Raw genomic sequence first — 137,409 nt, 5'->3', positions numbered from 1 at the left:
CTATGGCATGCTGAACTTCTGTTCTGTTACAGGTATATACCGGTTTTGTGCACCAAACGTCTGTTCCGTTACATGTATAGACTGGTTTCCAAACACTTATACTGGTAGAAGTGCAATGTCTGTACCTGGCCCTAGACACCACCTAGAAAAAATGGAGCTGAAGTGGCTGTTGGCCCAGGACAAAGCATGGCAGAGTAATAGAACCCACCCTGAAATGCCTTCACTGTTAAGCTCCTACAGCGGTGGGGGTGGGGTGGGGGGTGGGCATTATATAGGCTGCAGGGCCACTTCATGAGTTCTGATGACCTGTCAAGGGCTCCAAGGGTAGCCCTGCCCCCTGGTCGCCATCTTGGGACTGAAAGTCCTGGCCCTAACCCCTGACCTTTGCCACTGCAAGTCCTTCCCCTGGGGTTGACTGCATAATAGATCAAAAATAAAGTCTTACTCTTGTATTTTGTGCTTGGGGGAGTGTGTGGGGTGTGGTTGGGGGGTAGGGGTGTGTACACACACGTGCACCTGTGTGGTTTGTGAGTGGGGGGCATAGAGTATGTTGCAGGGTGTGTATGTGTGGGGTTTGTGGGGTGGGTGCACAGCCACTGCTGCTGGCAGCAGCAGCATCAGGTGTCAGTGAGCCCATGGGGCATTCATGGTCCACATAGGCACTGCTACCTGGTGGTGCACAGCTTCAGCCACTGCTGCACATGGTGCCAAGGAGCACAGCCTGGACATCCTGCTTCTATCGCGCAGGGCTCCCCACTGCACAAATGCAGTCCCTGGCACTCTTGCACCACTGGGGGAAGCCCTGTGAGATGGAGCCAGCTGCCTTCCTTGCTCCCTGCCACCATGGAAGCGGAGGCGGGGGGGCAGGGCTCCCTGCCACTTCCAGTGGAGCTCTGGCAGCTGTACGTGGTGGGGAAAGCAGCTGGCTTTATCATGCAGGGCTTTCCCCAGTAGCGTGCAAGTGCTGGGGGCTCTGTGTGTGCCACACACAGCCCCATGTAATAGAGGCAGGCCAGCTGGGTAGCACTCCTTGCTGCCATGTGCAGTGCTGGCTGGAGCTGCATGCTGCTGGGCGTCAGCATCGGTCTTCCCCAGCATTGGACGCAGGCTGTACTTGGCACCAGTCCCAGGCAGCAGTGGCAGCTGCTTGTCATCCAGCACAGATCTGGGGGCCCACACCCCCAGGAGGAATCCAGCACCGCCCTGCAGCCCTCCTGTGCACCAGATGACAGAAGGCTGCCGCTGCCTGCAAGTGTCACAAGTTTTGTTTTTTGTAGTTTGAGGTGCAGTTTCTGAGAAGCCTCTGCACCCATCTCCTTGAAACTTGGCAGGCTTTTTGCCCTCAGAAGGGGTTACCATCCCTGCATTTTTCATCTGAATCAGGCAAGAAATAACAAAGTTATAGGCATTTTCATGATTCCCCATTATAGCCTACAGGCGAAATGTCAAAACACATCGAAATAACGAAACTGTTTCGACAAAATGAAATCGGACAGTGCCTTGAAGTGAAATGAAACAACAAAATGAAACACTGTCCCTTCGAAATGGTGAACAGATGTCGAAACAAAACAATGGTGTTTCGCACACCCCTAGTTGCCAGCAGCAGGGACTGTGCCAGGGGAAGGGAGTTTGTGGGGGGCTCTCACAGCCCCCCACCCTTCCTCACACCCACACCCAGCCCACCAAAGCTCCATGCTCCTGCCACCCTCATGCATGGCAGGGAGCAGCACGGCACAGCACAGAGCCAGCCCTGCCCACCCTGTCCCAGCTGCAGCACACAGTTCCTGGCTGCAATGCCAGGACCCATGCAGTGTGGCATGGAACCAGCCCAGCTCAGCCCGGCAGCATGCGGTTCCTGCTCCATAGTTAGGATCCACATGGCGCAGCACAGAGCCACCCTGGCCTGGCCCAGTGGCACGCTAGAGTGTCAGGCACTCAGGTTGGGGATGGATTGGTCACGTAGCAACCAAAGCCTGAGTTGCTTGCTGCTGTAGCCGGCACCTCCTGCTGCTGGTGCCTCATCAGCTTTCAGATGAGCAGCCACCTGTGTGGAATAATTTCTAAATTTTAGAGCAGCCCCAAGGGCCAGATAGAATGCCTTGGCAGGCTGGACCCAGCCCATGGGCCATATTTTGCCCACCTTGGGCAAAATTATACTAGAGCTTATAAACTTCTGAACCAAGGGTTTTAAAAAACTGGCCCTTGTACATGACCATGTAACAGCTGTTCAAAACCATGCTGGATAGGATAGAAATTCTGCTTTACTTTTTCCTCTGCATAGAGTTTGAAACTAAGTCTGCTTTCTAGTATCTGTATATTATGTTGTATTCGGCTTCCATCAGCATTTCCAGGATATTTTAGGAGAATATTATTCCAAACTCCTTGAGCATTTCTGCTGTAATGGGAGCCAGTATACACCTGCCCCAAACAAGCAGTATGGAAGGAAGTTTTTTAATATTTGTTTCTATATAACATCAGTCTTCCTGCTCAAGAAAGGCAGACGAACTGTAGTCCAGTGATGAAATATAGACCAAACTGCTTTACAAATGTATCCCACAACTTGCTTTCTTCCTAATAACTGAAGGCCTGGCCAAAGATCTCTGCAGAGTCCCATCTCTAAGGAGAAACCTTAAGAAAATGAAACCATACATGCTAGAACAGGCAGACACAATGATCTTGGAGACAGACATGGTTACGCTCTGCTGCTTTTTATGAGAAAACAAGAGCAAGAGTGCTGCAGCACCTGGGAAATTGCCCACAGAGACCTCTTATCTTAAAAAGGACCACCCATTAAAGCAGCTATTACCCAAGCATGTTCACTCTCAGATTATTACCACATTTTGTGACAAGTTCTGTATACACACTTTCAGAGGGAATCAGTAAACCTCAGTTACTGTACATTACATATTATCCTGACAAGAAGAGTTCTGGCACCTACTGAAGTAGAATGCTTTCACTAGGGTTAGGGACAGAAATTACACATAAACTGGTATGAGTGGTCAGAGACTGGTTCAAATTTTAACACAACAGAAGTTCAGTGCACATACCCTGCTTTCTAAATGGCTGAAACCAGTTTAAGATACACCCGGATGGATGTAGCAGCAGACTTAACTGATTAGGTTAAATTGGTTTGTTGAAGTTCTATCCCAGATCCCCTCCAGATTCAAGTCAACTTAGGCCTCCAGCACCCCAGGATACTTTGTGCCCCCCCCTGCAAACCACTGTGCTCTAGTGCCCCCTAGACACTGGCCTGGGCCACTGCAGGTATATGGCTGCATTTCTGGAATCAAAAGTGAGGGTCTGTTTACTTGCTTATCAGTTCAATCTATGCAGTTTAAACTAACCTGCAAAGGCTGAACTGATTTAGCCTTGGGCTTTTTGACTGCCTGTACTTAGCCTAGAGGGCAGCACTGTTCACCCTTTCCTTCTCTGAACCCTACACTTCCCTTCACCTCTGACTTCCAAACAAACTTTGTGAACTTGACAACAGAAATGCTGCAACAGCCCATGCTTCTCTGTAATCCTTACTTAGATATTAGATCGGGATTCCATCTCTCACTGACTTAACCAACCCTAACCAAATCACATCATTCTATGACATGCTCCCTCAACCTTGAGGTTGAGTAGAACTAATCTAAACTCTAGGAGAAGCATCATAATTATTCATTTTGCTTCAAGCCTTCCCAAATGGGCACAGACCCAGGCCAAGTAGTCCCTGTAACTATTTCCTATTGTACATTGATTTGCAATTTGTTCAGTCTAATTTCAGATATACCAAGTGACAGAGCTTCCATGTTTCCCAGGAGAAATCATACTGCTGACTAGTGCTTCTTAATATTCACCCTTAAATTTCTCTTCCTTAATTTAATCCCATGACTCCTAAAATATTTATATGATAATTATTTTCCCTCCTTGATCTTAAAAAAACCCAAAATATTCTCCTGCTAATAGTCAGATACAATACAGGCGGTAGAGCCAAGTTATAAATATTAATCTTTTTATTTTCCATTTTAAGTCAATCTCTGTAGTATTATGCAATGCCAATGTTTAATAAAGAAAGGCTGTCACTTTAAAAGTTTGAGGCTGAATTCATGGGTCTGTTCTGTAAGAACTCCTCCTTGTCCTCTAAATAGGTTTGCTCTGAACCCCTTTGATTGTGTCCATGCTCTTCTGGTTATGAAAGGCCCAATCCCTTTTAAGTCAATGGTAAAAAATGCCTTTGATTTCAAAGGGTTTAGAAGATTTAAGCCAGTTTGTGCCCAGACAATACAATAATGCAGGTGCAGCAGTGTGAGAAACTTTTACATATGTAGATAGGCAGTTGTGGATATTGTCTCCTGCTGTCTGTCATATATGAAATTTAGAGTCCTGCTACAGCTGCTAGCTAGGACCAGTCTGTTAGCTGAATCAGTAAAATTTGTTTTCAGCATCAGAATTTGCATCTTTTCCTTCCTAATAGTTCCAGCATGTTCATTATAGGTGCATTAGCACATCTTATACCTGTCCACAGTGTTTTAAGTGCAAATACAGATGAAATACACAGCCCAAAGCTGCACTGCCCTTTGTTGGCATGCCATGGGTGGACAGCTGGGGAGCTATGAGGGGCCCAGTCCTTGTTGAGACAGTGCAGCCCTGGCTCTTCACCCCAAACTGCATGGGGCAAGCAAAACTCTTTTTGTGCCCCACACAGGCACCCATGCCAGGAGATGTCTACCCCTGGGTTTACAGCTTATTGCTTTAGTTTGTAAGATCCTACATAGGACTTTGAGAGCTTTTTTCAAATGTAATTTAGTATTGTGAATGCCAGTTTCTCTGAAAGTTAAGCCTAAGATATCTGAATATGGCACTAAAAACTTAATAAGCACATTTGAAAAAACGATCCTTGAGGATATATACAAGACACAGAGGAAGCAAGATTCATTATTAGTTAATTGTATTGCCATCATACCAGAAAACCCAATCTCATGCCAGATGCTTAAACCCATAGCAAGGCCTGTTCTGCACTACACAGCTTTGCCGACAGAACTCAAGCTCAGGGTCCTGTTGGCAAAGCTACTAGTGCATTCACACTCAAAGGTGCCCAGCTGCAGAATACCTCCTTTTTCCTGACAATGAGACCACACCTCTTCTACCACCCATCAGCTGGCAGAACAAACATCACTTTCTGCTGGCTGCAGGGTCCCTTCAATAGCTGGGCCTTCCCAGTTGTGTTTACCCAGTTCTACTGTAGCAGCTGTACTGGCTGGGGTGAGAGTTACTAAGTCATGCAGATGTGTATTTGTGTTGGTGGTTTCTCTATGCTCCCAGAACTACTCTGGCTCCAGAATTAGTCTAGTATAGGCAAGGCCTTCATAAGGGACTGACCCCTTTGGAATTTACAACTGAAACAGGCCAGGCAGGCTAACAGTAAGAGGAGAAAATAAAGAACAAGATTAGCTGATTTACATGTTTCATAAATATGTGATATAATCTAGAAGACGTGTGTGAATAAGACCAGATTGTGGGAAGAAATAAGAGACAGTCTAATGTTTAGGCAGAAGGCACAGTAGACTTGCATTTTAAAGACTGAGTAAAATCAAAGATGTATAACATATGCTTTCATGCTCTTCATGGCATCTGAGAAAGTAATCCCTGTGCTTATGAATCTGATTTAGTCTGTCTATAAAAGGTACAAATCTACCCTGCCTTCATACACAAACAGGATCAGTAAAGGTTGTTCAAGCCACCCTAATCCTAGCACTCCCTAACTTGAGTGCTCAATTTTTGTGGCTTTAAATACTATGTGAAAAGTATAGTATTTTGTGTCTAATGAATATATAACTTAAAGCTGCATTCTTCTCTCAGTTATGGCCTGTCACTTGACCAATGTAAATTGAGTTACATGTTTGTAACTAAAGGGAGAACTTTACAAATAGCTGGCAAATTCATCCATGACCCACGTGGCTGCAGAGTGCCAATGCAAGTCATTACTATTATTATTTGCATCCAGACAAAAAATGAGGCTGACTATCTTGGGATGATAAGTTCCACAGTCAGTGGGGGTTAGTCTAGCTAGAGCTCAGTGGAATCATTACAACGCATCTGTAGAGGTATTGCAACTCTTGAAATGTTATCACTAGTCTCATATTTTATGTCTTCTATAAAAACCCAGTCTGAGGAGGATCTAAGCTTCTGTTTAAAAGGAAGTAGGTTTTCCAACACTTGCAATTGTGGAGAAAAGTGTGAAAAAGTAATTTCATGGCTAGGAACATAAATTACATATAAACTGGTATAAGTAATCAGAAACTGGTTCAAATCTGTAATGCAACAGAAGTTCAGCACATATAAACAGCTTTCAAAATGGCTGAAACCAGTTTAATATAAACCTGGATGGATGTAGTATCACACTGAACTGATTTAGGTTAAATCGGTTTGTTAAAGTTCTGTCCAGATTCCGTCCAGATTCAAGTTAACTCACAGTCCCCCAGCATCCCAGAATGCTTTGCAGGGTGGTTGGGCTAGCCTTGGCCCAAGCTGTCTGCTCTAGCCCAGCAGGGAGGTATGCTCTAGTGCCCTTGGGCTTTTGCAGGAATATGGCTGCATTTCTGGAATCAAAAATGAGGGTCTGCAGCGTTGTTGGTTGTAGCTGCGTTGGTCTAAGGACATAGGCAGACAGGGTTCTTTGGGTAGATGAGATATCTTTTATTAGACCAATTAAATAGTTGGAAAAAAAGTGCAGGTCTTCAGCTAAGTTTAGCTAAAAACCTGCATCCCTTCATACTTTTCCTTCACTTTCCCCCTCCTATCTCTACTCTTTGTCTTCCAAACTTCCACTCATTTGCATCTTCACTGACTTCAGTTTACTCGAGCTTCTGTTCTACTGTGGAGATCTCAGAACAGCAGTAGAGTCCCCCCATGCCTGAGGAAGGGTGTTTGAGCCCAAAAGCTTTCAAAGAACTTTTATCCAACTATTTAGTTGGTCTAATAAAAGATATCACATCTACCCAAAAAACTTAACACATAAACCGGTCCAAGTAAAGGTCTGTTCACTTACTTACCAATTCAATCCACACAGTTTAAACTAAATAGAAAAGATGCAGTCAATTCAGTGTCAGGCTTTTTGACTGTCTGTACTTAGCCTAATGGCTCAAAAGGGGTACTGTTCTAGGTAGCATAATATAAAGCCACTGGCTTGCTTGGAGATCATGTGCCAATCACTTCACATGCATTGCAGTTTTCTTACCACTAATACAGGAATGAGCATTTTGCCCCTCTGTAAAGTGTTCTGAGATGAAGAGTCCTATATGAGATAGGTGGTGCTAATAATTCAGCCTGAAGGTCATTAATTTATTGTAAACTGATTCTAAAAGACAGCAGTTCAGCCCCATACCACATCCACTTGTTATCTCATTTATTTTCTAGGGTTATACATATTTGGACATGGACACATGTAAATTATACCAGTGTGAATGTGGCATCAGTCTGTGTACTGATTAAAGTTACACTGGCATCTAAAGGGGACAGGTGATCAGCTTTTGAGTTAGTGGCCTGCAGTGGGATATATAATAGCACCTTGCCACTAGGTAGTATGGGAACCAGTAAGCAGGGTTCAAATTACACTTAGACTCTTGAGGGGTCTGCAGTGGTAGCAGCTGGAACGAGCTACCGCGACTGCTGCCTGGGCTGCTTAGAAAGGCAAGGGGCAGGCTGGGGGCTGACTGGCCTGCCAGGGGGTTCTCGTCTCTTATGGGGGTGGCGTGGGGGGTGCTCAACCCTCCCATAATACAAAACTTGCCAAAAAGAGCCTGCTTGTGTTGAGCACTTAACTAAACTGGGATGAAAAGGCTGTGGACAGACAGCTGATATAACAGAATTTGCCCTGGTGTGGTTATTCCTGGCTCCTAGTAATGTGGTTATTCCTAGCCCCAGCCTAGGGCTAGATGTCCTGAATCTACTAAGCATTTACACCAAAATAAAGAACACCCTCTCATCCTCAGTTTTGATTTCTGGAAGTCCAATTACTCCATGTCAGTCCATCCTCTTAAAGAGACTCATGACAATTGGTCCTTCCCCAGAACTACTGGTATATGAGACCCTTCCAGAAACATCAGACCATAAAAGCATAGATTACGGTTCCCAAGCATCTCCAAAGACAGGAAAGGAAAAAGAGAGACCAGCATTTCCCCAGGCCCCTTGGACAATCTGAAGAAAGGAGGAGCTGAACATAAAGATAGATCCCTTTTCTCCCCTACCCTTCCCCAGCTCTGTTTTTTTCTCAGGCTAAGGCAGCAGGTGAGAACATGTCCCTACTTTGTCTCCTTCTACACGTCCCAACATGCCCTGGCCTGTGCCAAGTACAAGTTACCAACCTCAGGGATTTGGGCCCTGCTTCCATTACCATAAAGGCAGAACTTTCAATTTGCTCCAAAAAAATCTAAGAAGATTTTCAGTCTTTTTTGCCTTGTTTCTAAAAACTGAAAAGAGCACAAGAGCAAGGCACCATTTAAACCAGTACTTCCCAATCTTTTCCCCAGCATGACCCCAATTCCTCAGCATGACCCACAGCCCCTACCCACCCCCACCAGTAGGGACATGGAACTTATGGGGGGGAAGGGAGAGCAGGCTCGGGGCTCCCCACACTGCTGTCCTCCCTTTGGAGGCCCCCGCAGCCCATCGGGCAGGACCCAGTGCCAGAGGGTGGGGAGGCTTGGCGCCACTGCTGGTGCCCTACACTGGCTGTGCTGCCATGAAGAGGTGGTCTGTACCTGCCTGGCAGCAGCAGTGAGCTGTGCTGCTGCCGCTGCTGCCTAGTGGGCAGGGAGTGCCTTGCTGTGGCAGTACAGCTAGCATGGGGCTCCTGGCAGCAGCATAGACCCTACCCACCCTCCTCTGCAACATAGACCCTAGGGGGAGGGCAGCATGGTGGGGAGCTCTGAGCCTTCAGCAGGCAGCCTGCAGAAATCTTGGGGGGGGGGCACGTGCCCCCCATGCCTCCTTCCCTGGGAGTGTAAAAAGCCGTTTTTAATTGTTGCAAAATGGGGTCACAACCCCAAGGTTGGGAACCACTGATCTAAACACCCTTTTGGATGTTTCTCCTTTATGGAAATCCCCTTTGAGACTAAAGCTGGTTACCCTACAAAGGCCATCTGCACCTCAAGCTTCTCTGCAGCAGAACCATCTCTTCTGTTGGCAGAGTTAGTTCACATCTGCTGGGCAGAATAAACCTGCTGCTGCTACCCAAGAGTCAGCAAGAGGCACAGGTAGATACTGACACAGCTGCCATCATCCCATTCAGTAGCTGCCACCTTCCCAGGGTGCCCTTTGCACACTCAGCATGGCTGCAGAATGGAACTGACAGAAGCTTAGGGCAGCAGTTGCAGTCTGCTATGAGAAACCCTGACAGCAGGGCAAGACAAGTATGGACAAGGCCCTAGATGCAATAGGGTGACATTGCTTCTTTAGGAATCTGGGCAGCTGATGTTGTGAGAATGATATTCTGCATAGACCTGTCCACATCCAGTAGTGTGGTTGCCATTTTAAATGCTCCAAATGAATGAGCTGAATAACAAAAACCAGTGGCCTAAGTAGTACACCCAATGTTCAGCTGGGTATGGTTATGGATGCTGAAATCTAAATGCATCAACAGAAAGCTAGTTAGAGAGCAAAGTTGAAGGAGTATTTCAACAGAATCCATTGAACCACTTAGAAACAATGAGTATTTCCATATAAATATTGGGGCTTATAAAAGTCTAAGGCTAAGTACAAACAGTCAAAAAGCCCAAGGCTGAATCAATTCAGTCTTTGCAGGTTAGTCTAAGACATGTAGATTGAACCAATAAGCAAATGAACAGACATCCATTTTTGATTCTGGAAGTGCAGCCACGTTCTTGCGGTGGCTCAGGCCAGAACCTGGGAGTCATGAGAGCACCTCTCCCTGCTGGGCTGGAGCAGACAGCTTGGGTCAAAGATAGCTTGCCCACCCTGCAGGGGTAGGGTGGGGGGAGGGGAGACAGTTTGTAGGGGTGGTGCAAAGCACCTTGGGCTGCTGGAAGACTGAGTTAACTTATAAATGTTAAATTCAAGAGATGAACAGTTAAAAATCTCATTCCTGTTAATAGTAGTTTGCTATTTTTATTCCAACAACACTTAAAGGCCCCAGCTGAATTCGAGCCCCACTGTGTTAAACAAATACACAGATATATGAAGAGCCCTTACATTTGAGAGGGAAAAAGACAAAGGCTGATAAAAGGAAGGACAGGACGAGATGGAGATTAAGTGACTCTTCCAGGGTCACATAATAGGTTAGTGGCAGATTAAGATTAAAACTCCAGGTCTTACTGCAGGCTGCTGCTTTATCAGCTGGACCACCCTACCTCTGCAATCAGCCAGATGCCCTTTCACCACTTAGTAAAAACTAAACATATTTGTACTGCCCATTCAAAAAAATTGTCATTGTTCCCTCATAAAATTCAAAGATAGCCAAAAGGTCCAAACAGAGCAATTAAAGTAATAAATACCAGCATCTATGTCACTCACAGCACTTTGCCATCAGTAATTCTCAAAGCACTTTAAACTAAAAGTATCATCAACCCTGTTTTGCTGATGGGGAATTGCAGGTGAAGATCTCCACCTGAAATCAAAGGAAACTAACTTAATCAGCCAGAAAGCCACTGACAGAACTGGAAGTATTAACAGATTGCAGAAATATAATTTTGTAAGAAATAGTTTATAGTTTAATAATTTATTGTTCATCTTTCTATAGGATTCTGACCCATATACATTAGAACTATTTATATTCTCTATTTGACTACAAATTGGGGGGCAGGCAAGTATTTAAACCAAAAGTGAAGCAATGAAAGAACAACTACAGCTGTTTTTAGGTATTCAGATAAACTTCTACACCCAGAATGTCTGGACTCCTGCTAGCCAGGGCTACGCTGCAAGACTTCATCAGCATAGCCATGATGTCAGACACTTGATGAAGTACAACCTCTACAGTTATATCAGCAAAAATGGAATTTTTGCCACTATAGGTTATTTTGCTCAAGGGATTTAGAATGAATGATGGTAGAAAAATTAAATTTTGCCATGCAAGTTGCATATTCACAAGGAGTGTTTTGTTGACCTAGCATACTATGGCAGCAAAGCACTCCTCCTGTACAATAGCCTGTATTCAAGCTCATGGCTACTGGATTCTATAAAGGGTCTGAGCCCACATAATTGTGTCAGAGCTTCCTTCAAGGTAAAAGGATATTTGGATGTCCAGAAGTTCATATCGAGGTGCTATAACTTTTTAACTGGTGAAATTGCTTCATGGTCCTGTGATGAAAGGAGCTAGAGGATTAGAAACAATGCAGCCTCAGATCTAAATTGCTCAGGGTGGATACACAACTCTTGTAAAAAAGGATGGAAATGCTCATAGTACAATGCTATATGGAGATAAAGTTTAGAAATTTCATATGAAAAAATACCTGTCCATCTGTCCTTTCGCCACTGCTATATTTGCCCTGCTGCCTGTTGTCTAAGTGATATACTTTGTCTTGAAAATAAAAATGTAGGTTTTAAGAAAGAAAAACATCACATAGAATATTTCTGTGGTGTCAAATTTGTGCTAAGTAGTGCCCTCTTATGGTATCTCAATAACAGTGAATTCTAAATGACAGGGGAAAGATGACATGACTGGTGCAGATGTACTGACTTAAAGGAGACATGCTGATTTACACTAGTGAGACCATGTTTTCTTGTGTTGGAACATTCCATTTAGACCATTTCATAGTTATTTAAGTAACTAAACAGCACTACTACTTAATGCTTCTTATCTGATCTGTATGGGCAGATAAAATTGCTATGCAAAACATCAAAACAGGAGACCGGCATTTAAGCAGCTGGGAAAAAAATGGAATTACTTTTCTAACAGATACAAAGAACTGCCTTTATATGAGCAAAGGCAACCTCTCAAAGTCTAATGCCCTAACAAAAAGTATTATTTTCCCCTTTTTTTTTTTAGTAAGTGATAGTGCCCCAGTTACAGGCTCCCTGTAATAATCCAAATCAGCACAAGCCTCCCCAGTAGCAGATAAGTAGGAACAGAGGAAGTGGGACTTGTTTTCTTTTCTGTACTGTGCATGCCTCAGTCTCTGAAAACGTGGCACAAAAAGGTATACTATCCCAGCAAATGGGGAAATAATGAACCTTTGAGAACTCACTCCAGGACAAGCCTACTCTATGCTGGGCTGTGCCCTAATGGCACAATCAAGCCCTTTGTTGGACTTGTCAATACAATAAGATGTGTTGTTAGCACCATCATTTTCAAAATGGAAATGTAATGATACGACAACATCTCAGTATGAATATAGCATTCAGAGCTAGAGTAGGAGAAGCTAACTGAAGGAAAAGGGGGAATAATCTAATAAAATCTGTTTAGACTAGTGGGCAGTACAACAAAGGAAATGCAATGCCAAGGCCCACACTGGACACCTATATTATCCCCCACCCCCAATAATGTATATAATAGAAGTGGACCATTAGTTCCTTTTGACAGTGTAATGTGTTCATTGCTTCCAGTGAAGCACCAGTAATGGACGTGTTTTGTGCAGAATGATCATCTGGCCTGATATCAAAATCAGATACACAGACTTTTCCACAAACAATCAAAAGTGTGAATCTGAGCCAGTTCAGCTGTTGTAGAACACATATATGGAAAAGATAATTTCAGAATAAAGAATAGCCAAACACAGATTTCATCTTAGGTTGATCAAAACTGATTTTAACTACTTGTCTTCAGAAATAGGAATACCTGCAGTAGTACATCTCAGTTCCTTAAAACAGATAGTGTGCAAATACCATGGCTGAATTACATGTGCGTTACTGTAGTAGAATTATTGTGCGTTTCCAATGAGACAGCCCCAATGGTCAGGAGATTGTGTGTGGAAGGGATTGTGAATTTTCCATTTTTTTCCCCAAGCCTTTAGGACTCATTTTTCAGTCTTTTCTCAACTACAAGTGGTAATTTAAAAATCCCATCCAAGGAAGGGTAGTGGGATATCCAAAATCTTGATTAAGTCTATCCCAACCATATAGATGGCCCTGTAAAAATTTTTGCCCATCTAAAATGTTTCTACTTTATCAGAAGATTCAGTGAGGTAAGGCTTTAAAGGTAAAGACATCAATTATGATACTTGTGATTAAATTGCAGGAGCTGTACATGCTGACATTTTTGTTCACTTAACTGCAGCCTTTGGTGCTTTTTCTTTTTCTTCACACTGGTATGCCACTACATTGATGTGCACTGTTCTGGTCATTATAACAATACTAGGGTTCCTGGCAGAGAGAAAAGAGCTCTTTTCATCTATGAAGAAGCAGGTTCCAGTGATCTGGAGTAACCATTCATTATTTTAATTAAAAGGTAGTAAGAGAGGACAAGTTAGATTCTGCCCTTGTCTACTACACCTTGCCTCCCTGCCTATATCCAAAGGGTATAGTTTGCCATTTACAAGCACATAGTAAGTATAAAAAATATGTAGCTTGCAAATGGAAGGTTCTTTGGGTATCACCCAAACAAAGTAAGCTAAGACTACATCCTAACATGAAGCCAAGAAGAATGCACTAGTACAAAGATAAGAACATGGTATCAGAAGACATGGACACATGTAATGCTCAGACAGGTTTAAATGAGGTTTAAACTCAAAGCAGTCGAGTTTAATCTGTAATTAAATTCCAATTAAACACCACCAAAAATCGTGTCTGGGGCCTCTGCCCTGGTTATTCTCTCCCCCACTCGGTTACACTGGCAAGGAGGAATGGTCTCAAATTGCAGCAAGGAAAGTTTATGTCAGGTATCAGGAAGACCACTCTCATTATAAGAGTGATTAAGCACTGGAACCTGTTTTACATGCTGGTTGTATAAACACTTGTCTAGTAGTATAGATAGGGATAATCTTGCCTTGAGCTGGGGCTTGGACTAGGTGACCTCATGAGGTTTCTTCCAGCCTCTTTTCTATGATATGGTACAGGAATGCTGAAGCCCTGATTCTCAGCACTCCCCTTGGCTGGGGATGCTTGGTGTACACCAAGCATACTTAACCCTAATTTCTCCACCTTTTGAGTGTGGGTGACAGCTTGATATCCTGGGTGAAATACCAATATTGTAAATGGCTCTATAAGGGGCCTATTTTAGCCAACAAAATACATAGCATCTTTGACATCAAAATGCTCAGCCCTAAACATGAAAGTGCTTTTCTTTCTCTCTTCCCTGCCTCTGCCTACACTGTGTTTGGCTTAAGCCCGGCCCAAGTTTTGGGCCCTGATATGTAAGGCCTGATACTGCCCTGATACAGCCACTGAATACTAACAACTCCCTCAATTCCTGAAGCTGCCACCCTGGATTAGTGAATTAATTCTTTAATATCTGTAGTACTTTAAGCACTGCCCTGAGGGGGCTCACAACTGAAAACAGAAATCAAGGGACAGTCTCAAAATGTGAAGTCCTGGAAGAAGGGCAAAAGAGACTGGGACCAACAAATCACTTGCTGCTGGGTGCGCTGTAGTGTGTGAGGCTCCACTCCCTTTACTGAGCATCGCCTCTATTCAGTCACAGTTCACCTTGATTACAGGCTTCATGGCTTAGTATTCTCATGCCTGTTTAAGGTCCACTGATTTATCTGTTATTTACTTTACCTTTAAACTTTTACGGAGGCTGTGACAGATCTTGCAGAGCAGCTTCCCTATTGGAGAAAGCACTTGGTTGTGCTTGTGGAGTTTCGCTTTTTAATTTGCTCAGATTCAGCTTGTTTGTGCAGCTGCACAGCATTTCTCAGCCAGCCTGGCTTCAGCGGACTGAAGTCTTTCCCCCCTAAGAAGAAAAATAGCTGATAGAAAGGTAAGCTTTTCCTCTATACCTGCACTTGGATTGGGGCTTTGGGAATTAAACCAAATCCACACCACAGAGGACTGAGAAGCAAAGCCAAATTAGTTGCACAGAACTTTGGGCCCATGATATGCTACTGGGACTAGACTGCTTCCAAGACAAGTTAGCTCAGGCATTTCTACCCAGTACTGCACTTGTACGCAACATGCAGTGTAAGTGTACCCCACCTCTTCTCCCTAAAACAGTGACATAACTTGTGCACTTTTTTAAATCAATTCCAAAAACTGTTTTAGGCACTAGTAATGCAGATGTTTTAGTGTCAAATGTGTGCAACAAACCGGCCAGTTGCAACCACAGCGGTGGTTAGCAGTTTTAGTCCGAATTCAGGCAGAAGGTAGGCCAAGGTGGCATCTTAGGGTGTGTACAGTTTTTTGCTACAACCAGTCTGCATTCAAATGGTTTGCTTTAAGCCGCATATTCAAGCCACAGTTCACCTTGATTATGAGTGGAGTGGCATGTACAGGTGCTTACCAGTCCCAGGAGCCAAGCAGGGAAACCAAAGTAACTAACTCAGGGTGGGGAGAGAAATCAGGGAGGGTAATGGGTCAGGGGAAGGCAGGGGCTAAAAAATTGTCCAGTGGGAGGGAGGAGAGGGGAAGAAAAACACAGCCCTGGGGCTGGTGGCAGCTGGGCTTTCCCATCCCTGGGGCCATGCTCTGCAAGTGTGCAGATATTCAATAGATTGGGTCAACTCGCTACCCAATTTAAGTTGGGTCACCTTCTCCAGTGACCTAACTCAGATAGAGCCTGCCATTTTTTTTGCTCAATTTAACCGCCTGAATGCATGTACAGATGGGCCTTTAGATCCGCCCAACCCTAGTAATATTTATCTAAATATAATCTAAATATAATGCCTGTACATACACTTTGGCTAGGGACAGACATTCAAAAAGCCTGAGCCTGAATTTATTCACTCTTTGCAGGTTAGTTTAAGCTTATGGGCTCATCACTGAGAAGTGTTTTCTAAGTTTCCTTTGAGGATTAGAACTGAGAGATTGGAGAGAGAGTGGTTTTCTTGTGAGAAATGTGCCCCCACAGGTAATTGGGTGTTTTTGTCTGATAGATTTCCAGTGTGCATTCATTCTGGTATGCAGTTGTTGTTTGGTCTCTTGTATGTATTTTCTATCAGGGCATTTGGTGCACTGGATGAGATATATTACATTTCTGGAAGTGCAGCTGTAAGATCCAGGAATGGTGATGGTTCTGTTGTGGGGTGTAGTAATTGTGGGGGTGGTGATGTGTTGTCAGGTTTTGCATTTCTTGTCATAGCCTAGTGTGAATCCATTCGGTGTGTTCTAGGCCTGAGGAAGTGTGCTTATGGTGATGAGGTTAGCGAGGTTTAGTGCTTGTTTGAAGGCTATGATGGGTGGCTCTGGGAAGATCTCTTTAAGAATAGGGTGTCTTTCTAGTATGGGTTGCAATCAAGGTTCCCGCCAAGCTGTGTGCATGCACAGCCATGCATGCTTTAAAATCATGCTGTGCACAAGCTTATTAATGCCGCGCACCCTCCCAGAGAGGCGCAGCATAAAAGCGACACTGGAAGAGACCAATGGCAGAGGCACTGGGGCCAGCATGGGGCACTTACTGGACAAAAGCTCAGGCAGCAGCTCCTCCCCAAGGCCATGCGTCTCCTCACTCCCAGAGGCATGGTGAGGTGGGGTGGCACGGGCTCAGCTGGGACTGGGAAACTGCTCCACTCCCCAGCCCTGATGCCACGTGCCTCCTCGCTCCCGGAGGCAATGCAGGGGCTGAGGCTGGGGCTGAGGGCTGGTGCAGGCTCTACCAGCACTGGGAAACTGCTCCACTCCCCAGCCCCAACACCATGTGCCTCCTTGCTCCCAGAGGCGAGGCGAGGCGGGGGCTAGGTCTGGGAAACCTCTCCACTCCCGGAGGCAATGTAGGGTCTGGGGCTGGAGGCTGACACAGGCTCTGCTGGTACTGGGAAACTGCTCTGCTCCCCAGCCCTGATGCCATGTGTCTCCTTGCTCCCAGAGGCAGGGGCTGGGGGCAGCGCTAGTTTTTTAGCCATTTTTCAATCATTTAGTGGCTTGTCTTTATTGTCACTAATTTATGCATTTGAATTTTAAAGTATTAAACAGAAAAAGAAGTTGCAAATGGTGTTGTTTTTGTTAGAAGAACTAAACTGTGTAATCTTGAGTTTGAGGGTGCTAGTTACAGCTGTGTTTAAGGGCATAGGCAGACAAGGTGCTTTGGGTGCTGTGGGGCAGACTGAAGCAGCAAGCACCGAAAGCGGGTGGCGGGACCAAAGCGGCGAGCTCATGGACTGAAGCAGCGCACTTACAGATTGCTACATCTTAGAGGGAACGTTGGTTGCAATTGTTTGAGGATTTTCTGTATGGGTTCAAGGGAGGGGTGATGTGTCATAACCTGCGGTATGCAATTCGTGGGGGGTTTTCTTCTGTACTGCAGCAATTCTTCACATGTGACAGAGGCACTGGGGCCAGCATGGGGCACTTACCAGAGGTAAGTTCAGGCAGCAGCTCTTCCCCAAGGCCATGTGTCTCCTTCCCAGCCCTGATGCCATGCGTCTTCTCACTCCTAGAGGCATGGTGAGGTGGGGTGGTGGCTTTCAAATGTGCAGTCTCTCTCTCTGGAGGAGTGTCCTTGTTGGGCGAAAGCCTTTTTAAGACTGGTGAGATGGCAATCCTGTGTGTTCCTCAGTGCAAATTTGGTGGTATCTGTGGTGCGCCCACACCTTGAATACGGTGCCTAGTTCTGGTCTCTACATCTCAGAAAGGATATAGAGGAACTAGAGAAGGTACAGAGAAGGATGATTAGTGGTATGGAGGGGCTACCATATGAGGAGCGAATAAAGAAACTAGGCCTAGTCAGTTTAGAAAAGATATGTTGGGGAGTGGGAGAGCAAACACATAATAAGAATTTACCAAATATGAAATGGCAAAAAGAAAGTAAATAGGGATTCATTATTTACTCCTTCACAATACAAGAACTAGGGGTCACAAAATGAAAGTAGAAGGTACTAAGCTTAAAACAAACAAAAGGAACTTCTTTTTCATGCAGCATGTCATTAAAGTATTAATGCCACCTGATGTTGTGGAAGATGACAATTTAGCCAACTTCAAAAAGAGATTGCATAAATCTTGGAAGAAAGGGGCATCAGTAGCTACTGAGCACGGGGATTAACCTCTGAATCGGAACTTCCTTGATGCTAGAGGCTGCAGGAGAAGAATGGCAGAAAAACCCCCGGGTCATACCCAGTTCACTCTCCCTTTCAGCATTCACCTTGTCACTGTGATACAGGATACTGGGCAAGATGGACCTATGGTCCGACCCAGTAAATGACAAGTCTCATGTTCTCTTATTTTCTTATGCTTCTTTTGTTATTTCCTCTGCAATGACCTGATTTTCATTCATATTAAAAAGATTCTCTAGTTTTCAGGTGAATAACACTATGGATTCATGGTCAGCACATAAAGGAAACAAAGTCTTAAGAAAGCAAGTAAGCAATGAGGATATGAGCCTATTTTAGCTTAGATAAAGCTGCAAGCACCATTTATTGGTTAACAGAATTATAGGGTTGGAAAGGGACTTCAAAGTTCATCTCACTTAAGTTCCTACAGAGATTCAGGATTCATTGTTCTTAAACCACCCAGACAGATGGCCATCCAACCCCTTCTTCAAAAACTCCAAAGAAGGAAATTTCTCAGCTTCTCTTGGCAATGTGTTCTCATCTTGCCAGTCTTACAGTTCAAAAGGTTTCCCTGAGATTTAATCTAAACCCTCTTTACTGCTACATAAACCTATTGCCAGAGATGATGTGTAGGGAGAGTATGGGGAGGGGGGGCACGTGCCCACCTGAGATTGGCCCTCACTGGCCAGAGTGTAGGAGTGCCTAGAGAAGCACTGATGACACTTCCCAGTTTTGCCGCCAGCACTTCCAGGGTTGGCGATCAGCTGCTGGGGGACCGCCCCCCACCCTGCCTGGTGATTGACCGCTGGGGGGTGGGATGTCTGTGTCTGAGTGGAGTGGCAGCTACGTTTTCTTAGCGTATGGTCTAAAGAGGAACTGTAACCCTACACAGTAGAACAGTCCTGGTGTCTTCTACTTAAGATATCTCTATTCCTCATGGCACAGTTAGTCAAAACAGCACCTCTGTGTGACATATTAAGCAGGCCTTACTGAAAAATGTACCACTTAAAGATAAACAACACATGAGCATTTTTATAGAAGTTGGGTGTTTCAATGACATGTAATAAAGCAATGAATTAAAATGAAATTTGTTCTTTTCCTTTTTCTCTGGAAATAGAAAGGGCTGGGGAGAAAAGAGCAAAACCTGAGTCAACAGTTTTTCCATATAAGAGAAATACATGCAATTCATTTTAAAAGTTTCAAATATGAGGTTTCCCATGCAAGTCTTGCATGAGTTTAGGAAGAAAACCAACTAACTAAACGAAAAACATAAAAACCCAGACCATCCACATACAAAGTACTGCGTCCAGTTTTGGGCTCCACAATTCAAAAAGGATGTGGAGAAGCTTGAGAGAGTCCAGAGGAGAGCCACGCGCATGATCAGAGGTCAGGAAAACAGATCTTATGATGACAGGCTGAGAGCCATGGGACTCTTTAGCCTGGAAAAGTGTAGGCTCAGGGGTGATCTGATGGCCACCTATAAGTTTATCAGGGGTGACCACCAGGATCTGGGGGAACGTTTGTTCACCAGAGCGGCCCAAGGGATGACGAGGTCGAACGGTCACAAACTCCTGCAAGACCGTTTCAGGCTGGACATAAGGAAGAAGTTCTTTACTGTCCGAGCCCCCAAGGTCTGGAACGGTCTGCCAGCGGAGGTGGTTCAAGCACCTACATTGAACACCTTCAAGAGTAAATTGGATGCTTATCTTGCTGGGATCCTATGACCCCAGCTGACTTCCTGCCCTTTGGGCAGGGGGCTGGACTCGATGATCTCCCGAGGTCCCTTCCAGCCCTAATGTCTATGAAATCTATGAAAGTTGTCTTCATAGGAGTTTTCCTTAATAAGGCCTTCAACATAGGCAATGGGTATGTTTACGTAAGCATGGTTTAAATTTATATAAGCATAATGTAAATAAGGAGCCAACATGAGACACAGTCTGATGCTAATGTGATTTATTAGAATTTGGTGTAGACTAATTCGGGTTTGAGGAAGGGGGGAATGAGGGTGAACAACCATCAGCACCACTCAGGAAATCAACAAGAAATGAAAACCAAACCTTCCTCTCTGCCCCTTCCCCATCCAAACCCTACAGCAATATAAGAAGTGGTCCAGTGTAGGCATCATGTTTCCATTCTTTACCCAGGTGGCTGCTTGCTCAATGTCAACAGGCTCCCACAAGCTTCTCCAGCCCCTTAATGGCCATACAGGTCCATAGTACCTACATCACCTGCCCTGTTTACCTGTCCACACCAGATCCTACTCCATAAAGGAAGTAGCACCATGTCATGCACCCAGACAAGTTCTGCATGCATATATCTTTTAACCTAGACAAAGTGTTTTGTTTCTTAAAAAACAGCAAAACAATACAAGAGAGACAAATAGATCCAAGAAGCTGCATAAAAAACAATTGTTTAAAGAGTAGTTTATCTTGGTACATACACCATAGTCTTGGCTACAAGACAAAAAATATATTTGGAGTTGTACAGTGCAGCAGTAAATATCTCGCATCTACACGTGTGGCTTTCTTAGGCTGTGGGAAACTAATAAACTCCGCAGTAGCTGAGTAGTTGTAAATAAGAGTACTCATCTTGCTTTGGAGTTGTTTACTCCACCACAGTGCACATGTAGACATAGGGGCTGGCTGGGGCACGAGGGTACTTTAGTATGTGGGGGGGGAGGGCTGCCTGCTGGCTAGTCCTGCACTAAAGCACCCTCATTCCCCAGCCAGCCCCTTCACAGCATGTTGAGCCAGGAGGGAACAGCCCCAGACTGGCATGCTGACCCCCAGGATCCTCTGTCAGCTGGGGCTGCTCCAACCCAGCTCAACATGTAGTCTCAAGCACATATTCAAATGTGGCGCCTGGGAGCAATAAACTCCAACTTTAGCAAGTTGAAACAAAAAATAAGCTGACAAACATAGCAGATGTTACTGTTTGAAGGTTATTAATTAACTTTGTGATACAGTATAGTTTTTGTTTCACTTGCACATTTTAGACCAGATCCCAGACTGCCACAAATCAACCTTGCTCCAGTTTAGATAGCAGTTCTATGATTCTAACAGAGTTATGCTGATTTAAGTGAGCTGAAAATCTAGACCTTGTTTTATTAAATGCAAAAGGCAGCCAAGAGCTCATTTCTTGGTACTAAAGGAAGAACACCACACAAATGCAGTAAAGCCTCAGGTTCATCCAAACATATCATAGTTTCAGGGGGCCTTTGTACATGCCACAAAATTGGTTTTTAAAGCAGGTTTCATGCCCTTTTGCACTGTTTTAATGGTGCTGCTGTTTGCACATTTGGCAGTGTATTGCACATTAGATGACTCTGGATGTAGCAAAATAAAACACGTCTCTGAGGTGTTTTAGTTTGCTACCTTAGTAGCCACAGAGAAAACCAATGGGCCCTGTGCAGCTCAGGGGTGTACAGACAGCCCAGCAGCAGTCCATGTAGGCAGGCTCCACTGAAGAAAAAAAGCAGCAATTCATTTAAAAAAATGTTTTTCACTCCCTGGAGCCTGCCTATGCTTGAGCTGCGTGGGGCCCAATGCTTCCCTCTGTGGCTGCTGTGCCCCCTGGGACCACTCGAGCTGACTTCATTTCACACACACAGCAGGGATAGAAGCCTGTCCTGGCTCCCCAGCCAGGGGCAACTCTCCGCTCCAGCTCCTGGTGAGGCCCCTGCTCACCAGCCTTCTAGTGACAAGTCACAGCTGTGCAGATGGGGGGCAGTCAGAGAAGGTTTTTAGCTTTAAGGCATGACTGCTCCAAACTCAGACTAGCACTAACACTGATCAGCATTTGAGCAGGTCAAAGTGCAGTGTGTAACAAGGCCCTAAGAGCTATCCTGCTGACAAAGGTGAACTGAAGATGGTGTCAGGTCACCAGATAGCCAATAAGCATTTAAATATAGGCAGCCCTGAACAGTCAAGAAGCATGAAAATGTGTTCCCCAAAAGCCATTGGATTTATAAACTGAAAAAGCATGAATTTGCACTTTAACTTCCTGATTTGAGCCTTCCTGGTCCACTTGGGTCAAGTTCTGAAACTTCCCTACAGCTTTGAGGTCTCAAAATCTTTAAAACAAAACCAATTCTGATCTGTAGGAGCTGGGGCTGTAATGGACAGTAAACACAATGTCTTCCCACTTAAAATATCCACAAGCAATATAGGCAGTGATTTGTAAGCGAAGCAAATAATATACTAATGAAGACTTGTATGGGCTGGGAACGTACTGATAAAGCACTGGAAAAGACAGACCCCATACAGTGTGTGCATCTCACTAGAATTTCATTGTTCAAGAATGTTAAACTTCAGTCATGATACTAATTGAAATGGAGGTAGAGGAAGAACCAAGTTGAAGCTACATCTTCCATTATATTACCTGGAAAATTAAGGCCCTGAGCCTAACTCCTCTGGATGCATGCAGATTCTCAGCTGAGGGACATCAGGCTCACTGTGAACACATTTTAAATAGGGTTTGTTTCTTTGCAGGATATGGCACAGAGAAAAATGGGGAAGGAGATGACTGTCACCTCAGATGGATATCACTCAAAGCCAACCTATGTTTACAAGGTGGTTCTCTTAGGGAGCATGGCGGTGGGAAAGTCAAGCTTAGCCTTCCGATATGCGAAGAATAGCTTCAGGGAAACAATGCCAACTGTTGGATGTAAGTAAACAGTCACAATATGAAGGATCCACCTTGCAGGAGGCTAAAAGCAGGAGACTCTCTACTGAAGTTTAGGGCACTACAGGAGTGCCTTCATTGTAGTTCAAGGGCCTCAGAGCTTTTTAGCAGTTATGGGTTCTGTTTCTACTGTAATGATCTCTTGCTTTGGCAGCAACATCACATCCAGGTAGAAAAGAAATTTGCTTTGCCCTTTCAAATATAAATTAACAATAAGATGCAGAAAATTCTGGTTGAAGCAGATCAAATTGGACACACTAGACTGTGAGACTTGCATATTTTAAAATGAGGTAGGCCTTACCTGATATTGCCTTTTATGGCTATTCAGAGAGTTACACAACAAAGATTTTTGGAATTTAAGCAAGAGGCTTTCCCTATTACTCTCAATTCCCACAGACGTTCACTAGCAGGGAGACTTCAAATATAGCCCTGAAGAGAAATGTCTGGGAAACAGCTGAAGCAACAGAACAAGAAAGCATAAACCTGGAACAGAGCACAGGTCTTAATTGTGGCATGAGAGTGACATCTAGTGATTGTTTTCAGGTGTTCAACACAGTGTGCAGGTTGGTGACAGTCTCAATACTGCCATTGGCAGTTTCTGTGGAACATACCGTGAGACAGACTTTCCCCCATACAACTAATGCTTGCTCAGAATTAGACGTAAGCCTAGATTTTGCTTTTAACTTTTGAGCTAACAGCCCTCACCTCTCACAAGGGTTAAGCATATGCAAGTGGATTTGAATTCTGATGTCTCATCACACACTTTCACCACATCTCTTCAGTGAGCGCTCCAAAGATAAAAATTACTAGTGAGATAACACACAACGCATTTACACCCGTGTCCCAGTGGTTTTGTACACCAGGATCTGGAGAAGAAGGATCAGTTTTTCTCAAAGTAGTAAAATGTAGGCTACTACTACAGTAGTCTACTCCTGTGTGTCAAGGGAGCAACTAATAGTTTAAGAGAAGTGTTAAACTGGTATAGTCAGCTAAAACTGACTAGAGTTCCAGGTAATACATACACCAGGGAATATAGGCACTGTGTTTTTTCATGCAGTAACTTCACACTGAAATAGCGTTTCATTTTTACATTTGTGTGTACATGTGCCTGGTGGGCTGACAATTCTGCTGAAGTTTGCTGTTTTAATACGCTGGTGTTACTGGGCGTTAACTGAATTTCACTTGCATATTTTTTATTATTTCCCACATTAAAAAGACACAGGCTTTCCCAGTCTCTAGCAGCTTAATTTGCTCTCCTTCTAAAAGTAATGTCTAAAGGGTTTATTGTTCAACCTGAGCCATCTCTTCAGGCAGCTCATAGTGGACAAAGATTAACATTCAATACATGTGCACAGAGTCTTCCAAGTGAAAAGTACCGCTGCCTTGTCATTTCTTTCAGGTTCTTTCTTCAAACAGATGATACATTTAGAGACTGCCAATATTATGTTTGAGATCTGGGATACTGCCGGTCAAGAGAAGTACCATAGCATTTGTCATCTTTATTACAGGGGTGCTAGAGCTGCTCTACTGGTATATGATATTTCTAGAAAGGTAAGACTAAAATCTTGTTCATCCATCATCAGTCTCCAACTTGCCATGGTATTCTGCTTAATTCATAATAATGCAACATTACTAGTATGCCATAATCGTTATAGCAAGCAATGAACCAAGGTTCCTTTCTTATAGTGTGCTAAGAGGTAACTGTTTATACAGGTACATCATTGATGTTTTCATTAGTTTAGTTAGTAAATATAACTTATTTCAACATATATTATGGAAGACAAGTCACTACCGCACTTGATAGTGCCAACAGGAATGACAAGAGAGGTGGGTGGTGTAATGAGAAAAACTCTGTATAAAGTTCCCTATTCTAAATGACTGGCCTCCCTGTTCTACAAATAGAGGTGTATACTCAAGGCCAGACAAACAGGAGAGAAGAGCAGCAAGACTGAGTGAGGCCCTTCTCCTTTGAACTGCAGGGGATTCTCCAAACATTAAAAGTAATACTACTCAAGTCAGCATGGCCTAGTTTTATGGCTTCCCTACCTTTGGGCATAGAAAGGGCTTACATTTGCAACACAACAATATAGCTAAGGACCTGGGAGCTCTTAGGTTATGTTGTTTCTGTTGACTCTTTATCTCAGAGTCTTAGACAATCTAGTCCTAAAATGGCCAAAACAATGGGCCTGTTTCTTCACTTCTACAGTCTGATAAACTGGTTTTTCAACATGCATTTATTTCCTTAAGGCCATTCTGGTACCTCTAGATAGAGCTTTACTGTTTAGATATGATGAATGCAACTGTTGACAGCTTACACAATGTATTATTTATAACAAGAAGGCACAAGGTTAATCTCCGAAAGAAAACAATGCAACGAAAAGACTGGGTTCCAAAAATCAAGCTCCTCCCTTCTTTAGTGTCTGAAAGCCCTCCAGATGTCAGGCGGTAGAAATCAAGTTCCTTGTACTTTTTCTGTAGGCTCTGTCCAGGAAAAGGACATGTGCTATATCACATTTAGGAAATGTTTGAAGCTACCCCAGAGGTGAAGAAGAAGCATGCCTTGTCTACTGACTCCTACTCAGTCCAGGCCAAAGCCTGGAAGTTAGGCAGTAAAGCTGGTTTAGCATGACCTTGAGTACCCTCAAAGGAACACACCCAAGACAGAAACCTGAGAGTAGCTTGGATCATGCATGTAGCATCAGGCTAAACCTAACTCCAGGCTTTGACATGCTGAGTGGCAGAGATTGGGTGGGATGTGCTTCTCAGGGGAAGTCCTAAGCTTCCTATAGAGTCAATTTAAACAGGCTGTTTCTGAGCCTTCTGTTTCCCAGGGCAGGGGTTGTCAATCCTTTGGCCACAGCCCAGTGTCAGTCCACAGCATGGTCAGCTACTGGACCAGAAGTGGCTGTAGACAAGCAAACTGTGGCTCACCAGAGCTGGGAAGAGAGGCTGTGGCTCCTTCTGCAGGGCCCATGGCAGTGCAGGGTTTGGCCCACTCCTTGCCCAGGGGTCGGGGTATCCTTACTTGTCTGCCAGCTGGAAACTCCAGCTGTGGTCAGCTGTGACTGCTGGGCCACGGTTTGCCAGACTGCAGCATAAAAAACTTTGAGAACCCCTGTCCCAGAACAAGGCTGACACTAAGTTTTTCAGTAAAACAAATTCTGATTTGTGCATGGCTACTTAGGGATTTTCTACAGAGGGAACTGAACTGTGCAATGGTTATTTTGAACTATTTCCCAGTGTGGACAACCCTAAATATATGTTAATGGCACTGCACAAACAAATAGTTAATGTATTGTAGACTTTAATTACAGCTCTCTGCCATTCTGTATATACCATACTTATGTGTGAAAAACATTAAACCCTGAAAAAATCTTCATATTCAGATAAAAAATAAAGCCAGAATCAAGGCAGTCTCTGTGACATAAATGTGCATGCAGGAGGAACTGCATTATGACAGTCTGTTATGATCACATCAGTTCCATTCCTTTCCAACAAAATTCTGGACTTTTAGCATGATGATATCACAGTTAGATTCATCACAATTGTCCTCCAGGTCTGTTTTGTTAGACTACTTCACACAGATATATTACATGACCTGATAGGCTAGATGACCTGTTGTTCCTTCTCAATCTCACCAAATACATCTAAGCAAAATATTGGTGCCTCAAGTCCACACTGAACTGTCTACATGCATAAGTATTACTCATACACTGGCAATTCCCTTTCAATCTAGCTGATTATCTGTGGCAGGGAAAAACAACACACACTGTTCACAGCTGGTGTCTTGCTGTGTGGTAATTTGGCTTTTCATGCACAGCACACTTACTCAACCTCCCTCAAATCTCCTTACTTTTTCTGGCATTTTGGGGGTTTTGTTACTCTTTTGATCCTAGGTTTTACTTTGGGAAAAGTATCTCGTTCGAGCCTGGACAGAGTCATATTGATAGCAGGTCTTCATTTGATGTCCCAGCCATTGTCAACTTGACTCTTTTGGAGCCGTGAACCTTAGAAACTGTATTAATGTAATTAAAGACCTGGGCAAAAACAAACAAAAAAAATCCCCTAAACTATCCCTTTACACCTCCTTTAATTTAAATCTGAATTCAGACAGACAGCAATAGAGAACAATTAAACAGGGAAGCTCAGCCACATAAAATTAATACAAATGGTTTCCCCAGTTAGCCACAATTTTATTTTCATTGGCAATACATAAAAACACAGCCACAAAAGCACACTATTGCGACATTACCTCCATGAGGGTCAGAGGGGAGAGTCCTAAACTGTTGTAAAGTTCTAGAGACAATGTACAGTGACAGAACAAATCAAACATATAGGGGTGTGTGAAACGGGCTGTATTTGATTCGGATTCACCCCGAATCAGGGACAGTGATTCGATTAGTTTTTTCTATGCATCTTGAGGTACCAGTGCAGCTTGTAAATGCTGCGATGCTGGGGTGCATGGAGTGTCCCACAGGAGTTGGGGGTGGGGGGCCCTCCACATGCTCAACAGCAAACCTGGAAGTGGACCGGAAGTATTTCTGGTCCAATTCTGGGTTTGGCAGAGAGCACGCCGGGGGCCCCCCCCCCCCGCGCCTCTCTGGCTTGGTGATCGGCCACAGTGGGACCTCAGGTGCTCCCTGATACCCAGGAGGCACCAGTCGCTGAGCCAGGGAGGTGCGGGGGAGCCCCCCAGCGCACTCCCCGGTGGACCTGGAAGTGGAGTGGAAATGTTACTGATCCACTTCTGGGTCTGCTGCCAAGCATGCTGGGGAGCCCCCCATGCTTCTGTGGGACACTCCATGCGCCCCAGCATCTCAGCACTCATGAGCCCCTGCTACCAGAGGCATGTAGAAAAAAAACATTTAAAACTGTCTTCCATGTCCAAATCGTAGCATGTTTCTGAATCTCTCCAAATCAATTAGGAGGGTTCAGAATTGATTTGTAGAGATTAAAGGATCCTCTGATTCAATTTGGATTTGGAGATTTGGCTACCAAATTGGGCCAAATCTCAGCCAAATTAAATCAGGGACCAAGGCTTTGCACAGCCCTATCCAGCAAGTATTTAAAAAGCCTGCTCCATTGTGAAAGAAACAACCTATCTCAGTCCACTATTTGTAATAGGGGCCCGCAATTCAAGTAAGTTCTGCAGTGATTGTGTCATATCTTATGGACACAGGAATGCCAACCAAGGTTTTGGGAGCAGGAGGACAGAGGAGTGGTACATTTCAAGTTATTTCTATACTGAATGACCATTATCTGACCATTGCTAATTATGAAAGGCACCATACACCATTCCTTTTGATATGTTATATTAAGCTAACATGACTAAAATTCATGGAACAAATCTAGAAGACAGGTCTCAGACACCCCGGTGTTCCAGAACAGAGGAAGAGCATTTTACATTCATTTCTATATTACTTTTGGTTGCAATTAGCATAACTACATTACTACAGCACTGTTGGCAAGCTAATTACCCCAGCGTCAACATCACAAAGATGCTACTTTACTTTTCTCACTCAAGGAGGCAGCTGTAAGGCACCTCCTGAGCCAGAAACAGTGTGGCCACTTTCATCAAGCACTGTACTTGGGCAGATTACCTCTCCTTCAAGGAGACAATCCCACACAGCAGTGAGCAGGCTAATGAGCTCTGCTAAGAAGCAGAATTAGTCTACTCATAAGCTCCATATGCACGTAGGTATGAGAAACTGGTTTAGGAGGCAGCTTGTAGCTGCCTTCCAAATTGTAAGTAGTACAGCCTCATACTTCCAGTAGGTATAGCAGTACCCTGTCTAGTGTTGACCCAGAACCATTTTTTCCAATTTGCAACAAAAATCCTGTTTCAGGGGCTCCTCGACAGCACAGCCTCAAAATTCAGGATGGTTAGTCACTTTATTGTTTACCAGTCTCTTTCGGTTTACAAGAGCTCCTCTCTTCTTGTTCCAGGAAACTTTCAACAGAGCAAAGCTGTGGTTGAGGGAATTAGAGAAGGACTTTCTTCATGATGAAATAGTGATCATTTTAGTTGGCAATAAGACAGATCTTGCGACTGAACGAGAAGTCACGTCAGAGGTAAATGGTATAAATTGCATCCAGAGAGAGAACTAAACATTTGCTATTTTTAGAGGTGCAATCTGATGCCGTTCCATCAGCGCAGAGGGCGCCTTTCACATTTAATAAATTACAGATAAACACGTAAGTTAAACTGATAGTCTAATGAGTGAACAAAGAAAAGTCTTATGTACTTGTGTTGTTAGTACCTCATTAATCTTATCTTGCATGGTTTCAGTTCATAACTTTCCAAAATGTCAGACTTAGTAAATGTGGTAGATTTGATTTTCAGCCAGGGCATTTTTTTTTAATTTTTTTTTTTTTTTTAAGTCTGCACATGTGTTTCTATTGTGTCTTTTCACAGATTTTTATGTATATTGCAATGGTAGCTTCTGTTGTCCTAGTATACATACAACCAGGAAGTTGCTAGAACCGGTGCACTACTTTGTAGAGATTCAGTGTTAGACAGAGTGCGCCCACGGCTGACAGGCCTCAGCAGGAGATGAGCTGGCAGATGGCCTGGGTGGTGCTGTTGTGATACTCCTCCTCTGGGGGTTAGATACAAGGCTATGACAGATCAGAAAAGTGGGAAAGGGATTAAGGAAGGAAGAAAAAATGTTTTAAAAAGCAACAGAGAGAAGTCGCCTTATCACCAAGTTTCCTGGTTCATGCATCTAAAATTATAGCATACGAACAGTTCATTAACTTGTTTGTTATTTTAAGTACTCTTGCCTTTAGCTGAGGAGTATTACAGATTCTCTTTTTCATCCCTTGCTTTGAGAAGGCACAACTCTGCACAAACCAAACCATCTACAAGGAATTTTGCCCTGATGCTTATTAGTCAATGTTGTGTTTTTAGCCCAGGCAACATGAGCAAATATGTGCTTCCCTCCAGGTGCATCATAAAAGAACACAGGCATGGCATAACCAACGACAGCAGCCCATCTTCTCAACTCATGCTCCATTTTGCCTTACTATTTAGCCCTCTAGAACAGAACAGTAGCAGTCGCTGGAACATTACTAGATTCCCAAAGCTGGGGGAATAAAATCAGTGTAAAATAAGTCTACAAAGCTCCTTCTTAGCATGACTAAACAGTTTTAAAAACAACACAAACAAACAAGCCCCCCCTGCAAACAACAGCACCCCATTTCAAGTTTTCTCTGGCCTCCAGGGACAGAGTGCAGTTCTAGGGCACGTGATGAGCTCTGTTCCTTCATCATGGCTTAACTTGCAGGCTTGAGGACACGCAAAAGTAGGCGGGGCTTATTTCTCCTGAGTTCCCCCTAATGTCACCCTGTAGAGACTTTATCTTAGTAGCCCAGCTGAAACTGGCAAGGTATCATTACAGTTTAGAACATGCCTAGTCTTTTCCATTGTAACTTTCCTTCTGTACCCACCAACTAGGAGGGGAAAGAATTTGCAAGAAGCAAAGGCCTACTGCATGCAGAAACATCCGCAAAATCCAACCACCAGGTGACTGACGTTTTTATGGCCATAGGTAAGTTCAGAATAAGCAGCTGTTGTAATTAATGGCAAAGATGCTGTGGCCTATGTATGTGGTTCTTTGTCTTCTGTCCTTCAGAGAGCTGTCAGTCTCACCCCTTATGTCCAGGAATCATTGAGTTTGAATCATTTGATAGAGACTCACAACCTGGAAAGCTCAGCAATATTGTGCTCCTAGGGACAGGCATGAGGTGACCAAGTGCACTCTTGCCAGCAAAACACTGTCATCAACAGTCTGCAAGACAGACCCAACCAGCAACCTCCCTGCTTAGAACAGAGACAAGCTGCATCACCACATATGGCAGCAGAGAAAAGTAAATTTCCAATGCTTCACTTCTAATCAGAGGATGACACTTAAAATAATTAGCTTACAACAGCACTCCTCAGATTGGAATAAGTGACAAAAGGAAGAAGTGAGAAAGCAGAGTGGAACAAACAAACAAGGAATGAGGAATAGGAAGAGGCACCTGCACCCACTTCAGAAACAACACCACAACACAACCCTCAACCCCAAGCTCCACCACTCCCAAAGCAAACACTCCTTAACTGAGAAAAGCAGAGAGGTTACTATGCAACTGCAATGATGTGAAGTATTACTTTTATTATCCATAACATGGAATCCTAAGGATATCTAGCAGTATAATTTAAAACGGGGTATGATACTCAGAAGTTTGGGAGACTCCCCAATTCTGAACTTCCAAGGTCACCAGGTAGTGTCCCAGCAGGTAGCCCTTCAGTCATAAAGCAAGAGGGGACTGCCAGGCTCCTACACTCATGAGTTATAATCACTGGCCCCAACAGCTCCAGGGGCTGATTGTTTCTTCCTGCTCATCGGGTTCCACTTTAAGCCTATTTCTATCTTCACCGCTGTCAGACACTATTTCCTATTTGCATCCAAGTATAATGCAAGAGTACAAATAATCTATCTAGTTCATTTACTCCCTGAAATTAACTTTTATAGGATGTAAATTAAAGCCTTGAGCAGGTTGAGAAACACAGGGCCCCATATCCAGCTGAAGTATTATATGCTGTATCCCCTCTCTTCCTCCCCACCCTCAAACAGCTCTCAGTAGTTCCATAGCTTCATTGACAAACCACTTCTACTGCAGGACAGGTAATGGCAGCTGAACAGTCTCCTCAGGACCTTTCTGCCTGGCTGAGGATGGCATATTCCAGCTACACCACAGTCCCTCCCTGGTAAGGGAAAGACATCTGGAGAATACTTACTGTTTTCACAAACAGCCAGAAAGTTGTAGTAACAATCTGAACTGGGTCCAGGGATTTGGATATAGCATCATTGCAGCTTAGCCGAGAAAGATTAACTTTTTTTTTTAATATACTTTTTCATAGCTCAGAAATTATTGCAACAGGAGCAACAGGAGACTATGCCAGTCCAGTCTCAGTCCTGGAAGAAGTCACGTGTGGATCTGAGAGCGCCAAACAGTAACCAGATTAAGAAGTGCTGCAAGAGCTAAAAGGAATGGCAGTCTGGCCTAGATTTACCATTAAAAGGGGTTTAGGGGAAAGGGGGAAGGTGAGTGTGCAAAGACAGGAAGAAGGGAGGCATTACATATTGGGCTTAGTGTCAATTTTGATAGGACAACAAAGTCCTTATGATGCAACTGGAAGATTATATATTTATTTTTTATTTTCACAGTATTAGTATTAGAATAACAAATTTTCAAATAGAAACAAGGGCAAGATATACATGAGCTCAAAAAGCACTGCCAATGACCATATTTTCTGTAAGAAATGTCTGCGTTGTATAAGAATACAATATCTAGCATCACCATAAAAAAAAAAAAAGACAACACTTAAGACAATGTTCTGCCCTCCCCCCGGCCTTCTAAGTTCCACAACACACAGAGACAACTTTGGAAGAAGCTACTAAATCACGTATGCAAGTAAGGCACAGAATATGAAGTATGATCAAATTAAGATTTCTCTACAAACTCTATAGCAGATGCTTTCTTGAACATACCATGATTGCGGGGGGGGGCGGGGAAGGGGAGAGGAGGAGTTCAGCTGGGGATTTCAGAGCCCGCAGCTCCTGGAATCAAATTAAAACTAAAATTCTTAAGTAATCATTTAATGGGAAATTTTTTAGCCCTGATGACTATGGAGGAAAGCACAAGAATAAGAACCAGAGCAACTTCACAGATCATCACCAAGACTCAAAGAAACAAAGGAACAATTGAAATATTAAGCTCTTTGGGGGATCCTGACTCAGGATTTGAACGTTTGAGGTTGGCAGTACTGCTGTAGCATATATTTATCGAGGTGGGGGGGTGTGTGTGTGTGTGTGTGTGTGTGTGAAGTGGGGGAGGAGGTGTGAGTGGGAGTGGAAGGGGAAGCAAGGGATATGATGCATTGCAACACAAAGTGGCACAATAACCCTGATGTACCCAGGAGAATCAGGCCTTTGGACAGAAAAAAGGATCTATCCTAGATGCTTCTCAGTATGGTAAAGCTGGTTAGAGGTACTGTCCCTCCCCAATAGTTCTACATTGGGAAAAAGCCATCTTCTACTGGATTAGATAATTTCATCTGAGGAAGTGCTATACTGGTCAGGGCGCTCTTTCCAGTGTAGGCATTTACAAAAAGAGCTCCCAGTATAGCCATTCTAGCAAATCATGTGTAGATTAGAAAGGCAGTCAAGCTACCTTGTGCATATCACATAAACAATTTACAGATTTTCTTTCAACTCATTAAGTTTGGTAACTAATCACAGAAAGCATCATGAAGTAGGGGGCATATCATTCAAAGACCTACTTGTTACTTTCTTCTGCTGGAAAGCTTGCGTTTTTCCCCAAAAACTGTGTGCGCCAAGTGGTGGCTTTTCTTACTTTGAAGATCATTATTAAGAAGTCTGAAGGAACTTTGCTCAACCGTTTTTTGGGGAAAAATCTCATTCCACAGTAGACCAAGCATGAAAAGCTTGATCTGAATGACATGGTCAGAATCACAAGCTTGTGACAACAGGCATTTCTCCCTGAGCCATTTTATTAGCTATAGCAGTTTCAAGTGAGTGGTGCAAGATACTACTATGCAGGGAAAGGAAGTGAGAGATGAAATACCAATGATATCATGTGATAGCAGAATCTGAGGTTCTAGGCATAAACCCATTGCTTACATGCAGGTACCCTCTAGACCTAAATACATACAGTATTTAATAAGCTATCCCAAATATTGTTGGCCACATGCTTCCTTAGGGGTAGGTATGTTTTCTGGATCTTGACATACACAGAAGGTTGTCTGGAGCTGTAGTACCAGGCCTCAAAAGAGACCCCAGCATAGGTGGGGAGGAATGGTCTGTGCCCTCTGAGCATTAGAACAATCTAGGTTCATATCTCTGCAGGCTGTGCACAGGGCTATAAATCAACTTTAAACTTAGTCAGCATGGCTCACAGAGGAAGCTTGGTTTCCAGCAAAGAAAACCAAACTGGGTATTGATTAGCCAGACAGAGCCAGCTGTCAAGTTTCCTGGTCGGTTTCTTTTACCCTTGGTAGCTTAAAAACAAAAGGGAAATTAAACACTTATCTGATAGACTTCTCAGAAGTGCACTCTTCTACTAGAAGTAAAGAAGCCCATCTCCTAGATAGCTTCTAAGAAGGCCAGACAGTCTCTTCCTTTTAAAAACTCTTAAGACCCTTCCTTGTCCTGCTTAAACACCTGCTCTGCTAATTAGAAAAAGTTGAGCTCTGTAATGGGCAGATTGAGCCTGATACCTGGGAATGGTGCCTAGTTCCCTTTGTAGGAAATTAACCTTTTCCCTACCTGACTTACTATGAGACATGCCCATCCCATGTCATGCAGAAGGGTGCAGACTGCAGCACCTCTAGAGCCTTATAACTATACCATCATAGGAGCCCTATGCAAGTCATTCCATTTGCTTAACAGTGTTTCTTTGCAGGAAGTGTTGCACACTTGTATGTGTACTGGATATGTATAAAATTTGCTTCCCTGTGCAACCCAATACTAGTCACAGTTTGTTGCCTGTTACCTATCTTATGACAAACTCCAGTTATCTGCATGTTAAGTGCTTGAACTGTGTAAGTGCATAGGAACTCCTAGTCCCAAATTTGTAATTGTGCTACTATAAGTGCACAATTGGTGAAACTAACTAGGTACCATCAATTTCAAGGCTTCTAAAACAGCCCTGAACTGTCTAGTTCCTGTCAATTTTGAGGCTCTTATTAGAGGCATAAGCCAGTCTGGAAAACAAGACAATAAGCCTTAAATGTCTGTGAAAAACCTGCACAGGCTACTTCTCTAGTTAATGAAAATTGTATACATTAAGTTGGCGCTAAGCGTATACGCCAGGTAAGTGCATAGGCATTGTTAATTCAGCATTCAGCTGAGGGTATGCTTTTAAATGGAGTACACTGTACATCTCTTTTGCGAGTGGAAAATTTTCTTTGCTGCCTTCATTGGGATGACTCCCAAATCACACAGGTTTAAGGGAGGATAATCAGGTCTAAAACCATCCGTTAAACCTCTGTTAGACCCAATAAAGTTATTAAAATTGCAGAGGGTGGACCAAGGGCAGAAAGCAATCAAAAGTCCTTGCCTTTCCTGTACATGCCCTGACTTTGTATTATTATTACATAGGTGCTGGGTGCCATTTTTTTCACCAACACTTGTTAATGCTAGAGGGGTTCAGTTCTTCACTTTTTTCCCCTGAGCACCGGGATACTCTGGGTCCATAGGCCTGCAGGCTATGCAGTAGGGCAATACGTCAACATCAATCTGTGTCACTATAGTTCACCGAGAGGCCAGAGGAACCAGATTCTTGCTCAACTCCCCTTGACATTTTTTGCTTGCCTGAGACCTAGTCTACACTATAATATTTGCTGATAGAATTTGAAGTCCACCATCAAAGTCCCTCTATGAAAGCACAGCTCCTTTCTGCCTCTGCAAAGCAGAGTAAAAGTTCTGTGCTGTTCAGCAGAAAGGACATGCAGACACTCTCAGGGTGAATTTGGTGTCTCTTTCAGCTGCCGGTGCCTTCTTGGGATGCACTTCGCCTTCTTGCATTATAACTGCTCTGGCACCTGGGCAGTCATGGTAGCTATCTGTTATCAGAATTTCTGGGGCAGAACCAGGCAAGTGTAGACAAGGGATGTTTCAAAAAGTATTTTGGATGGTACATGGCATGCGGCAGGGGATGAGCTTCACTGATACAATTTCTCTTATCTCAGCATCTCCTGGCCATTAACATATGGGAGCAATAATTTAGTCAAGCTAGGGACACTCTCCAGCAGTAATCCTATTCATCTGGAAGTCTCCTGATGAAGGTTGGAACACCCACTACAAACTGGTTTGTTGTTTGTTTCCTCTGATTTCTTTCCTCTCCACATACAGAAGCAAAGTAAGTTTAGGTTTAGGCTATTGCTGAACATGCTGGGTCAGGGCCTTGATGTTTTTTATCTACCACATCGTATCATGGCATCCCACCTGAGTGGCTATTCTGTCATAAGCTACAGGGCAGCAATGGTGAAGTCATTAAAGACAACTCAGTGTAATCCAGCAACAGTGTATTGGTTACAAAGGCACAAGAATAAATGGGTATAAACTAGCTATAACTTAAGATTTGGTTGATTTCTAACTAATAGAGTAGTGAAGTTTTGGAACAGCTTTCCAATAGGGCTAGTGGGGACACAAAAAAACCCCCTATGTGGTTTTAAGACAGAACTTGGTAAATATATGAATGAAATGATATGAAGTGGCTACCTGAGGTAGCAGGGATTGGACTCATGACTGAGGAGGTTCTTTCCAGTCCTGTGTTTAAAAGTATGAAGACAGCAGAACATACTAAATTGGAAGTTGGTGCAGACAGGAAGAAAGGACTATAAAGATTAAGCACCATGTTGCTTGATAGGTTTTAAGGCCAGAAAGTGCAGTCAGACCAACTACTGCCTGTGTATGTTGCAGGCAAATCTATGCACACCAGCATGGGTGACCAACTGAAATAAGTGCAAGGTAGAAAAATCAACTGCCAATTCAAGTGAGCCAGACAAATAGAGGGATTGTTATGTGGGTGGAAATGCCTAAATGCCCAACAAGACTTCAGCAGTCTGAATGGCTGCAGAGCCAGATATGTAGGATCAGTATCACTACTGAAATAATCATCCTGAATTACCAGCTTCATAATTAATGAGCATTTCCTTATGGTGTGAGATATTTAGTCGGGAGAGTGGGGATATTTAAGGTTCTACCTGTTTTCAGATAGATTCTGAACCTAGCCTTTAACAGCAGGCTGCTTGGTCTAGTCATCCAGTCCAAAGACAATACTTATAGACGTGGTATTGCGGAGAAGGGAGGCAAGCAATCTTAGGGGCAAGTGTCCTACAGCCATGAGTGTCAAGAAGAGTTATGAAAAGTCAGCTTCATTTGAATCCACAGCAAACAGGTGAAAAGCCAGGTTCTCAGATTTTATTATTGTGCTGATCTGTATAAAAGAGCCCATACTCTATGAAGATCATTAACAATAGGATTTGTATTTCTTTCCCCCACCAGTACAGCTCCAAATTGAGAATTTCTGTTATAAATCATCATGGACATAAAGCAAAAGTAAGATGAAGAGGGAGCAAGTAAAGAAAGGTGGTGGAGGATGGAGGAACAAAAACAGACCAAGGAAAATTGTCCAAACTACTGGAATTATTGACTGCTCTTTGGTTGATATAACATATAGCCACAAAAATACATTGAAATGAGACCAAGCCTTTTCATTTGCCTAGAAGAGAGGGTGGAACATGGAGAAAAGAAAGGAAAAAGGTTCTTTTATTATCATCATTTATATTCATTCTTTCTCTTAGTAATTTCATTCATCTTGGATGGATTCATTGCTTTCTTCTAGAGGGAAGCAAGCTTGCCGATGTCCATAGCCAGATTTCTGGAGGCTCTCCCCAGCAGCTCTCCTCCGGCCAAACCTTCCTACAGGTCGGATCCCACGGCCAGTGTACCAGGAAGGGTCAATGTCGGGGTCTGGAAAACAAAATTCCAGGATATAATGAGAACAGGAGGCTGAGGGAAAGGTCTGTTATACCTGCAGTGTTGTCAGTAGTAAGCAGCCTAGTCTAATGGCATGAAAAATGAAGAGGGCATAGTGGTGCTGCAGAGGAAGGACTTGGGGAGTTGGAAGTAGGCCATGAGGCCTGTCAACTTCATGACTTCAGTTCACTGCATATTTGCTAGTCTGGCTCAGCATTTGACCTACTGATCTCCAAAGTTCATAGGAGAAAGTACCTGTTTGGAGGAGAGCCAGGGCTGAGGAAACAATGTAAGTCCATGCCTGGGCCTCCTTGTCAGGTCTGGCTAGAGCCCCTACATAATGAGCTTTTCTTCCCTGCACAGTTAGCTCAGGTTGTAGCTCAAGTATTGCTACTAGCCAACTCCTGTCCACACGTAACTTGAGTGTAATGGTGTTTTTAACTGAAGCTGGTTAACTCACCAGGACATACTGGCTAAAATTAAGAGCAACATGGGGTGGGCAGGGAGAAGGAGGAGACAGGGATCATTGTTGTTTGGGATCTATGCTTGTTTTCACTAGCTCAGGAGCTGGCCTTGCTGCTGCAGTTAATGCGGGGACTTACTCCTGATTTCCATGGATCGCTCGTGGATTCGACAGTCAGTGTCAGGCAGGTCCAGGCAGACCAGCAGCAGGCACATGAAGCAGGCAGCCCACAGGTTCATTCCTTAAAGCTCTCCCAAGGCCAGTGGCTTTTGCAAGAATTTAGCAAGTCCTGATCCCAGCCTGCAGAACCAGATAGAAGGAAGAGAGTTAAACAGTTATCTCAGTGGGGAACAGGTAACGGTGAATGAACAAGTCCACTCTCTTCAGAAACATGATGGATGATCAGTATGGCCACCCGCACTGCAGGTATACAAAATATCATGAATTAGGCCCCCTTAAATCAGGAAATTGGCTTAAAATGTCCTGGACAGTCAGCTGACCTTTTTGGGTTTCTTTTTTTTCGCCACCTAGGTTCTGACACATTAAGTTGCATGCAGATTGTGTTTTCCATCTTTTTTTGTAATCATGAGGACTAGAAATCTTTAAAGAAAATTCAGGATTCTCCTGGACTCTCTCAGTCCAAAGAATTGGGGATTTAAGAGAAACTGTTGCAAGATGCATGACAGGATTATGAGAATTAGCGACACTGTGATGCTTCTTATTACTAAGAAAATACTAGCAGGTGTGCACACGTAAACACATGCACTATACAGCACACACACAATCCCACTACATACACATGATCCTAGTAGAAGTGAAATTTTCCCATTAAACTTTTCTCAGCCATGTGACTTTATAATCTCATCCCTTTTTTGTCTCTCTCCACTTGTCAGGTTGAGCTTAAAATAAGACTAAAGAACCTCGTCTGCAGACAGATAAAGACCATAAAAGAATTGTGGCCATGTGCAATCAGATGGACACCCATATAATGTCAATTTGAGTGGGTAGTTCCCTACAACTGTGACAGGAGGCCAAGTTCGGGGTGAGGTGGATGTAGGCAATGAGAGCAAGCAGTACATTTCTGTTCAGCTCTCCAGAGTCCTGGAGTAGCTGCTAGCCAGTGGGTTACTGCTAGGACTTGCTCCTTTTAGCAAAGGGATTCTGAATGCAGTGGCAGTGTGGTTAAGATGTCTCACTACAGCATCAGATGTGTTCATTTGAATCTTGCTCTAGACTTGTGCTGAAGGCTGCTCTGAGTTGACTCAGTTGTAAATGGGTCATTCCTTGTTACTCAAGCAGGGGAAATCAAAGGAGGTGAGATGTGTTCCTTGCCTAAAGAAATCGTTGAGCCTTAGTTGACTAGTACAATGGGCTTCTAGGCATAGGATGACCTTTGTCCTTGGTCTGCTCAGAGGTCAAGGGGGTGCGAGTGGATGCCCTGGGTCTAGTATTTGGTAGTACTCCTTCCTGGTGATAGCTGTGCTCTGCATCAAGAGAGGACACCAAGCACCAGGAAAATTCTGTTGCAATCTCTTGTTGTCCATAGACTTGATTCTATAATGTCCTCTTCTCTGAGCTTCAGGACACCCATCTGTCCTGTTGCTAGGGTACTGTCTTACTTTGTTGCTATGACCAGTTCACTTTGCCTCAATTCCCTGGTTCACTGAATTCAGTTACAGCTTGTTCTTACCAGTAGGGTCCCAGGCAGAGGCTAAGGCAGAGGTGGACAAAATATGGCCTGCAGGCCAGATCCAGCCTGCGGAGGTGTTTGTCCAGCTCACAGTGGGTCCCTCGATCCTGCCTGGCCTAAGGACCATCCAGCCATGGTGCATCCTGCTACCCTTTGGTCATGTAGTGAGGCTGGGGCTGCTCCACATCTGGACTGCCTTTCTAGGCAGCCCAGGCAGTGGCAGCTCCTTCTGGCTGCCACTGCTGCTGGCCCTAGCCCTGTGGTACCTGTGTGCATAGCCCCAACCCAGCCTGCCTCTTGCCTGCTCCAGACTCACCTGCGTTGAGCAGTGGTGGTGGCAGCAGGGCAGAAACTTTTCCTTGGTGCAGGGGAAAAGCATCCCTCCCCTTTGCTCCTGCCAGGCATTTCCTGCTGCAACCACTTGCAGCCTACAGGATGCCCTGACTCTCCACCACCATCACTGCCACCTCCAGGTTGGCCAGCAGGACAGCAGTGGTAGCGCAGAGCAGCTGTAGGACAGCCCAGTGTGGGCTCCCAGTGGCTACAGCAGGAAGCGCCTGGCAGCAGCACAGGGGAGGGACTGCTTTTCCCCCATACCGAACGACAGTTTTTACCCAACCACTGCCGCTGCTCAGCACAAGCAAGTCCAGAGCAGGCACAGGTAGGCTGGGTCAGGGCTATGCACTGTGGGGCTGGGGCCAGTAGTGGTGGCAGCCAGGAGCCATCACTGCCTGGGCTGCCTAGAAAGGCAGTCCAGCTGTGGAGCTGCACCCACCTTGCTGTGTGGCAAGATGCTCCACGACTGAATGGTGCCTGGGACAGGCGGGATTGAGGAACCTGCCGTGGGCCAGATGAAGGCTGGTTTATTTGGGCACATTAACTGCACGTGTAGATGTGCCCTCAGAGTAACTTACACTAACTTAGCCTACTGGGGCTCCATATAGCTAGGGACCTTGGACAATGGTCTTTGCTGTAATCTGCCTTCATAGCATTTTGTCTGCAACAATCCCCTGTACAGAGAAATTCCTTCCCCAGGTAGTCCTCAACTTGCAGTTACCTGCCACTTTCAGTTGCCTCCTCTAGGCTTGCTTATATGCACTGACATTTTTCAGGAAAATGTCCACTGCTAATGGCTTGGTAATGGACAGTGACCATCACTTACAGCATTTTGGTCATTTTTTTGTCTTACTATGTATTTAGAAAAGTAAGAAGATTGAACACCCTCTACCTTGTCTGTTGTCTTGCCTCCATAGACCCTTATTTTGCTTACCATGTTGATTCAGTTGCTTACTGCATCCTGTCAGTATTTCCTGGCATACATTAGGCTCCTATTCTGCAAGCTTTTGGGTGCCAGCAAAGCCACAGACTTTGTATAGCACCAGACCTCCTCATGGGCAGGGGTTATACATTTTGCTATGTGTTTGTCCAGAACCTGACACAAAGGAGCCCTATTCTGGCTGGATGCAACTGGAAAAGGAACAGAATTGGCCTAAAGAATCCAAAGTTCACTCATTAGATACAACCAGAAGCATCTCAAGACTCTCTGCTTTTGGGCTCAGTGCAACCCTCCACAACAGTGGAAATGGAGAAACATCCTGTGGGACATTCATGCCAGTATGGTCAGAGTGATTGCACCAGATGGGCACAGGGTAGAACTGTGCAAAACGGCACCACTGGTGAAACTGGCACCAAGTTATTGTTTGACAGATTAAAAAACAACACAAAGTGCCTTTTCTTTTTGTTTCATTTCATTTTGTTTAGTTTCCTTTCTTCTCATGAGTATCTCTCCAGTTGTTTTCTCAGTGAAAAAAGTCATCATTTGTCATATTGAAATGAGACAAACATTGGCAGCTTCCAACTGCTTCATTTTCAAGATAAAAACTCACCCTCCTTTTTTGTGAATCTCCTACTGCACTGTGACTCAGTAGGGTGAGATCTGGAGCAAACAAAACAGTTGCATGGTGGTCACACTTCTCTATCTTGGCATGGGTAGTAGCTTATTTCATATGCTTTATGTGGAAGGTGCTGAGTTGTCTAACAGAATTGACAGGCTGGTAAGTGTGAACTCTGTGGAACCCCCATATTTGGCACAATTTTGAGGGGTTTTTATTCAAATTAAATATTTGTATCCATAAAGCCCAATGCATACTCTGAGTAAGTATTAATGACTGGGACAGTTTATTTAACAGGATATGTTTCCTGGTGGTCCTGGGCTCAGGGCAAGTGGCCCATTCCCAACATGCAATTAATATAATTTATTTGTGAGGCACCAATAAGGAATGTTTCAGCTGATATAAAAATAGAATGTAATGAACTTCGTGATGATTTCCCAGTAACATTAATTCTTTTCCTTTGGTGTTTCACATGCTAGTCATAAAAATTAATAACTATTAATAAAATACTCCTGTCATCATTTTCCCCACAGCTTATTTTTTTTAACTTGCCTTGCTTTGTTTGGAGTTGTGGGTGAATTCCCAGTTTTTTGCCATCTTTAGTGAAAGACATAAGAAAATAATTGCTTGGAAAACTTCCTGATTTATTTTATCATTTCATTGTTGTTTTCCAATTAAGTTACCGGTCCCCTTGAGCACTAAATGTTTTAGAATTGGATGCGTGTCTTCATCACAGAAAATAAATGCCCAAGAAATCCGGCTATGTGAGGAGTCAATATAAGTTTAAGTGTTCATTGTAAGCTACGATTGCAGTGGAAAGCCTTAATGTTTTGTTAATTCTTTCCCTATTACACTAGAGATAGCATTTTAGAAACACTTTCACATTAACATTAATAAAAAGGAGGTTAAGGCCTCAGGCAAAACAGTTATAGGCAGAGACAGTATTTTCTTCTGATAAATCAGCAACTGTTAAAGGGGCAGAAAGACTCCCATTGCCTGCAGAAGACGACTTGATTATTCCTTTGGTGCAAAAGAATCCTTCTATGGAGCATTATGGTTGAGCAGTCCACATCCCGCTCACATACCAGGTGGCCCTGCTAAGTCATAAAAGTTTGGGTGGTAATATAGATCAGCAGAAGAATGGGCATTGTTGACCTGCCCAACTCTATCCTGTAGCTCACCAGTGGTGCTCAAAGGCCATTTATTTGACCTCTCATTAAAACAGAGACTCCATCTGTGTCTGTTTAATGTTAGAGCAACATGCTTTCCATCTTAATAGGACTGTGAGAAAAGGACATTTCTTCTGCCTCTTTGGATACCCTAATCAAATTTGCTCAGTTAATAAGTTAACAGGTGCTTCCTATAAAGCAAACTGTGGGCTCTTCTAAATGCGCAATCAATGCACCTGAATAAACTCCTCCCATAGCTAGATAATGCACAGTTCTTTTCTCTGAAGTTTATTGCTCCCAGGTGCAATGTTTACATGTGCGTGCAGGACCATGCCATGTTGAACCAAGGTGGAGCAGGCCCAGCTGGCAGGGGGCATGGAGGGGGGGTCAGCCTACCAGCCCAGAGCTGCTCCACCATGGCCTAACATGCTGCAGAAGGGCTGACGGGGGCATGAGGGTGCTCCAATGCAGGACTAGCTAGCTAGCAGGCAGCCCCACACTGGAGCACCTTTATATCCCAGCCAGCCCGAGTCACCAAGCAAGCAAAACGCTGGCTTGCATCCATAGATGCTTCTCAAGCAAATCCCAGGACGTCATTCTCCTGTTGTACTCGGCCTTGGTGAGGCCGCAGCTGGAGTACTGCGTCCAGTTTTGGGCCCCACAATTCAAAAAGGATGTGGAGAAGCTTGAGAGAGTCCAGAGGAGAGCCACGCGCATGATCAGAGGTCAGGAAAACAGACCTTACGATGACAGGCTGAGAGCCATGGGGCAATTTAGCCTGGAAAAGCGCAGGCTCAGGGGTGATCTGATGGCCACCTATAAGTTTATCAGGGGTGACCACCAGGATCTGGGGGAACGTTTGTTCACCACAGCACCACAAAGGATGACAAGGTTGAAAGGTTATAAATTCCAGCAAGACCGTTTCAGGCTGGACATAAGGAAGAATTTCTTCACTGTCCGAGCACCCAAGGTCTGGAATAGCCTGCCACTGAAGGAGGTTCATGCACCTACATTGAATGCCTTCAAGAGCAATTTGGATGCTTATCTTGCTGGGATCCTATGACCCCAGCTGACTTCCTGCCCCTTGGGCAGGGGGCTGGACTTGATGATCTTCCAAGGTCCCTTCCAGCCCTAATGTCTATGAAATCTATGAAAACCATCTACATGTGTGTTGCAGCACACTAAATAACTCTGCTGTAGGTTAGTACCTGCCCCAGACAGTACTGTCTTACAGCGGAGTTAATTAATTTACTGCGGTCTAATAGTGCCACATGTGTAGATGGCGACATTTTACTGTGGGGCTAATGAGTCAACTCTGCCATAAAGCACACATGTGGATGCACCCTGCTAGAAGTGAAAAATCAAGCTCTGAAATAAAGGTGCTCTTTTCTACCTTTTCTATCATCGCCAGCAATAAAGATTGTGCCCTTACAAATCACTGTTTGTCAGATCTGCAAGGGACAGATTCTAGCCTCCTTTTCCAGAGCTGACAGGGAAGCAAGTATGACCACCCCACTGGGCCACAAATTTAACTGAGCATATACATTTGCAAGTGAAGAACTTTATTTACAATCATCACACTCACAAGTAAATATGCACTTGTATATTATTACTATGATTATTATTAATACTTTTACTATAGCATCCAGAAGACCCAATCAAGATCATGGCCTCTATTGTGCTGGGAAATTTATTCATGAAAAATCCATGCTCTTGGGAGGTTACAACTTAAACTATTTTCCCAGATGAAGCATGTATAGTAACTAAGGAAGCACTTTCTATATGATATTCAAACGTTACTTTACACTGGATGGAGTGTTATGCACTCTTACTTCTTGAGCTTAAAATCCCCCTGATTTGTAATAGGAAGAATATGTCTCAGGTTAGGAGAAATGCATAAGGTTCCAATTTATTCCCTTGTAGATTAACAGAATGACATTTTTTGACACTGACATCAACAGGAGCAAGAGAGTGCTCTAAAACATAAAGGTAAGATGCTGACCTGAACCAAACCACTACCCTCCTGGGTCAAATAGACCCTCCATTTGGAGAAGTTTAACTTTGGGTCCAAAATTTGTGATTAAGGCCCTAGGTCTATAAGAAATGAATTGTGCATATCATCATTTCACTCTTATCCAGCTTTCCCCTTAATTTTAACTGGATGCAAACAAGCTTCATGCATCTTAAACAACGAGGTTAATGTCTGAATGTGAACCCACAGGCTAGAAATTTAACAGGTATAATTAGCTTTTACTTTTTTTACTACTGGGTGTTCAGGAGCTAACTGAGAATATAAAACCTATAAGAGATGAGAGAGATTGTTTAATATGTACATAGCACACGTTATGGACTCAAACAAAGTCACAATTTTACTTCCTAGGACTTCTGAAAACTGGACACTTTATATTGAATCAAGCATAAATACCTCTTTTGCCATGGAAAGCAACTTGGTTGTAGTGACTACATCTCAGTAATGGGGAAAAAGCAATTTAAAACCATTTAGAAATAAGACCCGAGGGTAGGCTTTCATGTATAGACACCTGCTTTTTATTGCCCATTTTATGGAAAGTGTTGTTTGCTTAAAATTTAAACAGTGCTCACAATGATGTATAGAACACAAATATGCACATGCAGAAACAGTGACAAACACAAAGAAACCTTTAGATAGGCACATCTCCACAGCCTGCAAGAGTCACTACATGAAAGGACAGAGCAACTTCCCCAAGATAAAACATCACACAAAAAAACTTAACAATGGATGGAAAAACAATCCCAACGAATGCACTACGCTTGCAGTTAAAAATCTTTCCAGTTTACCTCTGGGCTATTTCTCTCTTTCCCCACTTTTCTTCAGCAGGATGCCTTTTTCTCAGAGGTGTGCGTGTGTATGACACACAGACCTGCTGAACTACTTACTGTGTGTCAAGCAGGAGGTCTGGAGTGTTCTGCTGCTTTTCTTCTCCAGTCACTGGACTCCACGCGAGCTGGAGATCTCCCGTTTGCCTTTTTTATGCCTTGCCTTAGTGCTGATGTCACAGACACACGCAGCCCGGGACAAAGCCAGGGCATTTTAATGTCACCTCCCCTCCCCAAGACCCATTATATTCATATTTTTTATCAAATCAAGAAAGGGATTTTCATGACTCATGATGGCAATTATCTTCCTTTAGAATTATATATTTTTTCATTTACAGAAATCAGATAATTTAGGAATATGCTAATCTACCTTTTTTAGTAACGTTAGTTCATGCTAAAATGTACTCATCTGTAAATCATCAACTGACACACACACACACACACATATATATATTATGCACACATTTCCAAAGAATCCCACTAAGTTTCTGCATATATGCTATAGAATTAAATTACACAGGTGTAAGTCTCAGTTCTGGTGGGTGCATCTACACATGCACATTTACTGAGCAGTAATCAAAATTACTGTTCAGTAACCAAAAATTGCTGCATAGTACAGGCAGTGCCTACACATGCACACCTGTACTGTGCAGTATATATGGCAACTTATGCTGACTTGGATGTAAATTTGATACCTACATCATGCAGTATCAGATGTACACCTCATTAATTACTCTGTGTGTAGACTGCACAGTAACACCGTGTGTGTGGACTGACTTAGGACTAACTTTAGGTCCAAGTCAGTCCACATGCAGTGTTACTGCACTTTAGTAGCTGCAGATGTAGAGACACAGTAAACCTGCTTACTGTGCAGCAAGTTTAATGCAACATAAATGCATGTGTAGATGTGCCCAGTTTGTTCTTTTTTATGAGGAGGTTGTATCAAAATAACTACATCACTATGGTTACAGTTGAATAAATTGCCTTGATAAAGACCAGCTCCTCTAGTATATGCAACCCAAACTTGGGCCTCAGTCCTGTGATTTGCAATGCTCTAGCAGACTGCAACACCTGCACAAATATTCTTTTACTTCAACAGCACCCTGACTGAGACCATCTGTGCATTACCATGTTACAAGTGGTAAGAGTGGGGCCTAAACATAAAGTAAACAAAATTACCCCTCCTCAATAATTAGAAGAGCAACTCCCTACATTCACCTGGCTTCTTAGAAGCATAACTATTGTAGACACAACAGAATAAGCATGTGATAAAGATAAGAAGACAAATCTTTGGGGCCAATAATCGATTACTCTATAAATGTTAAAACTATACAATTCTATATTCTGCCCTTATATGTCCTTGTAGCACAACGTTCCCAATACAATAAGGCTGTTTTAGGACCTTCAGTGGTCCCTATCCTACCAATTTAAATAAAATACCTCTTTTAAAACTCTAGAGGAGGATTTATGATGTTGAGGATTCAAGTTCTCAGCACATCAGGGAGGTTTTGCAATATGATTAGACAAATATAACAAACTCCAGACCCCTATATTTCAGGGTATTATAATATTGGAGAGTCATTTTAGAAGAACCGCCACCCCTTTCCTTTAAAGCATTATTTCTAATGCATTTGGGTTGAGATAAATCTGAGCTTTTTCATTTACAAAAACATAGAAAATGTTTAGAATCTGGTTTGGAGAGTAAATCACCACACAGGATTGGGCTCTTCCAACTTAAAGCCTTTTCAGAAGTTGACAGGTGGGTGAAAAAAATCTCTTAAAATAACTACACGTCAGAAAATGTTCCTATTATAGCAAACATGAACTCTTAATTAACTTTTCTTTCGGTCCCTTGTGAGTTTATTGTGATGAAGTTGTGATGCTGCATTGAAGATGCTGGTAGAGACCAGCTGAACTGGGATAGTCCGTTTTTCGTTAGAATTGTACTGACTTGCCATTTACATCACAACTTCATCATAATAAACTCACAAGGGACCGAAAGAAAAGTTCATTAAGAGTTCATGTTTGCTATAATAGGGTTAGTCAATGTACTGCATCATATTAGTGAAAAATTGGATCCTGCTGTTGGGATCATTAGCTGTAGAGATTTGTTATAGACTGGGCTTGTTAAAATTAGGTGGCACGGTATGTCCGTGTTTCAGCCTTTAGTTTTACTACTTGTGAGCTCACCTAAGGTCCCATAAATGGACAAAGGGCCAGGTTATAATCACAGCTTTATGTTAGCAGATTGCTTTGGCAAAATGAACTGTCCCAGGGAAATAGAAAAATGCAATCGATTTTCCCTCTCTGTTTGGACTGGAGTCCAAAGCCTTGGAAAAAAAGGTATCAATGCTCTCCTGTGTCCCCAGGGCTTACCAAGCTGAGGTGGTCTGCTTTCAAGAGAAAAGTAGTCCTGGAGGATCTGTCCTTACCTCATGGACAGATGTGGTGCACTCCTATAGAGCATCTGGCTTCTTTGAAATAGCAGTGAAAAAGAGGCTTGCCTGGGAATTTCCAGTAACAGAGCATGGTGGGAAGCAGAGGACTCTCAGACTCTATAGAAACCACGTGCTTATACACAGGTAGTCTTGATTCCAGCTGCACTAGAGGACGTGCTTGAAAAGTGTAATCTGTGGGTGTGTCTACATGTGCATTAGATCCGGAAGCAGTTTACTTGCAAGTAAACCACTCGCGAGCAAATGCTCCTGAGCAGGCATCCGCACATGTAGGAAGCACACTAATGGCAGCAAACTTCTGCTTCCTGGGGCCCTGCAATGGGCGCCTGCCACCAGCGCAGGGAGCTCTAGGCTCTCGCTGGGGCTGGCAGGGAACACCAGGCTAGGAGACAGCTGTCTCCTGGCCCAGGCTGGGACACTGCACCCTGCCCTGGGGGGCTGTCTGCTGCTGGGGTGGGGACAGTATCCCCTTGCTCTGGCAGCAGGGAGCTCACGGGGCAGGGGTCTTGGAAAGAGCTGCAGTGGAGGGGTGGGTCCCAGCCCCCTTCCCTGAGCCGCCGGTGGGGCATCTAGAAGCTAGCTCACTGCTACCTGCTCCACTGGTGGATTGGGGCAGGGGGATGGGACCTACCCCACCCTTGCAGCTCTTTCCAAGCCCCATGCTTCGATCATCTAGATCAGTGGTCTCCAAACTTTTTTGATTGTGCACCCCTATCTATATACATAGAAGTTCTAATATTTTCTTCTTGCACCCCAATGGATAGTCTTGCACACCCCACTTTGGAGACCACTGACCTAGATCACTTCCTGACCAGGACAGTTCCCAGCCCCCGCTCCTAGTGCCAGCCCCGTGACTGCAATCTCAGCGTGGGGGGCTCGGAGCTCCCTGCTGTTGGGGAAGGGAGACATAGTCCCTGTCTGGGTTGTGATTGTGGAGCCCACCCCAGCAGCAGGGAGCAATCTCCTGCCCCCTGGTGGCTGGCTGACTGGTCAGGCATCTACATGAGCATTACTGCACCATTAGTAATTGAAAGTAAATTTGCTACTTGCATTTGTGGGTACCAAATTTACTTGTGATTAGTGTGGTTTAGTGCAAACTAAGCATGTGCGCATATAGACATGCATACTTACTGCACAGTAAACTATGCTACTATGCAGTAAAACGTCTCATGTAGATGCACCCTGCGTGCAGCAGAAATTTGGGGGCAGTATCATCAATAGATAACACCCACAAAAATCGTTGCCTCTCAAATAATTCCGGGGCCATCACAGCTACAACATCCCTCCAACACTACTAAAATACATTACTCATTTAAAAACTGTTCAATTGAGTCATTTTGACTTCTTAAATCTTTTCCTCCCATGAGTCTTTCCAAACGGCCATTTTTGGCAAATTTACTACCTGTCAAAAAATAAAACAATTCCATGGGACTGACAGCATGCTTAATCTGGTCATATTCCTCATGTTTTCTTACCTGTTTGCAGCTAACATGGCTCAGCTTTGCACTGAACAGTGGTCAGGCTCTTGAGAACACAGCCAGTAGGTATGGAAGAGAATTTGCACTGGTTGTTTAAAAGGAAGAACAATGATCAACAATCACCAGTTAGTCCATCTGTCAGCTACCTTTGATATAATTGGCATGCATACAGCCCCTGGCATAGAGCTGCTCAGTTAGCTCTTTTGCATTCTCTGTTAAGGTTGTCTCAAAAGAGGGCAGTGTTGGCTAATTACTCCTATAAGGTTAGGCATGTAAGACTTAAGCACTTGACTATGATGTTCAATGGTACTGGCCCACTGGCTTTGTTGGGAGATGAATCATGCTTTGGGGGAAGATTTTTCAAAGCACAAATGAGAGTTGTGTCCTGAAGAAGATAATTCAGATTGCAAAGCAGGACAGAAAATTAACAAACAAGCCACAGTCCCTCTTGGGTTCTGTATGAAGAAATCCTTTAATATATTTCTGTATTGACTTAACAACTTGCCATTTTGAACAGATAATCAATTTAGACAACAGAATTTATGACTAAACCTGCCTGTTCTGCTAATCCCTAACTAGATCACGGCATCCAAATGAGATTACTAGGGTCCTTAGAGAGGTGTGGTCATTAAAATAAAAACATTTGTCCCTGTTACATTTTTTTGTATTTTAGAAACTATTTTCTTCATTCTATTTAGTTTTATCAAGTAATCACAAGTGCTAATGCTCTCATGTTATGGTAAGTGCCTGGGGTCTGAGATGCAATGGTATAATATGCAAGAACAGAGGTAACATGATACATCCTACATGGGACTGTACAGCATTGTGTATAATTGAACACATTTATTGTACTGCTCCTGGAAAAGCTTATGATCAATGCAAGGGGGACAAACTTATTCCTTTCTTTCCCTGCTCTCCTGCTCCTAAATACATTTGTGATCAATGCGAGGGGAACAAACTTACTGTTTTATTTCCCTATCTGACCACATCTCCCAAACTTCAGATACAGCTTCATTTCCTGTACTTTTCAATTTTTTCATTGGATGCATTTGCATTGACTGGTTAAAGCGAGGAAAGTGAACTGAGAGGAAGAAAATCAGATGCTGTGCAAAATGGATGTTTGAATCTCAACACAAAATCAGTTTTATTGAATGATTTAGGCCATATATTTATATAGAAACAGAAGAGGATGAAAGTTAAAATGCTTGGGTAACTACAGTCTAAACAATGCCTTATTTTACATTTTTGAGGTTTGGCATGAGGACTTCTCCATGGGGTTAGGATTCTGATAGACTAGTACTGGACTAAGGGTGAAAACAGGTATTGCAAAGGGTACATTTGTACTACAGCGTGGCTAGATCCTTAGCTGGTATAAATCTACATCACTCTATGACTTCAGTGGAGCTACCTTATACCACATGAGGTTCTGGACCACTATGTTAATGCCTAAAGGCAGCTCACTTGTGAAATATATGCAATAGGCAATTTCATTTTATTGCAGGAAGTTGCAACGGTCCAGCTGACTGAAAGTTAGTTTCTATGCATCTAGGTGTAATAATTTTAAGTGGCCTATACTGATTAAATGGAACCATAGCTTAGTCAGAGACCATCTTTTTGAGAAATCATCTCTCAGCTTAAGTTGTATTAGTAAGAATGGAATTGGATACTATGGACTTTAAATGGGAACATGAGATAAGACATGTCTTCTATGTGAATTGTATTACATAGGTACTTCAGGTACAAAGTCATCTGAAGTCATTTCAGCTACCACACCCAGGAAAATAAATATGCTGGACCAAAACAAGTGGCCACAACTGTTCTTTACTATGCTGTGCCTCGCTTTTTCTGGTCAGACCTGATGAAGATTGTGTGGCATTCAAAAGCTTGTCTAAATCCATCCTAACTACACAGCTGATCCAATAAAAGATATCTTCCTAAGAGATCCTTGCCACTTATTGAAAAGTGCCATTTTTGGCAAAATTAAAATACATTAGAAAACATGCCCATTTTGACAGAGTTTTGTTTTCTCTCCCCCAAATGAAGTGTTTTGATAATATCAAAGTTTCTTATTTTTTACACTTTTAGAGTGGAACATTTAGATGTTTTCTTTCAAATAGACATTTTGAAATAAAAACCATCTATTTACTTTAAAGAAAGACATTTTTAAACAAGTTTTAAAGGGCAAAATCAAAACAAAAGTATTTATTTTTAATGAAATAACTGACTGGAAATAAGTATTTTTCAGAATTTCAATTTACAGAAATTTCATTTTTAATTCTGTCACATTTTGGACCAAAATATTTTAAAATTGCAGAATTTCTTAGAAAAAGAATAACTTCCTTCTGTTTTCTGCTCTTTACATGACCACCTTCCGCAGTGACCACAGAACATTTATATATGTTTAGGGACTCCCAAATCACAACCAAACTCTCATACAATAGTGTGTGACTAATCTGAGGATTCACATGCTCTTTCTTTAATTATTTTATTTTAAAATACTGGGATGGCCTCAAGCCCTTCTGTTTGAGCTGCTGTGGGAGAATTCTTTTCTTACATCCGTGGGTTTGGCCTCCACCGCTTTTGCTTCAGCTTCAGGTGACACTATCTAGATTTTATGTTGTGGAGGGAAAGACTAGTTCATCCAACCAGAACTTCCCCCTCACAAGGGTAAGACTGTGCACCAAAAGATCCGGTTAGAAAATGTAGAGAGAAATCTTTTGACAAATCTCTCTTGGAAGTAACAAGATAGTAAGAGCAAATTGCACCTATAAGTTAGGGGAAGGGTGCTGTACAAGCACTTGAGACCAATGGCATTATTGGATGAAGGCAAATTAAACTCAAAGACAGGAAGGAATTTCATGTTCCAGATGGAGGGGTAAGGAGGCTATGGCACTGCCTGCCATTTTGCCTGGCATTTGTTTAGGCTAAACCGTTTTATGACAGTTACTTTTCCCAAAAGATGTCAGATCCAACATAGACTACCTAAGGGTCTGTACTTGCCTGGCAACTTGAACCCTAATTTTGAGAAGTCTCCTTAAGCAAAGTGCTTCAACACTATGGATTTTAATGGGACTTGAGTGAAATGGGAGCTTGAGTGGTCACTTCTTTAAGCAAAAATATTGAAGCCCAGTTACCCTTCTTGTCTCTGCTTTCCTAGTGAGGAAAAAAAGCTGCATAATCCCTCTATGGGGCCTTTTTATTTGGTGTTGATAATATTGCTTTATATTTACATACTGAAGCACTTTACCGGGTTAAGTCAGCATGATAAATCACCTATTTCACTAGTGGGGGAAAATCAAGCACAGCGAAGATGACTTGTCCAAAGTGACTCAGCACCAAATCCAGGTCTAGGACCTACTGCTAACCCTTTTATTTCATGGTGCATCACAGTTGAGCAGGTAACTCACGTATCTGGCTAACAGAATTAATAGTCACTGAATATATTCTTTACCTCAACATCACCCCTTTTCCCATCCTGCTGGTTTGCAAGTTGCCAGAAGTCATAAACTTTCCTGCAGTCTGTATTTTATAGCTGGGCCTCAAGTGGTTATATTCAGCGAAGGATTGCACTGGTAAGTCAAGACACACTTCATACACAATCAACTCCTGTCTCTGTCACTGCACAATACATACCCACAGGGAAAAGATGGATAGAACATGGATTGCCTGACTTTTGCAAATATGCTGGACATTTGCAAATCAACTTTTTAGCCAGGTGATTCCCACTAAAGACAATGGGAACTATGCAGCTTAAATCTGCTCCAAAACACTTTAATGCATATGGTTCCATTCATTGAACCATCTCAATAGAAAAGCAATATTAGAGTGAAAACTCACTCTGACAAATTCTTTCCTTCTGTGAAGCCATCAGGCATGCATCAGGCACATACTTGGCCCACATTTACCAACCTTGACAATGTTTCTTTAAGCCAAACGTTCAAACAAATGTCTGTGGGTCACAGCTATCAAAACTTCTTAAAAGAGATAGCGGGGCACATGGTGCACTTCTTGGGCCTGCTTTGCCAGCTTCTGTAGCCCAGAAGACTTGCCAGTTAATAATCAGTTGGTGTCTTACTCAGAATTGGACCCACATTCTCTTGCAGTGAGGCTGAAACTCTGAGCTCTGTAAACACAACTGAACAGGATTCCCCACTGTGCAGGAGTGCTTCTTCCCTTCATCTGGCATTGCAGGTAAGGGAGCAGTAGAAGGAAAAGCAAGCATTAAGGGAAATAAAAGTGAAGCTTTGAGCTGAGGTCTTGCAGCAGTAGTAAAACATCAGGGTAGGGAGGATCTGCCTTTCTCAGGGTCGATGGGTCATCACTGGCTTCTGTCAAACACCAAAACAGGGAAATGAAAATGTTAGAGATCCATGATGTAACATGCAAGACCACCTAAGCATATGGATTTGCTTCCTGTTTACAGGATGCATTTTACTTTTCCCCTCATCATACAATCTCAACTCATGAGTGAGTTGCTCTGATTACAGCTTTCACTAGGATGGCAGATGAAGTTGCCAGCACCACTTTAGTAGAGGATGTACCCACTGTAGATCAACTCATGTTCTCCCACAATGCCTCTGGAACAGTCTGCTTACTTGGCTATCACAGGGTTAGCTCTAAGCTTGGCATGCCCATGTTACATGTGCCATGCTGAGGGTGGGCAGAATGAATCTGAGAAGCACGGGTGCTATTCTCTGAGCCCTACTGATCCCTCACAGATTTCAGTATTGTAGAGACCTATTCCCATCTGTGTATTCATTGACTTGACTGACTCACAGGCACCATGCCAATATTTAGAGGCATAAAATAATTGGTAGAGAGTTTCCCAGTTTGGGCACCATATTGTAAGAGGACTTAGCTATACTTGAAAGTTTATTTCAATTAAGGTATGGTATGAATTTAAAAGTAACATAGGTATTCCTTAGCAAGTCCATTTGTCAACAACCCTTGTGAAGAAACATTGTTTACTCAAAGTGAATTCAGCAAGCTGAGTATTTAACAGCAGGGCTGTTGAAAGGTACTTCTCAGATTCCTCCTACTCCCAGTTTTCTGATCAAAGGGCATAATTCAATTAACACAACTCATCTTTTGCTGCTATGTCTAATTTAACATTCAGTGTTGCAGCTTTCTTGCTAATGTGTTTATTTGATTAAATGTACAAACCCTTTAGAGCCTAATACCACCTTTAAGCCCCCAGGATAGGTAGAATCTTAGGCAAAAAGGAGAAAAACAGGGTGCTTCAGTGGGATCCATTCATCTCCCACTGTGGAGCAGACCTGTTGGCACTTTTTTACCATGCCCCCTCAAATCCCAGACTGAACGCAGGACAGAAAGACCAGAAAATCAGAGCCCTACTCTGATTCATTATTTTGCAGACTGACCCCCTCTAAATAGTTTTATCCAGGTAATAAGGTAGCTTCTGGAAATTTACCGCAAAGATGCGTTCTGCTCTCCTGCTCCTCCCGTTGGGGTTTCTTTGTGTCAAAGAGCCCCGGTAAAAGGACTGTCTATCAAAAGATTCATCACCTTAAAAAACAAAACAAAACACAAGATAAAATGACTTAGACTGGCAATATAGCCCTATTTCATAATTAGATGACTGGACAAATACACAGATTTTTGGAAATAGCTTTGTTAGACTACTTCTTACTTACAGCAGTTTTCCACTAGTATAATTCCAATGGCTTCCAATTTACAATGGGATAAAATCAAAGAATTAGACCCTTTGTATTAAAGACAAACAATAGCATGCAAACCAGTTATTATTCTGTATCTGTCAGAGGCTTCAAATACTAAGCTACCCATTCTTCTAGTACCCTCATTCACAATTCATTCTGTACATTTCATGAATGGGCTAACAATTCAAACAAATAGACTGCCAGTTCATTAGGCTGCAAAGAACCAGCACCTAAGTACTCATTATTCTAGTAGTGATTCCTGTATTATATTTCTATACTTCCCTACTTTGCTATTCAGAAACACAGCATGAGCCTTCCTTAAAAATGATGAGAGAAGAATCTAAGTAGTACCTTCACAGATGCTATATAGCAAGTCAGGAGGATGTCTCCATATCTTGAGACTGGCTTAATACTTTAATCAAAACAGATTCCTGAAATGGCAACACTGCACATGCGAGGTGCCCCACTGGTGGGCTTTACAGAATAATTATCCTGGATGCATAGGGCCCTCTTTTACCTGGCTACTTGTACAGCCATTTGCACCCAAGGCAAAGTTTCATAAAATGCTTATATTGTGATCTAGCAATCATTTCAATCCAATTTACTCAGGTGTCAATGCAGTGTACTGGCCCATAAAATTCAAATTTTGTCACTTTCAGACTCTTGTTCAAAAGTTTTATAAATGGAGATTTTTCTCCCCTTTGCATTTGTCCACAACTTTCTTCTGTTTGTTAGGTGATCCTGTCATGTGGCAAGGTTGTGGTTATCACCGAAGTCAGCAAAAGCACTATTTCAGTCCAGAACCACTTAAAATGTCTGGTATAAAGGAAAAACTAAGGCCACTGCAACTGTGACTGCACGCTCAACATGCTGACTAAAAGGCGAGCTGTTTGGCCTGGGTCTGCCTCGTCATTAAATACTCTGGGGCCACTGTGCAATGGGTAATACTGTTAATGCTGGCAGTGGAATAGAAGGCAGCCTGTTCTTTTGCAGCTGGGATAGTTCTCAAGTGAGGCTACTTGTATGAACTGTCCAGCTACGCCAATACTGTAGCAAGGAAGTTTGGTGCCTGGGGCAAGCCTGCAGTGGCAGCCTGCCCTCACTCCACATACAGACCTGGGGGGCACACACCCGCCATGCTTGCCCAGGAATGCACACAGCAGCTGGAGCCACCTCCCCCAACTCCCACGTCCCATGTCCTCCTGGAGGAGCCGGTCACAGCTCTGTCCCATGCCCTGCCCCGGCTGGACAGTGCCCGTTGGCACCCCTTCGCTTCAGCACCCAGGGCGGTCGTCCCCTTCCCCCACCCTCCCCTTGCTATGGTACTGAGCTAAGCAGACAGGACACAAAAAAGTAATGCATATAGGCCTGGCCAGCTATCTCTACAAAACCCCTTTCCTGCCCTTAATCACATAATACATTTAAGTGATCAAGGGTTTTTCTTTTAAAATCTATGAGGAAAAAAATGTGAAACAACGTTCTGCGCAAAAAATTTAACACTATGAAAACAGGGACTTGAATCACTGGACAACATGCTGCATTTGTGATTCCTCCTCCCTGAATCAAAACATGCATGGCATTGAGTCTTAATGGCCTTACATGTGTCTGCTACCAGCTGAATTTGCAAATATCTCTTGGAAGGGGGAAAGGAGCTGTGCTTAATGCATTGGAGGAGTGGAGGGGCCATGGGAGCACAGTGTGCTCCACGCATGTCACCCACGCAGATCTGTTCTGGTCCCTGCACTGAAGGGCTATGGAGGAATCCAAGAAATAGAAAATCTTCTGCTGCAGTTAGGGCATCTTAAGAGTCTGTGGACCCATCAGAGCCTCGACACAGTCCAGGGGTGTAGCCCCTAGTCTGGAGGCAGGGGGGTCAATTGACAGCATGCACGGATTAATTATTCCAGTTCATTGTTAAAGGGACAAAAAGGGCCAAAGTGAGCCCTGATGGAAGCAGGTCCCATTGCACTGACTTCTAAAGAGACTGGGCTGCTTAAAACAAAGGCTGTGCTCGTCCCATTTTAATGGTGTAACACACACTGTGTCTGGAAGGTGGATTGTCCCAGCCCAGGGGCCTCTATCCACAAAAAGGCACATTAATTATTACTATTAATTTTCAAAGCAGCTTAAAGGAGCCACATGAAACAGCCCCGTTTAACTCCACTTATTGAACTCTCTGCACTGAATGGTACGGCGTGTTCTGGAAACTTCCTTGGCATACCCAACCCCTGCTGTGTGATCCTGACATCACTATCAAGCCTGACGTGTCAGGGTTACACTTCTCAACCACTAAATAATCTTCCATTCTCTTCGGCCTATTTCCAATTTTCCTAATCTCCATTTCCCCCGAGCGAGCTTGCATGTCATTGCCCTGTGGGAAAAATGGCAAGGAGATATGGCGAGATACAGAGTGGATGGAGGGATTAGACACACACCCTGACGTCCTTTTGACTTCACCATCACTTTATCTGCAAGCTCAGGGTGAAGAGCCCTGCTTATCTTGCTGCCTTTAAGGGGAAGAGCAGATGACTCTTCCTCAGAAACAAAGACAAGGGACCTCACTGTCAGCAGAACTCAGGAAACAGGCCTTGCCATTCGTTTTTAATTGGAGAAAGGCAACTGTAATTCATTTTCTGCATTAAATGATTACTTCTCTCTTTCCTATTCATTATTATCTCCAAGGAAAGCAGTTTTTTCTTCAGTTCCTCCTGTGGGCTTACGAATCAAGATAAGAAAGAAATAGAAAAGTAATTTCCTAATGGTTTTGGCCCAAGGCTGTTGGATGTAACACTGCCCAGGACTTCATCATTGTATGGCCACTGCTGTTAACTTCCAGGTTTTCATTTTCTTTGAAATTCTTTTAGGTGCAGTAACGTAGTTTAGGCTGCGCAGGGCTAGGTGACGGCTCCTGGACAGATCAGAATTATAATGGGCCAGAAGTGGCAAGGTAACAACTGAAAAGTGGACTTGTATCAAGAATATGAGATGAGTGGCAAATACTGAGGATGAAAAGAGGTGGGAGCATTTCAGCAATGTGCATTTCCTTAGGGCTATGAGGGAAATTAGGACCCTGCTCAGACAGTCCTGGCCTTAGACTGGTGAGACAGCAGGGTGACCATATGTCCCAGTTTAATTGAGACAGTCCCAGATTTCAGAGGTCGGTCCTAGCCGACTGTTGAGAATTATAATGAGGGTCCCAGAAACGCAGGGGAGAAGGGCACAGTCTGGCTGGGACTTGGAGTGGTGTGGAGCACCTCGCAGGTGGGTGGGCAGGCACTGCCACCTGCCCGGCACACTGCCCCGCTCCTGCTGCCTTGTAAGAGCATAGGGTGAGGGGTGGGGAGGGAGGCAGTGTCCTGGATTTCCTTATGGTCAGTCTATGAGATAGGGACCTTTCATCACAATGACATGTATGTTGGTATATGAGAGAATTAAAATCTGGTCTCAGACTCAGCTTAGCTGCTGATGGAGACTTTGTTCCCTGGCTCCCTGGCCTGGAGGCAGCACCTTTCGTTTTTGTACACAGAATCTATTAGTGACGTGAATGAAACCTGTCTCTCAGATGCTACAGAACCCTTGCTTAAAACCCTGCCACTGCCCTCACTGTATATGATCCCTTCTTGAAAATAACAGATGAGGGCAGGAGAGAGGTGATCTATGACTACAAGTATGGGACATTACCTTCTGCAAGCTATGATACTACCTTGACCACTTTCCTGGGCACAGACAGAGCACACAAGTCTTACCTGCAGTTTCAAAAGAGCTGTTAAATTTCTTCTGTAATACCTGTGGCATGGACATTACCTGTAAGAGAAAAAGAAGGACTTGTTGCCAGTTGGTGTGGCCAAACCCTTTATGCTATATAATGAGGGTGGTAGATAGACTTAAAGTTAACCTTTTTCACTGTGTTTAAGAAAAATACTAATGTCAAACCCTTCATGATACATCCACTCAGGACAAAAGAGGCCGGCTGAGCATGCACTGGCAGGAAGTCCACTTTCATTAGCTTACTGCTCCCACAATTCTAATATAAAAAACTACGTCTGTAGTGCTTTATTTGCACTCTGATTGGCTGACAGAAACAGCCAATTAGAGTGCTCCAAGCGTGAGCCATGATTCCAAAGCTGTGCCAAGGACAGGACCAAAGGACCGGTGCTGCTGACCTTGGCTCCCCCACCCCGGTCCCTGCAAGAGGCAGAACAGCAGTAGCATGGGGCATTAGGTGGTGGCACTCCATCCCAGTCCTCTGCCCCTCTCCTCCCCCCTGTCATTCTTGATGGGCAATTGGCTAGTTCATGATAAAAACAGAAAATGAAAAGAAAAAAAATGTTTAATCCTTTTAAATAGCAAAATCCCATGTGAAAGACAACTCTCTCATCCTTCTTTGGACTAACTGTAAGGCTGTAGCATTGTATCCCGGTTGGTACTGTCTGCTGGTATGGTCTTCACCTATGGTAGATGGTGTTTTTGACAGCCAGATGGATAATTAGAAAGGTGGGAACCATATAGAAGCCTGCATTCTCCAAAGGGCAGCATGCATTAGAGCAAATTCATAATGAAAATAACTTAGCACTCATATAAGTTACTAAACTCACGGCTCTAGGGATTCTGATGGCACATCCACATTTAAGGGTACATCACAAGATACAACTTCAGCACATGAAGACATACTTGTGTTAGCTTTGATTTAGCTAGCTCTGGTACTGATAGTGGTGCAGCCACCGTATCAAAAATATCGAGGCAAGGCTGTAAGTCTTCTCGGGGATCCTGGAGTTTCACACAGTACCTGAAATCTGTGATGCCACAGGTCTCCCACTATTGGTACTGCAACTAGTTAGATTAAAACTAGGCTGGGCATGTCTGCACATGCTATACACTTGCACCTCTTGACCAGAGTATGGATGTAACCTGGGATTTCCTCTATCAATAGTGTCAGCTCCTTTTCACTGACATTTCTCTGGCCCAGATTGCCAGAATCAATTTTTCCCTAATTCCACAATTGCATAAATTGATCCCTGTTTAGCAGTGCACCTACGTACATGTTTCAGTAACTGGGAATGGACTGCTGAATCAGACCTTCTCTATGTACAATGGAAGTGGCTTGCTGGTCTTTCTGCCTAGACTGCCAACAAGAGTTGCTAATTATTGATGGTAATGAACATGCGATGTAGACATGTACCCACTAGGAATTGGGTCAAATTCCTATATCCATTTCACACAGGTCTTTGAAGACTCAGAGAGCAGAGGTCACAGTCAGCAAAAGTTTAGATTATATTTAAAGAGGCAACCGAGAGGATAAAGACTTTCCATATCTTTCTAGAGCAGATTACCCAAATACTCACTTTGACATCATTTGGTGATGTTACCGATGGGGAGTTCATATTTTGATCCTCTTGACTATTTCCATGCCTGGGAGAATGAAGAGTAAACACCTAGAGACAGAAGAAATGACAAAGATTTCTATGACTTCTTCAGTGCAAAATACATAGATTCTGATGCCTGTGGGCTGACTAGAGCATCTGGGACATTTGCAGCACTGGCGCTCCATGCTGGTACAACCTCCAAGATGATTCTGAGCAAGCTGTGAGTTTATGCTGACTTAGAATCATAGGGGTGACAGGGATCTCTAGTCATCTAATCCAAGCCTCCGCACAGATGCAGTATTTACTGTTTCTAAACCATCCCAGACAGATGCCTCTCCAGCCTCTCCTTGCAAACTTCCAATGAAGGAAACTCCCGAGCTTCTTAAGCAGTTTGTCAGGGCTCAGAGTGGTGAGGCAGCTGATCTAGTAGACAGCACCTTGAAGGAGGACTCAGGAACCACAGGTTGATTTCTAGTACCCAGCTGGCTGACTTTGGGCAAGTCACTACACCTCCATCTGGCCTCCTTCCATTTGTCTTGTCTATTTAAACTACTATATGAGGTCTGTAAGGCAGGACCTATTTCTTTCTATGCATATATACAGCAACTACCGCAGGGAAGCCTTGATCTTAAGCGAGGGCTCTACGCATTATTGTAATACAAACAACAGCAAAAACCTACGTATCTTTTAAAAATATGAATTTCTACCACCCTGCATGGACTGATTCTCAGAAGGTGGCCAAGGTATCCCAATTTTAAATGGGTGGAATACTGAAATGACAGATATCGTCAGATAAATATCTTCTTTATAAGACGAAGGGGGGAAATGGAAGAGGCCGGCTGGCATTTCTCCCATACAGAAGGCAAACACAGAGGAAATAGAGAGAAAACAGTAAATCTATTCCTTAGAGATATGGAAAGGGTGGCATTCACAAAAAAGAGCAGTCCAGGACTCTGCAAATATCTGTGCTGCTTGTCCAATGTAACTGTTTGATCTACAGTGTATGGGGAAGTTTGTATCCTTGTTTGAAGGGGACCAAATCACTACAACTTCCTGTGCCTCAGCAGGGATAATGATACCAAATCACTTCTTTAAGATGCTTTGCAATTCAGGGAGGAAAAGCTCTTTACTGGAGTGAAAAATTCACCTGGCCCAAGCAACCAACTAGGTATTTTCATTTTGTGGAACTTGGCAATTAGATTTAAGAAAGGAGAAGCTTGAGTCTTATGGGCAAAGTGTTAGATGAGAGAAAAAGACTGCTTCAGAATGCTTCCCAGATAGCCCTTTCTGGTCCACAGTACTTGGGTTAAAGTCAGTGGGAGAGGTTTTTGGGTCTGGGTTACTTATAGGATCAGATAAGGTAATGATCATAAGGGTCCTCTCTGGCTTTAACATCTCTAGAGCACAGCAGAACAAGCATAGCTGCAAGCTGGGTCCTTATACCATACATCCTCTGCAACCAGAAACTCACTGGCATACTTGACTTCTTCTTTGCTTTTTCTGTTGGCTTAACAGTCATCCCAGCGGCACTCAGTGCTGCAATCCGAGTCTCTATATCCGACACCTCAGAGAGAAAAAAAAACTTATGTAATTTCCCAAGTAAGTATACAGGCATGCACATACAGGTGAGCAGGTGGGCAGCATGACAATGTAAAGGAAACACTCATTCAGGGTTTGTGTTTTTACTAAGGTCACTGGAAACCAGGAAATATTCAAAGCCAAGGCACTGAGTAGCTTGGCCTCAGTGGATCAGCTATTTTTCATGATCCCAGTAGAATGCCATTTTAAGACTGTTTGCTATCTCTGTTGAGTCAATGAGATGTGTCTTCAGGCAAGAGCTATTACCTCGCTCTCTGCATGCTGCACCTGTGCAGCTGCTGATGCCACTTTGTCCTCCAGCTCAGACAATTCAGAATCAGTGGTCCCACTGTGACGGGCACGTTCCTCTACGTCCCTCAGCATTTTCTCCAGCCCGTATGTCTTCCCAGCAGTCATGTAAACCTGAAAAAAGTCACAGTGTGACTCAACCTCACAGTCAGGCATCATCTGTTACAAGGTCTACACACTCTAACCCCTGCTAGGTAGATGCAGGCTGTTCTCTTTTGCCTAGGTAGGCAGTCCTCAGGTTACCATGGTCGCAGCCACAAATGGCCTCCGCAACTACTGGGGAGATCAGTACTATCTGATTTCAAACTTCCGTCTTGCTGAACAGTCAGCGCAGGTTGATTATTGCAGGATTTTTTTTGCCTCTAAGACATTGGGCCATTTCCTCAGCTTGCCTGCTTTTGAGAGCAAGCATTAAGTGGGAAAAGTGGCAAAAGCTTTTTGCGCTGATCTAGTGATGTCAATGCCTGAACAAGGACTTTCATATTACACATCAAGACTAAGAGGCTGGTACTCTGAGGAACAAGTGAAGCTGCCACGGCCTGCTGTAGCACACCTGGAATGAGATGGGAAGACCAATTTACGCAATCCTCCTGCGTGTGACGAGCAGTGTTAGACTGAAGGCACTTCATCTGGGGAGTGCGAAGTGTCATTAATCCGTGAGTCCCCTTCCATAGCACTCCTATGTTCTGCTAATACATTTTGGAGTACAATTTTTTAGCAAGGGGGCTTTATAGACCAGCCAAGGAAGACGGAAAGTGACTTCACAGGGAGTGATGCCAGAATTTGGAGAGAAGCCACGTGCAGAAAAACCCTGAACTCCCGAGAGGAGCACAATGTAGGCCCAAAGAACATATGAGGAACCTGAGGCAGGAAAATGCAAACAGCTGTTTATTGTTTTGTCAGCATCTATGTATGTTGTAGAATAGAATAAAAACCAACTTCTGGAATCCTTCCTCTATTTTGGTGTCTGTTTGTTTCAGCTTTCATGCATTTCCAAAGAGCTGCATCATAAACCTGGAGAGTCCACAAGTTTGTAGTGCTGGGAAAAGGTATGCTTAAACTACAGAGGAGTTTGGTCTGGGGTTAACACTAGTCCTCAGGTCCTAGAACGGTTGTGCTCCAAGATCCCACATCTTGGACTGAGCATCTAAGTTTTGGGAGCATGCCTGAGAGAACATAAGAACTGCCATTTATAGGGCCAGAGCATGGGTCCGTCTTGCCCAGTATCCTGTGTCACATAGGTCTCCTCCTCACTGCACTTCTCCCCACACCTTTTGTTATGTATCCCCTATCTGTGGCCCCACCAGGCCCTGGAACCCCCTGTCAACCTCCTTCTGGCTCTGGCCAACCTGGCCATCTACAAGACCAGGAAGGAGGCTGCAACTAGAGGGAACCTGGGAGAGTGTCACTTCTCCACTCACATCTCCCAGCAGAGTTTCATTGGTCAGCATCCACAGGCTCCCTCAATTTATTCAGGGGGCAGTGGGTGCTGGCTGGTGTGCTCGGCTCAGTGTCCCCCTCTGGATCCCTTGTTTTGAGCCTGTAACTCTTGCTCCCGTTCCTGTTTTCTTTATTTGTCCCAAGCAATCAGTTGTTGCATTCTCAGCAACCTTCCTTTTTAAGGGGGGTTTATAGATGTTTGTGGTGGTGTTAAGACCCACATTAACCAAATGCAACAAATAGGCCTGTGGCACACAGAGAGGGAAGAATGACAGGGCTGGAAACTACTTACACCAGGGGAAGTAAAGAGCAGACAGGCGCAGTGTGGTGGGACCAAAACTTAATACCTTGGGAGGCTGGTGAATGTCTGTACCAGGGCAATGTGACAAGTTTAATTGAAGATACCTGGAAATGCCCCTTTCTAGATAAAAAGTGTTTAAAAAATATCACTACCCATTTTAACCAACAGTTACTTTGAACCTAGAACCAGGGGCATTGTTAGTTCAACCCTATTCCACAGTTTCACCTGGCCTAAACTTTATGTAAATCCTTCCTTCTTCTGCACTGCATTTGAACCCCATATTTGCACACTCCATTTCTTCTGTGCTTCTACAAGATTTGAACAGACAGGATCCACAATTCTTCTCCCATGCTTCTGGTTGGCTAGAAGTTGACAAAATTTTGAGTGGGAGGAAGTAAAACACATCCTCTAGGTAAATGGATCTCAAATGCAATTTTTATGTTCAGTGGACAGGAAAGAAACAGAGAGGCAGAGAAGTCATTTGGGTATGAATCACTTTGTCATTTGTGAACTGAATTCCTTAATGACTTTCTCATTTAGAGTTCTTGCTGCCAAATGCTGTTTGCTTTTGCCTTCAGAACTCAGTGCATTAGTGAGGAGCAATTCCACTTGGAAATTATTTACACAAAGTATTATGCTCTCCTGTCTGCAGTAGAGCTGCAACAACAGCAGCAGTACCATAGGCAAGAGAGAGAGAGAAAGACAAAGAAAGCACACCTATAAATGAAGTCAGGGTGTGATGCATGGATTTGTTAGTACAGGATCACTTGGGATGCAGTTACACGAGTCTGGTGCCAGAAGAGTTTTGCAGTGGGGCAACTTTCTTCTTGCTGGATGGGGCCATGTCTGCAGCGAAGACATAACCAACATGATTGCACAAAACATGCTACTCAACCTCACGCTTCAATTGAGACTTTGGCAGCAGCTGCCTAAACTCCTACTGGGGAAGAACAGGACACCGATTGCATCCCTTTTAATTGAATATGCTATTAAACGAGCGTTTTGTCAAGAATGATAAAACAGGGCTTGATTCAAGTTGATTGGAGTTAATAGGACCATTTCTGGTGATTTCATCTGGTTTTCCATCAGGTTTCCAAAGAGCACGCTTCAAGTGAATAGTGAATTCTGAATTCATATTCATAAACCCTCACATTCTGCATCTGACTTTAAGGGTTGTTTCTACTTTCGCACTCACAAAATGTGAATCAACCACGATGTTTTATGGTGTAAGATGTTACATGAATTTGTATTCAGAAAAAAAAAAAGGAAGAGCTCCAAGGCTGAAGTTCCTATACCTGCACTAAATATTCACATAATCTTGGCACCATGAACAGTTTTTTGTTCCAACCAACCCTCACTGGTTTGTGTTCCTTGCTCACTGTGATGTCTGAAATTAGATGTCAAGAAAGGGCCTCATGAAATTCACACATACATGGGGACACTCTGAACATCTGTGGGCTCAGTAAAAAAAATCAATGCAAATCTTAATGTGGGGAGCAATAATGTTCCATGTGCATCATGGCTGGCTGAAAAATCAGAACACTGTTCTTTTGTAACTAACTACAATTATTCAGTTGTTACAATTATTTTGACTACTGATTCACTGAGAACCCTGCTACATGTTACATATATTATACAATTTACTGGTTAATTGCACAATAAATTTAGATTAGTCACATGTGCAAACTAATTATCATATGATAAAAAATGATTATTCAACTATAAAAAGAGGCAACCAGCTATAAAGTTAGTACTTGAAAAGGTGCAACAACTCTATAGCTCATTTCTATCTAGCTTTAATTTGAACATGTAGCAGGGCCCTGAGAATCACAAATTGCTGACGGACACCTGAAAAATCCCAGCCCAAACACTTTGCAAGCACCAATTCATTCTCATGACATTCCAGTGATACAGGCATGAGAGAAGAGTCTTAGCCAAAGCCACACAGAGCTACCAGGACAGGACCTCAAGAGTGCTTCCCAGTACTATCTTCTAGCCACCACCTTACTCCTATTGGTCCTTGACAGTTTTATTGAGCCATGCTCTGCATGGTTTTAAAAAGCAAAACCAGTAATTAAAATTCACTTCTCCATCACCTGGATCCCCTGTCCTCAGGGAGGGAGGGCTAACTTCAACATCTTCATCAGTGACTTGGATGAAGGGTTAAAAAGCACCCTGTTCAAATTCACTGATGACACTAAGATGTGGGGGGACGTGGGCATGCTAGAAGGGAGGAGTAGGCTACAATTGGACCTAGACAGGTTACAGGGGTGGGCGGATGAGAATAGGATGGGATTCAACACCGACAAGAGCAAGGTGATGCACCAGGGGAGGAACAACCGGCACCATACCTACAGGCTGGGGAACTCCCCTCTTGTCAGTACAGAGGCAGAAAAGGATCTTGAAGTCATCACTGACTCTAAGATGAACATGGGCTGGCAGTGTGGGGATGCAGTCAGGAAGGCCAACCGCACCTTGTCATGCATCCACAGATGCATCTCAAGCAGGTCCAAGGAGGTGATCCTCCCCCTCTATGCGACACTGGTCAGGCCGCAGCTGGAGTACTGCGTCCAGTTCTGGGCGCCACACTTCAAGAGGGATGTGGACAGCATGGACAGGGTCCAGAAGAGGGCCACTCGGATGATCGGGGGCAGCAGGTAAGGCCTTATGAGAAGAGGCTACGGGACCTGAACCTGTTCAGTCTCCAAAAGAGAAGGCTGAGGGGGGATCTCGTGGCCTGTTACAAACTAGTCAGGGGGGATCAGCAGGCACTGGGGGAGTCACTGTTCCCCTGAGCACTGCCAGGAGTGACCAGGAATAACAGTCACAAGCTGGCAGAGGGCAGGTTTAGGTTAGATATCAGGAGGCGCTACTTCACGGTCAGGGCGGCTAGGATCTGGAACCAACTTCCAGGAGAAGTGGTGCAGGCTCCTACCCTGGGGGTCTTTAAGAGGAGGTTAGATGAACACCTTGCCAGGGTCGTTTGACCCCAGTACTCTTTCCTGCCATCGCAGGGGGTCGGACTAGATGATCTACTCAGGTCCCTTCCAACCCTAGAAACAATTAAACTTGTGACTGATACAGAGGGTCCCGCTTTCCCTGAGATGTGACTTTTGATTAAAAACCAGAAGGACTGTGGAATTTCTGAGAAACTTTAGCCCTTTGTAGCTGCAGGTGTCTGCCAAATTATCTTGGACAACTGATTAGATGCAGTTTGCTAGAAGATATATTTCTAAATACAGAACTTTGTTAAAGGCAGTCCCCAAGCACTCAGGCATAGCGCTGCCCCTGAACATTTACAGAGGTCAAAAGAAGCGACTCAGAGATTTGGAAGGGCCATTCCCAGTGCAGGAGTCCCATTGCAGTAATCGCTGACATACTTATTACAAAAAGCTGCATGTAAGATACTACCTTGTAGTTAAAATATACATTTCCAAGAACTGCATGCACTCACCTATTCATGGGATCATACCACACTTCCCACTCCTTACCTCCTACATATGATCAATGTACTAGTCATTCCACTCCCGGTTATAAAACAAACCCAACCTTTTCCTCCTCCACTAGCCCATCACATTCAGAGAACTTTGCAGTGAGTACCGGGATGAAGTCAGCAGAACTTTGTAGTGACGACTCGACCTCTGAACTGAAATCAGGCAACACTCCTTTTTATTTAGAGCCCTTTCCTCACCTCCAACTTGTGAGCTCCCTCCCATTTTTCACTGTGTGGCTGGGGCAGGCTGGGAGCAATTTCCCATTCCAGCCCTGCATTTCCTAATTCTCAAACCCATGGTTTAAAGTCTCCCTTTCAACACTGACATTCACAGCAATGAGCTTTATAGTTCCCCGATATTTTTTATTCCCACACAAGAAGCTCCTGCCCTCCTTATTAATGGTCTGGTAACTCCAGCAAGCACTTCAGAGCCTTACATTTTCTTCAAGTTTTCGATAGGCTTCAGCTGCCTCTTTCCCATCTTTCAGACCGGAAGGCTGCCCTCCGAGGAAGGGGGAAGCAACATCACACTGGTCATCTCCACTCAGCGATTCGTGCACAGCTTTCTCTGTGGCATTTATGGCTCTCAACACCTTGGCTGTGATGTCGCATAAAACCTTAGCTGATGACCTCTGTGGATGCCACATACAGCCAGAGAACAAGTTATTTTTATACATGCATGAAAAACAGCAGAAATGGGGGAGAGGGACAGCAGGCCATAAGAAGCTGAGAAAAACTTAAGGGGCTTTAATTAAAGGGTTCTCATTGTTCCTGGAGAGCTCTCAGCCTGCGATAGAAGCACTGCTAAAGTAGTCCTTTGATCTTAGATGATACTTGTTGAATATGGCTGTGACAAAGACACCATCTCAAAATGCAACTGAAGAGCTCCTATTAGCCTGTACATAACTACAGTCTACAGGAGAGGGCTGTTTAGGTCCTCACAAGACCCCATGGCTGGGGCCACTCAAATCAGCATACAAGGACTTTTAAACAAGTTATTACTGTAACTTGGGTGGTATAGAAAAAGGAGTTTGATGGCTCCTAGACATGGATTCTGGATATCTGCATTCAGTTTGTGGTGGTGTCATGGAAACCTTAATTTCTAGGGACTCACTCTTGCTATGTGCTTGTGCCCAAGCAAAAGGAGACTTCAGATCTCAGCTGCTGAGCATTACAAGTGTTCTAAGTGTTATTATATGTTGAATTTTATTGCATGAACTCTTTTTTTTTTTTGTCTTCTTCCCTTTTATTAGGTCATTGTATCATACTTCCTTACTGTTCCCTCGCATCTAATTTCTGCTTGGTTACATGGATACCACAAGGCAGAATTTGGCTCAAGGAAGTAAGAGGAGGTAAAGTGGCAATGAGAAGAGTGAAGTTCGGGGAACTGAAAGTGAAAATTTCTATGCCCAGTGGGATATGTATGTGGTCATAAATTTGTTAGCAAAAAAACTGGGAATTTCCAAACTTTTTTTTCTGGTTGAGTTTCACAGAGCTGCGGTTATGAAAAATGATTAACAGAATTGACATTTCTTTCCTTTCATCCTCTCCTTACACAAGGGATGCAGTTTTAACACTTAAGACAACACACAGAGTAACTGTAAGATGTTTTAAACCTATGGTAAAAGCAAGACGAAGCATACACGGAATCCCATATGTTACAGGTATAGAGAAGGCTGCCTGTATGAAAATGTTCTTAGAATTCACTCAATAGAAAAAAACCTGATGAGTACCCCCGTTCCAAACAATGCAATGCACATTCTTAAAGGATGAACTGTTGTGCATCTTGTACAAAATAAAGTACAGAACATCTCTGAACTTTGAAGGCTAGAAACTTCTCAGTTGACTCCTGTATTTAAAACCCTAATAAGAGCTGAACGCCTGCATGCAGGGATGAAGTCAGGAAGGCCAAAGCACAACTGAAGTTGCAGCTAGTGAGGGATCTGAAGGGTAACAAGAAGGGTTTCTACAGGTATGTCAGTAGCAAGAGGAGGATCAGGGAAAATTTGGGTCCCTTACTGAATGGGGAAGGCAACCGTGTGACAGAGGATGCAGAAAAGGTTGAAGTGCTCAATGCCTTTTTTGCCTCAGTCTTCACAGAAAAGGTCAACTCCCATACTACTGCACTGGGCAATACTGTTTGGGAAGGAGGTCACCAGCCCTCAGTTGTGAAAAAAACAGGTTAGGGACTATTTAGAAAAGCTGGATGTGTACAAGTCCATGGGGTCAGATGGGATGGACCTGAGGGTGCTGAGGAACTTTGCTGATGTGACTGCAGAGCCACTGGCCATCATCTTTGAAAACTCACAGCAACTGAGAGGTCTCAGATGACTGGAAAAGGGCAAACATAGTGCCCATGTTTAAGAAAGGGAAAAAGGAGGACCCAGGAAACTACAGACCAGTCAGCCTCACCTCAGTCCCTAGAAAAATCATGGAGCAGATCCTCAAGGAATCCATTCCTAAGCACTTGGAGGAGAAAAATGTGATTAGGAACATTCAGGGGCAAGTCATGCCTGACCAACCTGATTGCCTTCTATGATGAGATGACTGGCACTATGGATGTGGGGAGACCAGTGGATGTGGTATATCCTGATTTTAGCAAGGCTTTTGATAGTCTCCCACAACATTCTCCCAGGCCAGCTAAGGAGGTTTGGGCTGGATGGATGGACTGTAAGGTGGATAGAAAACAGGCTGGAGCGTTGGGCTCAGAGAGTATTATTCAATGGCTCGATGTGTAGTTGGCAGCTGGTATCAAGTAGAGTGCCCCGGGAGTTGGTCCTAGGACTGGTTTTGTTCAGTGAGCTTGACTGTTCTCAGTGGTGGCAGAAGACAGAACAAGGAGCAATGGTCTCAAGTTGTAGCAAGGGACATTTAGGTTAGATATTGCGAAGAATTTTCTCACTAGGAGGGTAGTAAAACACTGGAACAGGTTGCTCAGAGAGGTGGTGCAATCTTCACCCTTGGGGGTTTTCAAGCTTTGGCTTTGGCTGGGATGATCCTGCTTTGAAAGCAGGGGGTTGGACTAGATAACCTCCTGGGGTCCCTTCCAACCCTAATTCTCTATGATTCTACCTCTAAACTCTTTCCCTCACTAAAGAGAACAATTAGAGGGGCAGTGCCCCCCTCCCAACATGGAGTGCTTATGGTAGAACAGTGCCTAGATGGCTGGTCCTAAATATTTCCCAGTGTGCTGAAGGAAGCAGTCTTAGTGAGTGGTGTGCTCATCTCCAAGTTGATATGAAACTCAGGATTGGGCTACAGAGCTCAGGGCAAATGTCACTCTGGGGAGAGGGAGCAGAACTTGCCAGCTGTGACTGAGAGGAAGCATAAATCACCTAGCCACCTATAAGTTTATCAGGGGTGACCACCAGGATCTGGGGGAACGTTTGTTCACCAGAGCGCCCCAAGGGATGACTAGGTCAAACGGTCACAAACTCCTGCAAGACCGTTTCAGGCTGGACATAAGGAAGAATTTCTTTACCGTCCGAGCCCCCAAGGTCTGGAACAGCCTGCCATCGGAGGTGGTTCAAGCACCTACACTGAACACCTTCAAGAGTAGATTGGATGCTTATCTTGCTGGGATCCTATGACCCCAGCTGACTTCCTGCCCTTTGGGCAGGGGGCTGGACTCGATGATCTCTCAAGGTCCCTTCCAGCCCTGATGTCTATGAAATCTATGAAAATCAGAAGTCCCAACCATCCTCGGTTCTATACCACTTTTTTTTTTTTTTTAAACAAGAATGGAAATACGTTGTCTTCTGAGACACGTGGTTACAACCCACTCCCACATCAGTCACTCTGTAGACCCAGCTGACATTACATTCCCTGTTCTCCAAAGTATAGCATTACATAACTACTATATTTCACCCTAGTGGTGGAGACATATGTTGTACTTGTTCTTTAGGATGAGAGGTATCCCTGGCAACTGGAATGACCTTGCCCGTCATTTCTGTATTGCCATTAAGGTGGTTGCAAAATATTCGCCCGATCTGTTTTCTCTATATCAGGTGTGTTTCCCCATGAGAAAGACAGACACTATTCAGAGACCCCATGCAGGTGGTAGAAAGTGAATACACAAAATGGACTAAATCTCCCCTATCTACAGAACATCTCAGCAGTCACCAAAAGTAGGTGGAGCTAACCATGGTCCATAACTGATCAGTGTATCTACTAACTTACATTCCCATGAACCTCTAATGGATTTTAAAGTCCTCCTCACTAGGGAGAAACTCCTAATGACAAAGACTCAGACCCACCTTTAGAAGCTCAGTGCTTTACTGCTTCTTGCAGCTTGAATAAAGGAAGAAGCTTTTCATAGTCCCATGAAATTGGGCAAGTGTACCACTGCTGTGGTCCTTTTTGCTGCCATCCTACAAGTAACATGTTAGTGTGCTAAACATTGCACCAGGCTATCTGCTTATTTTGTCTCTATTTTCCATTCAAGACATCTACTTCTCAACAGGTGTCCCAGGAAAGCAGGTGGCAGGTATGTCTGGGATGGGGTCCTGTGGCTGTACTCCTTCCTCTAGTCCTGCCAGCCAACTGTGTTCTCTGATGTTGCACACCTCTGACTCATTAGACTACAGCTGTTCTTGGTAGGTAGCACTGATAAGTTGCAGAAAAATATTCTTTCTTGCCTTTTTCCATATGTTACACTGGCTGTATCTCAGGATGCTGCTGCTCTTACTAAATAGCCAGGTGTAATGCTGCACTGAGTCGGCACTTAAAGTCTAATTGCAACATATTGCTTTACACTACAATGGGTCTGATCATGGATATACATATTGTTGAGGTTCTATGTAGATAGAAAAAGGCATTTTCTTTCAGTACTGCCAAAACCTTGGACGAAAGAGTGGTACAATAAAGTTTGTACAGTGCCTCCTTGTGCTGTGCTTGGGTTAGCCCTTTAGTTTGATAAGCACTAAGCACATTTAAAAATAGTAATAAGAACTCATCATCCTACTCTCTACTGATAATTCCCTAGATACCGAGGTGATTGGGGTGATAAAAAAAAATCACAGGCAGAGACAGACAATTGTGTTTATAAGGTCACACACTGGACAGGCACATTTCCTGGTATGTCATTCAACAAAGATGTAGTTAATTTAGCCCATATGATATTTTTATTATTTTATGGTGTACCTATGATTCAGAGAGATCTGTATCTTCCTGGTTATTTTTCAGAGAAATAGAAGCCTATCTTTATTGCAGTGATTCCCTCAGATAACAGTCTTCCTGACTACAAATGGCTTTGAATTAAAACCCCAGAACCCCTGGAAATCCAAACCTAGTTCTGAATGACAATTTTAAAACAGCCTCTGTCTTTGTCATGGGTCAAACCAAAATTCTGATCCAGATGGATTTGAGCATGCAGGGCCAGCCCACAATTTTTTGGGCCCCCTGTAAGATATAGTTTGGGGCCCCCAATCCACTGAAAAATCAAAATTGCGGTTTCGCTTTCCTTTCCCCCCCAGTAATAGAACACTAAACGTAAAAGAAGATAACCATCATTTTGCATTTTCCATTCAAAGCATGGGGGTGGGGGTGCCCTGGATAACTGCCCTGGTAACGCAGCAGGGATTGCTGTATAAACTTACTGAACTAAAATAGTTGGAGCTGGGTTATGTGCACGTGGACTGCGTGAGGTGGGGGCAGCATGTGCTGGGGACACCTGGGTTCCCTCCCCAGGGCCGGGGCGGGAGTGGAGCTGGGAACTTCTCCCCTGCTCAGCTGGGAAGGGGCTGCCAGCACTGAGCCCTTTAAACATGGCACAGGTAGTGGGGGGTGAGCGGGGCATGGCCCCTTGGCTGTGGGGCCCCCTGCGGCCACAGGTTCCCCAGGATAGGACAGGCCGGCTCTGTGGACATGCCTCAAATACAGGTTCAAGTGCTGCACTTTAGGTTCAGATTTCTTTTAAAGGGAAATGAAATTTTCCAACAAAAATGCATTTTTACAAATATTTATAATAAATGTTAGAAGAATAGGAAAGACTGTAAAGAGTGATATCAAGGGCGAGGCAGTCAACTTGTGGCATGTGTGCCATAAGTGGCATGGGCAGCCTCTGTGACGTGGCAGATCAGAGAAGGGACAAGCAAAACAGTGGCAAGGTGGGCAGGCAACAGAAAGCAGAGCAGATTGGGCAAAGGAAGGGGGGGCCAGTGGTATTTGCCAGGATGCAGGGCTAATTTGTGGCACTGCTTGCCATAAAGGTTGGGCCTTACTACTCCATGTCCTACGTCAGCTTGCATCAGTTACTGCTTAAGCACATAAACACTGTCAAGTTTGTCTGCAAAGTCACAGAATTAGTTTCTAACTCAGTTCTGCAAGATATAGCAGGATACTTCTAAGTAGTTTAATGCCAAATTCTACTTCATGGTCCAGATTATCTTTTGCTCCAGTCACTTTGTGTCACTAGAATCTGCCTTTCCCTAGCCTGTGAGGAATTCCTTTGCAAAGATGAACCCTCAGTTAGCTATACCAGCTGCTTTCCCCCTGTGGCATAGGAGTGTACTGGGGCTCAGATGCACCTCTGTCTGCCCATTTATGACTGCTGATTGGTCTGATAAGACCATAGCCATTTGGCATATGTTAGGGTTGATCCTAAGTAGCTCTAATTCAAATTTATGGGCCAAGTCCCACGCCAATACACCAAAATGAGGGAGGTACAACTTTATCTCCGTCTTTTTCCCATTTCTCCTGCACCAATCTGTTTCGGCACAGACTGGGTATGGGCCTCTATTAAGGAGCTTTTTGGGGTTTGTGCAATATTGCTGGGGGATTGTATACAGCACAGAAGGTAGCTTTACCAAAGTGATGCCTGGAGTGGTGCTATCCCTAGATTTTAACTTCAGCTCTGCACCTACCTCCCAATACACAGAAACCCAACCAATGCACATGGTCCCTTCACACACAGCAACTGGCCAGCACATTTTGAGTCATCTGTATAAAGGAAGCCGAGTTTCTTTTTTTTTTTTTCAGGATTCAGAAGAACAAAATAGAATAAAAAAGGTCTCATGGAAAAATAAAAGCTTCTGCAGTCTCTCAGGGGAAAGTAGCTTTGCATAAGGAGAGAAGTGCAACATGGTTCAAGGACTCATTGCTTTGATATGGAAGCTGTTCTTTAGAAGTGACATGTCAGAGCACACAACAACAGCAACAAAAGGAAGAGAAGGATAAAGGAGCCATTAGAAACCCAAAGGAATGCTGACCTTTCTGCCTTGTGCTTCTTGAGGTGTTCCATTAAGGGAAGAGCAGCTACAGCAAAGCCTGCACAACACAAGAGGCACAAGATCTCTCTTCCTTTAATTAGTATTTGAATTGCTTCCCACCCTTCATGATTTGGCATCAGCTCCTTGTCACCAAAGCTGTCAACACAGACCTATTGATTCGCAGATATCAGGGATGAGGTCATCACTTCAACAAGGGCCTGGGAGGAGGGGGTCCAGTGTATGAATAGTACAGAATGCCTTTGTTTGCCTACGCTCTTCAGCTTCAGAAGAGTAGCTATGAAAATGGTTCTGTGCCAGAAGGCCACACTTGGAGATCTCCATCTATCTCAAGTGGGTAGAATTTAGTGGATGTCTCTGCAGTGCCTCAGCTCCAATGCTGAACGGAGCAGCTGTGGTAGACGACTAGCAAGACTGTTACAGAAAAAAAACATATCCTAGGTCTCTTCTAGCAAAGTGAGTTTTGCATATGGTCCATATTTCAGCACTTAACAACAACTACTGAGTGCTTGATGGAAAATGATGGTCTAAAGATTTGTCAATTACAAGGTCCTTGTTCCAGAGATGTATAAGGTCAGCAGAGATCTGACCCTATAACATGTGCTGGACACTACAAGCCAGTAATTGGAGTAGTTTGTTTGGGTTTCCCATACAGCCTCTGCAGCAGAAAAGAATAAGACAGGGCAGGCAATTATTTTGGGCAGAGGGCTGCTTACTGAGTTTCAACAAGCCATCAAGGGCTGCATTACAGGGAGCCCAGAGCAGATTAATATTAATTTTCCGAATTTTTTAGGGGCCCCACAGGCCAGATAGAATGGCTTGGTGGGCCACATCCAGCTGTCAGGCCACATATTGCCCACCCCTGGGATAAGAGGACCTTGCCTCAACATCAGGTCCCTACCTATCTTTGGAACTGGTGGTACCTCTGTCATAAGGGGAGGGCCTGGATTTATCCTTGAAAACCCTGTTAATACCCTAATTTAGAGGGTGTGATCCAATATCTGGAACTCCATAGTTTTCACTACTAGCAATGGACACATCAATGAAGCCAAACTAGATGGTCATTCATCCTCCAACCATTCACTTAGAGTGTGAATTAGCACAGGCCCCTCTGCCCCTCATCTGGCTTAATGCTCTGCACTTAGAGCACCCCACAGATATTATCTGTTTAGGCCTCTTATCCTGCCTTTTATCACATCCTTTCTGGTGTTCAGCCCATGCTGGCAAGCCTATGCAGAGTAGGCACAGACACAGGTGGCATTACGTTACACAGGGAAAGCCATCAGGGTTTCCAGGAATCAGAGGAGATCTGCAGAGATCTCCAAAGAGTTGTGATGGGAGAAGAAATAATGCCATGTCAGGTCAGTTCTTCCTCTCTCTCCCAACCACCACTCATCACAAGGTAGCCAGGTCTATCAGTTAACAACTAGTCCATATTGCTTTGCCTATAAAAGCAGATGGGAGATGTGGCCCATCACACTCCATCTCCAGAACAAGGGAAGACTTAACCTAATTGTTGACACTTCATCAAAGCATTTACTAGTCTGAGTAACCCAAGGGAAACATTTACTCTTTGCCTCTACCGAGTAGAGAATGTGCACCCTCCACAGCAAGCAATATAGTTTGGACCTGGAGGGAATGCAAGGAGATTTCTAGCTACAGTTATGAGGATGCTTTGTGTGCAATGCAAGCTCCTGAAGGATCCATGTACTGGTTAATGAAACACTTAAGTCAAGGATTCCCCATTTGGGAGTTAGGAACAATGTATTTGGGACTCCCTTGCATTTCTTTTACCAAACGGAAGAGGGAAGAGCTGGGTCTCAGAATGGAAAGAGTTAAGTGCCAATTTACTGATACTTTTATCTGTCACTGTCCTGGCTGGCTCTTCTGTCCCCCCACTGCCTATTCACATTGATCAGGCAATGATTTTGTCCTGTCAAGCTGAGGTGTAGCAAAAAGTCAACAGCTTGATTTACAATGGCGCAGTTATGGAGATGTTAAGAGCAGAAGGGGCAGGAATATAAATTAAATGGGAACAAAGAGAACGACACTGCACTGAGTTTAAGATGGTAGGAGGCATGCTACCTGCTGAGCCTCACGGGGCAAGTCATCACTGGAAGAACTCATTTCTGGTTTCGCTGCTTCCTCCTTCTTCCTCTCCTCTTCCTCCGAAGAAACACCTTTGTCACTGATGTTGCTGGCCAACTCCTCTAGCTTCTTTTTCAATTCCTCTTCTTCCGCATCAGGATCATTAGGGGGCTCCTGGCCTGGAGACTGGAAGGATGAGAACAAGTAATTCTCAGTCTGTTGGAGTTCATGCAATTTACATGCTGCTGGGATTTTTAGTTTACTATGACAGGTATTTATTTCAAAATTATTAAAAAGATAAGGAAAAAAAAGGATTCTGTTACTGAACAAGCAAATCACTTCGTATATCTTAATACATTTTCGTAGAAAATTGGGATATCTATTAAACTCAATTTTTCAAACAAAAAAAGTTGTAGGGTTGTAGTGTTGTTATAGACACGATGGTTTAAGGGGGAGGGATGATATCTGATCTGAAGAAGGGTGCTTTGTGCTCAAAAGCTTGCCAGCCTTCTCTTAAATATATAGCTGATCCAATAAAAGATATCACAAAAAACCCATGCCTCTCACAAGTGTTATTTTCCATAAAAATGTATGATTTTTCATCACAAAAGAAGTATTCTGGCTGAAAATACTATTATGATTTGCCAGTGCTGTCAGAGAAGGTGGTCACTGGATACAGAATGAACATGATGCACTGCCTCCTCTCTCTGAGGCGAGATCATAGTTAGTTGTGGGAGCTTGGCAGATTGGACAACACAAAAGGAGAGAATGAGATATGCAAGCTACCATGACACAGGTCTGCTAATAAGCAATTTTATGAAGAGATAGGTCTCATTTAAAACTTTGATCCAAATACCCCCAGACTTTGGTGATGCTTGGAGCCAGTGCCAAAATTTTGAGCTTGACCTCATCCATAATCTTATCGAGGGGGAAAATTACCGGCAGTTCAAGCCACGCCTACAAGATTTTTGGTAATTTTCCATTCTACTGAGCTACCAGAGGCTACATCAGTTTCCTGTAACATGGTCCTATATTAAAGAAACAGTGAGTAGAAGTGCATAAATATCCAGCAGTTAGAAACTCAAACTGATGCCAAGTGAACCGCATAATACCATAAGACTCAATGGCACAAAAGAACTTCAGTTAAATTTACCTTTTTCCTTGACAGCATGACAAAGGCCATAAAACAGTGGCAGCCCATGAAAAAAGAGAAATGCCCTTCTAAGTCAGGGCCTCTTATTCACAACATGCAGGTTATTTACAATGAATTCTGTTATGGATTCCTGTATGGTTTCTGTGGAAGTCTCATCATTCTGGAAGCATGTATACACATAGAAGGTCGCTGCTTAGATTAGAATATAATTTTGCAGAGACTGGATTGAAGAGCAGCTAATTTGTGAACTAATTAGAACACTGCTGGAACATTTAACTTCCAATTCCATTAGACTGAGTTGTTCTGATGAAGACCCACCAATGCTAAATCTTCCATGGTAGAGTGCCCTGTTCCTCATTAAGGCAGTCTAGAGAGCCCCACAACAAACCCTGCATCAGGCACTGGGACAGGTTACCCAGAGATGTTGTAGAATCTCCATCCATGGAGATTTTTAAGACCAGGCTAGACAAAGCCTTGGCTGGGATTATATAGTTGGGAATGGTCCTGCTTTGAGCAGGGGATGGGCTAGATGATCCCCTAAGGTCCCTTCAACCCAATTTTCTATAATTCTATTATTCTAATTGGCATTGGAGCAACTTGAAGATAGGACAGAATTAAGCTCTATGGAAATTGGTTTATATGTTAGATACTCTACCCATTAACATGAGAAAGAGCCTTATTTTTGTAACTGGATCCTATAAAGGCATCCTGATTCACTATGAAGCTGGTATTAGATATAATTTTCATCATTAGCCCAAGTTGTGCATTGTGTAGCGCAGAGGTTTCACAACTACTGCCTATACAATTGTAACATGCCACCTCTCTCAACAATATAATGCAAGTAAGATGTAAGAGTTTTCTTTGATTGGTAACAAGAAAAAGGAAAAAAAAAAGGAGACTGCGAAAGGAAATGGTTACTTCCTTTAAATAAAACCCCTCAACTTAGCACTATTTTTTACCTCTTCTGAGGGTACCAGGACCTTCTCTTCCAAGCGGTTCAACATGCGTTCAATTGCTGACATGCGTTTGTTGAGTTCTAATATCTATGGAAGAGGAGAAAGAAAAGAATACAGTACAGAACAGAACAGATCCCATCACCAGTGCCATCACCATGAGAAAACAGTGGAGACTGATCAAATCCACAGAATAAAGAACACAGTGCAGAACAGATCCTACCACAACCACTGGGTAAACATGAAGTACTTCACATAAGTAATAGCTTGCTATTAAGAGAACAGGCCATAGGCTGGAGTTTCTAAAGTGTCATGCAACTCAGAAGTACAAGTCCCATTTAAAGTCAATGGGTTAGGAGGAAAGAATAATGGTGAACTTATAAAGTCCTGGGCTTGGATGAGCTTGATTCTTTGTGGGAAACTTCATTTGGATTTGCCAACCTAAATGGTGAGAGAGGAAGGGCAACTTGTTTAACTGAACATCTCCCTGTTTGACAGTCATAGAGTATCTCACTGGATGCACTTTGGAAAGAAAATACTCTCTTGATCCTGTTCCAGATATATGAAGGCTTGGAAGGGCTTTCAAAAGGGGAAGTTTCACAAAGACAGCAGCTGGTATGTTTTATGTGCAAAGGACATGAGAAAGATTCAAGTGCAGCAAAAATGCTTCAACTTTAACACTCCTTCATCCAGGGTGCATCTACACAAGATGCTATGGCGCAGCAGCAATGAGATAGTGCCCAGCAGCTCACTGCTACAGAGCTCACTGGGCATGAATTGTGACAGTGCGCAGGGTAAAATAACCATGCAGGGGATGGTACTATGTAGTTAAGACGGTTATTGCAGTCATTTAATATGTGGTTAAGCAAGTACTTAAATGTCAGCACAGTAACAACTGCATAGTCCACTGCTTGTGCAGATGCAGCCCCAGTTATAGTTGGAGCAGTTCTTCTGTACTTGAGTAATTCTCAGCTCATTCACATGTGACAACAAAACATACCATCAGCTGGCCTTTTGAAATATTCCCTTTCTGAAAGGACTCCAGGTGTTTTCTTGTGTCCACACCCCACGAAATGTAGGCTCCATTAGAGGCAACAGTCACAATCCGAACAATCCGACACTGGAGCAAAACATCCGATGTGCTGACTTGGTTGTATGGTAGGAACACCTGCCTGCTGTTGACCAATACCATCAGTCTTTTTCCTCATGTGATATCATGGGCATCCAATGCAATTCATTTTATGGTCATTAATGTACTAAGCTAAGGGTGCAGTGGCAGAGTGGCAAAGGAATCTTGCTATGGCTACAGAAGTATAAGTTTGAGTCTTGCTCCAGACCTACACTCAAGGCCACCTATAGTCAAACCCAGCTGTACATGGTTACTTGATCATTTGGACTAGGCCAGATATGAGCCTTGGATGACTTCCATTTCTTACTGACCCACCTTCCAGCCATCAACTCTCTCACCAGCCTCTTCCTATTTCAGCAACAGAAATGTCCATATTTGAAAGGAGGCAAGTATTTTCTGTGCCTATTTTAAAAATACATTTCTAAAAATATTTCCTTTGAATTGCTTCTCTTAATGCACTGCAAATTTTTATTTTTGCTTTCAAAAACCAAAACAATTTAAATTCAAAATAACTTTTTTATATACTTTTAAACATTTGCATGCTGTTCTTTGCTTCTCTTTCTTTTCTCCAGTGAACAAAGGGGAAAAAAACAAAGTATGGTAGAAGAAATTAAAAATCCGGATAATAACAACGTTCAAATGCCTAAACAAACTACTTCATGAAAGCAAAATTTTAAAAAAGAAGTCAACATTTGTATACTTTTTCCTTTCCTGCCAAAAGCTTTTATTGTAGGGAAAAAATGTGAAATTTTCTGGCTAGTTTTAAATGAAAATGATGTTGTTTATTTCAATACTCATTCCATGTGAGATATTCAATGAAAAAGAGAAACAGTTAACAAATGAAACGACAGAGAAATGTGTGGGTTTTTTAAAACACGTACATCTTCTTATGTAGCTTTTGTATTTGTACTATGTGGTTAATTAGATCGTCATGTGAACTTGGAGTGGATGTGTCTGCTTAAAAGAATAATGCAAGTCTGATAAAACAAATGTAAAAAGGGGGCACTTCAGAGAAGAGAGTCCTTACCATTGATAATTGTAAGCATCTTTACCAGCATTAAATGCACACAGAGGCACTAATCCAATAAATTCTAAAGTGATTTCTTAGTAAACACCATTGAGTCCAGATCTTGTAATATGTCAGAGATAACAGGCAGGCTGCTGAGGGACCATCAGCTTCATGAAGGGAATCAGGAAGACAGGTCAAGGAAGAAAACCCAGTGTTAACAACCCAAGTGGTAGTACTGCCTGGCTGAGGCAATTATATATTGCTTCAGAAATGTCAGCTCACTAAGAAAACCTTTTAAGTCTGTAATTCTCATTTTGCTCTTTGGTAGGGCCCCTAATGAAAGAGGTCAGCAACCTTATACTAACAGCAGGCTGAATTAGCAGAGCTTGGTCTCCTTGGGCTGAAGGCAGTGGACTGGAGACAGCCATTAGATGGCATATTCTTGTATAAATAGGCTTTGTGGAATGGGGCCCCAAATCTCTTTGGGGGCTCGATCTGGCCTGTAGGCCATACACTGCCAACCCCTGTTTCATGGGATGCAAGTGGCAGTTTTTCCAAGGCCCCTGATTATAAGCACAAAGTGACCACAGTGGTGACGTGAACCTGTGGACAATGCCCAAGGAATCTCTCCTCCTCTGAACCAGTCACATACAAAAGCCAGATTCTGCCCTCACGTACAAATGCACAGCCTCACGTAGGTCCATGGGGTTATCTGAGGGTAACAGGAGAATTCAGCCGCAAGTGCTTTTAGTTAGTCTCCTCAGCTGTTTCAGTCGTAATGTGGTTACACAGGCCCAAGCTATAAAACTGCATGACCCAGCCATGCAAGCTGGAAGGACAATCAAGTTACTGCTTCAGCTCTGTCCAATTTTTAGAACCTTGTAATATGCAGCATCACAGTGAAAACTGTGCTCCCTTCCTTTAATAAATCCCAATTAGGCACTGAAAAGTCACAGTGTTCTCTGCATGACAAAGGCTGGCAGACAAATGCTCTATACAAAAGTATTTTTTAAAATACAAAGTTGCCAGCATAGGGAATCAGAGCTTTGGGTGCTGTAAATTGTTATTGACTTCACTGGGGTGAGGGCAACTTTCGCCAGCTGAGAACCTATCCCCCAATTCTCAATGATCAAATAATGATTCATGAGACCTGAAACCCTCCAGTAATTTGAGGTTTTATCATTTTAATGGTTACACTGAAGACCGCACCATGCTTCTGATGATGCCTTGCAATGGATGTCAAATCTAAAACTGTCACTGTAGCCTTAACCCTTAGTGCTGTTGTTTATACATTGTATATGGGTTGTTCTGTCATTCAGGTGCTATACATACAAAAAAATACATAAATCTGAGGTTTGGTTAATTGAAAAGGATCCAATTGGCTGGAACTGGAGAGAGGAGCTACCTGAACTAGCTATCTTTTCCAAAGCTGATTGCTTGATTGGTTTCTGGTTAGCATCCATGTATTGTGTCACTTTTCTCCCCTATAACTGTGAACTGATAGAGTATCTAACATGCCAGAATCCCAAGATTTAGTAATCATACTGTATTCTGTTCATTTGACCTCATCTAATAACAATCCATGTCAACTGGAAGACTCCCACTGAAAGACTTCCAGTGGCTTTGGACCAGGCTCTAAGATATGGCCACATTTAACAGCTAGAGAGAGAGCATTTGAGGATAAAACCCATTGGCATATTCTAAAATTTGAGGAAACTAAGAAAAATAGTAATTTTTTTTACTAAAGAGGTTAAAAGAAAAGAGGGACTCCTGTGGGCTTATTCTTGTTCCTACTGAAGCTAGCAGGGGATTTACCAGACTTCAAGGGAAACAGGACTGGGTCAAACATTACTAGTTTCCAACTTCCATAATCTTTTGGTCTTGTGATATTTGATGGTTCTCTTAAACCCACAGCTCTTGAAGTCCTGCGATTCTGTTAGAATGTCTACTTTAATCAGGACATGGAAGTCTCTAGCCCTTGCTAAAAAAAGGGCTAGAAATGTGACACTCCCCCTTTAGGTTAAAAACAGAAAAAAAATACCTCTCCTGCAATATTTAATATTTTATAATGATTTTATCATTCTCATGATTTTAATAAGACACATTTTTAAGCTATTAAGCACTAGAATAAACTACTATGGGAAATGGTGGATTCTCTGTCTCTTGAAATCTGCAAGTTAAGGTTAGATACCTTTCAAGATGATGCGTTTTAGACAAACATGAGCTATTAGGTCCAATGCAGGGAGAACTGGATGATTTACATATAGGAGGGCAGATTAAATTATCTGACCATTCTGTATGTACTCTGTGCATCTCTGAGCTTTTGAATACTTGAGACTGGCAATACTGTACGCTGATATTTGTAGAATCAGGAAGCACTCCTGTTGCCATTCAAGCAATTCTACTCAGTTTGAAGCATTATACTGAAGCAACATGATACGACTTAGCTGCGTGTCTCTCATTAAAGGAAATTATACCACTAGGTATATATGTTGCTCCAGAAAGAATCTCTCATTTCTTAGCCTTAAAGTGCTTCTGAAGTGCTGAATTAGGATGAATTCCACACTATCGTAGCTGCTCTCTCAGTCCAAGAGAAGCAGATCCAGAATTTTACACAGCGGGGTGCAGGAGCAGTGACTGGTACTGCAGGAGTGGTTGCACCCCAGTGCCCAGCTTTTCTTCCTGCCCTGCCACCCAACCAGGATGGGCACACCATGCCACAGGAGCAGCAGTTGGGGACTTCTAAGTCCTCAAAGCAAGTAAACAACCCCCACTTTCCTCCTCCCTGCTTAGAGGCGCTTCCACTCCTTTCCTTTTCCCTCCCCTGCCTGCTGCTGCCACTGTCCCCACTGACCCGAGGTGAGGAGAGCTCTAAATCTGCTGGGCTGTGCAGGGGCTGGGTTCAACCCCAGACCGCACCAGTGGCAAAGCCGGTTTCCCTTCCCTATGCCTGTTCCTGGGCTAGTGGAGGGGGGACTGGGCAGGGAGGGGAACCCACCTGCCACTGCTGCTTTTCTAGGCTGACCCTGGCCCCTGTGCAGCACAGCTGGAGCTGCACGGGTGGCTCTGAAGCCTCCCTTCACAGAAAGGGGGATGCAGCCATGCCACTGCACCCCTTTGAACCACCTGGATCTCCAGTATTTGGATATTGCTGCTTCCTTTTTACTTCAAAGACTTCCCCCCCCTCAAAACTGATGTTGGGTTGAGTAATTTTTCCTTTAAAAAAGCAAAATGTTTTATTTAAGTAGCAATTTTTTTCTTCTGAAAGTAGAGTTGCCTGGATATCAGGTTGTTAATTTTGGCACAAAATGTGTTACATTTAAATCAACTCTTTTTCATTTAACTAAGAATTTTGATGAAAGAACTGCCAGTACACTGATATCCACAAAGTAATGCACCCAGGGAAAAAATAACCCCAAGTATATATGCACAGTGATGGGCTCTGAACTAGCCATTAGTACTCAAGAAAGAGAATTGGAGACATTGTTGGGATCTTTAGGAAAGGAGTTGAAACAAAACAGAAAACATTATACAAATTCTTGGTAGAAGCACATCTTGAATGCCATGTACAGTTCTGGTCATCCCTTCTCAAAGGATATAGAACTAGAAAAGGAACAGAAAAGGGGAGCAAAGACACTCAAGGTACAGAGGGCTTCCACACACAGAGCAGCTGAAAAAGCTAGGACTCTTCAGCTTGGAAAAGAAGCAACAAAGGGAAAGATATGATAGATAAAATCCCGTCTGGTGTGAAGAAAGTGAATAGGGTACTGTTATTTGCTACACCACATAATACAAGACCTGGGGGGCAACCACCACAATTAACATCAGGCCGCAGGTTAAAAACAAAAATGCCCCTAAACCCTCTTTCATTTATTCTTTTAAAAACAGACCATGTAACTTGTTGGAGTCCTTACCACAGGACTCTGAAAAGTCAGGTAAAACCAGTTTCAAAAAGGGGTTAAGCAAATTTATGGAAGATATGTCCAGTGGGAGCTATTAGATATGACAGGAATGTAACCCCTAAACCTATGGTGGCTGGTAACTGGATGGTTTTCACACACACCTTGTGTCTTATACTCCCTGTATAAAGCAATCACTGCCTATCACTGTCTGAGGCAGGGTTCTGTACTAGATGGACCTTTGGTTTGATCCAGGATATTCATGAATATACACGAAGCAATCAGAAAACATATAGTGATGGACATTATATAATACAGACAGTCTGTTCTGGGGTATAATGCGGGGAACACCATTTCTTTTTTTTTCTCCTAGTCATACAATTAACTCATTGTACAACCTCAGTCAAGTCAGTTAATGGAGTCTCTCTCTGTTTCTTCATTTATAAAGAGGATTTAAAAGTTCCATAATTGAAGTTGCATGAATAAATTAAAGAGAGGGTTGTTTTTTTTGGGTTTTTTTGGGGTGGGTGGGTGAAGAGATGTACTACAGAAAGAGCATAACATATCACTCTAAAGTGAATCCTTTTTTATATAGAGACAAGGAGTCCAAGAGAAGAGTGCCCCGAACTTGGCTTCTACTCCCAGCTCTGTCACTGTCCTGCTGACAAGTCATTACAATTCTCCGGCAGTTCCATCATTAAAAATGGGGATAATAGTACTTCCTCTTACACACTTTGAGATCTGATGAAAAATGTTGGATAAGAGCTGGGTATTATTCTCATGTCCATTTTCCGGGCATTTCTAGAAGAGATAGTTTGCTCTGTCTTTTACAAAATTCCTGATTTCTCTCTTTTAGGTTTAAATCTGTCCTTCTTTTCTATAGCAAGTTATACTTATCTGATGTTAATGGGACAGCAAATCTGTAAATGAAACCACAGTTTGGCCCCATTTTCCCCACTATAAAGTACTGTGTTTACTGTATGCGTGATTTAACTATATGTAGTTACAGACATCCAATTCATTTTTTTCTTTACCATTTAATATAAAACTAAAGAACATTCATTGACTGAAACATACAGCAAGGAAAATAAATAAGGAAAGGAACAGTCTGGTAAAATCTACCTTTCAGTGTGTAACCTTAATTAAATTGAGGTTTCTTGGGATAAAGATAATTTTTGAATTTGTTATAAATCTTACAGTCCTAACACTTGTGTTGGCATGTACAAAAAATATATGACAGATACCCTTGCTGTTAATCCACATGAGAAATTTACTTTAACTGCATGTTTGGTGAAATAAAAATGCATGTTTTTGTTTAGAAGCTGAGCATGGAGTTATGCTAAATCAGCATAGAGTTATGTGATATAACTTGCACAAATGCCCTTGTGGGGGAGGGAAAGAATCTAACTCCCCTCTATCAACTTAGAAAAAAATAGTAACACTTGCAGCCTTTCAGACAGCTCCAACTCTGCAGTTTTTCTCTAGTATCATTCAACAAATGTATGTGACAAGTCAGCATGACAAACCCCAATTTTTTGGAACATTCAAAGAGCTACAAAAGAAAAAGGGGGGGTGGGGGAGGTCTTGTAGCTGATTAGTTATCCTACTCCATGATTTTGTCTGATCATAAAGAGCTGGTATCTTCAATTTAATAAAGTCTTTACTACATAGGAAACTACATGCAACTTGCAAAATAAACTGGGCATGTCTAGAGAACTGAAAGCATCAAGTATAAACTTTCATTAGGATGAAATGGGGTGTGAAGTAGAACTCCAGTCAAATTTCATTTGTGCAACATGAAAAATACAGAGTGAGGAAAAACAATGGTGTCAGAGCAAATATCTGTGTATAAAAACAAAAAGGAATGAAAAGGGACAGGCAGAAGAGTCGGTTTTCCCTCTGACCAGACATATATATAACTCACACTAACGTTAATGCAGTTTAACAGGTGCACTTCTTGGTGCAAAGCCCTGAATCCAGTTCCACCAGTACAGCCGTGGTAGAATCAGCTGCAGCTGCCCTGCACCTGACAGCAGAACACAGCCTGGAATGTTGCTTGTGTCATACTTTCCTAGATGCCATCTGGCCATAAAAGAGCAGCTATAAGTTATTTTAAGAGCCAGGAAAGGGGCTGTAAAACAAACTTGTCCAGCCTCCTAAACATTCTCTCTGTGCAAGGAGAAATGCTGGGGAATTCACTTCAAATGCCCTATGTCCTGCTCCCTCCTATCCCCAGTGAAGGGACTGTGGTGCAGCACTCCTGTGCTGATGGAAAGACTTCATGATTTCACAGGCAACTGGAGCTACTTTTATGCTTACCTACTGCATGTTCCATCTGCTCTAGTCCTACCCCCTGGTCCTAGGCCAACTCAGCAGAAGATTAACTGAAAAGGCATCTTACATGCTTTGCAAGTGGATAGCAAAGTCTCAGTCAGAGATCAGATTGGAAGGGTCACAGGGAATGGCTTAAGACCCCCTTGTTACCTGATTTCCAGAGTGATTAATGCCCTCCTGAGATGAGGCTCTGTTTCTGCGTTTTACATGATGGGGTAACTTGTTAGCTCCCTTCACATCCTCATCAGAGGTGTCCATATCTGCAGAGTAATGGGGTGGGTGTTGCCCATTCCAGAGGCTGCCTGTAGAAGAAGCGTGTGTTAGAGTTACTGGGGGCTCAGTGCAGGGATTGTTGGGTATCAGGACAAAACAGGGAAGAAGTATGAAGATGGATGAGAAAAAAAAAAGGACCTTGACAGAACAGCATAAGTAACTTAGGATGCCCAGGCAGTTGTACATGTGACAAAATTGGCCTTTTAAGTGGTTCAACTGCCCTTTTAAACTGTTTTAATGGAGTTATCATCTGTGGCAGCATAAAATGTTTTCATTTCTTCATGCTGTACATGTACAGCAGTGTATTTTTCTTTAAATGACTTTGTTATATAGCAAAGTAGAACACATCCAATATATTTTTGTTTTGCTATGTAACAAATTGCAGTGATACATCTGGAGAAGGCAGTGAGGACAGTGCACAGGGTGCTGGAAGCCCAGCCGTGCTCAGGAAAGCTCGGGCTTGGTGGGCTTCCAGCACCCTGTGCATTGCCCCAGCCACATTCTCTGGCCACTAGTACACACAGTCCCCCTGCTGCTACCTTCTTGCACTGCCCTAGGGGCAAGTCAGCCTATTCCCGGATGGTCCCGGGCAGTGGAAATGGTGCATGGGGTGCTATAAGCCTGCCAAGCCCGAGCTTCCCCAAGCACATCTAGGTTTCCAGTGCCCTGTGCACTGTTGGATTGGGCTGGGTGCTGCCTGTAATCTGGGGCAACACCCACCCGCTAGCACCCTACCCGGGCAGTCCCAAGGGGTGCCACTGCTGTGCAGCAAAGCACTGAGCCACCCCACAGCTCAGGGGCTGCACCACCCCATGACAGCTTGCATGGGCAGGCTCCAAAAAGAAAGAAGCAGAGGAAAAAAAAAAAAAGCAACAAGGGGCCTACTTTTCTTTTCTTTCCAGTAGAGCTTGCCCACCTCTCCTGTGGCCAAAGGCAAGCTTCTGGTGGGCCCTGGTTCTTCCCTCCGTGGCACCAGTGCCCCCCCAGGCAGTACCTGCCTGCTAACACCCTGCCAGGCAGTGTCCCAGGGCACAATGTCTCTGTGGAGGGAAGGACTGGTACCCCTGCCAGCAGCTCAGGGGGTGCTTGGTGCTTGGACCACCAGCAGCTCGCCTCCTGACTATGGGAGACATGGGCAGCCTCTGTGAGAAAAAAAAAAAAGGAACAAGCTTCTTGCCACTTTCTTCTTCTTTTTTTCCTTCAGTGAAGCCTGTCCGTGTGAGCTGCCACCAGGTTGCACAGCCCCTGGGCTTCAGGGGGGGCTGGTCCTTCCCTCCATGGGCAGGGTTTGCTGGGAAAAAATAAAAGTGGGCCCCTTGGGTGAGCTGCCAGTGGGCCGTCATGGTTTTGTAACACTGACAGAAGTCCCTAAATTGAAATGGTGGATTTTTAATTGACACAGTTAAAAACACACTGCTTCAATTTAGAGAGAACTAAACCCCATCACATGTACAAGAGGTCCTGTGGGTAAGAAAGCTGCCATTTAAATTGTGCAAATGGCATTAACCATTTACCAGCTCCCATTAATTTCATTAAGAAACAAAGACCAACTTAAGCATGTCTTCTAATTTGTGGGGAACAGCTTGCTCCCATGAGGCTGGTTGTATCTCATTAGGACTTGTTATATTGCTACTCACAGAGTGCTTGGCCTCCAATAGTCTTGACACTAAACAAGATCAAGTCTACATCAGGGCTGCTAACAGATGAGACAGGCTAGGACAACTGACTACCCACGCTACATGTCAGACAATTTGAATGCACTTCCTACTTGTGGTATTAGGAAAATGGGGCTATATTCACAGAATCAAAATTCAGCCTCAATAAATAGCAACTGAGCTACACCTGGCAACTGCTCCTCTGACCTGTATGAAAATAACAGGTTATCCCATTTAGACAAAAATGCCCCACAAAAATCAACTTTTCTAATTAGTCCCCTTGTTGGGGGGGGTCAGGAAAGAGACCAAATACTGAATGAATGGTGGTGAAGAATAAACAATTCCCAGATTTTGGTACAGTGTAGGGAAGCCTATAATCACAGAAAAAGGCAGGCCACAGACTTCACCTGTAAGACATTTAAGACAATAGTTTTCCCAATCATTTTGGGACAGGCAGCTGGGTATTAATAAATCAAAGACATTAACTTAAAGAAACATGGGAGAATTTAAGGAGTGCATATGCTCAAGTACTGCAATCCTTTTCTGCTTGGCTGTCCCCTTAGGAGAAAGCACATCAATGAAACAGGAGTTCATTTTCCATAATATCATTTGCTGGAGTATTTATAGTTGCTGTAAACTAGTGACCCTTCAACAAACAGTGCACAATTCCTGAATGCAACTGCATGAGCTTCAGAATAAAGGAATAAAGAGATTGACCCTTGCTGTACACTTGAAATGGGAACATCTGGTGCACAACCTGAAAACAGGGACATATGCAGAGCTGACTTAATAGGCCAGATGGTGTCAAGCAGCACAGACACCTGATTTCTGTGGAACTACTCTAATTTGCACTATAGAAGGGCTTGGCCGGGGTAAAATGTGGTAGCAACGAAGTTTGCAGCAGTACTATTTGGCTTGGGATTCCACCCACACGCTAAGCAAGGAAAGGCTGAAAGACCTCAGCTCAATTATAATGATTCAATGGATAACACTATTTGCACTTGATCAGTCTGCCCAGCTACTCAAGCTCAAATATTAGCAGCGGTATCTAATCTGTGTATGCCAATCTGAGGCACAGGTGTGCACCTAATTTTGAAAGTCAGCCCCTTCATGATTTGGTCATTCTACTATTTTAAAAGTGCCCAGAAACTGTTAACATATCCTTTCTGGTAGAAATGATCTCCAGCCTGCACTTCCATGAAAGGCACAGGCTATCTTTCACTAGAAAAACCTACCAAAGTTGGGATTTCTTTCCAGGCTCTTCCTGCGCGAGTTCACTGTGAGCCGGACTTCAGTGCTGAACTCCTGCTCTGGAGGGGCCAGGTGCTGTCCCTGCTCCTGCAGGATGTGATGGAACATTGAGGCAAGGTCTGCTTCTGCTATCAGCGATTCCTTCTGGGATGTGTCCTCCCTACCGTCTGGGAAATCTGGATATGCCTGAGAAAAGAGGACACTGGTGAGGCAGGCTGCATTTTTTCTCCCCTCACCAAAATATTAATTGATTAATGTTTAAGTTCCAATTCCTGGACCACAACCTAACAACTGACCTTTTTCATCTCATCGAGGAATCCCAGGTAGGATTTGAGAAGTCTGCCACAGGGATTTGAATATCAACCTCCCAGGAATTTAAATGAAAATTGAGCATTTCAGTCCTATTACCCACTCCCAACCTTTTCAGGCCGTAGGTTGGAATGACCCAGCTAGGGTAAGCATCGAGCAGGTGCTAAGACCTAGCCAGTGCTACCATGATGGCAGAGGTGAAATGCCCTCTTCCCACTGTGGCACAGGGGAAACCTGCTGCTGCCAAATGCTGACAAAGCCCCACATCCATGGTCCAGAGCTAATGGCTCTGAGGGGTGGATCTGGCCCACAGGCCATAAATTGCTGACACCTACTCTAAGGCTCCCTGAAAATCTCAACCCATGTCTGTGTTTTTAAAATACTATATCCTTTCACTGATAAGATGGTAACATACCCCATCACAAAACACTTCATATTCCCCAGACTTTGTTCATCTGGTTCCACATTTTCCCATGTGACAAAAATCATCCATAAAGATGGGCTTGATAAAAATATATGTAAACATAAGTATTTGGGCCAAAAGTCTTATCGAATATGTTCTGTTTAAAAAAGGTTGTTTGACTTTTAAAAAACAAAGCTATTGTTACATGTTTCAATGCAACCTAGTTTTAACACAGGAGCAGAGTTTCAGACAATGAGGTACCTTAAGAAACTTACTTGTTAGAGCCAGCTGGAAATTTTCTCATGAAATCAAGTATCATTGGGAAATGCTAGTCAATAGAGCCCAAGGCATTTTATTCAAATTCATTTTATTCATCCCAGGCTTGTTTTCAGTGAAAATTCTTCAAGGTAAAGTTCTGACAGAACAGTCCTGATTCCAAGGTTTGGGACTCTCAGCACAGACCCACTAGATAGACTGCACCACAGCTGAGGACCCAAGAAGCTCCAGTCCCTCTGCTTGGGGCAGTCTGGGCTCATGCCAGAGTTTCCAGGTTCACTTTTTGTGGAGGCATGACCTCATAAGCCCTGGCTCTAATCAAGGCTTGGTTCCTTGCTCCACAGCAGGTACCTTCAAGCCTTCAGAAGCCCAGCTGGAGCCGGGGATATCAGACCTTCTAGGCTCTCTGTTGCAGAGCTGGAATGCAAAGCCTGGAAATACTAAGATCAGCTCCCATGTTTTGGGACTGTCCACACAAGGGGACTCACCAGGGAGCCACAGGCTGTTGGAGTCCTGCTGGTTATTCAGTTATTTTAGAATGGAAAGTTCTGTGCCTTTTTGTTTTGGAGACTGCAAGGAACGGATGCAAGAACCAACAGAACAACATGCAAGTAAACCAAAAAGGAATATGAGAAGGACACATTCTTGTTTCTTAGCTCACCAGTCCTCTCTCCAATTTGCTATCCTCATTTTGATTCATGGTGTTCAATGTCCATAGGGAAGAAGAAGAATGCAAAGGGAAAACGTAATCATCATTATCCTCTCCGAAATTCCAAGGAGACAGACAAAGGGAAGAGAACAAAATGGAGGGAGCAAGGAAAGCGAGGTAAGCAGTTCCCCACCACCTTCCCAGTACCTGGAGGCCATCCTGGTTGATTGCAGCTGGAGAAAGTTGCATAGACTGACGGCGAGATTGAGCAGAATATTCTGAATCCAGATCAAAATCAAAGGGATGAACGGATAGCAGGCGCTTTGTCTTACGCATCTTAGAAAGCATAGAAAATGCAAGAAGGCAAAATTCAGCACATGCATGATTGGTTTTTAGAAAGAAATTCATGTGTCCTCCAGGCCACGACTGGCTGTCCCTGCTTCTCTTTCTGGTTGTATATTTCCATCACAACTTCCTATGGGCCTTATAGTACCAGATGCACCTTAGTTTGCCCTGTTCTATTCCAGGAGTAAAATGCTGCTTTCCTTTTCTTCCATGAAACCCTGGTGAAGTCGATTCATGGGTGGTTGAGAGCAAAATTTGGACTACGATGTTTACCTGTTTCATGGTACGGGGTGCATTCAAGAGAATGAAACTACTAGCATCCAATATTGAGCATGTACATTGGACATGCTCAAAATTAGGGTCCATTTCAGTATAAACTGAAGTCTAATGGAGAGACTCCCTTTGTATTCAATGACCTTTGGATCAAGAATTTTCTGGGCAGTTGATGAGAAATCCTTTAGGTTTATTAAGGAGTTATGGAAAAGTGGGATTGGCACAGATTTTTGTTTTGTTTCCCTCTACAGCAAAGAGATAAATCAGAAAGAGACACAAGCTTGGAGTTAGTATTTAAAAGCATCTCTTGTATTTAACTGTGTCTCTTGAAATTATTTCAATATGCATGTTGTTTTATGATTAATTGCCTGAGATTTATAGGATCACTGATAAAGAACTAGTAGCTCTGGAGAAGGATCAAGTTGTACAATACTTTGAGACCTTCTTTAAGAGACTGTAACTTCATTTCAATCCAACATTTCTAGGATAAGTGCTTATAGACCTAGAAGACATAGATGATGTAACAAATGACTGTGATAATGAAACAGTCTAAAGGGCTGACCTCTAGGACACTGAGACTAAAGCAAAAGTCCATTTAGAATAATGGCCTTCCAGCTGAATTATGATGGATATTAATACAGTAGAACCAGAATCTTCACAGGATTTTTGTTCATTAGCCCCCTGTAAAAATGAAGCTTTGCAAACTAGCTGTGGGTATATATATTATGCTGGTGTTATGTAGGGTAATGCATGATATCTATCTCTCTAATGCAGCAAACAGCTCTGGAGGACTCCTATGTTTCTTCAGCTGTGACTTTTATTTCAAAGGGCACTACTTCTCTGCTCAGCTCTGCACAGATGAGCTCTAGCTGAATGGAAAAGCAGTGCTCTTTGAAGGAAAAAGAGTGCAGTGAACAGCTGAGCAGTTCATCCTTAACAGAGCGACATACTGCAAATTAAGTATGTCGTGAGCCCCACAACATGTCTGAGTTCATTGTGCTTCATCTTCATCTTGGTGTACTTTACAAATGGCAGGTGATATCATTCCCATTTTTCAGATTGGGAAACTGAGTCACAGAGGGGTTAAGTGACTTGCTCAAGGTCACCCTGCAAACCAGTAACAGACCTGGGAATACAACCCAGCTCTTCTGAGTCTCAGTCCAGGGCTCTAGCTCCTATATCACAACATCCCGTCCTATTTAAAAAGAAGTGAATAAAAAGTGGGGGCTTTATTAACTCATTTGGCATAGATATAAGGAACTTAAAATACTGATCAGGGAAAAGGAAACCTGACTAAGATCTTCAGAAGAGGTTAATGAACATCAGTTTTTTGAGGACCTGAATGGAGACAGCATAAAGGAATCTGTTCTGTTTTACATGATTAATATTTAGCCTGAAAAACATTCAGCACAGAAAACTGTTACATGGGAGAATAGTTTTTTTTCCCCCAGAAAATGAAAGCAAGAGAAGTCCCCACTCTGCACAGGAGAGAAAGTTCCCACCAACCAAGAAAACCCAAAAGCAAGAGCATGGTCCATACTTAAGTATATGGGAATAGGCCTAATGTGTCTGCATCAGGAAATGCTTACCCTGTTGTAGCACTCAGCTTCTGCACGACTTATGACGTCATCATCACTGTCTTCCCCTCCCCTGCTGCTGGTGCGGAAACGACGTTCTCCTAGACAGGGGAACAAAGGTTTTGGGTGTTTTGATGGCTCTAGCTGCCCCACAGCTAGTCAGGGATGGGTTGTCAGAACATTTTGGAGTAGTGTCTCCCACCCCAAATACCTACATTAGGTATAAATGCCTCAATCCTTATCACCACAATACGGAGAAAAGAACATTCTGTCTGTGCTTTCCTGAGACAAGCCATCGTTGGTCATACTGGTCTTCTCTGATTGGATTTGGTGACTGGGACTGGTTCTTTTCAAATCACTGGCTGGGTCTGTACTATCATAATATGCTGACTGAGTCTAAGATCATATTTCACTTTAATAGATGCTCCACAGAATGCATTATAGGTTGGTATTATACAGCACAATGCACACAACAAGAGTCCCAACCCCCTGCACACTAGTTGCTTTTTCTCCTGTGGTCCCTTTCTCCAGCCTCTTCATGCACAAGATATAGCAATACAGACCCCAAAAGCCATTCAGAAGTAAATGGGAGGTTTTCTGACAGTAAACTGTTGCATATTTGAGCTTGAAAAGTCTCATTGGGTGTGTCTACATGAGAAGTTTACTGCAGAGTAGATTAATTAGTCTAACACAGAGGCGGGCGATTATTTCAGGCAGAGGGCCACTTACTGAATTTTGGCAAGCCATTGAGGACAGCATGACAGGCAGCCAGGGACAGATAAATATTAATTTTCTAAATTTTTTTAGGGGACCCGTGGGCAGGATAGAATAGCCTGGTGGGCCGCATCCAGCCTGCACGCCGCGTTTTGTCCACCCCGATCTAACATGTGTGCCTCTATTGTAGGAGAAAGCCTCCTTTGTACATTTCCCTTCTGGACATTGATATAACAGAAACCCCTTCTTGCCCCCCGCCTCCATTTGTGCATTTCTTTTTCCTTCCAAGTACTGGCAGAGACCTAACACACTCATTGCATGGGTGTGGAAGGGCTCAGAGCAAGCCAGAAAGCTGCGGTAGATTTCTGTAGGAGAAACCTACAAAATACATCTACGCATCAATTAAGCTCAGTGTCACTAAAGAAAACAAAAGAACCAAAATATCCACTTCTGAGACAGTAAATATATCCTGGTGCTAATAACTCACTCACTGTCCCTGGTAACCTTTGATCCTCACTAGCTCACATTGCATTTTTATATATTTCTCACAGTGCATTTTTTTTTTATATTTCATCTGTCTCATCTTTACCATGACATTTTGTATTTTATACTTTTAAACCCTTAAGGCATGCACTTCCTGTAGAATGAAGTTATACCCTGGACCATTGTTAAAAACTACATTGAAATTGTAATTGTAATGTGATAAAATCTGTGATATTGGGCTGGTCCCCCTTGAGTGAATGTGAGTGTATATGGTGACCAGTATGTAATTAACTGACAACAGCCTAGCCAGAGGAACTTACCATTACAAAACTCTATCTACAATCCATTTTAGGCTAAACAAGCCAAGGACCTGATTCCTGGGACTGAGCACCCACTGTGGACTATTCCTGCAACCCTTAACATTGGGTTAGGGTGGCAGCACAGGGAGCGAGAAAGCTGTTGCCCCTCGCCCAGATCAAGGACCTGGCTCTGAAGGCTGGGAAGAGTGGAAGGAGCGTGATGCTGAGGGCTACTACCGAGGAGCTGGAGGAAGCACCAGCCACCAAGACGCCAGACCAGGTGGGATCACTGTCAGCTCTGTTGGGCTCGAAGAGAGACCCCAGGTGGGGGATGAAAGGCATAAACAGCGCAGGGGGCTCCAGAAGACAGGCCCCATGGCACAGAGCTGCCCTGATGAGGGAGAGAGGGGAGGTATACCGAGAAGGACCTCTGCGGGTCCAGTGAGCCCAGAGGTGAGGAGAAGAGTGAGGAGGAGGAGAGTGTTATAGCTTGCAGTCTAGCCCAGACCCAGTTTATAGCCAAATAGGGATCTCGGGCATCTAGAGCCTGGCATTGGTAGGCAGACTGTGACTGTAGGTGGCCAGAAGGCAAAGGGCCCCTCTCTTTGCATATCCTCATATTTTTGTTGTTGTTGATAACTTTTCTTGTGTTTCCCACTTTTGGAAGGGGTTGTGGTGTATGGCATCTAAAGCCCAAGTGTTGCTTAGGTCTAAAAGGGGTTCCTATCCCCAGGGAGGCAAGGCAGGGGTTAGGTGCTGTGGGCGGAGGCAGGCCCAGCAGGTGGATAAAACCGTCCCTGCAAGCATCCGCAGAGCCCCAACAGTCGGGGAAGCTGGCCGAAGGACACTGTGAACCCATCAAGGCAGGGTGTGAGGGTGAGGTAGAGGGGAGGTGGAGCCTCGCAGAAGACCTCCATAAAACTGTCCCATATGTTGAGAGGACCCTGGCAGTTGGTCACCCCACCACTAGAATGAGATCCAAAGTCATGGCAGGTGAGATTGGGGACAAGACTACTTGGGAGAGAGACATCTACTTGGTAGGACAGTGTGAACAGACAGACAAACACCCTTGAAAATCCGGGTCCACGCGGCGCGTGACCAGATGTTCGAGACCAGACAGGCACATTTGCATTTATGATTTTATTGGTAACTTCACATTCCGACCAATAAACTAGAATTTATGATGATCCTGAGTGCTGGTCCTTTGTAGCCAACAGTATTACGTTGCAGTAAACTAATTAACTCTGCAGGAGGATAGTACTTGTAAATACAAGTACAATCCTGCTCTGCAATTTTTTACTCCACAGCAGCGCATGTGTAGACACTGCTTCAGCTGGTTGGGTCACAAGGATGCTTCAGTCTGGGGGCTGCCTGCCAGCTAGCCCTACACCCTTGTACCTCAACCAGCCATTCCACTGCTCAGGGTGGGGAGGAACAGCCCAGGGCTGGCAGGCTGACCCCCCCAGGCCTCCTGCTAGCTGGGGCTGCTCCATCTGGCTCAACATGCTGTGGTCCTGGGCACACGTTCAAACAGTATACCCAAGAGCAGTATTGCTTTGCATTAACTGCATGTGTAGATATATGCTCTTGAGTTTCAGTTGGTAACTGCAGGGTTTTACATCTAACTTCAGCCCTATATGGTTTTATGTCCATTTTATTCCTGACTCCCACCTGCCTTTTGGATCAGGCACTATGAAGAGAAAATCCAAACTATAGCTGCTACCTGTGCCAAGCCCTCCCTATGAATGGATCCCAGCTCCTGACTGTCACATCTGGTCACATTATAACAAGCAGCCCTACCAGTCTCAATATGAGGATATACTGTGGGGGGGAGGGTTAAGCAACAGACTCTTCGCAATCCTTAAGAGTGCAAGTCACTAAGATCAACAAACTGCCTGTTCATATCAAAGGGGAAGACTTGATCATCACCTGCATGAATCCACATTCAACATGATTCTTAAACACATGCCCAGCTTTAAGCATATGATTAACTCCTCTGACTTCAAGATGATGCAAATGTGCTTAAACTGAGGCATGTAATTTAGAGAAGGATCAGTATTAAAGATCATACCGATCACGATGCAGGTGCTGAACTTCAAAGCTTCCTGATATAGCACTTTGGACTTATAGGAACCAAGAGGACATGGAAAGCAGATGACTTGGGAAACTCCATGGGTACTAATATGAGGTGCAGACACATGACACATGAACACTGGTGTAACTAGCAGTCGGTGTGTACACTGCTTTAAATTCTACCAGTGTTCACAGCAGGCAGGATCAGCTCTTCTGAGGTAACTGCCAGCGATAAGTGCTGCTGCAGAGCCTGGTCACTAGGTGGGGAGGCTTTCTGCATGGAACTAAATGTTACCTTGAATAAAACTGACTGGAGCTGTGTACATACGCCCCTTCCATGAGTGTGTAAGTGCTCCTGAATTTCCAAGAAGTAATTTTACCCTTGTGTCAAGTGACCTACACTCTTGTGTGTCTACACGCTGAGCTGTCAGGACAGTCTACCCAATGTAGTTTTGTTTTAAGGGATATTTAAAAGAACTCTAACTTACTGTTGTTGATGTCTGGCAAGCTGTAAACTCTGTCATGAAGCCCTAAGTGCAAAGAGAGAAGGGGAAAAAATAAACACTTTTTACAGACACCTTACATAAAGCAAGCCCCTGAGCTAGGATTAACAGGAGCTAGAACTCAGTGCTAAGCCAGTAAAAAAGAACCAAGCCATGAGCTTTGGATATAGTTTGACTCTTTAAGTCCAGAAGCTTGTTGCTACATGATATACCATAAGAGGCTTACTGCTGCTAATTCACACTTAATTCATTTGGCACCAGTCTGAACCCAATGGTTTTAGGCAATGAGCACATGGTGACTTCAGTACTTTATTTAATGGCCTGATCCTGGGAGTTGTGAGTGATCAACACTTCCAGGGTTTGGGCCAGGCACGGCTGGTGAACTCCAACTGATGAGGGCAAGTGGAGTGGCACGTGGGGGTGGCAGGGTGGTTCTGCCGGCTGGGAGCGGGGAGAGGTTTGCAGCCTCCTTGCTCCCAGCCAGAGTGCTTGGGCAGCTGCAAACTCCTCCGCACTGCTCCCATGTGCTGCTCTGTCTGCCCCACCAGTCTGAGTTCACCAACAGTGCCTGGTTTGGGCCTCCTAACAAAAGGCAAAGTTTCAGTTCTACTGAGGTCTATTTATCCTCATTGTAGGTCTGATTCTCGTCTACTGGGACTCAATAGAGAAATTCCTATTGACTTCAACAGTATCTGGATCAAGATGTGCAGTGGGTCTGCAGATGGGCAGAGACAGGATTTCTCAAGGAGCTTTACTATTTTTTCTGAGACTTCCCAGTAGGTATGTTTGGCAACTGTGCTTCTGTTTGTGCAGTCTCATTCTGTCAGCCTCTCCCATTCAACACATCTATGGAGCCTGCCACAGTGAGTGGACATGGCCTATAAACATGCAATACATTTACTGCAGCCAGTCAGTTTAAAATGGTGAGTGACTTAACTCAGTGTTGTGCAGACACTGGCAGAGTTGTTTAAGAAACAGCTGGCAAGAGACTCAGCCCAAAAAGAATGAGAGGCAACCGATGAAATGGCATGAGAGGATATTGGCTTTCTACACCAAGTGTGGGCCTGCCGTTTATAACTCACAAAGTGCCGACAACCAACAGGCCACATTTCCATCATACATTTTTCTTTTGGTTGCTGGTTGTGTTAAGAGATATGCAGGCACAGTGCTGTAGCAACCCCCATGCTTGCCTGGGAGTGTATAGAGCAGTGGACGCCACTCGCTCCCTGTCCCCATACCCCAAAATGAGCTACTCACAGCTCTGTCCCATGCTCCACCCTCGCAGGGCAGTGCCTGTTGGTGCCCCTTTGCTTTGGCAACCAGGGCAGTCGCCTTGCTCACCCCACTCTTTGCTACGACACTGTCCACACACTTGTCACCTCAATGCTAAAATGCAGTAACGTGCTTTGCAGGCACTCATACCACAAGAAACTACAGCTACAGGAAAAAGTGGCTTCTTGCACAGCAACAGCTCAATCGTGCCAACATTTTGAAGGGTGTGAATTTTTCAGCCAAAACTTCCACCTCCAGCAAAACAACACAGATTCAAATGATACCAAAATATTTGTGTTAGGAGAAAACAAACCAACAAACAGCAAAATATCCTAGGAAGTTAAATGTTCTATTTTGTCATATAGTTGGATTTTAAAAAGACCTTAAATATGGTCTCCCATGACGCTGTTATAAAAATACTGGGGGATTGTGGGCTGGCAGAGTCCATGGTCAGGTGAGTTGGGAACTGGCTAAGAGGTCAAACCCAGAGAGAGCTGGTGGATGGGTCTGTACCATCTTGGCAGGAAGTGGCCAGTGGTGTCCCACAGGGTTTGGCTCTTGGCCCCATGCTACTCAACATATTTATCAAAGATTTAGATAAAGATGTGGAAAGCATGCTGGCCAAGTCTGTGGACGATACCAAGTTATGGGGACAAGCAGACATGCTACAGGATAGGATGTAGATCCAAGCACACCTGGACAAGTTGGAAAGGTGGGTGGAGTGGAACCGGATGCAGTTCAATAAGGATAAATGTAGAGTGCTTCATCTGGGGAGAAGTAACCAGTGACATGAATATAGGTTAAGAGGCGATGTCCTGGCTAGCCTGATGGCTGAAAGGAATTTTGGGGTTATGATGCAGTGGTAATGCGCAGGAGGTGCATGGACATGCACATGAACCCCCTGACAGCCAGCGCTCCCTACTAAGGCAATGGGCGGGGGGGGGGGCAGGCGAGAGCACTTGTGCCCCGCCCCCCGAGTGCTCCAGCTGGGGAGTAGGCATGCCAGGAGAAGCAATTCCCATGGTCCCCTTGTGACTGATCATGCTGACCCAGAATTGCCAGCAGCATGCCACTGGCACTTCCATGTCAGTGCGATTGGCTGCGGGGGAACCCTCCCCCACCCCTGGTCAGCACAACTGGTTGTGGGGGGACCCCCCCCCATCACTGAATGCCCGCTGGGGGACCAACTTCCCATGTTATGGTTGATCACAGGATGAACATGAGCTGCCATTGCAACACTGTAGTCAAGAGCTAATAGCATACTGGGATGCATTAGCCAATGCATTGTGAGCGGGGCTAAGGAAGTGATACTTCCTTTCTATTTGGCACTGGTGAGACCCCAGATGGAGTAGTGTCCAGTTTTGGGTGCTGCACTTCAAAAAAAGATGTGGAGAATCTTGAAAGTAGGGGTGAACCAACAGAAATTTTTGGGGCTGATACCGGTAGCCAATTTTTAAGGAGGCATATCAGTCGATACCGATCTGATTTCCAATACACAGCCTAGCAGCTTGAAGAGCAGTGTTTGGCTGGTAAGTCTGTTGTGGTGGAAGGGGAGGTGGAAGGAAAGGGGCATCAGGGGGGTGCAGATCAAGGCTCCTGTGGTGAGGGAGCAAGTGGGGAAGGGGCTGCGGCAGGCGCTGCCCATCTGGGGTGGGGCGGGGCATGGGATGGAGCCATTGCTCATCTGGGGGGTGGGTAGCTCCCACCACTACACATACCCCAGGAGGGCACGTTGGGTAGGGTGGGGTGGGGTGGACTGCTGCTGTGGGCTGTGGCCAGGGGCTGTGCTGGACTGCACTCAGGGTAGGTAGTGATGTTGCTGGGAGCGGGGTTGTGGGGGCTACAGCAAATTTTGGGGTGGCTACAGTACCTTCCACAGCCCCCTCCCAGAGTCACTGCTGCGCACCTGGAGTGAAGCTCAGCCCAACCCCCTCTGGGAAGAGCCCAGTGCAGCCCTGGCCCCAGCCCACAGTGGGAGCCACTCTGCCTCGCCCAGATCCAGGGGCACACGACCCCCCATGCGCTCCTGAGGTGTTGGCAGTGGCAGGAGCTGCTCCCCCCACCCCGAGCGGAGCACAGCACAGAGTCAGCTCCACCTGCTGCCTACCTGCCATGGGCTCAGGTGGGGGGGCCAATGCGAGCACTCCTGGAAGGGGAGGGGGGACCTGCACCTCCCAGATCTGTGCGTGGGGTAGGGGGTGGGGCGGGGCAGGTGCGCGCTGTGGGCTAGGGCTCCTGCCCTATTCCCTCCCTCCCTATGGGGGCCTCAATCCCCCTTTCACTTACCTGTGGGAACTGCTCTCCTGGCTTCCTGGGACCATGTGCATGTACATGCACATGGCACACCCTGCCTGACCTCCCTGCTCCTGCTCCCTCCTAGCTCCCTGCAGACTGAACTCTGCCAGCCTGCAGAGGGCTTGCTGCAAACCTGCAAGAGGGCTTGCTGCAAAGAGTTTCCTAGGGAAAGATCATCATGGAGCACATATGCGATGGGCTGGCCTCAGAGATGATGCCAGAATGGTTTCATTAGGGGCAGGTCATGTCAGACCAACCTGATTGCCTTTTATGATCAGGTCACAAAAACCTTGGATGCAGGTGTTGCCGTGGATGTAGTCTTTCTGGACTTTGGCAACGCCTTTGACACCGTCTCCCACCCCATCCTCATTAAAAAATTGGGCGACTGTGGCACTGATGCCTACACAGTCAGATGGATTGCAGATTGGCTGAAGAGTCGCAATCAGAGGGTGGTGGTGGATGGGTCATATTTGACCTGGGGGGAAGTGGGCAGTGGAGTCCCCCAGGGCTCGGTCCTTGGGCCCACGCTGTTAAATTTCTTTATCAGCGATTTGGATGATGGGGTGAAAAGCAACATGTTTAAATTTACTGATGACACCAAAATTTGGGGTGAGGTGAGCACACTAGTAGGGAGGCAAAGACTACAGCAAGACCTGGATCGGTTGCAGGCGTGGGCTAACAAAAACAGGATGCGCTTCAATACTGACAAGTGCAGGGTGCTGCACTTGGGCAGTAGTAACCATCCACTTATAATATGGGAAACTCCCTTCTTGAGAGCACGGAGGCAGAAAGGGATCTCGGAGTCATTACTGACTCCAAGATGAACATGGGCCGACAATACAAGGTCACACTTGGCAGGGCTAACCGCACCTTGTCGTGCATCCACAGATGCATCACAAGCAGGGCCAAGGAGGTGATCCTCCCCCTCTGTACAACACTGGTCAGGCCACAACTGGAGTACTGTGTCCAGTTCTGTGCGCCCCACTTCAGGAGGGATGTGGACAACATGGAGAGGGTCCAGAGGAGGGCCATCTGCATGATCCGGGGACAACAGGGCAGACCCTACAATGACAGGCTGCGGGACCTGAACCTGTTCAGCCTTCACAAGAGAAGGCTGAGGGGGGACCTGGTGACTGTCTATAAACTCACTAGGGGGGACCAAAAGGGTTTGGGAGAGACCTTGTTTCCCCTAGCGCCCCCTGGCATAACAAGGAATAATGGCCACAAGTTGTTGGAGAGTAGGTTTAGATTAGACATCCACAAGAACTACTTCACAGTCAGGGCGGCTAGGATCTGGAACCAACTTCCAAGGGAAATGGTGCTGGCTTCTACCCTGGGGGTCTTTAAGAAGAGGCTTGATGCCTACCTAGTTGGGATCATTTGAGCCCAGTTTTTTCTCCTGCCCAGGCAAGGGGTCAGGCTTGAAGATCTACAAGGTCCCTTCCGACCCTACTTCTATGATTCTATGAAAAATGCAAAATCCATGGGTTTCTCTGCTAACATGAAAAATCTGTATTTTATTCCAGTAAAGGGGAAAATCTATATTTGAGGAAAAACTAGGGCAGGGGTAGGCAACGTTTTCGGCCAGAGGGCTGAAGAAACCACAATGCCTACCTTGGAAGGTGCTGGAGTGCCAGCATGCCAGAAAAACAAAACGAGGGTAGGAGGTACATGGCAAGATGCACTGCATATTAGTATAATTAATAATCATAAATGTTGCCTTTTATTGTTAGTATTATTATTTTTTTCACAGTAAATACCAGGTTTTCTAAAAATTGTAAACCCGGTGACAATAAATAAAACTTCTGATGCTACATTTGACCTTGTGTATTTGTTTTGTGTGGGTTCCCACACAACAGCCCCCTAGCCCTGCTTATGCCCCTTCCCCCCACCCAAAGCCCCTGCCTCCCAGCCCTGCGGAAGGGGGCCCCAGCTTCTAGGGCTATGAAGCCAGGGACCCAGGTCCATAGCTCCCAGCCTGCCCCCAACCGAAGGCAGTTGGCTTAAGAAATCATGACATTTAAAAATGCATTGGAGTCATTTACTTCTATTTCTATTATTAATTATTATTATTATTATTATTGGTAGGTGGATAAAGATTAAAACTTTTTTTATATTATTATTTTAAAACAAATCCTGAGATTCTCTCATCATGGGAAAACTGTAGGTTCTGAGTCTTGGAATATTTGGATTTTTTCTTTTAAGTTGCAGGACTTGTAACATCACAAAATATTTCCAGAAGACCACTGCATGGGCATTTTTGGTTTTAACATGTCCCCATTTCCCACCCAACCTTCGCAGACGTGCTTTTCACATATTGTGCTACTTTTTGATACTTTAGAACAGTCACATGAAGCACATCATACTTCCCTTTGCTTTCTTTGATACTGAACTGTGCTGACCAAGAGCAAATTCAGCAGATTTGTTCCTTGACTTTAGAAGGGGTAGCTTTCTTTACAAGAAAGCTTTACAACATGCGCCAGCTATAAGAGCCAAGTTGCTTTTAAAAACTGTGCAACACTGACACCTGCTGGCAAGTTAGAATGCAATTATTTACTGGTTTGTAGAAAGCAGGATAAATAGTAGGTGATAAATGTTTGAGATAATGGGCCAGAATCCCAACCCGCATAAATTGTCAGAGTTGTATTGAAGCCATTTCTTTAAAATATATCCACACTCTTTGGTTTCCTTGTAGGGAAGGTAAATGCTGATTTAGGGATAAATCCTCAGCTGGTCCAGAGAAGAGCGGAGCACTGTATGTGGGGTAAGAGGGAAGGTGACCTCAAATCCTGACCCTACAGCCCTAGAGCAAGTGAATCTTTTGATATCATCCACTGCCTTGGCTCACTGCACTGACAAAACTTAAGAGTGCAGTGCACGCCAGGCTTTTGTCATGACATGCTTCTGATATTTACAGGTTCAAAAGGACTGAGACTACACACCAGCTGGCTAATCTTGGAAAATCCTCAGATGACATTTAGGGCATTTTTAGTGTATTGCTCTGACTATGTAAGTGCCTTTAGCTAGAGCTGGTTTGTAGAAAGCAGGATAAATAGTAGGTGATAAATGTTTGAGATAATGGGCCAGAATCCCAACCTGCATAAATTGTCAGAGTTGTATTGAAGCCATTTCTTTAAGGGACTTAAAGACCTAGATGCAAATACAACTATAAGCGCACCATATTTATATTATTGTGTATATTAATACAACTAAAACATACACACAACCAGGCTCACCCCCATTGCTGATGAAGTTGTACTGAGCATACATTTTATCTAAACAGCATAATTTTTTAGGATGCCAATCATTTCCTAGTTTAGAAAAAGCAAGCAAGAAACAAAACAAAACAAAACAAAACAAAACAAAACAAAACAAAACAATAGCTCAGCATTAATTTGGTTAGATTTTAAACACCACTAGCATAAGTAGCCCATACATAATGTTGTATATATTCAAAGTACCACAGCAACGTTAAAAAACTATGTAAGGTAGGTTGAAGGGATCCCAGACTTTTGTCTTACCTAGTAATGCTGGATTCATTTCCTGCCCAGACTGAAGCCTGCCACAGAGTGACCGCATCACTTTAGCGCTTCCAAATCTCTTGAAACGGGACCGCACATGTTCATAATACCACTCCAAGGAGCCAATCTTTACAACCCTATGCAAAACAGAAACAGAGTAAGATGTGGGAATATACAGATATAAGCCAGTGTGGCCATGCTTTCGTTGGCCAAGCTTCAACCCAGCACCTCTCAAAGTCAATAGAAAGACTTTGTTACAGTCTTCAACAGTTGTCAGATTGGGCCCCAAAATGAAAGACAGACAGAAATCAAAATATAGGATCTACTTCCCTACCAGCGTAACAGGCACATGCGTATCTACCCTCCTTCCTACTCTGAGTCAGTAAGACAATATTGGCATTTCAGCTAGAACTGCTAGGGACACTGTTCCCATCTCTATGGCACATCCTATGGAGCATTACGCACCATCCAGCTGTAAGTGCTACAGAGATTTCCATCTTAGTTTAAGTTGCTGTGTTTTTTGGGATGGAATAATGGCTCAAGTTTCCTCCTTAATAAAATGACCTAGTGGGGCTGACTGAAAAAGACCTCTGTGGTCATTATGTAGCAGATTTGCAGAGTACCTTTGGTTTGTGGTAACTATATTTTCCCCAGGGGTATAAACCCCTGAATCTCAGGCCCTCTGGCAATACAACTTCTGGCTTTCCTCAAGAGAATGATCCGATACCTTGTGCAAGGAAATGTGTTACTAGTTAAGAAGACCAAGGGTCATAGTTTGTATTGTGCAATTCTGCTGCGGTCAAGGAAGCAGTGTGGGTGTAACTAAGGCCAGTACCAGCCCAAGAGCCTTGCAGCTACTGTAATGGTAACAACATTCCCTTCAGCAGCTCCGGAGGATGTCTGCACAGAGGCTCCATTTCCTCTAAGCTAGACTGTGAATAGCCCTCATGCACTGAGATGGCAAAGATCCTTCCTGTGCTTTACACCCCAGGCAAAGCTGTGTCACTCCATCAGTGTCTGTGCCTGGAACATACAAGACTCATTCATTCCCCTTGTATGCCATATTAGTCCAAAAGATAGGGAAGGAACCATGTCTCAATTCTCCCTCCCCATCCTGAGGCTGTAAGAGCCTGGACAAGCTCCAATTTTAGCCAGTGCCTTGAAGGCCTAATGGTACTACCTCTACTGCACGCTACTGAAGCCTCAACCTCCCTTTTAGAGTATGTACAACAATGGCTCTTTTTGTAAGTCTATCCATTCAGGGCAGAATATTCCCGCAGTGTAACACCCATCCTCTAATGGCACTTCTTTTGAGTAGAGTTCACAGTTCAAGGAGCGCCTGAGAAGGCTGGCCGAAGGAAAATGAGGGCCCAAGGAGAAAGCTTGTGTACCTGGTTCAGAAGCGTCACTAACATCTAACATCCAGAAAGTGCAGAGAAGCCCCAGGGAAGGTGAACTAACCTGAGGTTACAGGGGTACCCCAGTTACTACCTCCCTGGAGAGGGAACTGGTGCTCAAGAACCTTTGTGATCCTCTACCATAATATTACTTTGCTGTGCCTACAGGGATTCTTCGTAAATACACCACTAGCTAATCCAGCTCTGACAAAGCCCTCTTCACTTATATATTTAAAAGCACTTTACAATGGGAGGGCTGTATCATTCTAGTTCATGGATGGGGTAGTTGAAGTAAAGAATAGTTCTTGTCTCAGGTTACCCAACAGGCTGGGAATTAGTTAGGACCTGAACCCAGGTCTCCTGAGTCTCTGTCAAAACACTTATTCACCAGGCCACAACACCTCTCAACTTCAACCTAACTCCACTGTGTCTAGGCTTATATCACTTCCCTGCTGAGGTCAGGGCCTCTTCTGCTCCCTTGTATCCCACATGTGCTCAGACCTGGCAGTTGGGCAGTGTAGATGTTTTAGCATGTACCCCAACATAACATATGCGAGACATAACATATGCACAATGGGGCACATACCATGGCATCTACTCTGCCTAATTCCCAGGCTTAGGCACACAAAGAGCAAGAGTAAGTGGGAGGCACTTATTTCTCAGCAGAGGGCACAGACTCAGCAGGGAGGCAGCGGAGGTGCGGCCTCCAACACTTCTTCCTTTAAGAGGTTGGCTGATCCAGTCCTTTTACCTGGATAAACAGCAAGGGTCACAGACCCAGCTCTGGTCCTTTGTGTTGTAGCGGCTGCAGTTCTTACAAGTGTAGAAGTGGCAGTCTAGGCACTGTCGCTTGCTGTTCACCAGGAACTTGAAGGGCTGCAGACAGTGGACACAGTGGGTTTCATTTAGGTGGGACTGATTGGATAAGAACTCCCTCTTGGTACTCTCTCTCTCAATCTTGCCTTTCAGATCCCTTAAACAGAACAAACAAACATACATCAGGAAATCAGAAAGGGAAATGAATATAAGGGGGCTGAGTCTGAAAAACAGTCTTATCGGAGCAGTCCAGCTGCAAGATCACATCAGTGTATCTGAGAACACAAGTTGACTCAATAATTGATATTTTTAAACCTGTGTAACATGAGGACTATGTTTTCATTTAGCACAACTTCCCCCATGACTAGCTCTATAAATGTGAAAGCCCAAGTCTCGTGGCATGTAGAAAATGTCCTAGGGCAATTATCAGTAATGAATCGTGTATTAGAAAACAGCAGAACTGGTCTGTATCTAGATTCAGACTGAGTTTAGGCTAAGGCTGGAGAGTTCAAGGCCAAACCTGAATCCATAAAGACTCAGATTCAGAGCTACCTACGCTGAAATCTTGTCAGCTGGTCCTTGTAAGACTGTGGTTGTGAACAGAACTGTCACTAGGTCGGCTGTTTTCACAAGACTTTGTCTGCATCCAAAACATAACCGGGGCATTGGGGTTTGGAACCAACTTACTGTTCTAATTAGTTCCTATCAGAAATTAAAAACCTTGCAATCACATCCTTAGGACTTCAATGAAACTCATTTTCCTCTAGCTGAGGACATGATCCAACAATCATTAATTTCTTTTCACGTTGCAGGATTCCCTCTGGAACATCAAAAATCTGGAATACATCCACAGGCATTTGGTTATAACTGGGGTTTGGGAATGAAGAGTATGGAAACTGGCTAAAAGCAGGGAGACTGTCTGTTCATGAGTCTTCGCTAGACAGTGCATTCTGCCTACTCCACTTTGCTACTGTGCCAATGCTTACAAAAATATTTCATTGGCTATTCCCATAGGTTTTGACCCACCACACAGAACAGTTTGTTAGTTTATAAGAAAGCAATTGTGAAAGATGTTCCAGCGCCACAAATGACCATCTCCTCCATGCTTTGCTTCACAATAGCCCTTTTCTGCTAACTAGCCCAATTCTGCTTCTTGGACACAAAAGCCTGGAGTCAATGCAGAAAGCCCTCTGTGTACCCTGGGTTTTGAACAGCAGACAGAATTGGCTGAAGAAGCATTCCAGTCAGCTGAGCAAGCGCAAACAAACACCTGCGAACGATGTCTCATTACTTGAAGGTTTTCTATTTGTTCTCAGCACAATGGTTTAGCTAACACCTACCACAGGTTGTTTGACTTCTGGGCTATGATCAGGAGGCCTGCTATTTGATTTGTAGGAAAGGTCTTTCAAGGCTTGTTTTCTATCTGGGCAGGGCTCAGAAGCTGCCCTTTTTCAAACAGAATTAACATTGGTGTAACACAAGGGAAACCTCAATAGGCGAGCTGTTCTTAAAAGAACTAGACTGGAGCCAAAGTAACCTCATTAACTGCACACCACTGCACTGGCTTTAGTGTAGGGTCAATAAATGAATACTAGTGTGACCCATTCAGGGACAGGTCAATTGGCAGCTCAAAGCTAATTAATAAGAAAAGAATCCATTCAACTTTTTTTTCCCTTTCAGGTACTGGGTGATGGTGGAGTGGACAGAAAGACTGCAGGCCTGCCCCTGAGCCAAAGCGCGTGGGGCAGGATGGGAGGGCATGCTTCTCTGGTCCTACAGGAACCTTCCCAAATGTTATTCAAAGAGGCTGGGACAGACATTAGCTGCCAAGACCTGGGATAATTTTTCTTAACTGAGCTCCTTAGCCTTGGCTAAAACTCTTACTTGGTACAATCCAGAATAGTTTTATTACCTTGAATGAAGGTTGATTTACGTTAGCTGTGAATCTGGCCCACTATGAGCATGCTCCATGCATTCGCATGGTGCTTAGAGTTATATCTTTACAGTAGCAAGACCCTGTCCATCACAATGAGAGACTTATAAAGGCATTATTTTATGCTTGCGCAGCACATAGTACAAGGGACCTCAACTTGGCCATGGTCTGTGGTTGGTACCACAATAGAAAATGCAAAATAATATTAATTCCATATGCCCAATGCAACTTTTCTCATGGAGCTTTTCTCCAGCTGTTTCTAAGGGAACTAGAAACTTTCACTAGACTGGTTTGTCTTGTTTTCCAAGTCTTACCCCATTCCTCTGCTCCAGAGCTGCCAAGGTGATGACAGATCTCAGCTGAACTGACAGAAAGGCTACAACAACCATGTGACTCATTAAAAAAAATATATTTTCAGAAGTCAGGATCACAGCCTGCTGATCTGTTACTATATTCAGTGCTGAATGAGTAATCAAAGTGCAGCTGATACAGACTACCAAAGGAATCAAGAACACATTTATACCCCAAATTTATGCCAGGCTCTGCATTCATTACCTCCTGAATGACTAACAGTGCATCTGCATTCATAAGAGGATCCAGGATTATGGTGAGGGGGATGCAGCCACATCCCATATGGTTGTGTAGTGCCGGCACAGTGAGTGGATGCCGTGATCCTGGATGCCAGTAAGCTCTTTGAGAATAGAGCTGAAACATGGGCAATTGCCAAGCTAAGTCACAAGTGAGAAACTGACTGTCAGAGGACAGGGGCTGGAATCTGGAAAAAAGGAGTCAAGGCAGTTTGGGGCATGGGGAGTCAAGGCTGGAGCCTGGAACAAGGAGTCAGTAGGCAGGAATAAGGATGAAGCCAGGAAACCAACAAGGTGGACCGAGGCAACAAGAAGTCAGGACCAAACAAACAGCACCTGAAACACTAGGAACAAAAAGGCAGGACACAGGGACTGGGAAATAAAGGGTCAATGGTTGGAACTGAGGCATCTGTTATACTGAGTAGCCTGCTGCTTATAAGCAGGCAGCTGCCCCATCCAGGCAGACTCAGTAATCAGGACCTGCTGGGGGGCAATATAGCCTGCTTTCTGCCCTGCCTCCTGACCTGCCTCCAGTAAGAAAGGGGACAACTTTTCTTCTCTACTTCCCCTTCCCCATCTCCTGCCATTTCATAGTTCATAGTTTCTAGGGTTGGAAGGGACCTGAACAGATCATCAAGTCCAACCCCCTGCCCTGGGCAGGAACGAGAGCTGGGATCACGATACCCCAGCCAGATATCTATCTAACTTCCTTTTGAAGACCCCCAATGTAGGGGAGAGCACCACCTCCCTTGGGAGTCCATTCCAGAGCCTGGCAGCTCTAACCATAAAGTAATGCCTCCTGAAGCTTACTTTCAATTTGTGGCCGTTATTCCTTGTTATCCCAGGTGGTGCCCGGGGGAACAGAGCCTCACCTATTTTCTGTTGGTCCCCCCGGTGAGTTTATAGATGGCCACCAGATCCTCTCCCAGTCTTCTCTTGTGGAGGCTGAACAGGTTCAGATCCTATAGCCTATCCTCATAGGGCCTGCCCTGCTGCCCCCTGACCATGCAGGTGGCCTTCCTCTGGACCCTCTCAATGCTAGCCACATCCCTCTTGAAGTGCGGCGCATAGAACTGGACGCAGTACTCCAACTGTGGCCTGACCAACACCACACAGAGGGGAAGGATCACCTCCCTGGACCTGCTTGTGACGCATCTATAGATGCACAACAAGGTGCAGTTAGCCCTTCTGACCGCTTCCTCACACTGGCAGCTCATGTCCATCCTGGAGGCAACAATGACTCCAAGATCCCTTTCAGCCACTGTGTTGTTGACAAGGGAGTTCCCCAACCTATACATATGCTGCAGGTTCCTTCTCCCTAGATGCAGCACCTTGCAGTTGTCTGCATTGAATTCCATCCTATTCTCATTTGCCCACCTCTGTAACCTGTCTAGATCTAGCTGGATTCTGTCCCTTCCCTCCAGTGTAACCACTTCTCTCCACATCTTTGCGTCATCAGCGAATTTGGACAGCGTGTTTTCCACGCCCGGCTCCAACTCACTGATAAAGATGTTGAATAGCACAGGCCTGAGGACCGAGCCCTGGGGGACCCCACTGCCCACATCCCTCCAGGCTGAAAATGATCCATCCACCACCGCTCTCTGGGTGCAACCATTGAGCCAATTTGTCACTCATCTGACTGTGTAGGCATCAATGCCACAGTCGCCTAGTTTTTTTATGAGAATGGGGTGAGAAACAGTGTCAAAGGTCTTCTTGAAGCCCAGGTAGACAACATCCACCTCAATGCCCGCATCCAAGGACTTTGTGACCTGGTCGTAAAAGGAAACAAGCAGGGTCTGCCCGTAGTGTTGGTTGACCCTGAACATTACCTCCCATTTCTGACCTACCCAGCCTGTATTATAAGCACTTTTAATCCTGGATGCAATGGAGTTAATGTGAAACTACTGTTGCACAGGGTCTGTTTAATGTACCATGAAAAAATATTTTAAATATCATAACATTCCAGCTACACCTCCAAGCCTGGCCACTAAGGGTGGTCTCTGTGCTCACACACACCTTTATTGGTTGCTCAGAAGTTTCTTTCAGCAGGGAAGAATTTGTTGCAGATGAAAATGGGTGATATACAGTATAAACTGATAGCAGTGAACCTTTTCTTGGCTGTGTGTCTGCGCAGAGGAGCAAGAATCACTGTTTACCCCATCTTTATGCATTTAGGTGCTGGCTCTCAGCACCCAAGGATAAGCAACATTTACCTACTAAACACTTACACAAGTGGCTCTCAACCTTTTCAGTCAAGGGACCTCTCTTAGACCATGAGGGTACCCTCATTTAAAAAGTACTGAGGGAAGCTGAGGCAGCAAAATAGTGGTCCTCAACTGAGTGTCCCCGATACCAGGTAAAAATGCCCTGTGCCCTTATGCATGGCCTGCCCAGAAAGGGCTGTGACATGCACATACTTTCTTACCTGAGAGAAGCAGAAATTCTGCTTTGGAAAGGGTGTCTCTAAGGTTTGATGCCTCCCAGAGTGGCATCTCTCCCACTGAGCAGAGAGTGAGTGCTGGCCTTTTGTGATGCTCACTGTTTACTAGCTCTTGGTGAGGCATTCTGCTCCAGAGTAATTTGCCTTTACTTTCTGGTAGTGCCAAACCTTTTGCCTCCACAGTCCAGATAAATGGAGTAGGGTAGGTCCATGGGACAGATCCCACATGACCTGATCCAGACCTGTGCTACCCTGCTCCAGCCAAGCAACACCTTGAACTGGACCCTTGATGCCATATCCAGCCATGTGTTACCCCAATATGGACCCATGCCACCATGATCTACATCTCCCAATCCAGCCACTAACTGCCCAGTCTGGACCCATGCCACTGGATCTAGCCGTGTGCCACTGCGATCAGGGCCTGTGCCACCTGATCTGAACACACCTGTCCCAATCCAACCTGTACACCACCTGGTCCGGTCTTGACCCAGACAAATCTGGCATGCAGGGCCACATTATCCGGCCTGTGGGGCCCCTCATGTGTCCAGAAATTTGGCAGCAGGGAAACTGTTCCTCTACTTCCACTGGTCAGACTTGGCCCTTGGGCCAGGGGTTGAGCACTCCAGCTCTAGGGTCAAAGTTGAGCAGACACATTGTGCACAGCCTAACACCAAAGTGCGTAACTATTTTGGGGTAAAGGGTCATTTTTTGGAATGTCCAGAGTAAATACAGTGTAGGCTGTATAGGTGAACCAGTCTATGAATCTATCAATTTACTAGATTTTCTGGGATAGCACTTTGTTAAATGCAAAACAGGCTATTACTAGCTCCCTTGCCATCTAGTAGACTTACTATTGACCATCATCTCCAGACAGCTGGGTGTGTATCTGTGCAGAAAACTTAGGTCATTTACTCTGGAGTAGAATCCAAGATAAGTTAACTTGAAGCGAACGTGTAATGTCTGCACCCAAGGGCTCTTCACCATTCTATATGGCTGCTTAATAAACCTTAAAATTAATCCTAATGCACCCTACAAAATACAGCCTGCTCCAGACTGGAGCTCCAAGGTTCTGCTGCAAAGCAAACAGGCAGATTTGTTTCTGGCAACTCATTTTTGTGCATGGAAGACAAGTAAGCTTGTGTACATGCTTCTCTGATGACCAGCCAATAAAGCCATGGTGGTATTAACATGAAAGAGAACAAGATGAAAACTCATTCTGAGGCCTGATATTACATAAACCAGAGGTAGAAATTAATGGCACAGTAGGATATACAGAGCATTACACCTTCAAGACCTGGTAGGTATTTTGTTTTTGTCTCCTAACCCTCAAGACATATCCAGCATCCTGATGCTATGCCCCTGGAAATCAGCCTCAAGAGTTAATTACATGAATTGACCCTTTGTTCTTGGATTGTGAAACAGTTATGTTTGTACCCTCAGGGAGACTTGTTCTTCAATCTATCATATGACCTAAAACATTCCTTTCTAGCGCTGGCTTTCTGCAAGACATCTCCTTTTGAAATCACATGGGAGAGAGAATGGGTTAGCTAATGAACTGGTCTACAACATTTTCAGGCCCAATGATCAGAAAGAAAAAAAAATGCTGATCCCTGCCACACTAAATCAAACTCATCAAGGATAAAGCTTTCCTTCAACTTCCAGCATTACTGAACCATTCAGACTAGCTTGTGCTTTATTGCAACTAATGCTGGAGCATCTTCTTGAGGATTTACTGCAAACTTTATTATTTCTGATGTTCCTCTCATACTCCCCTGAATCAGACATTTCACAAGGCTGATTACATTGAAATGGCCTGGCAAAGCAGGAAAAATATGTTTAACAGTATAACCAGCAATTTCTGCCCAAGCAAGTCTGCAGGTCAGGATGGAGGCCCTTTGGCAAACTGTGAGGAAATCTGAACATCTTGCAGTGGATAGCAGGCATTCGCTGTTCCTAATTTTTGTTGGCACTAGAAAATTCACTCTCTCCAGGTCCACTCTGGCTGAGAGGAAGTCAGCTCATTGTGGCTACAGGAAAATTTTTTATGGTTACAGTACAAATCAAATACAGTGAAGTGATTAATACAAATGGAATCTCAATGGAACCACCCTCTTATGATGTCTGGAGGAGTTGAGTCAGTTTCTACGTCTTATTCTTTACAGGAACTGAATAGCCTTTTCCCTTCACTTCTCAGGTACTATGTCTCTTTTCCACCTTTATCTTTGCTCTACATGCTGCATTATTAGTCTTTAGAACCATGTGATATATAGCTGGTGACACAAGAAAAATAATTCATCTGTCTCCCATGCCCACTAGATTTCACTATTAAACCCTCCCCAAAAAAACAACCTCCCCAACCTTGTGATATGAGAAACTTGTTTTAGACAACTGCTTGAACAAATTGTAGCCAGACACTTCTGTTCAAACAGAAGTAGAGATAACTTCTCTACCATACACTTTGGCTCCTAGGAACAAAACAATTAACCCCAATGCAGACTGCAGCTGGTCCAAATTCTTCTTAGACTTGAATTATCAACTGTTTTGGGGAGAAAAGGTCCCATTTTAAAGAACAAAAACAAATCCAAAATTTAATAGAATTTGACCCATTTTAAACCAGCTTTTTTGTAAACTGTGCACTTATGAGAATCATGTTGATATTTGCATTCAAGCCTATAAAAGCCCATTAATAAAAACAAATTTTGCCAAAGCAAATTCTGTCCTTTTAACCATGCAGAGAGCTCCTCCTGATGTCACCTGCTCTCATGTATTTGAAACTAGATGTTGGTTCATCATGCTTCCCTGGATGATGATAATGCCTTGGGGTGCACAATTTCTTGGTGTAAACTGATGTAGCTATGCTGATTTAAACCAATGATTGATCCCAATGGAGCTATGGTAATTTGCATCCATTGAGTATCTGGTTTCTCAGTTTCAGAAAAATTTGGTGGACTGGGTTGATAGTCAGACTCAAGTTTATTCTTTTTTCTTGTCTGTATTTTCAGACTCTTGGCTTAATCTCTAACGTCTGTTTTCATGTTTAACAAGATCTAAAGGGACCTGCTATTTCCTTCAGAGAGTCATCAAAGCCTTGAAGTAGCCCTAAAGAATGTACTCACTCCAATCTTTCTTCTTCTTTCTTCCGTAGATCAAGGTCCCGTTGAACCACTTCCCAAACATGGTTGGCCTCTTCATCTGTGAGCTTGGACAGATCCAATTTCCTTCCCATCCTAGCAAGGAGTTATGTTAAGGAACCTAGACAGCAGGAAAAAGAAAAGCAGTGAACATTACCATGGCAGGCCAAATGAGAGACCATCCTGGTATGCTTTCTTGGGAGATACTATCTTATTTTTACTCATGAGGGTACAAGCTCACACCTTCTGGGAAGGATTTGATATTGACATAGGAAAAGCATTTTATTCCATCTCTGTCAACACCCATACGAGCTGGTCCAGTCAAACAATTTGGCATGCTAGATGGTACAGAGAACTATACTTGGCCTCCTGTGATAATGTAACTTAACCACTGACAGAACCTGCTTTTAGAGGGGGAAAGGAAGAGAGAGAGAGAGAGAGAGACTGAGTATAATCTAAGGCCAATTAACAGCAGAAAAGCTCCTTGGAATTATGGGAAAGTGGTATTCCCTTTTACCAGTCTTCTTGGGACAACAAGATGCACTTGCAAGTCCTCATTGGATTTGTGTTGTGGAATGAATTGCTAATTAGCAAGTATAGACTGTAAGATGAACCTGAACTAAACTTGATGGCTTTAGGAGTATTTAAGGTCATTGCGTCTGTAAGGGAACAGAATGAATGGGATTCCTTGAAGTTCAAGTCTGATAAAATGGAAAAGAATTACAAAACCTCAAGGGATAAGTGGCATATATATACTTTGTTGTTGTCTGTCCTTTCCTTTATTTTCCTCTGCAAACAGCACATACAATAAACAAAGAAACCATGTCTCAAGGCATATGGTCTTGTAGGCATCTGAATTACAGTACATGCTTAGACTTTTAAATGTCATTCCTAGATGCTGATCTGATACAGGGAGAGGAAATGTCACTTGCCAAATGTTGTGGTGCTCAGGACAGGTCCCGGAGGACCGGAAGAGGGCCAATGTGGTCACTATTTGCAAGAAGAGGAGGAAGGAGAAACCAGGTAATTACAGACCGGTTAGCCTCAGCTCTGTCCTTGGCAAGACCTTTGAGTAAATTGTTAAGGATGACATCTGCGGGGGACCAGCAGGTAAAATAATGCTAACGGACAACTAGCATGGGTTCACTGGCCGAAACCAGTTTAAGATAAAACTGGATGGATATAGTATCAGACTAAATTCATTTAGATTAAACTGGGTTATTGAACTTCTGTCCCAGATCCCTTCCACATTCAAGTTAAGTCCCCCAGCTTCCCAGGATGGCTTGCACTTTCATCACAACCCCCTCTCCTCCACCCCACCTCCCGACCTTGCAGGGCAGTTGGCAGCCTGCTCCAGCCAGGTAGGGAGGCGTGCTCTAGCACCCGCCAGCTTCTGGCCTGAAACACTGCAGGTATATGGCTGCATTTGTGTAATCAAATGTGAATGTCTGTTTACTTGCTTATTGGTTTAATCTACATAGCTTAAACTAATCTGTGAAGACTGAACTGATTTAGCCTTGGACTTTTTGACTGTCTGTACTTAGCCAAAATGGCAAATTGGCCTATCCAAAATCCACCTCTCCCTGCCTTCTAGTTTGTTTACCTCCCCCCATAGTTTGGTATCATCTGCAAACTTGGACAGAGTGCTTTCTACTCCCTTATCCAAGTCACTAATGAAGATATTGAACAGTATCAGTCCCAGGACAGAGTCTTGGAGGGCTCTGCTGCCCACAGTTCTCCAGGTAGAAATTGACACATCCACCACCACTCTCTGGGTGTGCCCCATAAACCAATTTTCCACCCACCAGACTGTATAATAATTTACACTACAACTGTTTAGTTTATTTATAATACTTGGGTACAACACTGTGTCAAAGGCCTTTTTTATAATCTAAGTAAATAACATATACCTCTAATCCTTCATCCAAGCATTTTGTAAACTGGCTCATTTTGGGCCAAGGCTGCCACCTACCCTGCAAGGCTAGGGTCAGACATAAACTGGTTTAAGTGATCAGAAACTGGTTTAAACCTGTAACAGAACAGATGTTCAGTGCACATAAACCAGTTTGAAAATGGCTGAAACTGGTTTAAGATAAACCTGGCTGAATGTAGTATCAGACTTAACTGATTTGGGTCAAACCGGTATATGCAATGTCTGTCCCAGATCAGTCCCCCCAGCATCTAAGCATGCTTTCTGGGTTAGGCAGGGCTCTAATCTCTGCTCCAGAAAGCTGGGCTGGCACCTCCCCTCTGTTCCCTGGCTGCAGCTCTGGCAGAGACTTCATGGACAGTGGGGTCTGCCTGGTTTCCTTCTGCTCCCCCCCATTCCCGCTCCCCACTCTCTGCTGAAGCAGGGATTTCCCCTTCCCCTCTGCCTTACACAGACACCGCTCAGCATTAGCTAGCATACCACATGCTGGCTACGGTCTGTGCTGCAGCAAACAGGACAAAAGCAGACAGCACAGTGTTGGCTCATGGCTTTTTGAAGCTAATCAACAGGTAGCTAGTAATGTCCCTCCATTCCTTCCTTTGAAAAAGTTGTTTAAGAAGAGCTTGAACTACTGAGAGAAACTTTTGCTTTCTTAATGGGCTGATAAACACTGAGTTAGGGGTGCTAAATACTGTCATCAACTCTCTGCTGGGCTGCTTGGGGAGCCGTGGGGAGAAACCCCTCCCTAATCAGAGTATCCTGCCAGGGCCTGACCATGCCTCCTCAGCTCAGCACTGTAGAAGGAAGGGAGGGCTGCTCTAGTGCTCCCTGGCTTCTAGCTGGAGCCACTGCAGGCATGTGTCTGAATTTCTGGAATGAAAAATGAATGTTTATTCACCTCCAAATTGGTTCAACCTTTGCAGGTTAGACTAACCTGCAAAGATTGGATCAATTCAGGCTCAGGCTTTGTGAATGTCTGTCCCTAGTCCTAGTCATCATTCATTTTAACTTTACCTTGCCTTACTAAATCAAGCCTGACAATTGGATTTCTGATGACAACATGAATGATAGAGTTAGATTTCTTGTCACCAAAATGGTTCTGAATTTGCTACAAAGTTCAGAGCTTTTCTATATTGGGGAAACAGACTGAACATTGGCAGAAACAATTGATCTGGAACAGAAGAGAAGAAAAGATGCTCTGTCAATGTGGGATAATGGGTGGTTGTACAGTCACGGTTCCACAGGCAGATCTGTGGATGTTGAAGTCAGGCTGAAGACTCAGAGCTAGGGGCATCATTAACTTCATAGATTTTAAGGTCAGGAGGGACCTATTAAATCAAGTCCAACCCCCCGTCCTGGGCAGGAAAGAGTGCTGGGTTCAGATGACCCCTGCCAGGTGTTTGGCCAATCTCCTCTTAAATACCACCAAGGAATGGGAGCCTATTCCATACTTTGAGAGCCCTCACTGTAAAAAATGTTTTCCTGATGTACAATCTAAATTTACTCTCCTTCAGCTTGTGGCCATTGTTTCTAGTTACCCTGATGGGCACCCTGGTAATCATTGTATCCCCTATTTCCTGCTATGCCCCCCTGATGAGTTTGCAGACAGCCACAGGATCACCTCTCAGCCTTCTCTTGTGGAGGCTGAAGAGATTCAAGTTCCTACACTGGTCCTGGTAGGGTTTTTCCTGTAGGCCTTTGACCAGACAGGTGGCCCGCCTCTGAGCCCTTTTCAGGTTATCTACATCCCAACTGAAGCGCAGCACCCAAAACTGGATACAGTATGCCAGCTGCAGCCTGACCAATGCCACATAGAGGGGAAGTATCACCTCCCTGGGCCTGTTTGTGGTGCACCTCCTTATGCAAGAAAGAGTGTTGTTAGCTTTACTTATTACCTCATCACATTGGTGACTCATGTTAATTCTGAAGTCGACTACGTCTCCAAGATCCCTTTCCACAGCTGTGCTACTTAGAATGGTACCTCCCAGGCTGTATGAGTGTTGATGATTCTTCCTCCCCAGCTGCAACACTTGGCACTTATCTTGTTAAACTGCATCCTGTTCTGTTCTGCCCGCTTCCCCCGGATTCCATAAGCTGGTCCTGGCCGGTCGGCCAAAAGTCCTGGACTAGAATCTGGGGAGCGGAGGGGGGAAGTAGGTGGAGTGACATAGTATGCCAGGCAGGTGGGTAGGCAGACACTAGTGCTGCTGTGCAGGAGCAAGGTGGATAAATTCATGGCCACCCTAAGATGTCATATCTGAGGTCTCTACATTCCTTGCTCCCCTACAGTGGCAATGGTGTCTGCCTGTCCACTTGCCTGGCACACTGTGCTGTTCTGCCTCCCCACTGGACTCCAGCCTGGGACTTTTGACCAACTGGCTGGGACTGGGTCTATGGAATCCAGGAGTATCCTAGACAAGCCAGGACATGTGGTTACCCTAGTTAGTGTCCACATACAGCAATCTATTTTTATTGACTAGCACAATATGTCTGCGAAATAATGCATGACCACCTAAAGAACAACAAGTCTGGAATGACCACAGGGGACATCTTGTCCAACCTCTGAAGGGAAAGCCTTTCCAGACCAGGAATCAGACGCAGACACCATGGATGAGAGCACCGAATGCTGACTTCTAAAGGCGTGTCCACACAGTGGTCCAGCCATGATAGGCTCAAGCATGCCCCACTCACCTACAACAACGGGCATGTTCCATATGCCAGAGAGGCTGCTCTGGGCTCATTCCAGCAGCTGCTCTCAAGGGTACGAGAGACCACGGGTTCAAGAGCAGCCACAGATTTATATATCTGCATCTTCACTGGGGACCTTCCAAGTTTAGAGCATGCTTGACAAGCTGCTGCAAAATAGACAAGCCCTAAACCACCAGGCAGAAAATACAATGGTCCATGCAAAAGATGTTCAACTTTAGTATTTCCCTACCTAGAATGGCCGTAGAAGTTTCACCTGTTAATCAGTTGCCCCAGGGGAGTGCACACATGAAATAAAGTGCCCCATGGTCTAAGTAGAGGTGACAGACCTGAACCCTAAACACTTAACAAAGGTTTAAATCCAATCCTGCTGAAGTGGGAAATACTCCCAGTAACTTCAACAGGACCCCAATTCAGTAGGCAACATAAAGACACACTTCCCTTTAAAAAGAGAGCTGACAATATCAATGTGTTGACAGTGTCAGTGATTGCTCACTTTAATGGTCTGCTGAACTGAGACCTGGAAATAGAGCTGATCCAAAGTTCACCCTCTTTGAAAAACTGTACCCTAAATTCTTAAAGAATGACACAAATCAATACTACAATTCCTGCCAATGATCCTCAAAAATGTTATTGTTATAAGCAAATGTTATTTTTGTCAGTAGCATGCAAATCCACAAGTCAGAAATGCTAATTTCTCATGAAAATGGTTATTTTAACTAGAGATCACCAGCAAAAAGCTTCTTGGAGGTCATTCTAGCAGATTAGGTATGTGGCATCACAAGCCATTTCAAGCATGAAATCTCTGCCCTGCTAGTGAGTGACACATATTGACTAAAGATGATCTTCAAATCAGTTCATGATATAGTGGTATTACAAGAAGAGCATTCATCAAGATCCAAGCAATACACACAACTTCCTATTTTAAGAAAGCAAATAAAATCCACATGATCGTCAAGTGATCTCCCCATCATTTTTGCCTGCTGCAAATACAGATGAAAACTGTATAATCTTATTAGCCCAAGGCAAAGAAAAGAATCACAAAAAAGGAGAGAGAAAAAAAAGAGAAGAAACAAACACTGGATGATATTAAATATTGGAAAGGTCACAACCTATACTTCACTACTAGTTACAGCGATCACAGGAGTAATGGCACTAGATTTTTTGCTAGACTCATAGGGGGATATGCCAGTAGCTGAGGATCTGGCCATTTCAGCTAATAAAAAGAACAAAACTTAGAGGGATAAGCTATTATATACATTATATATCCAGGGGCTGCTCTTTACAAAATAAACCTGATACCTTTGCTGTTCTGGTTGAATATTTTTTTAATACAAGAAAATCGTTCTAAAAATCAGATTAAGATCAAATGCTAAAATCACTCAAAATTAAAGCAACAATGTGTCCTACAAGTGGCTTCAGTGACTTCTCTCTCCTTTACCTTTTACATCACTGTCACAGGACAACTGTCTCAGATTCCCAAGGCCATATTCCAGTGGTCTTACTCCACAAGGGCAACTCAGTGAAGTTAGAGCCCTCAGTTATGCTGGCAAAATGTCATAGCATAGACATGTCAGCTTGGGGTGTGAGAAGAGCCTGTCACCCAGCCAACATAATGAGACTAGGTAGATTGACAGAACAGGGTTTTTCTTAATTTAGCTTTTGTCATTCAGAGAGGTGGCATAGGTAAATTGGCAGAAAAATACTGCTTCTGCTACCATTTACAACATCTCCACTGCAGGGGGTCTGCTAGCATAGTTATAGCAGCAACTCCATAATGTAAAGAAGCCCAGAGCAAGGTGCAAGGTGGAAGTAAGGATACTAGATTGTGTCTTAATGTGTTTTAGTTCACACTGTAGTGCAATATAAGTCTGTGACCATCCAATTCACAAAGCTAACATGCAATAATATTCCAGCATCTCGAGAAACAAACAGGCTTCTCAGCTTATGTTGATGGCTTGATATTCAGGAGAAAGACCCTATGCTGCACACAAAGATGTGCTTACATTGCACACAAGATTCCCACAGAAATCAGGAACCTGTACGCGTGTGTGACCAGCTAGCCACAATGAACTGCTTGTCAATGCAGATATTCAACAAGTATGCTCACCTGCTGGACCTGTAGGTACAAAACAAGTGCCACTGGGACTGGTTAAAATGAGCTGCTTTTACGCCAGGTGCCATCTTTTATTTTTGCTTTGAGAACAGGCCCCCACATACTCTGCACCTATGGCTCTAACCACCATACTCCCAGCAAAGCTAATGTAGCGCAGTGGTGATTTCAGTCCTCTGTGCTAGGATAGCACAGCACCTCTCCTAAGCAGCCTCACAAGTGGTTACGTAGAGTGAAGGCTCCAACAGGCCTATAGTGAAGGATGAAAAACTAGGAGAATAAGGAGGTGCTGCTGACCAAAACTGGGGACAGAAGGCAAAAAGTGTCCTTTGTTTTTAGATCTGGAGAGTAACAGTGTCTCTCTCTCTTCCAACACTTTACTAAGCAAGAGTTTAAGGGGAGTATATATTCAGTTTGCAAGTCTTATCAACAAGCCAGGTAAAAATGATTTTGGCAAATAGTAAAGTTGCTGAAAGACATGGTTCTGAGAGCCAAACTGTAACAGGCAACTGTAGATCCTTCTGGATCATGATGTACATGTGAGAGGTCCCCAGGACCTTTGACATGTATGCCTAGGCAGGAACATAGAAGAGTGGCGGCTGCCCAGACCTTCCTTCCATCCCTCTTTAGACAACTAAGACAGAATCCAAGTCAGACCAAGGACAGATATTTGGTGCCTTGATGGCTGTAGTTATATAATTGTCTGGTAATCAAACCTGCGTCTCCCACACAGCAAATAAGGAGTCTTCCAGCCTAGCTGACACTATTGCAAATTCAGGTTTGGTGAATAGCTGAAGGGAAAAAGAATAAAACACTTATTTCCATTTCTTTAGGGATAATAACTCAAAAAACTGATATTTCATTTTTGACTGAATGAAGCATTTTGGATCAAATCACCCACCCCGCCAATCTTCAAAAAGCATTTGATGCCCATCTTGCTGCGGTCATCTGACCCCAGCAGTCTTTCCTGCTCAAGTGCAGGGGGGCTGGGCCTGATGATCTGTAAGGTCCCTGCCATCCCTTAATAATTATGAAACAATGACACTTAAAGTACAGCCAATATTTTTGGCTTGGCCACTGAACCAATGGTCCTCAAAATTTTTGTCCTTCTGGAAAATCAGGTACCAATATTATTTAGAACTTTAGATTGCCCATGTGTATGCAGTAACCAGTCTTTTAGATATAATCACCGAGATCAGCTGATGTCAATCTCTACACATCTCTCACACCTTATGCCCTCAGTGGAGCGGACAATCCCCAAGTTGTAGCTGGATGGGTGGCTTTGAAACCTGAATCTGAAAGCCAAATCTGCAGATCATGCTCAAGCAAAGCAGACACAAAGAGCAACGTTCACTACAACAGTGGTTCTCAACCTTTTTTGTACCAGGACCCATTTGTAAACATGGATGGTCAGTCCTTACCCAGTAAGTAGAAAAGAGCTCCCTGGCCCAGCGTGTGCCCCTTGCTCCCAACCCACTGACACCTGCCCCTAGACCCCCAGTGTGTGGAGTAGGGGGTTGGTGTGTGGAGCGGGGTGGGGGGTGGAGACAGGACCCCCAGAAGCCTTTTGCAGGCTAGAACTCTGCCAGCCTGCAAGGGAAAAGCCATGGTTTCCCACGTTTTTCTCCTTTAAAGGAGGATCCATTTTTAAGGTGTATCGATCCATTTTTAAGTTTGTTCATGATGCTTTCATATATTCTTGTGACCCACAGGTTGAGAAACAGTGCATAGTAGCTTTCCATGCTATAATCTCCAAACCAGACCCGCAGAAAGCTCACACTGCTTGGCTCTGAGGGAGTCTCCACTGATGTCAAAGGACAATTCACTAGTTCTTTTCTCTACCTCCCCCTCTGGAACAGTGTCAGAGTCATGGGATGTTTCAGGTCTGTAATCACATGTCCCCCTATTTTGCTTGCTGGCAGTTTTTAAAAAACCCTGTATTATTGGTATGTCTTGGTCCTTCGGCAGAGGTATGCAACACAGTTTCTAACTGGAATTCCTCTGCTACGCAGCAGACATTCTCACAATTCTCTCCTTTATTTAATGGTTAAACCTCATTTTGGAGACAGTTTAAGATGACCAGAACAAACTTTGTAACACATAATGCATCACTTCAGGAACAGTAAGGAATAGTGAAATACTACTACATTGTTCTTTGATCACTGACCAAAGAAACATCTCTGACATTAATTACAGATAGAAATTTATAAGCACTGAAAATTAGAAAATTAAGTTTTATTTGCAGTTTTTATTGGGAACTGACAAGCATTTAATACTAACAGTGCAAGCTGTATTTTGTAAAGGGGTGTATTCCCTAATTTGATAGCAGCATGAGACACAGATATGGAGCATTAGGCTGGACAGCAGCATAACAGAGTCTAGTTTATAAATTACTCTATTAGTTTATGTTTCCCCCCTTTAAATGTCCATGACTTTATAAAGACACTTCCCAGTGGACTACACTATAGATTGGCTGCTAGCCTTGAATCAGGGTGGTATCTCAGTCAGTGTTGGGCCAAAATAAGATTGAGAGCTAAGATACCTTTTTGCTTCTTAGGGAAGGAGACTATGCTGGCCCTGTATCCAATGCTGCCCCCAGGCAGTTTCTCTATGGCTAAAAACAGACTCAGGCATATCCTTGGTCAACTGTCCTGGGCTTGAATGGAAATTTCATAGATTTCATAGACATCAGGGCTGGAAGGGACCACAGGAGATCATCGAGTCCAGCCCCCTGCCCAAAGGGCAGGCAGTCAGCTGGGGTCATAGGATCCCAGCAAGATAAGCATCCAATTTACTCTTGAAGGTGTTCAATGTAGGCGCTTGAACCACCTCCGCTGGCAGACTGTTCCAGACCTTGGGGGCTCGGACAGTAAAGAAATTCTTCCTTATGTCCAGCCTGAAACGGTCTTGCAGGAGTTTGTGACCGTTCGACCTAGTCATCCCTTGGGGCGCTCTGGTGAACAAACGTTCCCCCAGATCCTGGTGGTCACCTCTGATAAACTTATAGGTGGCCATCAGATCACCCCCGAGCCTGCACTTTTCCAGGCTAAAGAGTCCCATGTCTCTCAGCCTATCATTGTAAGAGCTGTTTTCCTGACCTCTGATCATGCATGTGGCTCTCTGAAATTAGCCCCAATTGTGTGCGTGTGTATGGGGTGGGAAGCAAAGCATCACCTTGATACTTCACAGGTACTTCGGGTGAACGTCAATGGGTCTGTACCTCTGTAGGATCCCAGAATTAAAGGCTCTGTCCTGAAAGAAATCCTACATCTGTTTTATGCTGAAGTCACAATGTGCGCAGGGTTGGATGAACTCAAGGTTCCAGCTACTTCCTGCCCTTTGGAGGCTGCTCACTCTCCAGCCTGCACTGGAGTGACTGCACATGGGGGTATCTTACAGCTCCTAATTGTCATGTCTGGTCACGGAGGACAAGCCATAACCTGGCTCCAATATAAAGAATGTTATCCACCTGTTCCATAATCAACTCAGTCCTCTGAAGCCGAAAGTAAATAGCAACTGGTCCAAGTTATAGGAAAAAGTAGGGTGACCATAAGGAAATCTGGGACATCTAGGACACTGCCCTCCACCTCTCTCCCCCTGGTTCAAGTCAGCAGTGCTGCTGCAGGTAGAGGCAGGCAGGTAGGGGCACAGGGTAGGAAGGCAGAGCAGCAAGGTGCACCATACCACTATGCCTTCCCCGTGAGACTGCACCCCATGCCCCTGGGATTCCAGAACTTCTTTTTAAATTTTCACGGCTTGAGAAATGCTTGAGAGGTAAAATGCTAGTCAATGCAAAAAAAGTAGAGCGAAAAGGAATTTGGCCTAACAAGAGGACCAAGATTTTTTTAACCTTTAAAAAAAGAAAAACAAGCACTTACTGGATCATGCCCAAGAAAGGATTTTAATCTCAGTGATAAGGAGTGTTTGTTTATAAGTCTTTTAATGTTGTAAAAACAGTCTGGTGCTAGACACTGCTGTATCTACTGCATGTGGCAGATATTAAAAACTTGGCAGAATCAGCTACACAGAACTGCCAAAAAAAAAAAAAAAAGAAATCCATAAAGTTAGAAAAGTAAACAGTAAGTGAAAACACACATAAGGTGGGGTGGATTCAAGGGTGGGGAGGAAGGCACCAGCACAGTCGCACTTCCCTTCCCTGGCTTTGACTCCAGTTCCATGCCGCAGACTCCTGGGTCTCCTGCAGAGTTGGTGACTGAAGCCCTGGACAGGTGGGAGACACCCAGGGGAAGGGACCAAGTAGAGAGCTGGTGAGGAAAGCCCCAAGACCACTTGCATGCCACTCCAGCTAGGGACTGCTGGGAGTAGCTGCATGGGTTGCCTAGCTCAGTGGCAACAGGTGGGTCCCTGATCCATCCCCTCCCTTGGGTTTCTCCTGTTAGCCCAGGGCTCTATCTGTGGGGAACAGCTACTCAGGGTGCCAGTCTGGGCTGGCAGTGGTGGTCAGTCTTCCCCTCCAGTGCCTACTCCTGGCCAGTGGGGGACACTTGCAGGGAATGGACAGGAAGCAGGCAGTGAAAAGGGGAATCCACCCACCACTGATGCTGTCCCTGGAACTCCATGCAGCTGTTCACTGCAGCCCTCAGCTGGAGCAGGGCAAGACCAGCTCTGACCCGAGTCTGCTGGAGATAGCAACAGCTGTGGTTGTCTCACTTCTCTTCCTACATCCAGAAGCAAGCCCTCCTGGAGAGGGAGAAGGAAGAACAGGAGAGAAGGTGTCACTGAGTGCCAGAGGAGAGGGAGTACCCAGAGCAGGGTCAAGGGAAGTCATACATGCTTCAGGTACATAAAAGGTCCCCTGAAGGTGCTGCCATGGCACCATCTGCCCATGGGAGATTGAGGAGGGAGAAGGTGGTTGTAGCCTTCCTGTGGCACCAAACTCATCACCTGCATTCCTCTTTGAAATTCCAGATTCACCCGTGCACCCAATCTCCTTTCCCATCTCGTGCAAGTCCAAGGATTCCACATGCATAGGTATTTTCTATGATTAAACAGCTAACTAAAGGATGGGAACAATGTTGGAGTTTAAAGGGAATGATGCACGAATGTCAACTACATGTCAGAAGACCTGGTCTGAGTGCCATCTCATGCTTCAAAATTCAGGATCAGATAAACTTTACAGTCTTAACAATGGCTCAATAAAATAGAATTACAACAGAAATTTGTTTGGCCCTACAGATCTTGGTTATGGAATGCTATTAGGCTTGTACCTGGAATAAAAGCATTTCAAAGGAACATAGAAGAGATCTGTTATTACATTATTTGGTCTACGAAGAATCTTGGGAACTGAATTTCCTATTGTAATAAGCCACCATTATTTTTACCATGGCAAAGAGAAGGATATTTATGGCAGTTGCTGCTTGTTCGTTCTTCTAGCCATTTCAGCAAACCAGAGCAAACAATACATCCTTGTTACCGGTCAGTCATTTGAGTGCTCCCTGCCAACTATGTGAACAAGTCAATGTAAAACCTCTGGGGACAAGTCTTGCTCCCAGCATAACATGACCATACTCTAGAGAGATCTACAGGGGTTGAGCTGAGGAGGAAACTCTTGCTCATGTATCGTTGGCTTCACCTGGCAGCAAGATGACTTATGGAATTGATTTTCAACACAGCAGTAAATCATTAAGGCCATGATTTGGCAAAACCACAGAGCAAGTCCCTGGTTTAAGCACAAGAACTGGCTCCACAATGAGACTGCTTGTTAAGCATCAATTTCTGTGCTCTGATGAATCAGAATATGAGACCTACTACATTTAAAGCTTACCCAAATGGGAGATTATCAGGCAGATCTTTGGTTGGTGCAAAACCATCAATGGGATTCCAACAATCTACATTAGCCTCAGATCTGGCCCCAGGTCTGCACAGAAAACAAGATTAGGCAAACCTATATGTGTATTTGCTTTCCAGAAGATAAAGTGTATACAGACTGGGTGTACAACTATTTTAGGCTATATACAGACAGTCAAAAAGCCCAAGGTTAAATTGATTCAATCTTTGCAGGTTAGTCTAAGCTGCCCAGATTTAAATGATAAGCATTCCCTTTTGATTCTGGAAATGCAGCCACACGCCTGCAGTGGCCCAGGCCAAAAGCTGCTGGTGGTGGTAGTGGTGGGGTGCTAGAGAATACCTTCCTGCTCAGCTGGTGTAAACAGCTTTGGCCAAGGCTAGCCCACCTTACCTGCAAAGCATCCTAGGGGGAAGCTGGGGGACTGCGAAATAATTTGAAACTGGAGCAGATCTGGAATAGAAGTTCAATAAACGGATTTAACCTAGATCTAGTAAGTCTGATACTACATCCATCCAGACTTACCTTAACCTGGTTTCGGCCATTTTGAAAGCAGTTTATATGAACTGAACTTCTGTTGTGTTACAGATTTCAACTGGTTACTGATCACTTCTACTGGTTTATGCATAATTTCTATCCCTAGCTTAAGTACCTGCTTTAGAAAGACTTGCAGAGCCTATGCATGATTACTGGGAGGCAAGACTGGCTACACTTTCCATTTAGAAACTGAAATTCTGCTTCAGGGTTTCTGGGGAAAAAAGCAACTTTTTCCATGAAAGAAACAAACAAAAATGTTCTCCTTCCCCTCAAAAATGAAAGCCTATTTTCCAACACATTCAAGTCAGAAGTATCAATACGTATTTATTGGATTTGCTCTTATGTCCTTGTATGCCAGTGATACTTCCTCAAAGAAATAACAAAACAAGGAAAGCACTTTTTTCCTTTCAAAAAATTGGACCTTCTCTAGCTTTCGTTAAAAACCAAAAACCAAAACCCCAACTAAATCACATATTATCTATACATCTCTGTACTACCAAGGGCCCAAATGCGGTGTAGGTACCTATTTTTTATCTTCAAATAACACTGACAAAGACAATGCAAAGTAATTGTCTTGGTTATTCAACATTCAATGAGAACAAATGTTCACCCTATTATTACATCCACCCTCTATTGCAAAAATAAGGGGGCACTAAGCCATGCTTGAAGGCTAACTACAGGCCCATTAGCCTGACTTCTATCCTGGGGAAGATCTTAGAAAAGTTTATTAAGGAGGCCATTCTTGAGGGACTGGCCCAGGCTAACATCCTAAGGGACAGCCAGCACGGGTTTGTTGCGGGTAGGTCTTGTTTGACCAATCTCATTTCCTTCTATGACCAGGTGACCTATCACCTGGACAAGGGAGAAGAGATTGATGTCATATATCTTGACTTCAAAAAAGCTTTTGATCTGGTATCCCATGATCACCTCTTGGCCAAACTGCCCAGTTGTGGCCTTGGCTCCACCACGATCCGCTGGCTGGGAAATTGGCTTCGTGGTCGGACCCAGAGGGTTGTGATTAATGGCAGTCACTCATCATGGTGCCCTGTGACCAGTGGGGTCCCTCAAGGCTCTGTCCTGGGACCCATACTGTTCAACATCTTCATTAACGATGTGGACATTGGAGTTAGGAGTGGACTGGCCAAGTTCGCTGATGACACCAAACTTTGGGGCAAAGCATCCACGCCAGAAGATAGGCGGGTGATCCAGGCTGACCTGGACAAGCTCAGCAAATGGGCAGACGAGAACCTCATGGTGTTTAACACCGAAAAATGCAAGGTTCTCCACCTTGGGAGGAAAAACCTGCAGCACCCTTATAGGCTCAGCAGTGCTACGTTGGTTAGCACTACAGAAGGAAAAGACTTGGGGGTCATCATTGACCACAAGATGAACATGAGCCTCCAATGCTTCTCGAGCAAATCCCGGGACGTCATTCTCCCCTTGTACTCGGCCTTGGTGAGGCCGCAGCTGGAGTACTGCGTCCAGTTTTGGGCTCCACAATTCAAAAAGGATGTGGAGAAGCTTGAGAGAGTCCAGAGGAGAGCCACGCGCATGATCAGAGGTCAGGAAAACAGATCTTACGATGACAGGCTGAGAGCCATGGGACTCTTTAGCCTGGAAAAGCGCAGGCTCAGGGGTGATCTGATGGCCACCTATAAGTTTATCAGGGGTGACCACCAGGATCTGGGGGAACGTCTGTTCACCAGAGCGCCCCAAGGGATGACGAGGTCGAACGGCCACAAACTCCTGCAAGACCGTTTCAGGCTGGACATAAGGAAGAATTTCTTTACTGCCAGCCGTGGTGTTCACCGTCTGCCAGCGGTGGTGGTTCAAGCACCTACATTGAACACCTTCAAGAGTAAATTGGATGCTTATCTTGCTGGGATCCTAAGACCCCAGCTGACTTCCTGCCCTTTGGGCAGGGGGCTGGACTCGATGACCTCCCGAGGTCCCTTCCAGCCCTAATGACTATGAAATCTATGAAAATCTATGAAAGGTTAGGGTGGAACACCAGAAGACAGTTCTCCTTTAACCTGCCCTTTTCACAGGTCATGAAAGTGTTATTATTCAAGGTCTTGGGCATTCAGATATTTGTTGCTCAAATTCACTATCCAGACTTCCAGTTGTTGCTAGTGTTTTGCTTAGAGATAGGCTTGAATCAAATTCCAAGATGTAAACACTCCCACACTTTCTGATCCCAGTTCAAACACTGAATTTGGATTTGAACACAGCACTCAGGTTGAGATGCTTGCTATAACAAAAGCTACCAGGTTGGTTTCTGGAAATCGACTCCACTGAGAAGCCAGGTAGGCAGTGCAAGAGACCTTGTAAGAAGGGAATTGAGCCTTTCCTCTTTTGTGACCTTGGGAAAGCTGTCCTTTCTGCATTTTTTCCCCGTTTGTACTCGCCTGTCTCACAGGCTTGCTGGGAGGATGAAAAACTTACACACTACAAAGTGCCCATTAAGTTGCATAGCAGGTCATACACGTACCCTAAATAGAAAAGTACCTGCCTGAAACATCATAATTGTATTCAATGTAAAATTATTTACAACCAAAAAGAAAGGTCTTAAAATAATGTCAGAGAGGTGAGGCAACATGGTGCTTAAAAATGAAACTGGAAGGAAAATGAATAAAAGCAAAAATAAAAAGGTGAAACTGTAGCTCCCCTCCACCCCCATGTCTGAAATGACTGGAGCAGTCTCCAGTGATTAATAAGAATAGACAAATTTTATGTAAACACATTGCAATTAAAATATATATCACTTTGAATACCTGGGATCCTAATTGTAGAAAGATTCTCTATTAAAACAATAGAAGACAAGAATGTGCTTAATATTAAACATATTAAAACAGGAGTGTCCAACCCTCAGTCCATGGGCCACACCTGGCCTCTGGTGTGTCACCCAGCCCTTGGAGCTCCCCATGAGTCTAAAACTTGGGTGGCAGGGGAGGGGCGGCAGCATTATTTGCCAATTTCCTGCTGCCAAATTTCCACACCTGTGGGGCTGGATTGTGTGGACCTGCACACTACACTGGGCACACAGGGCATCAGAGGTCTGATCCTGGTGTAGGGCCCCATCCCAGTGTACAGAGCCAGCTGAGGCCACATGGGGCCTGATTTTGTTGCATTGACTAGTGCCATGCTACTCTCCTGGCCTTTTTAAAAAATATTCTTTTTGCCAATATTCCTTTGGAAAAAACAAGGAACCTCAGAAGTACAAGGTATTTTGGTCTGAAATTCTTAGTTACTACAACTCTCAAGTGTATTTCCTTCTGAAACCACTTATTTTAGTAACTGGATTACAAAAAATGTGATGTCCTTTTAGCTTTACCAGTGAAAATTATTTGCTTTAGAAAGAATCATGAAGGAGAATCTGCAGGAAGAGTTATCAACAGTTAAAGGAAGGAATTCTTCAAAATATTAAACTTCCTGTTTAACTAACTTATTTTCCTTTCTCTCATTTTCCCACCCCTGCCCCCAACACCATAGCCCTCCTTTTTGTCTTTGGCACACCACATTTCATATTTGGACCTTGAAGAATGTGAGATATTTTGGTTACTATCTTTTGTTTCTAGCCTCTGATTACATTAAGGAAATGGAAACAAAGGTGATAATATTTTGGTGCATCAGCACATGCTAATCTTTCACATGCTAATCTTTAACATGCACTAATTCACTTAACTACTCAAGCCTTCAGAAACATTCATGTGCATTAAGATTAAAATCATACAAAATTGAGACGGGGACTTATTGTCAAGTCCTCTGAGGTTCTATTAAATTTCACATTGGGAAATTGGCAATTGTGGAAATAACACGTCCTTCTGGAACTACCCTCTCATACAATAAGGGGGAGCAATCAAAGTCAACCTTAACATTGTTTAGTTTCATAGTTGTTAGGGACTGGAAGGGACCTTACAGATCATTGGGTCCAGCCCCCCTGCAGATGTGAAAACAAACTATTTTTCAATGCGATCTTCCTCTAAGGAAAAGAATCAACATTTACCAGGCCTGATTATTAATTTAATTAAATTACTTACATACAAAGTCTTTGCCATTTATAGTATTTTAGCCTTGTAAGACTGCAGTGTTGTGTATTATTATAACTAGACCATGACAGTTTTCTCGGATGTCAACACCTGAACACAGTAAGGGCTTGTCTGTTTACACGTGAAAACTATTCCAAAAGGCAGCAGAAGATTAATTTAAACTGATATACCCATTCTGGAACAACTCCATGTATAAGTATCCTTAATCTGGAATAAAACTGTTTGATTTAGCTTTCTCTACTTAATCTACTTTCAAAGCAGATTGAAGTAACTTGAAAAAGGGCTGTTGTTCTTGAATAGGCATCCACACAGACAACTATAAAAGAATAGATGTTCCTGAATAACTCTGTGCCAAGACAAGCCCTACATTTCTTAAATTAAGACGTATCTGACAATCTCTGGTCTCAGATCAAGCAGTATTTATTATTGTACAGTACTTCATTTCGCTGGATAGCCTTTTTTCAGTCCTAAGGCCATGTGTGTACCCAGAGCTTGCGTGTATCTGAATTTAGCATAAACAATGCTAATATTGCAGCACTAACAGAGCAGTCTCAAAACTGATTAGCTCCTCTTGTTTTATTAAGGTTTCCAATATTTGGTGCAGGAGTATGTATAATAGCACCTTTCTGATAGCTGTTTCCCCTTCTCTGAGGTCAAGTAAATTATGTACTTGTCATGTAGGCATAGAAGTGAAGTACACTGGTTGAAGTTGCACAGAAGAAGAAAAACAAAACATTTTTATGGCAATTACACAAATACTTTGTCCTGACTGTAACCCAGATCCTTTTGAACAACATATCCCACTGGACTTCTGTGAGATCAATCATTCCTTTCCTTCATGTCTCCAAACACCCTTTCCCTGAAATTGGGGTGTATGAGACAGAGAAAGACAGAGAGACTGCAAATCCAGGACCTCAGAGCCTGGGGCATGCCACCCTAATGAAGAGAAATAAAAATCCAGCTGCATTATGCTCTAGACAGGACATGTAGCAACATAAATTGGCAACTGTCAGCTTTGGGGAGTCGCATTATATGTTCCACAGCTGCAGTAACCATAAATATGATATTCTACCTTCACTCTCAACTTGCTCAGAGAAAGATCTCCAGAAAGTTTTGCATACATCCCAGCTCAGGGGACAGGTTTTCTGGGAAGTTTGGGGAAAATGACCGTTTGAAAAACTGGCATTTTGAAAAATTCAACTGAGATTATGTCTTTGGGATTCATCATTTCTTTCAAGATAGCCGAGTCTGAAAACCCCACGTTTTCTGTATTTCAGCAGACCTTGCTGAAGAAGACCCTAAGTTCTGGAGGGTTAGTACCGGGGGTCTAACTATGACAAAATTTTTTAAACTGTATGGAAGTCAGAGTACAGAGCGTTCTGGATCACTTTTGGGGTGGAAGGCAAGGAGAGTAACTTCAGTGATTGGACAGAAGAATAGGGTTAGAGTAAATAGTTTATCATTTAATAGTTGATTTAAGACATTTGAAGTAAAATAATTATGACATTTACATAGAAGACATTGTCAGGATATAAAGCAGATGAATACAACTGAAGGGTTTACTTTTTGTCAAAACTTTCCCTGTCCCCCCAAGAGGTTCTTAATCTCACCTGCACTTAACCAGACAGAAGGGCAAGGAAAGGGGCTAGTCTTTAACTTGTGTCCTCAACTCCTCCTGAAGTCAGAAGAATTTTAAAGGCACTTAGCAGCTTCCAGGACCAGACCTGAGTTACACAAATCACCTGTGGCTGGTGCCTGGACAAATCCAGACCAATTTTGGTCTCCGAAAGTTCAGCTCAACTTTCCAGTTCACGCCACAACTACTTTTCACTGGGAATTAGACCACTCTCTGATATTGAGAATCTTTTTTTTTTTTTTTAAAGCCAACTCCTGAACTGACAGTGAGCAGTCAACTGAGGACATTTTCCACAACACTGGGAGTGGATTAGATAATTGATTTGTGTTAACAGTAATGGGAGGTGGCAGCTTGGTCGGTTTATAGGGTGTTGCAGATTAACTCCTAGTCCACATACACCTCAATGATGTTGCTGCCAGAGTGATGTTGTAGCTGTTATGGCCCAGAAATGGCACCAGAGGATTTTGTCCTAAGAAATCCTTGCCTCTGGAAGACAGTAGGAACGTACAGGGATACCGGTGCTAGGTGTGTTAGTCTACAGGCTAAAATACGCAGAGGTGATATCTTTTATTAGACCAACAAAATAGTTGCAATTTTTTTTCTTTTTTTGGCCCAAAAGCTTGTAAGTGACCTTTTTGGGTTTGTTTTTTTTTTGCAAGTTAGTTGGTTTAATAAAAGGCATAGCTTCGGCCAAAAGTTCTCCATAGGAACCTGTGTACAGAAATAGGCATGACGCTATTTGGAAAAGCAATCTCCTCAGTGCACATTCGTTTTCTAAACCAGTTAAATCTTTTAACACTGTAGTGAAAAGGAAGTTACCTGCGTATCAACCCAAGACCTGCCCTGCCTTCAGCTCAGCCTACAAGGAAACTACTCTCTAGGGAAGCAAAGCAATTCAGCACGAAAAGGAGGCCAGCTGTTTCCTTCTTCTGACCGGTCAGGGGCTGAAAGGCACCCTCAGCCACAGGTGGGGGGGGGGGGTGGACTGCCTGTGCCATGTACCTAACCCTCTTCCTTCCAGCATGTTGGCACGCTGGGGCCTCGGGCTGGCAGAGCAGCCCCGGGTGACATCTCCGGGCTCGCGCGGGCACGAGCCTGGCTGCGCGCACTGCCCCGCCTGGGGTCCTCCGGAGCGGACTTCTCCCCGGCCCTGGGGGCCTGCCCACTCACCAGCCCTCCCGGCATCCCTGCGGGCTCTCTTCTTACCTGTGCTGCTTGCCACCTCGTCCCCGCACGTCCGATCGGTAGCGAAGCTGATCACACGAGCGCAGGGAGTCCGCCGCGCAGCTCCACGCGGCGGGCGGGCGGGCGGGTCCCCCCGGCTGCGGGCACGCCCCGAGCTCCGGCCGCCCGCGCGGCCCGCCCACCTGCGCGCGGCAGCGGTCCGCGCTTCTCTCCCGCCCCGCCAGGCTGCGGGGAAGTTCGGTCCCAGGAGGGAGGTCTCAAACCTCTATTTTGGTCACATGCTGCCAGTCCCGGGGGCAAGCACCTCGGCTGGTCACGTGGCTCGCTAGTGCCGGTCTCCTGCAGACGCGAGTGGAGAGCGGGAGCAGCAGCCGGCAGGCCTGAGCCGCGGGACACCGGGGTCCCAGGCCCCTGGGCCGCGCCGAGTGCCCCTCGGGGGGTGCAGACGGGATGAGAGGGAGGCGTTTCCTCAGGGGGAGACTCGCAGGAAATATTTGGGCGACGCAACCCTGGGGTCCATCTACCGAAGCCAGTGGTGTTAAACGTTTGCTCCAGGCTTTTCAAACCCCACAAGCTTCCCCCTGCGGAGGAAAGTGTTGGCTGGAGCTGAGGGGAGACCCAGGGCTAAGTTTTGCTTATGTGCATTTTATAAGCATTCCCCTTGACTTGCTGATGTGTTAGCTCTGCCATCTGCCATGGTTTGCAGTTGCCTGTAGAAAGCAGTCATGGACTCGGTGTTTAATTTTTGTAGTCCTTTCAATCCACCAGGATGGGTCCTTAGTGCCTGCGATAAAATAGACGTAAGGGACACGTTCTGGGGATAGAGGCCACCCTAGGAGCAGGGTTGCAAACCCTCCAGGAATTAGAAATATATCTCCAGGAGACTGCGGAGAGTCACCCAGGGGATAAATGATAGGGCATTCATTAAAATAAATATTAAATGTTAAATCTGATTTTTATAGTAGTCCAGTGGGTTTTTTTTAAATGTAATGTACACTTGCCTTCTTAACGTAAAGTCATTAATGCCATTACATCAAGTGATGAAACCTCCCGGAACAGATTCAAAGAGTTGGCAACACTGCCTAGGAGATGCACGTCCAGGGTTTGTCTCTGGTTCCACAGGAGTTAGGTACCGTCTCAGTTATCTGACTGCGTAATACAACAGAGATTGAATGCTCCTGCAAGGCTTTTTAGAGAAACAGTATCTGCCTGCTGTTAGTGAGAGACCAGGAAGAGTCCATCCCTCAGTGATGGGGACCAAGGGGAAAGCAAATCTGACTCGTCTTTTCCCAGTGGGGTTTGCTTTTAGCTACTCATAATCATAGGAAGGATTGTCCGAGTGTAGAGAATTAGGCGAGGACTTGGAACACCTCTGTTCAACTCCGTTCTCTGCCACTGATGCTCTGCGAAATACTGGGAGAAGTTTCTATCCATCAGTTCACCAGACAGAATATAGCAGCTCACACGCTGCTGAAAGATTACCATACTACAAGAGCATCTCACTGTTTGTACGGTAGTTAATGTGGTCCCTGAGAAGCCCTGTTAGAGTATAGAGAGTAAGCCAAATTTCTTCTAAACCAGAGACATGCCTTAAAATAATTGCAACACCTTGACATTTTTCATGGTGAATAGCTTCTCAGTGAAGGTACAGCATGCCAGCAGCATCAATTCACTTTTAGTCATATATTCATAGACGCAGTTATCTC

General features: G+C 44.2%; 3 protein-coding genes across 16 annotated transcripts; 1 reads left to right on the top strand and 2 right to left on the bottom strand.

The window, feature by feature from the left end:
* Nucleotides 1-14,699: 14,699 nt before the first annotated feature.
* Nucleotides 14,700-41,190, top strand: RAB17 (RAB17, member RAS oncogene family). 5 transcript variants are annotated; one of them, XR_016441997.1, is made up of 8 exons: nt 14,700-14,857; nt 22,568-22,742; nt 24,160-24,311; nt 28,707-28,832; nt 30,217-30,310; nt 31,425-31,512; nt 31,666-31,849; nt 40,892-41,021. XR_016441997.1 is itself a non-coding variant. In XM_090045023.1 (7 exons), exons 2-7 carry the CDS (start codon nt 22,571-22,573, stop codon nt 31,760-31,762), a joined length of 729 nt encoding a protein of 242 aa, XP_089901149.1. In that variant the 5' UTR covers nt 14,700-14,857; nt 22,568-22,570; the 3' UTR covers nt 31,763-32,387. The 5 variants fall into 5 exon arrangements, 3 of the variants coding, with proteins under 3 accessions (XP_089901149.1, XP_089901147.1, XP_089901150.1); XR_016441998.1 differs by lacking the exon at nt 31,425-31,512; XM_090045023.1 differs by lacking the exon at nt 40,892-41,021 and having other exon boundaries at nt 31,666-32,387.
* PRLH (prolactin releasing hormone) lies at nt 32,391-47,236 on the bottom strand. Of its 3 annotated transcripts, none has more exons than XM_090045025.1 (3): nt 45,341-47,236; nt 37,912-38,072; nt 32,391-37,303 (listed from the first exon to the last, which is right to left on the bottom strand). In XM_090045025.1, exons 2-3 carry the CDS (start codon nt 38,009-38,011, stop codon nt 37,140-37,142), a joined length of 264 nt encoding a protein of 87 aa, XP_089901151.1. In that variant the 5' UTR covers nt 38,012-38,072; nt 45,341-47,236; the 3' UTR covers nt 32,391-37,139. The 3 variants fall into 3 exon arrangements, with proteins under 3 accessions (XP_089901151.1, XP_089901153.1, XP_089901152.1); XM_090045027.1 differs by having other exon boundaries at nt 45,440-47,236; XM_090045026.1 differs by lacking the exon at nt 45,341-47,236 and having other exon boundaries at nt 37,912-40,048.
* Nucleotides 47,237-51,485: 4,249 nt separating this feature from the next.
* Nucleotides 51,486-135,972, bottom strand: MLPH (melanophilin). 8 transcript variants are annotated; one of them, XM_090045013.1, is made up of 18 exons: nt 135,725-135,967; nt 115,727-115,862; nt 107,586-107,807; nt 105,438-105,574; nt 98,335-98,376; nt 94,290-94,378; nt 92,290-92,418; nt 90,430-90,631; nt 87,417-87,568; nt 78,902-78,985; nt 76,787-76,975; nt 67,913-68,107; nt 62,200-62,355; nt 61,826-61,918; nt 60,334-60,423; nt 58,738-58,795; nt 54,745-54,839; nt 51,486-53,641 (listed from the first exon to the last, which is right to left on the bottom strand). In XM_090045013.1, the coding sequence occupies exons 2-18, from the start codon at nt 115,834-115,836 to the stop codon at nt 53,615-53,617; spliced, it is 2,070 nt and encodes a 689-aa protein (XP_089901139.1). In that variant the 5' UTR covers nt 115,837-115,862; nt 135,725-135,967; the 3' UTR covers nt 51,486-53,614. The 8 variants fall into 8 exon arrangements, with proteins under 8 accessions (XP_089901139.1, XP_089901141.1, XP_089901144.1 ...); XM_090045015.1 differs by lacking the exon at nt 92,290-92,418 and having other exon boundaries at nt 135,725-135,970; XM_090045018.1 differs by lacking the exon at nt 107,586-107,807 and having other exon boundaries at nt 135,725-135,969.
* Between the last annotated feature and the right edge of the window lie 1,437 nt (nt 135,973-137,409).

The sequence above is a fragment of the Crocodylus siamensis genome, chromosome 4, assembly GCF_052110815.1.
Source record: "Crocodylus siamensis isolate JL-2025a chromosome 4, ASM5211081v1, whole genome shotgun sequence".
In the NCBI taxonomy this organism is placed as follows: domain Eukaryota; kingdom Metazoa; phylum Chordata; order Crocodylia; family Crocodylidae; genus Crocodylus; species Crocodylus siamensis.
The sequence above is the reverse complement of the archived record's forward strand: the minus strand, read 5'-3'. Positions and strand labels throughout refer to the sequence as shown.

Bases quoted from the DNA above. Each gene is read 5' to 3' on its own strand.
- RAB17 (XM_090045021.1), top strand. From the start codon at position 22,571: ATGGCACAGAGAAAAATGGGGAAGGAGATGACTGTCACCTCAGATGGA. The intron at 22,743-24,159 runs GTAAGTAAACAG...CATTTCTTTCAG, and splicing joins AACAATGCCAACTGTTGGAT to GTTCTTTCTTCAAACAGATG. The intron at 30,311-40,891 runs GTAAGTTCAGAA...GTGTTTGTCCAG, and splicing joins TGACGTTTTTATGGCCATAG to AACCTGACACAAAGGAGCCC.
- PRLH (XM_090045025.1), bottom strand. From the start codon at position 38,011: ATGAACCTGTGGGCTGCCTGCTTCATGTGCCTGCTGCTGGTCTGCCTG. The intron at 37,304-37,911 runs GTAAGTCCCCGC...TTTGTTTTCCAG, and splicing joins GCGATCCATGGAAATCAGGA to ACCCCGACATTGACCCTTCC.
- MLPH (XM_090045013.1), bottom strand. From the start codon at position 115,836: ATGGGAAGGAAATTGGATCTGTCCAAGCTCACAGATGAAGAGGCCAAC. The intron at 105,575-107,585 runs GTAAAAGGACTG...TGTTTTGCATAG, and splicing joins GACCCTTGCTGTTTATCCAG to GGTTGTAAAGATTGGCTCCT. The intron at 90,632-92,289 runs GTACTGGGAAGG...CTCTTTTCTCAG, and splicing joins TCAACCAGGATGGCCTCCAG to GCATATCCAGATTTCCCAGA.